Source organism: Trematomus bernacchii, unplaced genomic scaffold (assembly GCF_902827165.1).
Source record: "Trematomus bernacchii unplaced genomic scaffold, fTreBer1.1, whole genome shotgun sequence".
Classification (NCBI taxonomy): Eukaryota; Metazoa; Chordata; class Actinopteri; order Perciformes; family Nototheniidae; genus Trematomus; species Trematomus bernacchii.
Genome location: NW_022987973.1, coordinates 14,938,751 through 15,082,929, shown reverse-complemented (window position 1 = coordinate 15,082,929; position 144,179 = coordinate 14,938,751). Strand labels below are relative to the sequence as shown.

At 41.1% G+C, this 144,179-nt stretch overlaps 4 protein-coding genes across 12 annotated transcripts; 3 read left to right on the top strand and 1 right to left on the bottom strand.

Moving 5' to 3' along the window:
- The first annotated feature begins 59,574 nt into the window (after positions 1-59,574).
- dmxl2 (Dmx-like 2) lies at positions 59,575-96,357 on the top strand. Of its 9 annotated transcripts, XM_034116445.1 has the most exons (56): positions 59,577-59,957; positions 65,510-65,635; positions 65,902-65,973; positions 66,101-66,179; positions 66,367-66,511; positions 67,310-67,376; positions 67,489-67,661; positions 68,133-68,313; positions 68,422-68,602; positions 68,953-69,171; positions 69,260-69,531; positions 70,429-70,692; positions 70,898-71,127; positions 71,295-71,497; positions 71,992-72,113; positions 72,612-72,701; positions 72,834-72,942; positions 73,024-73,143; positions 73,251-73,478; positions 74,788-75,074; positions 75,620-75,792; positions 75,888-76,548; positions 76,735-77,055; positions 77,141-77,260; positions 78,015-78,150; positions 79,296-79,406; positions 79,588-79,757; positions 80,485-80,582; positions 80,692-80,857; positions 81,337-81,601; positions 81,734-81,936; positions 82,101-82,493; positions 83,947-84,129; positions 84,224-84,520; positions 84,624-84,815; positions 84,942-85,018; positions 85,289-85,419; positions 86,091-86,336; positions 86,649-86,831; positions 87,152-87,235; positions 88,971-89,161; positions 89,297-89,433; positions 89,529-89,614; positions 89,744-89,945; positions 90,416-90,533; positions 91,106-91,171; positions 92,197-92,283; positions 92,373-92,494; positions 92,897-93,035; positions 93,673-93,733; positions 93,950-94,077; positions 94,223-94,300; positions 94,433-94,524; positions 94,614-94,666; positions 94,765-94,982; positions 95,413-96,357. In XM_034116445.1, the coding sequence occupies exons 1-56, from the start codon at positions 59,871-59,873 to the stop codon at positions 95,620-95,622; spliced, it is 9,453 nt and encodes a 3,150-aa protein (XP_033972336.1). In that variant the 5' UTR covers positions 59,577-59,870; the 3' UTR covers positions 95,623-96,357. The 9 variants fall into 9 exon arrangements, with proteins under 9 accessions (XP_033972335.1, XP_033972336.1, XP_033972337.1 ...); XM_034116446.1 differs by lacking the exons at positions 86,649-86,831; positions 87,152-87,235 and having other exon boundaries at positions 59,578-59,957; positions 88,974-89,161; XM_034116440.1 differs by lacking the exons at positions 86,649-86,831; positions 87,152-87,235 and having other exon boundaries at positions 59,578-59,957.
- A 1,386-nt stretch (positions 96,358-97,743) lies between these two features.
- Positions 97,744-103,438, bottom strand: gldn (gliomedin). The gene is made up of 10 exons (XM_034116795.1): positions 102,861-103,438; positions 102,146-102,197; positions 102,041-102,058; positions 101,808-101,906; positions 101,207-101,299; positions 100,979-101,086; positions 100,555-100,635; positions 100,342-100,467; positions 99,538-99,688; positions 97,744-99,443 (listed from the first exon to the last, which is right to left on the bottom strand). Exons 1-10 carry the CDS (start codon positions 103,395-103,397, stop codon positions 98,978-98,980), a joined length of 1,731 nt encoding a protein of 576 aa, XP_033972686.1. The 5' UTR covers positions 103,398-103,438; the 3' UTR covers positions 97,744-98,977.
- A 3,644-nt stretch (positions 103,439-107,082) lies between these two features.
- Positions 107,083-109,995, top strand: LOC117471655 (aromatase). The gene is made up of 9 exons (XM_034116796.1): positions 107,083-107,278; positions 107,374-107,524; positions 107,624-107,778; positions 107,872-108,036; positions 108,143-108,257; positions 108,351-108,462; positions 108,661-108,823; positions 108,921-109,162; positions 109,656-109,995. Exons 1-9 carry the CDS (start codon positions 107,083-107,085, stop codon positions 109,911-109,913), a joined length of 1,557 nt encoding a protein of 518 aa, XP_033972687.1. The 3' UTR covers positions 109,914-109,995.
- A 12,455-nt stretch (positions 109,996-122,450) lies between these two features.
- tnfaip8l3 (tumor necrosis factor, alpha-induced protein 8-like 3) lies at positions 122,451-142,815 on the top strand. Its single transcript, XM_034116712.1, has 2 exons — positions 122,451-122,776; positions 141,689-142,815. The coding sequence occupies exons 1-2, from the start codon at positions 122,731-122,733 to the stop codon at positions 142,249-142,251; spliced, it is 609 nt and encodes a 202-aa protein (XP_033972603.1). The 5' UTR covers positions 122,451-122,730; the 3' UTR covers positions 142,252-142,815.
- Positions 142,816-144,179: the final 1,364 nt, after the last annotated feature.

The window sequence follows — 144,179 nt, the reverse complement described above, 5'->3', positions numbered from 1 at the left end:
CTTATTTGAGGATGGGGATCCACAAACATACATGAAAGCAGACCACCATTAATTATAGTACTGGGTAAGAAGAAGCAATGGTCAAAATTAATTATTTATTCTCAGAGATGTGGTGGAGCGGAGAACAACGCAGGGAAAAAGTTCAACGGAAGGAAAGAAAGTGCGAGTCCCGAGTCTCCGAGGTGTGTGTGACAAAACTGACTTGTACCTGACCTCAGATTCCTCCGCTCACAGCCAGCAGCAGGAAGAAAGATGGGACAAAAAAGAGATGCATGACACACTCCAAGTGTTACACTGACAGAACAACCTGCCGGTGTGACCCAGTGTGAGGCAGGAGCGATGACAGACAGGGGATGTTGACTAACCAGGGTGTTACACCTTGCCTGACGTGTGCATGCAAACAAGTAAACACGGGGAAATACTGCAGAGAGCTGTAATCACCCAATCAATTGCAGACACACACAAATATATGCATACTCAAACAAAAAGCAGCCAACCCCGAAGATGCCATCCAGCTGCTATTATCAGCCTCAAACAGTGATGGATGTGTGTTCTTAGTCTCAGTCCAGTGCGTTTTAGCTAAAAGGACAATCTTGGTGTCTTCCTGGTTCACAGGCCCAGCAGTATGCCGTCTCTCAGCTGGAGGGCTGATCAGCATCCAGTATTAACATATCTCCGGGTTTGACCTTGCCTAAACATTGTATAGCAACTCACAGAGGCAGCAGGATGGAGGAAAGGATATTAATGAGGACCAGGGGCGTCGCCTGGACCTGAAAACATTCGGGGCTTAGCCCACAGTGGCGGCGGCACTACAGTGGCATTTTTTACTGCAACACTCCCCACACGCGCACACACACAGTACACCCGCGACTGTTACAATGAAGGCTCGATAATCAGCTCACGGCATATAGGCAGGGATAAAGTGGTATTTTTTATGAGTGGGGGGCGGACCTCACCTCCTCTAGGGGGGTCCGGGGGGATGCTCCCCCGGGAAGATTTTTTTTTAAATATTGAAGTTAGATGCATCAATCTGGTGCACTTTGAGAGCAAAATGAAGAGATCTTTGGATACCTCTCTCAACACCCATATGAAGCAGAACTGTAAACAGATGTACTTTTTCTTTATGGATATTTTACTAATCACTCCCCTTTTAAACTCTATTCTTGTTTTACTGCCATACAGTATAGTATTTCATAACTGTTTTTCCTTTATTCTCTTATTTTCTTTATAACTATAATGATCATATGAAGGTGTGCCGCGGAAATAATCTTTTGAATAATTTGTGACCAAACCGTTTGAGACCCACTGAGATAACTTAGACTAAAGTTAAGTATCTAAACACTCAGAGAGTCCTTTAGCTCACCTGAGTCTCTCAGTCTGAGAGGAGAGGACTCTCCTCCAGCTTGTTGTGGAACAAACAGCTCCTTATGTCCGTTAGCGCAGCTAGCTAACCAGATGCTAACAACACGTCCCTGCTGGCACTGGGCACCGGTCCCTACCTCCCCCTCTCTCCCTCTCTCTCGCTATCACACTAAATGCGCTATTGCCACACACACACAGAGCCGAAGCTCGGCACAAGCACACGTTTATTTCCATGCAACTCTCTGATTGGTCTGGTGTCATGCCTCTGTTGCATTCACTGAACACGGGAAATTACAGTGCTGCCGTCCTCTCTTGTGTCATGATGAGGTTCACGTAAAGCACGGTTAATGTATTATATTATTGAGGGAGAATTGTCCGGGGCTACAGAAAAAACATTCGGGGCTAAAGCCCCGGATGCCCAGGCCAGGCGACGCCACTGATGAGGACAATATTTGAGAGAAAAGAGATACTAATTAAAGCATGCAAGCAATTTGATCCTGTCCCAGTGAGGGGATTTATTGACATTCACCCTCTCCATCTTTGAGCCTACATGTTACAATCTCACTTTCACTCTCATGACACTTCCTCTGTCCAGTTCTGCGTGTTTGCAACAAAAACAAAAGCAGCTGAACTAGAAAAGAAGTAGGGCGTAGAGCTAACCCAGCTGCCTAGCCAGGCATTCCTTATTCCTTTGGCTTTTAATGCCAGCTGTTATAAAATATGCATGGCGTGGCGTGGAGGGGAGCTACTTAAGGTGGACTACTTTATGTGCCCATGGTCTGCGTTGATGTCATGGTCCGTATGTGTCCGTGTGTGTGTGTGTGTGTGTGTGTGTGTGTGTGTGTGTGTGTGTGTGTGTGTGTGTGTGTGTGTGTGTGTGTGTGTGTGTGTGTGTGTGTGTGTGTGTGTGTGTGTGTAGTACAGAGTGCAGATAATGGAGTCCTCTTTAATGGGCTGGAGAGCAGGACAATCTCCCCGATGCCCTTATGGACAGTTTTAGGCTGTGTCTCCATTTACATACACTGAGGCTGCTATAGAGGATATAAAACGGAAGTGCAGTTCCCATAGGAGGAAGACCTGTAGTAATTTGAGGTCAACTAGGATGCATAATACATGTAGAAATATACAACCCAGTCTCACGACATTTAATCTATTGATTCGTGTTCACCAACACGATTTTCCCCTTTGTTTCGTGTCACACAGAACAATTTTAAAAGCAATGTATTTCTATTGGTAGTATGTTTCGTGCCTGCAACACGTCTTTTTGTCCGGTCGGGTCTTGGAAGACCGGAAGCTGTGTGGTTAATAAAAACATGTTCTTTATATATACAGTCTATGGTTCTTACTCAATATCAAGCCACGAGTATTGTTTTTAATTTTTTGCCGTCAGTGAGGAAAAGAAATGGGGCTCAGAGCCTCAGGATACTGAAATCTGTATTTTTTGTAATCTTTTTTTCCTTCTAATTTGTTATTCTTTTCTAAATAACACACTGTTATTTACTCAACAATAACACACAATTATCCTTCTTTTTATTTATTTGTTTAATTCCATAATCTCTGGCTTTTTTGGCGTCCGTCAGGAACTGAATTTCAAAATAAAAGAACCGGAAACAGATACACAGCCACTGAACTGATTACCCAAGATCCTCAGCTATGGTTTAAGCTCGGTGATTGGATTGTTTAGCCGCAATGCACGTTGGGATATGGTGTTTATGCGATAGGAAATCCGAAAAACATTTAAAAAAAGAAAATAATACTTTATTCCGAGTGTAATTGTTTTTCTCTTTGAAAGTCATCACATAACGGCATTGTAATACATGGAATCAGAATTTCAGTAGCTTACCATTAAATGACGGATATACCTTTCTGTCTGTGATGTTTTACAAATCAGATATTAATGTGTAGAAGTAAAACATGTGAAATAATATAGCAATATCCTGTAAAATTATGTGAAAACATGAATAAAACAACACATCTTCAGATGTTATACATACACAAGTGTCCTACACTAATAATACAAAGTTATTATGGCTGTGTGTACTTTGTGTGCACCGCCTAGTGGTTAAAGCATGTTATTGAATTATTGTTTTAAATTAAAAACAGTAAAAACAAATAAAACAGTTTAGTGCAGGATGTACAGAGATATTAATAGGAGGATGTGCAAAACAGAAAAACGAATGAACCTTTATTTAAACATTAAATAATACTTTAGATTAAGGTCTTCTTTTAAATAAGAAAAAAGCTTTGGAGGTATCTACAGATAAATATTAAGCCTGACAAAGTATAATACGTCTAATATATTGCTTTCCTGCAATGTTAACTATGTTGAAGCACTTATTTTAACTGATATTATACATATGAATTATACTCTTATAAGATGTATGTAGATAGTATAAGAAATGTGCAGAATATTAATGTTTAAGGCGAGACACGGCAGGCAAAAACATCGTTTTTCCTGCACTGGTCAATTTTGAGATTTTGTGCTATTTTGATTCCATAACATGTTTTCTTTCAGGCTTTTGGAAGGAAAACGTACAAAATACACATTTAAGTGTTTATTTTACTATAGTTTGTCTATTTGCATCTGTAGATTTCTCCTAAATTCACCAAAAGTTAGCATTCTAACGTAACATAAAGTACCGCGACCGCTGTTTGCACCATGTCTTCAGAGGTATTGTTGGAAAGCTCCGTTTCTCCTGCACAATCTCATCGGATCCAAATATGGTCATTTCCTTTGTATCAGCAACCAATCGTGAAAGTGCAAAGGGGTCTTAAACCAAGAAACGAAATCTCATTGGCTGGTGTCAATTTCTGACAACGTGATTCGTTCAGATGCGTCACGTGGTGTGCTAAAGCACTTCCTGGTTAGCTTTCCACTCGAAATTTAAATCTGAAAATGGCAAAATAACGGCGAAAAAACGTTCACAGAGAAGACGACAACAATTGTCACTTGCACAAAGCAAGGTTATACAAAAAACAAATGACCCCGAACATGAAATACCTTCACGGAGTGCGTCGATGCGCAAGCTATCATCCAGATAACAGGAGGGTTTAGCTAGCGTCACACTGCAATCTTTAAAGGTCGTTTTCTCAAAATGAGTTTTTTCTCCTACTCTGAGTTCGAAATTTCCACTTCAGTAGCAGTTACATACACCAAACCTTCCAGTTATATTCCTATCAATATTATGAAGGCTTTTACAGAAGGGTTTGTTCATATATCCTTTATAGCCTGAATTATATAACATTTTATACCTAAAAACATGGTGAAAATTGATATTTTAGGGCTGTTGACAGTATTTTCTGATTTATGGAGTGATACAAAGAGATATCCAAAATCCCTTCTGTAAAAGCCTTAGATACTAATATGACTACAAAATGAAACAATAATTTTGATCCTGGCTTTATCCAAAGTTCAGATTTCGGTTCCTGAAATGTGTTCAAATATGCGCATATTTCATGAGATAATGGATAATTTGCATATTTAAACATGCTATTTCAGAAAACTTGTAATACAAAAAACAATTGCCTTATTGTAAGTAATTAACTGGAGAAATTTCTAGCTGATATCTTTAAGTTAAAGAAATTACCCTATTCACCTGGGGTGTCTCGCCTTAATGGTGGAGGTATACACACATATTGATAGATGTCTTGTAATGCACTGTTGAGGAACCGGCGACCCAAGTTTTTCATTCATTGCATAACTACACCGTAGTTGTGTATATGATATGTCAATAAATCTTAGAAAATCTTGAAATCTTGAAAGGGATGTGCAAAATAGCCATTATATACAGTTTTTAATGAACTATTAGTAGAGAATAACGAGTAATGAATATACTTTATAGGTATCTGCAGATAAATGTTTAGTCTTCTCAAGCACCAACTATCAAATATCTCTCCTGATTGTTGGCACTTGACAATCACCTTCCCTGAATTGTACTCAGGTGTAACTAAAGTCTGCTTTAAGGGTTTCACATCATTAATCAGAATCTGCTGGTCCCGTTCGAATCCAGTTTTGGATAGTCTGCCGTGGTTTCGTTCCATTTCAAAGAGCTGTTTGACGCTCGGCGTAACCTTGGCGCACTGCCACTCCAACATCCAATCCCAGAGCTTGAAGATTAATCACGGGGACTGTAGTCCCAAACGATAGCTGGGGATTATGGGTAGTGTAGTGTCTTCGGCCATCCTAAACTCCGAAAAGTTTTTCGGATTTCATATCGCATTAACACCATATCCCAACGTGCATTGCGGCTAAAACATCCAATCACCGAGCTTAAACCATAGCTGAGGATCTTGGGTAATCAGTTCAGTGGGTGTGTATCGCAATAGAGTGGCGAAGTCACGCCCACCTACTTCCGGGTAATGGGACCTTATTTCGGAAAAATTATGCATTGAAGTCAATGGGGAGAGAAAACTTATCTTTCGATCCCGTTTGAATTGTGCCATGAATTACACATATGATGTTTGTCAATCTTAAAAAATAATTTCCATGTCAAAAAAGTCACAGTTTGTCTTAAAACTGTTGAAATATAAGACTTTGAAAAATACGCAACTAGAAAGACTACAAATCCCAGAGTCGCGTAAGTGATGTCACAATAGCTAAGATCAGCGCCATATAGATATAATCTATCTATATGGCGCTGGCTAAGATAAGATAACTTTAACAAGATGCCTGTGTGCTTAGTACCAGGTTGTTATCATACCAGCAATGGGTCTTGCTCATTCTTTCGCTTCCCGTCTGATGAAAGGACTAGGAGTGTCTGGATCAAGCTAGCTAGTAGCTAGCACGTTAGTTAGCATTACAGCCGTGTCATTTTTATTAGCCTTAACATGAAGTAACATGAAGTAACCCAACATGTTAAACAGTAAGAGTAGTAGTCATATTTCGTGAACCCTTTGAATAGTACTGTCACCGGTGTGATCATTCTATAATACACAATTTAAGCCCGGGGGAGAAATGCTAACGCTAACGCTAGTGATCTTCTCTACTTCATGCTATCTGCACAAATGGTTGACATTAAACATTAAAACGACCAGGCAGTTCAGAGAGAATCGAAGGCAGGCAGGCAGCTTTGCATGACATTCTTCAGGACGTGTTTCATTGTGGTGATAGTGAGGGTAGCCAATCGTTTTGTTGCCATCTTGGTGACGTGTGTTGTTCTGTGAGACCAGAGATGTAGTTCATTGAGCGTTTCACACAAACAAATGTGTTACTTCACAGTTTTACGACACTTTTTTTTTTTTTTGACTTGCAAAATTATCTTTTAAATTGACAAACATCATATGTGTAATTCGTGGCACAATTCAAACGGGATCGAAAGATAATCTTTCTCTCTCCATTGACTTCAATACATAATTTTTCCGAAATAAGGTCCCATGGAGGTCCACCGGAAGGGGAGGGACTTCGCCACTCTATGATGCTCTAAATGTCCCATATAGGCCTACGTCTGTTTCCGGTTATTTTTATTTTGAAATTCAGTTCCTGACGGACGCCAAAAAAGCCCGAGATTATGGAATTAAACAAATAAATAAAAACAAGGATAATTGTGTGTTATTGTTGAGTAAATAACAGTGTGTTATTTAGAAAAGAATAACAAATTAGAAGGAAAAAAAGATTTAAAAATACAGATTTCAGTATTCTGAGGCTCTGAGCCCCATTTCTTTTCCTCACATACGGCAAAAAAAGTCCGACATTATACGATTTAAAATAAAAACAATAATTGTGGCTTGATATTGAGTAAGAACATGTTTTTATTAACCACACAGCTTCCGGTCTTCCAAGACCCGACCGGACAAAAAGACGTGTTGCAGGCACACGTGAAAATCGTGTTGGTGAACACAAATCAATAGATTAAATGTTGTGACCAGGGCCGGCCCTTGGCATAGGCAGTATAGGCGAATGCTGAGGGCGCATCAACCCATCGGGGGCGCCGAAAATTGGGGAGAATTTCTTTAAAAAAAGTTAGAAATGAAAAAAAAAAAAAATTTAAATTTCATAACAACACAATTTCCCGATTTTGGATCAACAAAGTACATTTTATTATCTTATACTAACAGAACTACGCCTATATTGCGTACAGCGCCCATAAACGATGGCCCCCACCCCCCCAAATCAAGTTGAACTGCTCCAGTCCCAGTAAAAACCAGAGGTTTATGTGAAATTGTTCTTTTTTTTAAATAATGGTTTTAGTGTGCAATTATAGGTTTTAATGTTGTATGTGTTAATTTAAAAATAAATCAAACTCCCAAAAAACGTATACAGCTTCTGTGCTTTTATTAACATTGGAATTTACTGTGTGCGGAGAGAGCTTTAGAGAGCTCTCTCCTGAAAGACTGAGAGGCTCTGATAACCTCAGCTCAGTGAGGTAAAGGCACACCTTTATATGATCATTATAGTTATAAGAAAATAAGAGAATAGATTAAAAACAGGTATAAAATACTATATGATAATAAAAAGTTGTTATTAATAAACAAGAATACAGTTTAAAAGGTGTGTTTCATATGGATGTTGAGAGGTGTATCCATACAGTAGATCTCTTAATGTTGCTCTCAAAGTGCACCAGATTGATGCTTTTAACTTCAACATAAAAAAAAAAGATCTTCCCCGGGGAGCATGCCCCCCGGACCCCCCTAGAGGATGTTAGGTCCACCCCCCACTTAAATCATGTTCAAATGGATAGGATACTAAATACAGTTGCACACATCTTGTGTCCATATCTTTCTGTTTTGGTGGTCATGCCACAACCGTGGGGGGGGGCGCCAGCTAAAATCTTGCCTATAGGGAGAGTAAATTGGTCAGGGCCGGCCCTGGTCGTGACTATAACACGAAATGCCGTGAGACTGGGTTGAAATATACTGCGTATCCAATGGTGCATTTGTTTGTGGTTAAAAGACATCACTTCGCACATTAGCTGATGTGGTCATAAGATTTTTTCGCAATTGAAATGACCACAATGCACTCGTGCCATAAAAGTAATACTAATCTTGACTATCGGTTAAAAAGATTAGGCTATAAATCAGAATCAGAATCAGAAACAGGTTTATTGCCAGGTAGGTTTACACATACGAGGAATTTCACTTGATGTCACAGACATACAATATAAAACAAGAAATCTAATATAAAACAAAAAATCTTTAAGGACACCGTAATAAAATACAGTTAAATAGCAATACAATAAAGCAGTAATTTACATGGAAATAGAATGCTATGAATTAATTATAGGATATAAAATATGAAATATGAAACAAGAAATATGTGCAGGTTTAAAGAAGTTGCAAACAACTTAACACACTTCATCATGCATTTAGTGTGACCTAGTATACATTTGAACTCTCATATTTGATTATTAAAGACTGTTTCCATAGTTATTTTTGACTCAGTATGATAAACCCCAGTCTTATGTCAATCCCTTTTGAAGCTGACAGACTTATGATGCATTAAGCTCCGCTTCGGCGCTGAGATATGACAACCATTACTTTTAAATCCAGCCAGAGTCAACTTCACACTCATATTTATTTATTTATTTAATATGAAACTGTCTGAGTAATCTCTTTAAATTAAACGCCCCCACACACAAATCCTCCCATAAAGTTTGCAGTGTTTGCAATTAAAAGAGTGGTTATTTGCAGTGTCGGGTACATTAACCTAACAAAAGAAGTAAATCAAAAAGGTGTGGTAAATTAGTTTGCAGGAGTCATAAAAGCACATGCAGTGAGAATATGAGCCTATTTCAATAATGCATAAATAAGTTGGATATTAAAGTGGACCTATCATGCTATATTAACATAATATAGTGTAGGACCATACCTATATAAGGCATATTTATACTTTTTTTTTTTCAAAATACCAAACAGATCATGCATTTTAGCCATGCCTCATTTCGCTCAATTTGCACTTTTTTACCCCTGTTTTTGCAAGGGCTGATTCTGTGAGAACAGCATCACCTACAGGCCTGGCATATGTACTACAGCGTCTACAGCGCCACCGTCCTGACGTCAGGACAGTGTTCAAATCTGGATCAGTTTTTATCAGATCCGTTGCAGCCCCTTTTTTTAGAGATTTGGGTATGGAGGAAAATAGAGAGGGTTGTGTTTTCTGACACTTGGTGAGTTCCCTGGAACACCGGGGACACATATTCATGTATAAAAGACGTACAAAAGTGCATTTTGCATGATAGGTCCCCTTTAAGATCTACATTTTGTGAGCTAGACTTATCCCCTTTCTTGCAGAGTTATGGCGCATTTCCACTACAGCGCGGAGCTCGCTTTAAGCGTGCCGTGTCGTGCCGTGCCCGTTTTTGGTTGCGCTTCTACTAGGCCTAGTTACGGCCCGGCCCGGCCCGGGGCCACTTTTTCACCTCTTTTCTGGCCCGACAAAATTGTGGTTCTATCGGGGCCAACAAACAGGGCTGAGTCGGGCTGAGTATGCTAAACTAGAGAGAGGGTCGCTGGCAAGGGGGCTACAACTACAACAAGATGGACATATTTGACCGTGATTTAATTGTAATACACGTTTCAAAATGATGCCGAAGTAACAACATACTGATACCGGTTAGTAAAAACCATGAATTAATGCTTTGTCAAGTCTGCAGACAGACGGCAGGCGAAAAACCTTTTAAAATGCGTGTTTTTCTAGATGGAGATTGGCTAAGCTAACGCAGTATATGCTCCGACCGTCCACACTCACAACAACGGCCTATACAGACATAAATAAAGCAGCGACTGTATTCACCATGACACAGGCAGTCTGTGGTGTGTACTTGTTTAACTTTTGTCGAGTTTCTGAACATATATAAGGAGCTGTGAGCTCTGAGTGCTAACAGCTAACGGCTGTGTTGTTTTTCTGGAGTTCTCATTGAAGATGACGTCACGGCTCCGCCTACACTGCGTTACTATAGTAACTACCCCAGTTCCTAAACTGTAATGGAAGCGCAGCATGAAGTGAGTCGGCCCTGTTAAGGCCCAACGCGGCCAAGCCGTACCGAGCCGTACCGAGCCGTACCGAGCGTGGCCGAGGCCGACCGTGTAGTGGAAATGCGCCATTAGATGAGAAGATTGAGAGATAAGTAGCATGACTATACAGACTATATCCTGACTAGTTACTTCCTGGGATCTATAGTCCTGGCCTGGCCTGGTAACTGGTCCAGTAAGTAATCCTGCACATTGGCTAACTATCATCATCATTACCGTTTTTGTTTTGTATGGCTAATTAAAACAGAATCAGGCTAGGTTACTGTTTCCAGTATTTATGGTAAGCTAAGCTAACTAGCGCAAACCATGATAATGTCTCAAATATACATTTTATCATTCAAATATGATGTAAAAGTGAAATTAAACAAAAATATGTTTACAAAACCTGAGTTTTATTATTCCATGTTTAACTTTACAACAAGTTTAAAACCACTCAAGGTTAGCTCTCATCATTAAAGCATTTGTGAACCTTAGTGACCCCATTAGAAATATATGTTACATTTTATTAATGGTCATTCTTGTTCGCAGGCAAGAGGCAAGAACTCCACGGGCTGCTCGTTTCTCTTTCTTTCTTTTTAGGTAATCTTTTTCCAAAAGAAAAATATAATCTATAAGGACGATTTGAACTGTACATCTAAAAATCTGTCACCTTTCAAGTAGTTCAGTCATTCCTACATCATACATTCAGTCCCTTGCTCAAGGCTCCAGTATTCTCTAACTAAATCAGATTTGGTGCAGAGGCCATTACACAGCTGTTACTGTAAATATTAATTTGTGAGCCACTGCAAGTTCACTCACTGCAGCTCAAGAACCATTCAGATAATGATGTCTGTGCCAAATGGGGGATATTTTGAGTTGTAGTGAGTGAATATCAAGCTCTTCATGGCAGGAATTAGACAAAACATGCAGCCCAGAAGACACTGTTGATGAACTGCAGGTCGCTGTGTGTGGGGCCGGTGATTGAGGGTTCTGTTTGTAAGCATGTGTCTGAAAGATTATAATGTTTGACCAAATAAAGCAATTATTTCAGCAATACATGTTTAGATGCAAGCCGAAATGAAGAACGGTGTTGATATGGGGCTAGACAGTCTTAAAGAGAGTTGTCATTTAATTTTATGAATAAAATGCTGTGATGTTCAGTTTTCATATGTCTGTTTCAATTGGATGTGGTTTTTATGAGAACATGTCAAACAAACTGTCGGAGAAAGCTATTATAGTTATGACCATATCTGTCATTTTATTCTCACTTCAAATTGAAACAATTACCGAAGCTTTTGTTTGTCAGTAATTGTAAATAAATAAATTGTCTTTTCCTGATTTAACAGGCAGTTTGAGGGACCTTCGGGCAGTGATGAGCATCTCATATTACCTCTGGCATTTTGCAAATTACACATCTGCTTGCATTAGAGTTGTTGAATAACCAGCGAGGCTAATAATGCCATTCCTTTCTTCTCTCCTCTAGCTACTTTTATTGAATACTGACCTTTAAATTATTAACTAAACTAACATTTCATTTAGACACAACAAAAAGGAAGGAGGTGAGTTTCAGAGCATGAGACTCACTGTTGGGCGCCCACAACTCTGCCTATAGTGAAACATGTCTGACAGGCTTCCTGGCAGCTGGCTAATGGCGTCATCAGTGTCAATGTAAATGATCAGGCCATCTAAGCCAAAACCAGCTCTGCTCTCTGAACACAGAATGACAACATCCCTCACGAGGAGTCCCAAAGGACACACATAACCCTGATTACATTTCTGCTTCAGATACTGTATAACCAGGGAGCTGCAGGAAACAGCCTCTTAACGCTGCCCTCGGACTAGCAGGTTTGTTTTCATGACCCTGCTCAAGAGACGCTTTAAATCTCAATAATGGTACGGTTAGCCACATGTTTCTACCAGACCCAATCACACGCTGGCCAAAACACAGACATTGACAAACGCATTGTATACACATTGACACAACATTTCCCACACACCTTCACGCCAACAGCTGTGCAATTTGGCAGTGCAATGGAGCCGTGGCAATGATTGAAACATGCCTCTTTAAGCTGGAAGACCCGATATGGCTCTATCTGCTGGCCTGCCAGACCACACTTCGCTTACAACCCCCATTTTATAAGCAACAATCGTACCTACTCACCCATCAGCCAGAAAGCTTGTTCGCTCTCTTTACCTCATCCAACCTTCTGTTGTTTTAAATCTCTTTTCCCCTTCTCTCCTTATTTTCAATCAGGTTCACCCTGAACACCATTCTTGCCCCAAGAGCTTACCAGGGCTCTGGATGCTGTACAAATAGCCCCTGGCCTCAAACCCTTAGGGAAAGTTATCCTAAAAAACAGAATTGCCTCTTTGATCAAGACCCCGGTATCAGCTATAGCCAGTCCACTCCCCAACACATCTTATTGTAAATAAACAGATGCAGCTGACACCCCCAAGGAATTGCCTTGTGGTCACATTGTGTGAATATAATCCCATCAGAGGGAGTCTGTGAGATCTGTGGACCAACTCTAAAGCTGTCAAGCCATACAAAAAACAGCGACTCACACACACTTTTATTTCCCGATGACATTTCTCGTCTTCTGTGTGTTTTCCTGCTTTGTGGATCAGTGGACAAGGTTGCTCTTTTGCTCTCGCAGCTGTCTTTCTCATGGCACGTTCTGTCTTCTTTACCTGCTCCATACTCCCTTTTGCCTCACTTCTTTGCCTGTATAATATAGCAGAGCCACCAAGGGCATGTGTGTGTGAGATTAAAAGAGGACAGGAGTGTGTTACTGTCAGTCGCAGTTTCAGGATCCAAGGGCAGCTTTAAACTGTTATGGCCTGCTCCTTTGAAAATATAAAAGGACTTAATAATGTACTGATCTGCAGATAGAAACACATCTGACACGGAAGGTCTTGTGGGGCTGTCACCAGTGTCAGGCTGCAGAAAAGCTATGGCAGTGTGCACGATAGGAGTCATTAATGTACATGACCTTCTCACACTTGGTAGACAGGTTAGCTTTTCAGAGTCATAGGCATATATGCGGGGCTGCAAGCTAAAGAAAGAAGCTCATACGTGGACAGGAAGAGGATACGAAGATGTATACTGTAGAAAGGAAGAGTTGAGGTTATGATAAATCGGGGACATCAACAAAGAAGAGAGAAGAAATAGCAACATTGTTGCCTCGTCCACCCACACAAAAACAAATCCTCTAGTGACAGGATGCAAAACTCACAAGAATAATAGGGAATTTGATTGGCAGGTGCAATAATTCAACCAAGGGAATTCATCAGCGTACTCTGACGGCTGTGTGTGTGTGTGTGTGTGTGTGTGTGTGTGTGTGTGTGTGTGTGTGTGTGTGTTTGAAAAGAACAGTCTTGCAGTTAGGCATGCTGAGAGACTGTGACTGTGTGTGTGTGTGTGTGTGTGTGTGTGTGTGTGTGTGTGTGTGTGTGTGTGTGTGTGTGTGTGTGTGTGTGTGTGTGTGTGTGTGTGTTGTGTGTGTGTGTGTGTGTGTGTGTGTGTGTGTGTGTGTGTATCTTCTGCTCATTATCACTTTCACTCCCCACTCCTAGACAGCACATTGATCCAGCAGTGTTCCTCACCCAATCCATTTGGATGTAAAGCAGACATTGGGCACAGAGGACAAGCTGCTTGTCTCAGGCTTTAGACAGCAGACACCACTAGCACACCTATGCTTGGTACCTTGATTTTGAATGAGTATACCTCCTCTTTGTTTCTACCTGTATGGAAACTGAACACAATCCATGAAAGCTGTGCTGTTACTTTACTCATGTGGATGCTCTGCTGGACAGTTTAAGAAGTGAGGGACTGAGTAAGGGAGGGAAGAGGTTATGGAGGACACTGTGTAATCTAAATACAGAGCATGTTATTGTCATTTAGCTGATTGTTTTTTACTTATATGAATAATAACTGATTCATATTTGTTTCAAAATGTAAGTTTTATAAATGGTTTGATATGAAATTATCATTCATGTCAGCTGCCTGTAGGTCATTTAGGAGTAGGGTATTCTGAGATATTTGAAGGATCATTGATTTTGTAATGTGTGCAAGACACTTAGGGATGGAATGTTTTATTGTAAAAATATATTTGTATTGACTGAAACAAACAACATTTGATCAAATCAGGCAATCCTCACGAAAGGGTCACTTATAATGAAATACGTTGTGATGTACGGTACCTGCTCTCTATTGACCAAATGGATTGAAGATTAGGTGTCATGCATATCATCTGAGAAGATATAAGCAAACAGAGCAGGCAGCCTGGGGAAACAAGGTGAAGAGTAAAAAAGATCAGTTTCATCTTCTCATCTGTAATTCCTTAAATCTGATTTCTTACACTGCTTTATATCCCTTTTAATTTGCCTCTTTGTCTTTCATCGTTAGCACATTTACGTTATCTATCCTCAGTTCCACTGATCTGTCAAAAACTTTGTCACAGAATGAGAGAAAAGTAGGTCTCTGGTAGAGAAGCTGGGAAACATAAAGAGGATCATTACAGTGCCCAGATGGCACTCCTAACTAATAATCGTAATTATCAGTAATGGGGAAGGTTTGGGATCAGAGCAGAAATTGGGGAAATCTCACAATGACAGCTAGCTTGTTGCTGCAAAGGAGACTAAAGGCTTCTGATTGGGGCAGAATGTGTTGTAACCAGGGGCGTCGCCTGGACCTGAAAACATTCGGGGCTTAGGCCACAGTGGCGGCGGCACTACAGTGGCATTTTTTACTGCAACACTCCCCACACGCACACACAGTACACCCGCGACTGTTACAATGAAGGCTCGATAATCAGCTCACGGCATATAGGCAGGGGTAAAGTGGTATTTTTTATGAGTGGGGGGGCTCACCTCCTCGTGGGGGGTCCGGGGGGATGCTCCCCCGGGAAGATTTTTTTTTTTAATATTGAAGTTAAATGCATCAATCTGGTGCACTTTGAGAGCAAAATGAAGAGATCTATGGATACCTCTCTCAACACCCATATGAAGCAGAACTGTAAACAGATGTACTTTTTCTTTATGGATATTTTACTAATCACTCCCCTTTTAAACTCTATTCTTGTTTTACTGCCATATAGTATTTCATAACTGTTTTTCCTTTATTCTCTTTTTTTTAAATAACTATAATGATCATATTATACCGTGTGCCGCGGAAATAATCTTTTGAATAATTTGTGACCAAACCGTTTGAGACCCACTGAGATAACTTAGACTAAAGTTAACTATCTAAACACTCAGAGAGTCCTTTAGCTCACCTGAGTCTCTCAGTCTGTCAGCAGAGGACTCTCCTCCAGCTTGTTGTGGAACAAACAGCTCCTTATGTCCGTTAGTGCAGCTAGCTAACCAGATGCTAACAACACGGTCCATGCTGACACCGGTCTCTCCCTCCCCCTCTCTCCCTCTCCTCCCCCCTCTCTCTCTCTCTCTCACATGCGCTATTGCCACACACACACAGAGCCGAGCTTGAATGACACACGTTTATTTCCATGCAACTCTCTGATTGGTCTGGTGTCATGCCTCTGTTGCATTCACTGAACACGGGAAATTACAGTGCTGCCGTCCTCTCTTGTGTCATGATGAGGTTCACGTAAAGCACGGTTAATGTATTATATTATTGAGGGAGAATTGTCCGGGGCTACAGAAAAAACATTCGGGGCTAAAGCCCCGGATGCCCAGGCCAGGCGACGCCACTGGTTGTAACGAATCCAGCAGACACACATCTTTAACCAATCATGTGTCAGGGGTCAATTAACCACATGTCACTGGATACAGGGCAACGCCATACCAAGGATGTATTCCCTAATCTCGCCACTTTATCTGTGTCCCATACACACGCACACAATATGTTGCATGCTAAACTTTCAGAACAATACATGTTGAACATCCTATTTTTAGACTGAAAGCATGTTTTTTATGTCCAATTTTGATGTAAGGACTTGGCTTGGGAACGGTAGGGTCACCTACTGTATAAATTCCCGATCGATAGAAATTCCCGATCGATAGAAATTACAGAGTGTAGTCAGGTAGCTGGAGAGGTGTCAGTTCACCTCTTGGGCACAGCCACAGTGTCCTTGAGCAAGCCACCCAACTTCTCCCTTCCCCAGTAAAGCATGGCAGCCTGTGTTCTTGTTCCATTTCTTAAGAAACTTGTATTCATCTTTCACACTTGCATTAATCTAAAGGGAAATGTCAGCCAAATTACAAATCTATGCTAGCCATAGTATATTATTTTAAATTAGGAAAGTTTTAAAACACCTGAGATTGGGATCTCTTTATGTTTATCACTCATAGTGTGTTTTGTAAATGATGTCAAGAAGCCAAGACTTCTTATCTGAAAAGGACCTGTTGCTGTTGAATTTTTAATTTTCAATGCTGTGAGCAACACAAACACATTTCTATTCACCATCATTGTGTAACCTGGGTTATTAAACTGTTGATATATTACAAGAGGTTCCATGAACGCCTCACAGTGTATTTTACTGTATTATACTGTATTTTACGGTGGTTCTCTGAACGCATCACTGACGCAGTCTGTCACGTACTATACATCAATATGGTTACATTACACGTAGAATGTGAGAGACTGCGCACACGCACACAGCTCCGAGTCTCCTCCAAGTGCAGCAGCACACACAAGCGAGCAGGTTATAGTGATTGCGAAAGTTGTTTTAAATGATAAATGTACTCTTTAATGCACTGAGGAGAGCTACCGGGCTAACAAGAATAAACAGCGGTTTAGCTTTCGAATAGTTGTGCTTGTGGGAGAATCGCGGACACCGTTCCTCCCATTTTAGGGAGTGACCTGGTGAGTCAGCATTTTAGTTAGCATATAGTTAGCTTGCTAGCTGAAAGGTTTTGCTACTTAACCAGTTGAAATGTGTTTTATAAAGTTTAAATTGTGTTTGAATGAGTTAAATAATTGCTTACATGTTTAAAAACCAGTGAGGATATGAATGTGATATGAATGTTGTTTATAAAATGAAGCATATTAGCTGCTAAACGGCTAAGCTAATAGCAGCTATGCTAAATGTGGCGCGCTGTGTTGCCACTGTACACCCACAGCATTGAAAGCTAATGTGCATTTATTTGGAACTTTATGTATGAGACATGAAGAGGGAAAGAGACCATTTTGTTAATCAATTGTTATTTTAGTCACTTTAACCCTTATGTTGTGTTCGGGTCTCCCGTTTCAAGTTAAAATTATAACTACGCTCTATTTTTTGTATCGGAACAAGGCTTCATGATATCCTCCACAACAGCTATATAAACACTATTTTAGCCAAGTCTGAAGTCTCTTTAAAAAAAAAAGCGTATCATTTAGTGTTCGGGTCAGGGAAGACCCAGCAGCATAGAGAACAATGGCGAGAGAAAAGTTATCTTTCGATCCCGTTTGAATTGTGCCATGAATTACACATGATGTTTGTCAATCTTAAAAAATCATTTCCAAGTAAAAAAAGTCACAGTTTATCGTAAAACTGTTGAAATATAAGACTATGTACTACATCCATGTAGCTGCCCCCCAGTCAGATGGACCAAGCAAAGTTGACATAGCTGTGCTCATAAGTTTACATACCCTGGCAAAATTTGTGAAACATTGGTAATTTTGGGGGGGAAATTACTGATGGTGCAGAAAACTTATTTTATTTAGGGACAGTGGTCAGGTGAAGCCATTTATCACCACATATATGTGTGTGTTTGGTCTTTTTAAGGGCTCTGTCTTACTTCCTCACTCTTGGTCCTCTTCTACCTGGAAATAAAGACAACCAAAACCCACAAGCTGAATGTTAAAAGTGCTTCACAAGATAAATAGAAGAGTGTAGACTGTTAAACTATGGGTAGGGGGACTATTTGGGAGGTTTAAATTATTATTAGTAATTAATTATATGATTTTCTCATTGCAGACGACCAGACAGGAGCCTAATGGGAATTCCAGAATATGCAGCTGCAATTGTCCACATGGAAAAGACAAAGGGCCATTTTTGTTTGAGTGGACTAAAAAGATGTGAGCTTACCTGTATATCAGTCCACCGACCACAGCTACACCAAAGTGCCTGAGTCTGCAGACACTGACCCCGAACCCTCCAGCGTGCAGTCCGCAGACACCGACCCCGAACCCTCCAGCGTGCAGTCTGCAGACACTGACCCTGAACCTGGACCCTCCGGTGTGCAGTCTGCAGATACTGACCCCGAACCTGGACCCTCCGGTGTGCAGTCTGCAGATACTGAACCTGGACCCTCCGGTGTGCAGTCTGCAGACCCCGAACCCTCCAGCGTGCAGTCCGCAGACACTGACCCCGAACCTGGTCCAGGTGTGCAGTCCGCAGACACTGACCCCGAACCTGGTCCAGGTGTGCAGTCTGCAGACACTGACCCCGAACCTGAATCCTCCAGCGTGCAGTCTGCAGACACTGACCCTGAACCTGGACCCTCCAGCGTGCAGTCTGCAGACACTGACCCTGAACCTGGAACCTCCGGTGTGCAGTCTGCAGATACTGACCCCGAACCTGGACCATCCAGCGTGCAGTCTGCAGATACTGACCCCGAACCTGGACCCTCCGGTGTGCAGTCCAGTCGTTCCGAAGACCAGGCAGGGGATGATGGTAAGAGGTCATACGGAGCAACAGCAACTTACTCAGCAGCATGGCTATCAGATGAGGTAATAAGAATGGAAACAGGGCTTCCTGATATGGCCATGTTTAAAAGGGTGACGGGGTTGGTGGAGCGCTTTGAGGGCTCCATTGTGTATTTCGCTGGATGGAAAGTGGAGGGCACCCTGCTGACAGACAAAGTCTTCATGGCCTTGATGAAGATCCGCCAAAACTACCTGCACCTTGCACAGTTGTTTCACTGCAGTACCGCAACAGTCAGTAATGTGGTGAACACAATAGTCCATCTGCTCCACAAGTTGCTGTTTCAGAAAATGATGTCCACTGTGCCCAGTCGTCAAAAAAAACAAAACAGCATGCCTGCTTCTTTCCAGTCCTCTGCCTTCAACTGCAGAATGATTGTGGACTGTACCGACATCCACGTGGCCGCTCCAAGTCAGATGGACCAAGCCAAGCTGACATACTCCACATACAGAGGGATGCACTCCTTCAAAGTGCTCATCTCTGTTGCCCCAAATGGAGTCATACATGTTTGCAGCCCACTCTTCCCAGGCTCTGTGTCTGATAAGTCCATTATACAGCAGTCTGGCATTCTGGCGCATCTAGTTGCTGGCGACCTTATTTTAGCCGATAAGGGATTTTTAATTTCAGATATTGTGCCTAAGGGTGTCATTGTCAACATTCCCCCTTTCCTAAATAAGGGTAAGTTCACAGAGAATGAGGTGAGAGCAACACGGGAAATTGCAAAGAACCGCATTCATGTGGAGAGGGCCAATGCCAGGCTAAAGGAGTTCAGGATTCTGGACCTGATTCCTTCCCACCTCCGGAACTCTGCAAATGTGCTGGTACAGCTTTGTTGTGCCTTGGTAAACTTACAAAATCCCCTCATCAAAGAAATAGCCAGCTCTCTAATCAATTGTTATTTTAGTTACTTTAAAATGTGTTTAGTGTATCAGTATCATGAAAGTTACCTGTCTTATGGCACTGCAGGCGAGCGGCAGATTTTCCCTACAAATAGACGAATCTACTGACATAAGTGGGGCTGCCCAACTTCTGGCAAACGTCAGATATGTTGATGCTGACTCTATCAAAGAGACGTTTTTCTTTTGCAAAGAAATGGAAAGCCATACTACGGGAGAAGAAATATTCAGGGTAACTAATAACTATTTAAAAGAGAACAGTCTGACCTGGAATACGTGCGTCAGTCTTTGCACAGATGCGCGGCAAGCATGACGGGGAGAGTGAAAGGATGTATTGCTAAGGTGAGAGCACAAAACCCACATATCGTGACAAACCACTGCATTTTGCATAGAGAGGCATTAGTTGCCAAAACCATGCCCCCGGAGTTGACCGAGGTGCTGAATCAGGCTGTGCAGATGGTGAATTACATCAAATCAAGGCCCCTGAAATCTCGCCTCTTCTCCCAGCTGTGCGCCGAGATGGGAGCCGACCACCAAAGCCTGATCCGCCACAATTTTTAATTTTGTGACCTGTCTGGTTTAAATGAGTGTGTTGCTGCTTTGATGAAGCCTAATTTGATAAAGTTTCAAATTAATTTCTGAAATATTTCGTTAATAAATATTTCATGAGTAATATAGTTGTTTTTGTCACATTTTATTTGGCATTAGTAAATAATTATGCACATTTACAGATATTTTACATGATATGAGTGATAACACGTGTTATAAGGGCTATTTTGCACAATAGGTGTGCCTTGAGATTTGTACTTGTCCTTTGGTGTGCCTTGGGCACAAAAAGTTTGGGAACCACTGCTTTAGAGAACCCCACTGTAGATAATAAACCTAGTATTAGCACTATAGATCGCTTACCAACAGGTAGAGCTACATAAAGGGTTACAATTGCATTTTAGGGAAAGCAAAACCTCAGAGACAGATTTTTCCAATTGAGGGCAAATAAAATCAGTGACCAGGTAACACCTAAGGGTATTTCTTTTGTAATTTGTGCCATTTGAACCTTTAGTATTCAATTCAATCAAGGAAGAGAAATTAAGGGGCACAGGGATTCAGGAAAGCAGTGGATCTTTCATTCAGAGTTTCACTCACTAAAACTTATTTCCCACAATGGAGTTTTAATAGTTAAATTACATCATTTATTTCTGCCCTTACTTCACATTTCTGCACCTGGCAGGTCAATAGGGATTGATTTTGACTGTATAATCCATGCATTACTGAAATGGTGATATCCACATGGGGACTCACAGCGTTCATAGGATTTCACTGTGTGGGCTGATACTACTGGCAGAAGGCCAGCTCTGAGACCTCAGACAGATCCCACACATGCACAGGTCAACACGGATATTTGACTGCTCTCTTTTGGCTTCTCTTCTGAAACATACCTCAAACAACATTGAACTTGCTATTGAGGTCATGTTTGAACATCAAGAACATGCTCACACACACGTTCATTTTTCATAGATGGAGAAAATATAAAACCATGGTCTAAATAGAATCATACCTAATGGCTTATTTCAATGGGCTAATCAAATGGCTCCTTATAATGCTCCATCAACAGCTTGTTTTAATTGGCTGGTCTAATGGCTTGTTTCATTGGACCAATCAAATAACTTGTTTCATTGGACAAACCAAATGGTTGATTCAATGGGCGTAACAAATGGCTTGTTTCAATTGGCGAATCAAATCAGTATGGGCGAATTTGATGGCTCAATTCAATGGCCAATTGTGCAACAGTTATACCGTCTTACAAAACTACTTTTCTTTATTATGGGAATTATGCAATGGATGTCAGGTGTTAATACCTCAAACTGTAACTTTACTTCAGTTGAATTTTGGCTTCTAGGGCTGCAACCCGGCCTTGGTACAGTTGCCTCCTGATCTAAGTGAGCTACAGGTGGGGCCACACGTGATGTGGAATGTTTTGTTTTATCAGTCTTGAGGCTAAAGATTTTCACATCAATATAATAAATGATAGAAAAAAGGCAGGAATAATATTTGAGCGGCTGAAAACAGCTGGCATTTTACTTTTAAGTTTTGCTTTGCTGCACTGTTATATATTAAATTCTCCTGAGATATCGCTGTTAAATGTGTGTTCCAATTAACAAACTCTCTTGACTCCTCTCTGTAACTTTGTTGTTTGTGTCAAATACAGGACTCTATGACTCAGGGGTACAGGAGGGATTTGGCCTGTGCAAGAGAGTTGTATCAAAGGAAAAGAGAACTATGGATGTTGTTGCAATTCCCTGTGATCATTAATATAAGCCGATCAGACTCACATGTTTTTTATTCCCCTTTTAAATGTCTATTAATGTGTTTAGCTTTGTGGTTATCTGTTTGCAGTTTTGTCATTTCTACATTCTGCAACCAAGTTAGGATTGCTGGCATTCAGGTTATCCAAACACTCAAGTAACAACATTTTTAGGTTTCTCCCTACTGCCAACTTTCCCTTGAAGTTTTGAAAAAAAGTTTTCTCATATGTCTCTTTATTAAGATGCAGTTCTGCAAGGGAATTAAACGACATTCATTTCTTTACATCTAAGGCAATTTATTTTAGTGTTCTGCAGGGAACAGCTGGTCCTCCGTACTGTGTTTTTAAAACATCATGCAGTCCCGCTTTGTCATTTTGTGTTCCTGAATGGTTCTATTGAAAAGTTACAATGACAAATATACTGTAAAGCAGCCAACTCAGCTTTCTCCTCAGAAATAACCATGTATTTACCTTGGCCTTGACGTGTTCTCAGAGTTGTGATTTAAATAACCTTTGAAGCATTTATTTCAAGAATTCATGTCCTAATAGAATGACGTGTACAGTAGCTACATTATACACAAAACTGTTTTAGCCCCTCTCATTTCTTGTTGCTTTTCCAATGGTTTTCCTTTTTTTAAATATATTTTGCATCTTTTATTGACAGATGAGATTGAGCATTCAGTGAAGGCTCTCCCCATGGTGGACACACACACTCATGCACAGTAACACATGTGCCCACCCCATGCTGTGTTTTGGGCAGTTTGCCATATAGGCTAATCGTGTGGCATCTGACAAGGTCTCAAACCATTGAGTTTTAATCATGACTTACCCCAGCGATTAAAGGTAGTGCTGACTCAGCAGATCTGTACAGATGGTTAATTGGGACGGACTGTGGCTGTTTATAATAAAATGGTGATTTGAATTTAAGCAGTATTGCAACAGATATGGAGGTCAGCGTACCTTTAGCATGGATCCTGGCAACTGTCTTGCTCACACTTGATTTTTAATGATGCAATTTACTATAATGGACAGGAAAAATGACTGCAAAGCTAGCTTTTCCAGATGAGCAGCTGAATGAGCGAAGAACATTTCAGTGGCTGGAAATATTGATCTGGGGCAATTTCACAAAGCCAGCTTTGGTATTTAGCCAAAATATACTGCCATTATTTTTATAGATTCCGTTTAATTCTTTAAGAAGTCACAAGTCAGTTTTGTCAAACCAGGAAACAGGAAGATCACTGATTGATGTGCTCAGTATATTAGACTGTTTTCAGCGCTGAAGAAGATGGCGTAAGCTTAGCAGACAGGCAACATTCCTGAAGCAGAGAGAAAGAGAGGATTGGCGGCCTTTACTGGATTCCAATTGTCTGGCCTGAACACATGAAACCCAGGTGAATGTCAGGTGTTTTTGAAGAACGTCAGAAGCTACATTTCACTCCTTTTATTCCTCAGGCCTCTCCTTTCATCGCCTTCCCTCTCCCCGGAGCCTGTCTCTCCTAGATAATGTCAGTGCCTCCAGGGTGAGTAGGGCAGTGTCATCTTCCCCCTTCATCTGTGCCTCCTCTCTCTTCATCCTCTTCTCTACACCTTGTTTCTCTGATCTGCTCCCTTTTCCTTTCTAATAAGCCCCAATCTGCCTCCCTTTTTCTCTCTATCTCTGTCGGAATTTAGAGGGGGATAGAAATCACTAAGCTCCGAATTATCTGGCTTTGCCAAAGGTCACAGTCCTAATCATCCAGGATGACTGAACAGAACCAGCAGCAGTCATTAGCAGCACTCTGTCTGGAGCCCAATCCAAAAAAGCATGACAAGAACAAGGTTTTTGCTTCAGATCAAATGGAGACAGCCAGGCAGTCTGATGGGAAGACAATATTTAAAAAAGACAAAACTATATAAGTTTTAGTTTCCAACCAAAGCAGTACATTATATGTTGTAATGTAAATGTAGAGTTATATAGCTTTCCTAACATTTGTTCAAGGATACAATACATGGAGTGCTGGAGTTAAAAAATAATAATGAATATAACTTTGAGAATGGGTACTGTTTAGCGTATATTCTCAGTGAGAAATGACAGGAGCAGTAAAAACAGTACAAAATCATGATGGTAAAAAACACTGAGGGGAAAGATGTAATCAATAATAAGTGTGGGCGACAAAAACCAAAAAGGCGTCTAAAAACATCTCAGCACAATTAACAAACAGAAAACAACAATAAAAAAGATCATGGCGACAAGCAAAGACCCGACTGCGTGGATAACACAATCTCGATTATAACAGAAACCACCATGATGGGATATACATAACAACAATGAGATATGTTAAATACAGAGATGGGGTCGTTACTAAAAAAAAGTAATATATTACATATTACATATTACTTTAAAAAAAAAGTAATATATTACACTACTTCGTTACTCTCTACATAAAGTAACTCGTTACTTTACTCGTTACTTTACTCGTTACTTTACTCGCAGGGCCGGCCCGCCCCTCCCTACCAAGCCCCCAGGAAGTGCGCCGGACTCAGATGAAAATATTCGTGCTGGCCAAACGGCGGTACTACACTTCCTTTTGGTTGCCAGGCCCGGAAACACTTTTTCCCATTGACTTACATGGGGAAAGAGTGGTCTGTAAATCGTTGGATAATTTTTTTTAAACTAAATAAACTACCCAGTATGAACACTTGTATAGCCCTTATTAAAAACATTCGTTCCTCAAGTTGTAAAAATGTGCTAATAACGTTATTCTGTGAGTTATTTCCCTCTGCATTATGAACGCGCATCTAACCCACGGGACCGCGCCGCCCGGCACGTTCATGTTACGTGTTCAGCACTACATGCGTTTATCTTTACCCATGGATGCACAATAAGAACGGACCCATATCGCCTTACTGCCAGCCCACGGAGCTGTAATAATGGATATATTGCACATGTTTGCTGTAATTCATCATTTGTAAAATATTATACTACATGGGCTGTATGATTAAATCTTGTACCGTAAATGTTGTATTAAATAAAGTTAATATTACCGACGTAGATTAACGTCCCTGTAGCTTCTTATTGCACTAAGAAGCTTATTGCACTGTATATATATATATATATATATATATATATATATATATATGTATATATTATATACATATATATATATATATATACAGTGCAATAATTCTTTCATGCTAAATGAAGCTCTGTTGCTTGGATATCACTAGATCCTGTTACAGCGTAATATAAAAGTACATAACGATTGATGTGTAAATTAGCATAATTACTAGCTAACCGCTAGCTGCTAACTGCCGCCTCGTTAATATCAAATCTATCATAATAACAAACCATTACCATGCTGTCATGAACGTGCGGTGCTGTTACGTGTACGCAAATTGACGTGCTTGATGTGAACGAGCATTTTGGGGGGCATGGTTAAAGTTGTGCATGCGCTATGAGCGCACATACGGGTACTTCTCAGGCATGCCGGGTAATCTGTGACGTTTCGCTCTCTCAAAAGTTGAGCCATTTTATCATCATGCGCGAATGAGCAACTCTCATAGGAATGAATGAGGCCCCGCCTCCCACGCTGTATCCAGTTCTTATTATACATCCATGCTCCCTACAGGCAGATCACGCAGACTGCTAAAGTTTCAAATGTTCTCTTTAGTTCAGTTTCCATTGTCGCATAAGACTGATCCAGATAGCTCTGACTATGGCTGTCCTCTGTCTCCTGCTATCTGTATTTTGCGCAGTATATCTCTGAACATTGCGATGGTGATTCCACTGTGCAAATGGGCAACATTACCTCTACTATGAAGGATGCTACAAGCCTGTCCATCTCTGCTTTGGTTACCGGTCCTCCAAATTCTAATTTGTGCCGCTTCGGAGTCGGCGGCGGCGCACTCACAACATCCTCACTCTGGGTTCGGGGGTCCGGTCCTTAGCTATTAGCTTCACCTTAGCATGTGTTCTTTGCAGGTGTTTGTTGAGGTTTGACGTGGTGTTTGCAGCAGTGGATAACAGCTTCTGGCCTGGACACAGTTTGCACCTCACCGTCACATTCCTGTCTATTCTTCGGACGAACTCAAAATAATGGGCATACCTCCACCCCTCGAAAGTTATCGCTGACTCTGCCATGTTTATGTAGCACTGCACGTGGAGATGTGGACGCGCAAGTCGCGCAGATTACGTACATATAAACCTGCGGCGGAAACCCCTCTTGTCTGTCAGTGTGATTATGACTGATTTTATAAAAGTAACGAAGTAACGCGTGTCGGGGCAATGTTAGTAACTGTAGTGTGATTACTGAATTATAAAAGTAACGCGTTACACTACTCCGTTACCGACAAAAGTAATATTATTACAGTAACGCGTTACTTTGTAACGCGTTACACCCAACTCTGGTTAAATATCAAGGGAAATAAGATAAAATAGCTGTAATACTAGAAATTAAAAAATGGGGGATGCAAGTGTGGTGTATCTGAAGATGTGTGTGTATGCATGAGGGAGGAAGATAACAGTTAGAAAGAGAGTGAAATAGATACACACTATACAGTATACTCTAAAGAAAATACCTGCCAGTGCAACTGCCAGTAGTAAAACACGTGTCTATGTCTTACTGCAACCACAAGCTTCACCACAACATGCCTTACCATTACTGAAAGCCCGTGTACACACATGCACACGAGTACCACTCAAATATGTGATGATATGATAATTACTTCATTTACTGTACTTACCATATTCCACTTGCTATGCATAATTTCAATTTCAAAGTGTTTGGTAGTGGCACAAAATAAAATGTACACATTGACCTCATGTGGCCCTGTGCATAATGTGGCCCTGTGCATAATGTGTTTATGTGCAGGTCAATATTTTGGATTTTTTTTGTTGCTTTGAAATACTATTTGTTTGAGTAAACAAATGTTTGCATGACAATGTGGGTGATGCAGTACACAACCATGCCGACAACAAATAGTATGTGCACACAAACCATTAAACTTCAAAGAAGATGAAAGGGTGAATCACGCTGAGGAGGGCTGTGCAGTAATAGAAAGGTGAATCTATTGTTTATTAAAGTGGCAATATTTAACATTAATGCTCTTACTTAAAGGTGGGGTAGGTCATTTTGAAGAAACCAGCTCGAGTGCACTAGAATTTGAAAATACACAGCTGGAAAAAATCTGCCACTTCCTTACAGAGCCCCTCCTCCAACACACACGAACGTGCACATGACCAATGAGGGCACGAGATAAGTTTGTGCACAGATGGAAGGCTGACAGGCAGGTAGGCCATCCAGTTATTTTAGCCGGGCCGGCTAAAATGATTGGTCGTGCTTTTTACAGTACTACGGCTTCCACAGATGACATTTTTTTATGTATTTATTGTCAAAGCATTTAATATATTCATTGCTATCGGGATGTTAAGAGCATTCCACGGAATATAACAAAAAGTGTTTCTGAAATAAATTACATACCCCACCTTTAACATATGAAATATATTGATTGCAGTAACAGGGGGTAGTATAATCGCACTAATGGCATTGAGATTGGTTCCTGTGAGCCTCGCTGTACAATGCAATTCTGTCTGCTGGTAAGGCAAGGCAAGGCAAGTTTATTTATATAGCACATTTCAACACAAGGCAATTCAAAGTGCTTTACAAAAATGAAAGACATTAATAGCATTTAAGAAACATATTATGAAATGATATCTAAAAACACTCATTTAAAAGCAATGATATAAAATGGCATTTAAAAACACTCATTTAAAAGCAAAGATACATGAATTACAGTGCAGTGTGAGATACACACATCTGGAAAATTATAATCTGACCCCATGGTACCTTTTAGTTTTCGCTGAAACTATTCCTCTTTTTTATTTTTAAATGCACATAGTTAAGTTTACCTTGTCTTTCTAGGACTTGGTAGGTTGCTTTCTCCCTTTCACAATAAAAGCCTTAGACTAAGCCCTCAGAGTACCAAGAAGCTCTTATCCAAACAGCAAGGCACTTTGTTCAGAGCTGACAGAGTTCCTGTCAGTGCAAGTGGCAGGCTCTCCCACTTTCACCAGTCCATCACTCAGTCAGCTTTTCACCCCCATTTTCTTCCTGATAGCTCTCCATCAACTCTCCGATGCTATCTATTGCTCCAGCTAGCTATCATTCCATCAGCCCCGGAGCGCATCTTCTCCCTCCTCGACTCCCCCACTTCTCTCTCGTGGTCTCCCCGTCTCTCTCTGCTGTTGTATGTGGATCGATGAGTTACTGCTGTGCTGAATGTCAGGCTGTCCGACAGAGGACACAGCGGCTGCTGGAGGGACGCCAAGGGACAAGTGCTGACTTCATGTCCCCACCTACATCAGCATGATGGTCATGGCAGTGAGTGTGCGTGTCGTTTTTCTGTATGTGTGTGTCTGATGAGAGGAGACCATTGATTCCCTCCAATCACTTTCACTCTGTAACAGTGGAGCAGGGCAGGTAAAGGTCACAGGAGAGTCAGCTAAAGCTCAATGCATACACCTCTCAGATATCGTGTTTATGTGCTGCAACAAAGGCCGTTTGTGGCATGAAAACAATGAAAGAGACACCCTGCAAATCATCTCATCGGCGAACATAAGATCTTATTGCACTCTCAATGTGTCTCTGAATGTGTGATAGTGCCCAAAAGAGCACCAAGGGGAGTATTTACAGCACAGTTACTGTACCACATTAAAAATCTTCCTGTAGAGAATCAGTTTTCCCATCTTACCCTAATTCATTCTGTCCCCACTATTTTCTACAACCACAAAATAATGACCGACGTGTTCCACCCTCTTATCTGACTCAGACAAACACATAGACTTCTTGATTACCTCAGTGCCAATTCGGGCCTCGACACAGTGCTCAAAAGTACTTTCACTCTGATAGAAGAAAAAATTCATTTTGACATTTTCTGTGTGTGATCCAAGGTGAAACTCCATTAACTGTTCCCAGAATAGACTCGCTTTCACTTTCCAAGACAGTGTTTATGGAGCAGACTGGAAGAAGGTTGAAAAATCTATGTTTAACCTGTTAAGCCCGAGAGACCCCGGTACCGGGGCCCTCCCGCAACATCTTGCAGGAAACAGTGTCTGAGGGCATCTTAACATTTAATAAACTATGAATGTTTTATATCCATGTAACGGGAAGAAACTCATCTAACTGATCATTTTTATTTTTTTTTCAAAAAAAAAAACAACGCTAATGCTGAGCCTCTGAATTAGCAACGAGCGAAAAATGCTAACAGATTTACTGCACCAAAACTCACTCATAAAACCTTATTATTTATCCTTTCTGCACATCCAACCCATCAATCAGAATCGATGGGTACACACATTATCACTCTATGATAAGAACTCGCGACTTTATAAACAAAAACAGACATCAAAACATGTGGCGCTACGTAGCTAAAAACGCTAACATGGCTGACCTGTGTCGTTGTCTGGTCAAAAGTGGTCTTCAATGGGATTAAAACAATAAAAACGCTGCTGAAGTTAATCCATAGGTTAATCCAATGTGTCTGTGTCCCTTTGAAATGATTTCTGATAATCCATAAGCAATAAACCTGCTTTTCCGTTTCCAGATGTCAGAGCTAGAGATAGGTTCACTCTGATTCAATCCTGCATGCGCAAAGCCCCCACTTTTTTTTATTACCATGTGTGTGTGTGGGGAAATTCCCCTTCGATTCTATTGGCTCTAACGATCAGAAAGAGATGTCAATCACCAAAATCGACCAATGGGTTCCAGAGAAACGGTATAAACCCCATTTCTACCCAAATCACCTCAGAGGTGGAGTTTTTTTTGCTAAACCTCTCTAAAAAGGTCAAATGTCACTTGTTTTGCATCAATCTTGATACAGGGTACTTATTATATGTTGTACTTTGGATTCCTAAAGCTTTTAGTCTACCTTACCATCATCCAATGGTAGTTTTCACTATAAGTAAAAAATAATTTTTGGACGGACACTATAATTTACAGTTTTTTACTATGTTCAATCTGAATTTTCTTTAAAATAAAAAGTATCTATATTGATTCTGACTTTTCTACATCCAATTCACAGGTTTATCATTACTTTGAGAAAAAAGATTATTAATTTAACCCTTTTAGAAGGGAAGATATGGTCATTTGTTCTGGGAATGTCATTTTCGAGCCTGAGACCTGAAAAACAGGCTCAGGGCTTAACAGGTTAAGCAGTAGTAGGAATGTCCAAAGTGGGTATTTTATTAACTACACTTGTGTTAGATACAACCTGGTCTCACCAGAATGCGTGACTCCACCACGACTCCTTAACACCGCAGTGCGTGGTGGAGTCACGCACTCTGCTACATTTACGTGTCGGCACCACGCAAACAACCCCAATGTAAAGTGAATGAGGCTCCTTTGTCGTGGTGCACACACGCATTTCTACAACGTCCCGCAGTGAGCTTTTATTCTATAAAACGTTTTTAAAATCTACTTTATAGCTTGTAGTAACTCACAGGAGGCTTCTTTTATTTTATTTGTATTCATAATAATCTTTATTTTTCGTCAGAATGTATTATGGTGCATTAGTTACCTATTTTTGTTCTCAAAAAACAGTGCATTGTGTAACTGTGATTTTTATTAAATTAGTTCGTTTTTAAGGAAGGTCAGAGCTTCAGCTGTGTCAAATAGATTGTTCCCTTTAGTTAACGTTATTTAAAAGATAATTATATTCCTATTTGATCATGTCCCCTTTATTGTATTACGGACCCAAAGAGCAATGTGAGCGTCCATTCCCATTGGATAACGGAGGATTTTACACCCGGAAGTAAGTATTTTCCTTACTGTCGATTGATTTTACAGTGATATCTGCACTACTCATCAACTCAAAAACACCAGATTATCCTTGTTAATTACACAACATTGATTGGTTTAAATTGTGTACAATGCTTTTGTATTTTCCGCTTTCGATTCCGAGAAACAAATATTTGTTCAGAGTTTAGGATGGCCGAAGACACTAAACTACCCAGAATCCTCAGCTATGGGACTACACCATGTGCTTAGCTTGACAAACCCCGTGATCAGTCCTCAAGCTCTGTGATTGGATGTTGGAGTGGCAGTGCGCGAAGTTTACACGGAGCGTGAAAAAGCACTTTGAAATGGAATGAAACCCATCGACGGCACACTATCCAAAACAGGAATCGAACGTGTCCTACCCCCCCCCCCCCCCCCCCCCCCTTAGGTCACAGGCTCCTCCAACAGTGCAACACAATAAAACAGAGAAAAAATAGTGCAAGTAAATACAAAAAGAAAAATAGTAAAATAGTAAAAAGTGAAATAGTGCAATAAGAGTCATACAAGTGATTGGAATATGATATATTAGATACATCATTTCTAAGTAGCAGCCAGATGAATGTTATGGATGTTGTTTCTAAGTTCAGGTGTTTAATAGTCTTATGGCCTGTGGGATGAAACTGTCCCTGAGTCTGGTGGTTTTAGTCCGGATGCTGCGGTACCGCCTGCCAGACGGCAGCAGACAGAACAGTTTGTGGCTGGGGTGATGGGGGCCTTTTATAATCCTGAGGGCTTTCTTTAAGGTTAACCTGGTATTTTTACTCCACTACATTTATTTTTGTTACTTTACAGATTTGGATTAACAGCGACGTGCAGTCAGGGGAGGCAGGGGAGGCAGAGCCTCACCTGTCATACTCCAATGTAACGGAAAAACAACTAAAGAAAAACTAAATAGTAATAATAATAAAATGTCTCCACTGATCTGTGTTGTAAGTGTGATTTATGTATGATTCCAAAATCGTCAAAATCAGCAAATTTGCCGAGCTCCGCTACGGGAGCGATGAGAAGTGAGGCAGGGACGTGCTCTGCCTCTCGTAAGCCCACAGTAACTTGCTGGAGCATGGGCACTAATTTAGCGCGGGCACTTATTTTGTGAGCGCGCTCAAGCCAGTTACTGTGGGGTAAGGTGAGGCACAGATGAGCTCTGCCTCACCTCAGAATGCGTCACCCCACAGAAACTGGCTGGAAAGCGGGCCCTAAGCGCATGCCTGTTACCATCTCACTGTAGGTCACCAATGTAATGTTTGTAGATCCCTTTATTATATTTATCCTCGCCATCCATAGTCTCTAAATAACTTATTTCACGTATATATGATATTTAGGCTCGCTGGTCTCATCATACAACGGCAATGAAAAAAGCACCAGGGGAGGCAGCCATAACCTCTGCCGCACTGAAGGGGGCGCACGTGAGCCCACAGGTTCTTATTGCTACTGTAATTCTACGCAGAGACGGTAGACGCAAACAACAAACTAGACTTTTGAAACTACAGGAAGATAAGGATCTTTTACAAAAAAGTAATAGAGATTGTTGTCCAGAAGGATATCAAGGACTTCATCTTCAAGTCAAGGAAAGACCACATTTGTAATGAAAATGGGATCTTACTAAGAAAGAACAATCCAATATTTAGATTTTGGGTATCCTTTTGTTGAACGGTCTGTTTAAAATGAATCGAAGCATCAGACTAAAAAAGCTTTTGAAAATAACCGAATATTTCGATTAAGGTCAAAATATAATATTTGTAAATCTGACTCAGTGAGTCAGTGCCTCACCAGCCATGAACCTCACCGCACGTCACTGTGGATTAATGATGTGAAATATAAACAACCCTTAAATCAGACTTTAGTTACACCTGAGTCAAATTCAGTGAAGGTGCCAACAATCAGGCGAGATATTTGGTAGTGGGTGCTTGAGAAGACTAAATATTTATCTGCAGATCCCTATAAAGTATATTCATTACTCGTTATTCTCTACTAATAGTTAATTAAAAACTGTATATAATGGCTATTTTGCACATCCCTTTCAAGATTTCAAGATGTTCTAAGGTTTATTGACATATCATATACACAACTACGGTGTAGTTATGCAATGAATGAAAAACTTGGGTCACAGGTTCCTCAACAGTGCATTACAAGACATCTATCGATATCTGTGTACCTCCACCATTAAACATATTCTGCACATTTATTATACTATCTACATACATCTTATAAGAGTATAATATGTATAATATCAGTTAAAATAAGTGCTTCAACATAGTTAACATTGCAGGAAAGTTGATTGTCAAGTTCCAAAACAAACCATGCAATATATTAAACGTTAAGTACTTTGTCAGGCTTAATATCTGTAGATACCCCCAAAGCTTTTTTCTTATTTAAAAGAAGACCTTAACCTAAAGTATTCTTTAATGTTTAAATAAAGCCTTATTAGTTTGTCTGTTTTGCACATCCTCCTATCAGGCACTAAACTGTTTTATTGTAGAGATCACTTACAGTATCTTCTTGATATTTTCTATTCTATATTATTTATATCATTGACCTTCCACTTTCCCACTATATTAAGAGTATGTACTCTTAATATTTAAATGTTTTCATCAAATATAACACATTCAAAAGTGCTTTACAAAAATGAAAGACATTAAGAAAAAGGCATTTTAAAACAGTCATTAAAAAGCAACACAATCTACCTGCATTGCATTATTCTAAACGTGTAATAACGTGCTTTAACCAGTAGGAGGTGCGGGTTAAAAAGCTGTCAAGTTTACAATGTTAACAAAATAAAATATACTGCTGTTTCTGGGTTAGTTTAAGACGGATATATTCTGTTATTGTTTTGATATTTGTAACACAAAAGCGATGTAAAAAACCCCACAGCAACACAGAAAAGATGGTCTTAACATGACCCAGCGGTCTAGTAGTTAATAAAAAACAATAATATCAAAACAAATTATTACTACTAACTTTATTGTGAAATTAAAAGAGAACGGTAAAAGAATAGTTTCCGGTCTATTCTGAGGCCCGATCTCTGTAGATAAATAAAGAACTACGACAGATGTGTAATGTTTAATGCAGCCAAACCATTCATTACAATGCATTAATGTGATGACTTTCAAAGAGTAAAGCAAGCACTGCTGAATAAAGTATGATTTTATCTTTTACGAAACGTTTTTTTTCATATGGAATGCAGTTGGAGGTCAACCAATCACAGAGCTTGAGGCAAAGCGCAACAATAGCTGAGGATTCTGGGTAGTGTAGTGTCTTCGGCCATCCTAAACTCTGAACAAATATTTGTTTCTCCGAATCGAAGGGGAAAATTACAAAAGCATTGTACACAATTTAAACCAATCAATGTTGTGTAATTAACAAGGATAATCTGGTGTTTTTGAATTGATGAGTAGTGCAGATATCACTGTAAAATCAATCGACAGTAAGGAGAATACTTACTTCCGGGTGTAAAATCCTCCGTTATCCAATGGGAATGGACACTCACATTGCTCTCTGCCTCCGTAATACAATAGAGTGGCGAAGTCCCTCCCCTTCCGGTGGACCTCCATGGGACCTTATTTCGGAAAAATTATGTATTGAAGTCAATGGAGAGAGAAAGATTATCTTTCGATCCCGTTTGAATTGTGCCACAAATTACACATATGATGTTTGTCAATTTAAAAGATAATTTTGCAAGTCAAAAAAAAAAAAAATGTGTCGTAAAACTGTGAAGTAACACATTTGTTTGTGTGAAACGCTCAATGAACTACATCTCTGGTCAACAACACACGTCACCAAGATGGCCGTCACTACTGTCTTGTCAACAAAACGATTGACTACCCTCACTATCACCACAATGAAACACGTCCTGAAGAATGTCATGCAAAGCTGCCTGCCTGCCTTCCTTTGATTCTCTCTGAACTGCCTGGTCGTTTTAATGTTTAATGTCAACCATTTGTGCAGATAGCATGAAGTAGAAAAGATTGCTAGCATCAGCGTTAGCATTTCTCCCCCGGGCTTAAATTGTGTATTATAGAATGACCACACCGGTGACAGTACTCTTCAAAGGGTTCACGAAATATGACTACTACTCTTACTGTTTAACATTTTGGGTTACTTAATGTTACTTCATGTTAAGGCTAATAAAAATGACAAGGCTGTAATGCTAACTAACGTGCTAGCTAATAGCTAGGTAGCTAACTTGATCAAGCCACTCCTGGTCCTTTCATCAGACGGGAAGCAAAAGAACGAGCAAGACCCATTGCTGGTATAATAACAACCTGGTACTAAGCACACAGGCATCTTGTTAAAGTTATCTTATCTTAGCCAGCGCCATATAGATAGATTCTATCTATATGGCGTTATCTTATCTTAGCTATCTCTATTTTAGTGGAGGAAAACAATTGTGACATCACTTACGCGACTCTGGGATTTGTAGTCTTTCTAGTTGCGTATTTTTCAAAGTCTTATATTTCAACAGTTTTACGACAAACTGTGACTTTTTTGACATGGAAATTATTTTTTAAGATTGACAAACATCATATGTGTAATTCATGGCACAATTCAAACGGGATCGAAAGATACGTTTTCTCTCTCCATTGACTTCAATACATTATTTTTCCGAAATAAGGTCCCATGGGGCGGAAGTAGATGGGCGTGACTTCGCCACTCTATAAAGGGGACATGATCAAATAGGAATATAATTATCTTTTAAATAACGTTAACTAAAGGGAACAATCTATTTGACACAGCTGAAGCTCTGGCCTTCCTTAAAAACGAACTAATTTAATAAAAATCACAGTTGTATTACACACAATGCACTGTTTTTTGAGAACAAAAATTCGTAACTAATGCACCATAATACATTCTGACGAAAAATAAAAATTATTATGAATACAAATAAAATAAAAGAAGCCTCCCGTGAGTTACTACAAGCTATAAAGTAGATTTTAAAAACGTTTTATAGAATAAAAGCTCACTGCTGGACGTTGTAGAAATGCGTGTGTGCACCACGACAAAGGAGCCTCATTCACTTTACATTGGGGTTGTTTGCGTGGTGCAGACACGTAAATGTAGCAAAGTTCGTGACTCCACCACGCACTGCGGTGTTAAGGAGTCGTGGTGGAGTCACGCATTCTGGTGAGACCAGGTTGGTTAGATATTACACAAATGACGAATAATAATAATGTTGATCAGTAGGCTACTGCTTAGAATATATACATTATTAGAAAAAGTAATCTAATCTACCTATATATACACATATATATATATATATAAAACGTTTTCAAGCTAATTAATAAGCTATCATATGTAAATTATCTTCCCAAAATAAATACGATTAGTTTAAAGCATTGTGTATCAGACTGAATTAACCAAGAGTAAAAATGAATAAAATCCCTTTTTGTTATAAGACAGTGTTTCCTATCTAATGGTCCCACAGACAATTAACAGTTTCCCTAATCTCTTCAAAGTGTTTGTTCATCTTTAAGGCCATTGTTTTGATTTTCAAACATCTGTCTCACCAAGTTTGTGTCCAGCTGCAGCAAGCAGCTGTGTTCAGAGAAAACACTTTGATAGAGCCACTGTATGGAAAAACAAACCAGTGTTACCAGAGAAAAGTGACACTAGATAAGGCAATGGATATGTCTGCTGGAAACATTCACATGGGCCTATTTCCCTCCTTGCCGCTTTTTCCTTTTTCTTCACTCCTCTACTTCACCGTCAAACCTCCGCACACACACACACACACACACACACACACACACACACACACACACACACACACACACACACACACACACACACACACACACACACACACACACACACACACACACCCCCCTGCTCCATTTGAAGTCCCAAAGGTCAATCTCTTTAATCTCAACTGACACAATCGTTATTGGATTCTCCTCTGCACTTCTAATGAATATGGATACACATACACACATAAGTTATCTGGTGTACATGCCCGCACACACACACACACACACTCTCACATTTGCTCCCCCTACATTTCTATCTGTTGACACCACCTACAGTACATGTAGATGCATCTTGTCGCCATTACCCTTGTGACCTGCAGGCCATCAAAGCAAGAAAATGTGTCTTCAGCGATACTTCTGCAGCTGAAATGTTTTATCAAGAGAAATAGCATTCTCAGTCAGATGTAAGGTCGTAATGGCTTTAATTTCACACATGTGTGGGCACAATGGATGTGAGTGTGGGGCTGTGCACCACTGGGAATATGAAACGTATTTGTTTCTTTCCTTTTGAGCAAAGCAGAGCCTCAAGAGTTACGGATTATTCAGAGTCTCCGATGAGTCACTGTGGTCATAATGTCAGCCTCATGGAAAACTAACAGTAAGCTTAGCACCATTCTTCTTATAAAACAACATGCTAACATGACAGTTAATGCAACAAAGAAAAACACCAGCATTGGTGGTTTGTTCAAAGCCTTAAAAGTACTTCTTCATTGTTGAGAAGTGATCCTTTTTGAGAAAATATTTCTGACCCATGAACCTGAAGAAGTGAATGATGAAAAAATCGGTCTAAGGCAGGAGAGCTGGGTGGATTACTTGTTGTGAAAACAAGGGACAGCGTTAAGTCAGCATTGGTTGCTTCTAACCATGAAGACTCATATTTCCATAACCATAACTGAGTGGTTATCAATTGCATTACATCAGCTGTAGGAGCAGGTAAACAAGATTGAGTCCACAGCCAGGTTAGCAGCTTTGTGAGGGTTGCTAACCTTTACTAAATAGCACAAAACACAATGTTCCCCTGAGGATGTCGGGAATTTCATTATTTTTACAGGAATTTAGAGATTTTTCCACCTCCCGGTGCCATTGGATATAAAGGTCAGGGGATAACCATAGTCGTTCGGATTCATCCTCTGTGGATCCTGAACATCTGCGCAAAATGTCATGGCAATCCATCCTATAGTTGTTTATATATTAAAGGTGGGGTAGGTAAGTTTGAGAAACCGGCTCGAGATACACTTTTTGTTATATTCCATGGAATGCTCTTAACATCCCGATAGCAATGAATATCTTAAGTGCTTTGACAAAAAATCCATAAAAAAATGTCATCTGTGGAAGCCGTAATACTATAAAAAGTACGACCAATCATTTTAGCCGGCCCGGCTAAAATAACTGGATGGCCTACCTGCCTGTCAGCCTTCCATCTGTGCACAAACTTATCTCGTGCCCTCATTGGTCATGTGCGCGTTCGTGTGTGTTGGAGGAGGGGCTCTATAAGGAAGTGGCAGATTTTCTCCGGTTGTGTATTTTCAAATTCTAGCGATCTCGAGCCGGTTTCTCAAACTTACCTACCCCACCTTTAAGGGCTATAGCGATGGACAAACCGACCAACCTACCATCTGAAAAACTGACATTGCCATACCAGGAACCATGCTAGGCAGCTAAAATCTTGCTTTTTTAATTTGTTTTCCTTGAAAGTCACTAATAAACAACCTGTTTTGCCATTAGGGGGGTCAGGACTTCCATTTTTAAAGGGATCCTCTGTTCAGAAAACACATTCTCCTGTTTAGGAAGATGATTATTCTTGAATGTTGCCCAATATTGCTTCCATGTACACAATAAAAGGATGCTCTGGGAGATGTAACACAAAAAATCTGGCAGTGTCCAACTTTCTCTAAGCGATGATGACATGATGACGCACAAGCCAATGACAACAGTTAGACAGTTACTTCATCATTTAATATCCTCCAGGAAGTAGCCAGCTATCTATATTTAACTACTTTCCAAATAATGGATGCAATATGAGATTCGGATAAGGTCTGCCAAGATGGCGCCCCACTCATACCATATACTGGATATTGAAGTCTTGGCCATAATGGACTACCATTAGCGTCTTTCTCTGGCTGAAAGTCAAAATCAATTTGTCCATACAGCTCTTGGTGGCTTTTAAAAACTGTTAACTAATAGTTGTAATAAATGTAGATGATGCTCAGCAAATGTAATTAAGTTTCTCTTGTAATGGATAGTTAACACTAAAAATATTTCTGGGCAAGAGGAGTCACTTCATTTGCAAGTCTACTGTGGTCAGTATGTGGAAATCACAGCACAGCTGGCGACTTTGTCCAAAAAGGTGAGAAGATAAACTTCACATTCAACAATATGCCTTATGCCCAGGTCCCTTACTTAGGCAGAGCCCTCTATCTGCATTTAAGATGATGAGAGTCAAATGTAAATTGGTATTGTTGACTGAAAAAACTCAAACTATAGTACAATTAAAAGCTGGTGCCTTTCCGGGGCATGGTGTAGTCCAAATGGGCAGGACAGAGGTATTTCTTCTAAAACATGGTGGCATATTTGCAATCATGCTGATTCGACAAGGGGAAGAGGAGACAACTTTTTGTTTCCAACAAAAACATGAAGTCAGACTACAGTACATACTGTATAATCTGGCTACCATCTCATTCAAAGCATCTGAGCAAGTTTCCTTTGTGGCTTTAGAATAATACTGGTGTGTGGATCTGGCTTTTTTACCTTTAGGAATGGGCAGCTTGCTCTTTCAAATTCAGCAAAAACATCCCCAGATTACATCTTGTGCAAAACAAAGCTGACAGAAAGAGAAGATGTTGATTGAAGGTAGAGTCTGTTCATGGCCACACCTAAGAGGAGCAATAATCAGCCAAACAAGTGAAATCACCTAGGTGTGTAGGTGTAGTGTCTTTATGAGGAAAAGGGGGACCCCTGACTGCATAATGCACAGAGCTTAGATTTAATGCTACACCCCTGCAGAGCGCCACAATATCCAGTCACAGTTGTCCATTTGTCCAATTTCTCAATCATTGAAACTATCACAGCTAATTTAACAATTAGCTTTAGTTGAATAAAGTAGTTACTGTTAAACACATACTTTTGTTCTTATTAGTGTTATTATTCTTCTGCAGTTCACAATGTTCCAGTGCCTGAACATCTTAATGACCATCAAAGTGTGATGGCTCCCCTAGCAGGGGCACCTTGTTAAATAAAGCTGTCAAAATAAAAATGTAATTTGCTCTCGAAGGACACCATCAAAAGTTCCTATGCAGCAGCAGGTACACCGTTACAGTTATAGGATAGCACCAAATTATAATCTGCTCTCTGTCTCTGTGTTTTTTTTTGTTGCTTTATTCAATTCAGCCAAACCTCCTTATGTTCTTTAAATGTAAATATAATCCTTTATCCTGTGTTTTTTTTATATTGGATACAATTAAATATCTGAATTGTTTAAACGTATAATATTTTGGATTTCATCCTTCGTTTCTGTAAATAAGTGAGTCACAGTGGTTTCTCCTAATGAGGTTTGGCTGTTTCGTAAACTTTCATTTACACTGCATATTATGGTCAGCTAAAGTAAAACCTCTGCATCATCAGCAATATTTTCAGGCTAATAAATTGACTGTGCACTTATGCCTTGACATCTGTTATTTATGATATAAAATGAAGGCCTAATAAGCTACTCTCATCTACTGGCAACGCTTGCACTCTAAACCTGTGACTTTGTTAGTTTCACCATGTTAGCTTGTTAAAAATGCTTACCACATGTGTGTGTGCATCAAAGTTGGAGAGACATGGAGAAATGTAAAGACAGGGGCTGACCCCATCAGTATATATGGTTTTTATGGTATATGATTATTTCAGAAAGATGACTCCTATTTTCCACTTGGGCAGCTGTGTAGAGACAGAAGCATGGAATGAAACAGTTACATTTTCAACTTTCCTCCACAGTGCATCTGGAGGGAAAACACCTTTTGGCTGTTTGACTGTGTACTCGGTCGGTCAGCACACAGCTAGGGTCGAATCAGCAGAACTGAGGATGATCCAGGCAAAAGAGAGAACAGCCAGGTTACTGTAACAGTCTAAAAATAACAAATAATAAGAGTCTAACAGAACAGAAAAGCCCAACTGTGCCACTGTCTTAAAACAAGTCGCCGTCTGATTACTTGTACTTTAGATTTATATCCAATTTCACTTCAGGACACATACTGTAATGTTTTTGGCTTTGCAAATGATAACGGTTTTTCTCAACTCTGGTTGCATTGACATACATGTAAACACTGGAGAAACCGAGGGTGATCTTTGCTTTTAATATTTTAAATTAAGTTTGCTAAAACGTTGATATGTGTGATTACAAGATGAAATAACTTGCAAAGCTGATCTTTTGTGAAGTGTGGCCACAACGTCATGAGAATTGTCATGCTCCATAGAAATTACATTCTGCGTTCACCTCATTTTAGTTTTGCTGATTAAATAGGTATTGCTGCTCTCTGTAAGTCTCCACACACACACACACACACACACACACACACACACACACACACACACACACACACACACACACACACACACACACACACACACACACACACACACACACAACTAGCTCACTAACTATTATAAACTTCTGCTGGGTCACACCATTTTATTAGCATGGAGGGTAGGGGGTCAAGGGGCAATAGAAAATGTGATGAAGAGCGCGTGTGTGTGTGTGTGTGTGTGTGTGTGTGTGTGTGTGTGTGTGTGTGTGTGTGTGTGTGTGTGTGTGTGTGTGTGTGTGTGTGTGTGTGTGTGTGTGTGTGTGTGTGTGTGTGTGTGTGTGTGTGTGTGTGTGTTGAGAGTCTGCACACTTAAGAGGTTAGTCTGGGAAATAATTGAGGTGAAAGGTGAAGGCAGGGCCTGGTTTTATTCTGTGTTTTGTCACCGAGCAGATCATTGGTTTGAACAAAAAGCTGTTTTATCACAATAACTGCAGCTTAATGAACCTTGACCCTGCTCTACTTAAGACAAATGGTAATCAATGATATGGCCATTGACCTGGAGATATGAAAGGGTAGGGGCCTCTTTTAGAATGATTGAATCTACTGGAAAAGTGGGTAAATGTGATATTATGTTTCTGATATTGTGAAATATTTCTATCTGATTGTAAGTACAAATGTTTGTGTCACTCAGTGCGAGTCTTCAAATTCAAAACAGTTTGCTTCATTATATTTTTTAATCCACAAAGAAATAACATTACACTCACATTACTACATGCTGAGCATTTTAGAGTGAAATCATTTATTAGATCAAATGTATTTTGTGACACCTGGTTCTTTTCTGTTATGGTGATAACAGAGAAAACATGTTAACCACTACTACCAGTGGTAGTCAATTGTAATAAAAATAATTATGTAAGAAGGGGTAATCTATTTAATTAGTAGACACTATGCCAACCATACAATACATTCAAATGCCAGCTCACATGGAGGGTTTATTTTCCAGTCTATTAATGCTGCTATAAGGCAAGAGTCAAACTTTAATACAAAGGGCTTTAGCTAATGAATACGATACAAAAGTAGAGCACGTTATAACCTTAGGAAAATGCTGTATTCAAATGTCTTGACAACATCTGCTGATTCTATTAAGAGTCCAAGCTATTTCCCCTTAAGATGCCTCTCTTAACACACGTTTCTGCCTTTTGGTTCGGTTCTGATTCCTAGAATTTGGCCAAAAGGGGAACATTTGGGGCCCCTGAGACCCTGTCCTATACTCTGAAGCTATATAACTGCCACAAAACGACTGTTTCCTAACCTTTCTAAGAATAGCCCGCAGTCATCATTTATCCAGCAGGCGGCAGTTCACATTTACACCCTGGTGTGTTTAACCATGTCTAATGCACAAGGTTGTAAATTCTCTACCAGCCACTCTGCTCTGGTTCCAGCAACAGACTTTACTATTACCAGATGGTTTAGATTAGGTAGACAAACACAATAGACCACTTTTGGCCCTAGTATGTGTGTCTGTGTTTGAATATACTTAAATTACTGTGTGCATGTGTATTCACTAGTGAGTTTGGGTGCTTTCAGAAAACTAAAAGGAACAATATCACACAGAGACAAGAGAGAAAAGGACTAGAAGACACACACAAAATAACTTACCCTTGTGATACATTTGAATTTAAATTGAAATGCATTTCCCTGCAGAATTATTTAGAGTGACTCTTATTGATATTATAATGGTAAACCATATTGGACGTCATTAATAGCATATAGACATTGCGGTAAAAGCTGCAATTATATTACTCTTACCTGCAGAATGCAAACATTTGGGTTCTTAAAGCTAGCATTAAAACAGGAAAAATGATTTAATATAATTATGTAATGTCCTTTATATATAATAAAGTTCGGAAATGCAGTTTTGATTTTTCCTGTACTTTGGTATTGGCTGAGTTTAAATGGTTTATTTTTATGTCGTTGCCTTCACGCTTGTGTTATGTTTTCACTCCTGGTGACGTGTTGTTCTTGAGGGGCCAGTTACTATATGCACATAAGGAATTGTGGACTTAGTATAGGATTTTTTGTCAATCCCAGACATGAACCGGCTCTAACTACAGGCAATGGTAAATAACAAACTCAGATAATGTAGAGTAAAACAGTCCGGAGAAACAACAAAGAGAATCCCAATAATAAACCGTAGTAAATGCTCGGCTAGTGAGGCAAGAAGATAAGGAACGTGTCATTGTGATTTGTATTACAACTGAAGAATATAGTCCCTGTGGTCATGCAACTTTAAATCATCAAACGTGAGTGGCTGTGTCCAAAAAAAGAGAGAGAAACTAGCACTAGTTAGTCTGATGCCTGTATTCCTCCTCCATACGATGAAATTGCAGTTAACATCTACATGTCTGTCCAGAATGAAAATATTTTTAACATCTTACTCCTTGAACTAAAGGGTTTCATTTGATAAAACCACAGCTGGTGGTTGTTGAAACAGTGGAAAGACCTAACCAAGGTCGGTTTGTTGAATTTGATCTTGATCCTGTTAAGTTTTAATGAAGTGTTTTACGATGTTCCACACACACCTGCGCAAATATATCGTCATTAGCAGGTTGTTGGGCTCACGGTGGTCTGGTTTGGAAATGTATTTAACATAGCGCCCAAACCTTGTCACAGAGACCTTTGCCCTTCGACCTTTTGACACAAGAGTCTGGATCAGTCATTTGTTGTCAGTTCTAGTTCATTCATCCTTAAGTCCGAGCAGATTTGTGCAAAGTTTGAAAAAGTTCCCTCTAAACGGACAAACTGAAATCATAATGCCTTCGGCCATGGCTGACATAATAGGAAGAAAGTATGTAAAATATTTTAAAAGAGGGAAAAATCTAGAGGCCTAATGTTGAATTTAGAAACTAAATGTATCATTTTCATGTTGGGTATGGGTGAGTATACAAAGGAAAAACAATTTAAATGGATCGTTGCAGAAAATAATATGTAACTGATGGTTTCATTACTTTTGACAAAAGCAAGCAGAAAACAAACAGCTTGAACATTGCACATTATTTAAACATTTGCATAAATAACTTTGCCAAAAGGGCAGACCCTCTGAATTCATAACAGTTAAAATAAATAGCCCAAGGAGTCTTTGCTTGCCCTCATGCTTCACTCACACATACATGCTGTACTATCTACGGCCCACTCATTTGTTTAGTCTCGGGAATTTACAGGTCATGGTTAAAAGAATATGAACTGCCAAAAACAGAGGTAGCTACTCATGCAGAAGGAAGCACAGGTCATATTCGGGTCTTTTGAAACTAACAAAGAGAAAAATGTTTGAGGTTGTATGACAAGACCTCAAGGCTGCCATGTTACACAATCCCAATTAGCCAGGCCCCCTTCAAATCAGACAGTGTTTTCCAGTCTTACATCACAAAGTACCCACACCCGATCTGTCTGTTGCAATCACAGCTTTAACAATGATTTATTTTCCCTTCTTTTTCACACACACACCACATCGAAGACAATATCATGGCAGAAACAAACCTACTCCACCAAATGTGTAATGTCTTAAACAGGGAGCTTTGTAGAGGAGACCTTTCAGAGAGGCCTGAGTGGCTGCAGGAGCAGTAGATGTTGAGGGCCCCCTACACGCACGCGCACGCACACGCGCACACACACACACACACACACACACACACACACACACACACACACACACACACACACACACACACACACACAGTACAGGAACGTGCGTGTCTCACCTCGAGCTGTGAGTTTGATGTGCCAAACACAGATTCCCTCCCCTTTATTCGGGAGAGAGCTACTAGCAATGCTTTGCGATGCTAATTCCACGGTGTCCTTTTATGTGGAACCTTGCTAACATGCCTGTCATGTCATGCTTTCCAGCAGAGCTGCTTTAAATGCTGCACTGTCAAAGCCATGGTCAGGATCAACGGTTCTCTGCTCTTAACCCCGGATTCAATATTTCATGAGAGGGGAATCTCTGAGTCAGGCTGGGCGCCCCCAAAGCAACCTGTCCTCGCTCAGGTGGACTCATGATAGAGAATTATTTAGATGTGGATAGAAAGGAATGTCGGTGAGTGTGTGAGAGCGGGAGGAGGAACTGAGATAGTACCTCTGCTCTTGTGATTTTATTGCAGAGCCATGGTCAGTTATTGCATCACAGGTTTTCTCTGAAGCGTAATGATTTTACATAAAGCTCAGCAAGTGTCAAAGGAAGAACATTTAGCTTTTGACCTATTTATGTACATGTATCTTTTCAAGTAGAATCCAGTTAATACACAGTAACTTAAAGTGGATTGGTTTATCTACAATCAGCTCTCTGTTTTAATATTTACGATGAGAGAACCAGCTTGTGTTGTTAGATGGTAGCAATTTCAGCACTGTTGGCTTAGTATGAGACATAGCTCGATGATAAGGCCTGCAAGAACACACTGATGTCCTCTGATGTCCTCTACGTTCTCCCAGATCAACACAAGTGTATCTCCTTATCACACACAGTTAGTCCACAGCCCCAATGCAAGCACAAACTCACACACACACACACACACACACACACACACACACTGGCACACACACCCAACACCGTTCGAACATTAAATCAATAATCCCATTCGATGATGATTAACAGCACAAAGAGAGCACATTTTTCTGCCCCTTTTTCTTATATTTTGGTCTGGAAATGTTACTTTTCAGTCAAAACAAGCTTCACCAATTTTAATCATAAGTCATTTATGCGTGCCAAATGCTGTTAGGATCACAGATGTATAGTTTGAGTATCATATTGGGGATGTCAACTCAGGAGAAATGTGAGCTGTCAAGAATACTGAATTGTGAATTTTTTTCAGCTTTCAAGTCTCATCTGTTTTGCGGTTTACAGAGATGGATATGAGTCAATGTAATTTGCATTTAAGATGCCAGTCCATGCTGACATGAAGGAGATCATTATATCTTATTTCTAACTGGAACCTCTGTTACACTGTTCTGTAACATGAGAAAGTTATTTTTGTATATCAAAGCCAGAACACAGAACGCACTGAATATGGAATATACATTTTGTTTATGACATGACTGATGAACGCAAACATAAAATCCCTGGCTGCAGTTGTTTCATGTTGGTCTGTGGATGCTGGCAATGTTTAGTGCCGACTACCGAAGTCAGTATAGCTTGGTGTGATATTTAAATCAGGTGGTATAAATAGAGTTTCCTCATTTTGGCAAACAATACAAGGATGGTAAAGGCCTCTGAGGTAAGTTCAGGGTATTCTTCACTCACTTTACCTAGAAAATTGCAACATGTGGGAGTTGAAATAAATATTTTATCTTCCACCATCATTATTATTATTCTTAGTTTCAGTAGTTTACCCTGTCATGTCATGAAAGAGAGTGAATTGGAGGCAAATTGATAATATAATATATAATATAATAATTTGAATGTCCTTGAAGGATGGGAAATAGCGCACTAACCCTTCTAACACTGCATGCAGGTGATTCCTCGTGAGATCTGACAGGAGTTTGCGTTGTACTTCTACACCACTTGTAATATAGAAGGCCAGTAAGGACTTTCACTTTTTATGAAATGCTTTTAATGGCTATTGAAACACTATCCATTCGTTCGGAAAGCAACAGTTATTTACTTATAATAAACTGATATTTGTCACTACATTGAATCAAATCAAGAACTGTTTCTCTACATTTTTAGAGACGGGTGGGGTATACATAATGGTTTTATATAATATAAATATTTTATTCAAGAACATCTGTAGGTTACAAAAGTAAAGAGCATATTTCCAATAAATAGGACATAATGATTGTACAATATCATGCCAACCCCTGGTGAAGCACTAAGCAAGAAGATCAAACCAGTAATACCTATTCTTTGGACTATTGGTCATTGGTGGTCATTTTGATTGCATTGTTGTGTAACTTGTGTAGGCTAGAGAAAAAAAAATAGCAGGGATGTCTGGGTAGTGCCAACACAAATGGTTAATGAAGCTTTAGGTCTCATACTGTAAAATGTAGTTTTAAGTGATTACAAAATGAATGATAAATTACACTGCAGTACAACCAAACCAACCCCTTATCGCTATTTGAACCCTTTGAATGCTTTTTGCTAAAGGTTTCCATCTAAGTATAATTCAAATCTATGATTACTCTTTGGTCGAACTCAATTATTTCACTCAGAAAGAGATATAGAAATCCATTACAACGGTTCTTCAATGAAAGTCTTACAATGAAAGATGAGTCCAATAAAAAGCAATAACACCAGCACATCCTCGTTAAAAAGTACTTTGTCTTATTTCAACTCCAAAGGCAACGCAGGACCAGGAGACTTTTATTAACCTATTAGCATGCTAACAACTCCAGACGAATAACAACACATGGAAAGATGGGTTTTCGGCCCCACCCGCTTATTTTAGTCGCAAGGAACAAGTTGTGTTTCGTGGCCCATTTCTCATTCCGACAAACTGTGGGAAACATGTCCAACTCGCAGCTGAACAAATATATTTTCAGTGTTATGAGGGAACTGCATTAAGCAATCCTGGCTTTACTGTTTGCAAACAAGCATCATTCATGATCAATATCCACAGCTATGAAAGGTGATCCAAGCCTTTCTCAGAAACTCTATTGATTTTTATTTTTTTACTTTGTCTGAGGTTTATGAGTATAGTTGAGTGTCATACACTGCAAAAAAGCCCCTTACATTTTCTTTGTGTTTTGCTTGGCCTTTGAAATACAGATTTGCCAGTTTTGGATTTGATCTGCAATAACCTCAAATAGCTCAAGGCTGTTTATTTCCCTGTTGCATTATTAGAAAGGTTTTGAATATATTGCCTCTTGAGAGGAGGTGCATGCGTAAGAGAAAGCAAAGGGGGGTGAGGGATAAAAGCAGTAAGTATGGAGCAATGCAGGGGCTTTGGGGGAAGAACAGGTGCTGCTGACACCATTGTCCAGGTGATTGGTTATCCTTTCAATGAGATGAAAGACATGGCTTTTGGTCATGTACAGGAACACACCAGAGACCCATATGGAATTGTATTTGTGTTTCTCTGTGTGTCCGTGTTAGACAGAAAGACAAAGAGGGGGAGTTTAATGGAGTGTCCCAGGGCGAGGCTCCGTTGTTCCCCCTCATCAAGCACGCTGGCGGTGCTTTAGCCCCATAATGGCTACCGTGTGCCCTCAGCCACTCGGATCCACACTTTCCCCTCACTCATTGCTCATTCCCATAGGCCAAGTGCATCCACATTCCATACTGGGGGCGGGAGGTTGAGATGATGCACTACATTAAGAGACAAGAGGCAATTGGGCGCCGCGATAAGGAAGAAAAGAGATGCAAGGACCAAAGGGGGCAGGCAGGAGAGAGGAGGGGGGAAGGTGACTGGTGAGGGCGGGAGGGGTTTATGAGGTGATTATGGAAGGAGTCACATAACAGCAAAATCTAATTTGCTCTTGTTTACATGCACATCTGGAATCAAATTGCACACCTCGATAAACACTTAAAACTCTTACACACACACAAGTGTAAGAAATCAAACAAATAATGAATAATTATAATGTTAATCAGTGGCTATTGAGCAGAATAGACGTGCACATAATGGTAGAAAGAATATCCACCTGTAAAAGCAGAAGTTGATCAGTTTTTGGATATATATACACTGGAGAACCTCTCTGACAGCAGCCATTTAGAGGAGAGGAGTGATATTTGGCCAAGTGGAGAATAGTCCAGGGCAGCTGAATCCCTCCCTCATATATCACTGGCAGAATCCATTACAGACAATCATAACAGTGTCATTCAATCCACACGAGGAGCATGAAAACAAGCTGAATGAGCTGCCAACCTTTTCTCTCATACACTGCTTCTCTATGTTTCTGCTTATGGTTTTATTCGCTCCATCTTTGTTTGATTTACAATAAATGCTGTTATAGGTTGATCTCTATGCGAGCGAATGGAAGAATACTCCGCTTTAAAAATGTCGATGCAGTGAATGTGAATATTGTCTCTATTGATGGCAGAAAGGGTTTCTTAGAAATCTAAAATATAATAATTATAAGTGAACCTTAAAATGGCCCTTCCAGTCATTTGTAGTTTTTGCTTGGTCTCTACTGCCCCCTAGTGATCTTAAAGTGACATGTTTTTATAATAATGACCTGTTCAAGGTTCAAGGTTTTTATTTGTCATACGAACGAACATAGCTACAGTGTAGTTATGACGATGAAAATCTTAGGTCACAGGCTCCTCAAACAGTGCAACACAATAACACAGATAAACAGAAAAATATAGTGCAAGAAAATAGTAAATGGTAAATACAAAAAGAAAAATAGTTTGAAATAGTGCAATAAGAGTCCAAATGCCAGTTATTGGAATATGATATATTAGATGAATAATTTCTAAGTAGCAGCCAGATGAATGTTACCTCTGTAGAGGGAAAGGTTACCCCAACATGGAATATTATTACAGCATTTTGAAATGAACAGTTTCTTAAGTTAGGCAAAATGCAGTGTAGTCATAATACACAGAGCAAGGAAGATCAGTTTCTTAACACGTGACAAACCAGCTCCATGGCAGGATCTTTTCATATGACTTACTGCCAGTAGAAATGATTCACCTAACCCTGGTGTTTTTAACTTAACACTCAGTCCCACCATAACGAAGTGTCATTCAAAATGACTAAGGGGATTGTGAATTTTTTTAACTACAGATGACGATGACATTTAACAATGTCAACTTTTATTTATTTATTTTAACCTTTCTCTGTCATTCTGGTCCATTAAAAAGTACTGTCCTAAAACATTACGTTTTATTCCATCAACTCTTATCTCTTCAAACATATTTATTGTTTCACTTATACACAAGTGCAAGACAATTCAAAGACAGTCTGGATAACATCTGTTTTTGTTTGCTCATGCTAGCTGGTTTTGGCCGTGTGTGTCTATATGCTTATTGCATTTACCAAAGACACATTCAAATGTTCTGAAAAGACTCCCTTGGAAGAAAGACATGTGTAGCTCATAACGCAACCCCATTTCTAATTACCTTCAACGTGTAACTATTTGGAACATAATTAATAATGACATTTAGAAAAACTGATGCATGGAAAAGTGATATGTTTCTCTCTACACCCTGGTTTGAATCTCATCTCCCTACCAAAGCCTGATGGCTATTGTGTGAACGGGAATGGTCTTGAACATCTCACCTCATAGACCTGGTCCTTTCATTTGGTCCTCTCTCTTCAAAGGCTTCATTGTCTCCTCAGCTAAGATAAGAAGTATATTATGAGCTTTACAATATACATGGGCAGCAGTATGACCATCATCTCAAGGTCTTTTCAAATGCTGTTACACACTCTCTTTCTCTCTCTTACACACACCACCAGCTATCAGTCTGTGAGTGATCTCTTGGTTGCTTCTCTTCTTCTCTCTTTAGAAACATCTTATCAGTCCTGATAGTTCAGATTAATGACCGGCCAGAGTACAAAGACACACACAGACAGAACCATTTACCACAGTCCACTTTCAAACCAGGCACTATTGAAAAACACCATATTAGGTAAGCCATTCGCTCTTATCGAATTTAGAAGAAAAAATACCTTTTCGAACCTCAATACAATACCTTTCTAAAGAGGTTTCTTTTAATACTGTTGAGCACACAATGTAGACTAGTGTGTAATATACATATAAAATAAATGAATCTGCCATGCTGCCTGGATATATGGTAGGTTTATCATTTATCCAACAATGACAAAAACTGTAAATCTGATATGATACTGTACATGTAGCTTTATTTTCTACCCTTTCTGAAAAAGAACCAACACTTTTCTTTGTGGTTGTTACTTTCCTAATCTTATGTAGTTTGTATTATCATGATTTAATCCTGATAATCTCACTGTAGGTTATTAAACCAACAGAGCCATATGTAAACTGGGTGGGGTGGAGGGGGGGCAGAGCTTCCGAGCAGCAGCAGTGGCACAGTGTGGTATAATAATTTCCTCCTGCTCTATAGGATATGACATTCCTGGGGTTAACCCGTCTGCCTATGTTGGACAAGCGTGTTAACACATTCTGCATATGTGCATTGAGGAAAATACACAAGCAGATGCACATGTACTCACACATACTGTAAAATAACTCATAAACAAACACAGACGGCACACATTTGGCACATGTCAGCAAGAATACATTTCACAAGCTTAGACATGCTCACACAGACATATTTCATTGACTACACCTGTTATCTTCTATTGCTAGGACCCACCAACCACAAAACGGAAATAACTCACTTCCTTTGTGTACTTAATTCCTACACAAAGACCAAAAAGGCCCCCAACGAGCTGCATTTTATTTACTCTCTCCTATCATTGCTAAAAAAGGCCACCTATAGGTGAGCAATCCTCAGGCAACAGTGCCCTCTTCTGACATTTATGTTGAATTGCATCTTACCTTTATAGCACTGTATACTCAAATCATGGCATCTTGCACAAAACTTTTTTAAAGTCAAATTACTGTTTCCATATTATATTGTTATTGTCATTAAATAGTTTCTTTAGAGGATGTTCCACAACTCCAGGGCAAACAGAGCACCTTGTATGCAAAGTCTAATGATGGCAGCTACTGTGTTAGAGCACGCTTGCCCGTAGCCAACTTTTCTACAGTGGCTTCAGCGTGACTCCACCTGCTCCAGCCTATTACATGCTATGCAAACTCTGACTGATATCCCTGAGTTATCTCAGAGTCAAATAATAACTATAATTGTCAAAGTCTATCAATGCTATTCTGCTCTTAAAATACTGTGGCAAAACAAAGTGTTCCCCAAAATGAACTTTAACACGAGTAGTATTCTTATTAGAGAATATGGCCACGGATAGCACAGTAAGGAACTGCTGAAGTCAAAGGACGCATATATAAATAACAGATGTACAAATCTCTTTCTACTGTATGCACATTTTTGAAATTGTTAATAAATTAATTTAAATGCAAATTTGCAGGATTCAGCATAATATATTGCCAAATTAAAGTAATGAGAGGTCCATGTCCATGTGACTTTTCGGGACCCCCTTGAAAACGAGATGGTGCATCTCAAGGGGTTTATCCCAATGAATAAATGTCTATATATGTATGGCTAAATCCAATGCATTGTAAAATGTTATATGACCATACAGCTGTCTAACATGCCCTCTCTTTTCTTTTCTTTCCATGCTCCACACGTTCTGTCACAGTGATTCAGCAACTTGTTGCAACTCAGAAGGGATTATAGGCTTTGGTAGGGGCTGTTTGTGTTGTGTGTGTGTGCGAGTGTGTGTGTGTATGTGCCTACTCCCTTGATATTCTGTTCACACTTTAGATCCCTTCAGAAATCAGCTCATGCCCACCATCTTGTCTTCTATCTTATACATTACTTTGCAGAGAAGAAGTCATATTTGTGTCTTACACATTACACTTCTGTATATTATTCATTTGCATTGTTGCTTGGAAAAAAAGACAAATGTGTGCAAACTCAATGTGAGCACAAGCACCTGCTGCCAAAAATAGAATGGGTTAGGATGTGGTCCAAAGATAAATGAGACAGAGAAACACAATAAAGCTCAATAATGTGGAGATGAAAAAACAGGTAATCCGGTTATTGCAGAGAACTTTGCAACACAAATGCACTCATGTGAGTGAACCCACACCCAATTAAATAGCATTTTGGAGCACAGGGACAGGCATGAAAAAGGATTGTAATAGAATCGAGAATAATTCACACACGCACATCGGCAGTGGCAATGATTCATCCCTGAAACAACAGCAGGTGTGAGAGATTCATCAGTTAGCCCAAGGAAAGCTGGAGAGACAGATGGACTAGTTTAACCACAGAGAGGCTGACCTTCCTCAGAGTGGGAATAGGAGGGTAAAGCGACATGAGTGTAGAGAGAGATGGAAAAGAAGGGGCGGTGTCAAAGACAGGGACGATGCTCTGAAATAGCTATCATTCATCTTCAGTATCTCTTTGGACACAGAAATCTCTCAGAGTCTGAGCAGGATTGCTGTGTGTATAACTGCCAGAAAACACCTGCTGATGAAAGAACAAATAAACCTGCTATGAGAATCACACATTGTGAGAGGTTGTCATTTTTCTTCACATTATAAAAAAACAACAACATCCATCCATTCAGAGGGCTGTTCAGTCAGAGCTGTTTTTGTGCTACTGAAAGAACACCTCTCATAAAGGGACTACATTCATTTTTACAATAGACAGGCTCCATAATAACTTCAGCCTTTGATCAAATTCTTGAAATGACAACCATGTATTTTTGAGGAATTGCTGGATAAAGGGAAGCTCCTTATAAATATGACTCACATGCTTTTCTTTTGGCAATTTGCCTTGACCTCCATTCTGGTGATAAACAGGGGAAATAGAGAGGGTGGCAACAAAGGTTCCCCTGCTGGGACTCCAACTATACATTAGCTTATGGTTGAATTTGTAATGACAGATGATCCCAGAGGTAGCAAACATTATAGACCCCTATAGTGCACAGAAGCAGTCACAGAATGCTTAGATTTAAAACTAAATAAAAATGTTTCAATCCAATTTTGCTCTCAGTGGGTAAGCGAGTATAGGCACTGGACCAATGTGAGTCATATAACATGAGTTCAAATGGTTACAGCAGCATTTTGCAGTAGTACAACTCAGTATCATTCTTTTAAATCTATTATTAGAATTACTTTTATCCTATGTTTTTTTTCGTAATTGATGGTATTTGTTGAGTATATATAATTATCATTATTATTTTTAATAGGTGTAATCACGTACTGTGGTTTTAGAGTATGGTTTGACATGTTGTGCTAAAGGACCATTGTGCCTCACTCTTACCATGTGACTCAAAATGTGCACATCTGCTGTCTGCTGACCTATGGCACTGACACTTTCCTATTCCTTCACACGGACAGAAAAAGCTAACAATGTTAAAATGTGGCCATCAGGAGTAGACTTTGCTCCTACCACAGCTTTCAATCTGCATCACACAAACTGCACGAAGTGGGGAAGTGTTGTTACAGGCTTTAACAAAAAGACCTGACCTCACAGCAAAGTTAAAGAGCAATCTCGGAGCCTCAGTAAAACTGTTCTGAAGTTTTATTGGCACTGTTATGAAATGTTTTACTGACTACCTGGCCTGTTGTCTTAATAAAGCATGATGGTTTAAAGGCAAAACTGTTTCAATGGAATAGTTTGACAAAAAATACTTTCATAATTAGGTTTATTATAAAACTGCTTATAGTTGGAAAAATAACCTGTATTATGTCATCATAAAACTAAATAAGCTGTTATGGGGTTGGTCTATACTAGTAGCAATGTCACTTTGTGTTAGCAGCCTGCTTCTAATTGTTGTTTGGTGCCCCTACCAATGGCACATACTGTATTTCATTGATATCCGTACTTATAGTTGAACAAAATCCGCTTTGTTACATTTTAGGGAGAGGAAGATAAAGAAACACAGTGCATGCAGCGTGGTCTGAGACTGGAGGCATGCACTACACATCTGTTCATGAATAGAGTAGATGGGTGAACACTTGAGTGGCCTGTTTCAAGCCTGCTGCCAAATCCCCCCCTTGTTCTGTGTCATTCAGGGCTCTTTATAACCTCTCACAAGCGGACGGATGAGGTTTGTGCTCAACCGTATTCAAGAGTCTTGTCCTTTGGAAAGCAGCTTGCTTTTCAGCCCTTAGCTTGACACATTGCATCTACTTTCTGTGCAGATAATGAGAAAATCAATGAACAAAATTATAGTGCAGACCATGTAAAACATGAAGTGCATTCCTGCAGGCTTTTTGCTCCTCCACAGTCACAGTGGTCATGATAGCATTTATTGAGTTTGATTTTTGATTCTACTGATATATGTCTGCATTGAACATGGTTGTAATGAACAAAAGGGAACCCGATCAGATTACCTGATTGAATTAAAAGACAATATATTTTTGGGGATCTCATTATACAAAGTCATGGTTGCTTTCAGTGTGTATTTTTGTAGACTAAAAGTGTATTGTGTGGTGTATTAGCAGCTCTGAAAGCTATCTTGAGTCTTTTCTTCCTTTATGCTCTGTCTATATAACTCAACATTTCAAAACAGAAATCAACGTTATAGATTTCCTGGGTTCTTTTAGCATAATTTGCAAACATCAAAACACACTTATCTTAGAATTTCTAACATAACAAAATGTACTTATTTTCAGAGAACTATGTAAAGTAATATGTTGGTTATTTTTACTCACTGATAGCTATGGTTGATTTATTTTGAAGATATAATACACATGCCAGTAATCATTAATTAGCCAAGAAAACACAGAGCAACATGATTGTAAAATTAGATTTTGCAGAAATGTTAACAGATGAATTAGTTTAAATGAAAGTGTGATTCTAATGTCAGATTCACTTTTCATAATTTAGTGTGAAGAAAGATAACATTGTGTTTAAGCTGCTGTTTATCTGCGGTATACAGGTGCTGCTTTGGCTAAAAACTAAGACCCTCTATTCATAGCTTCATGACTGTTACATTTAAACCAAATGTACTGATTTAATCATTAAAGATTGTGAAGAAGCTCCATTCGATTTTTGTCCTGGGGAGAACAATGCCTTGCACCCCAGGGCCAGACTTCAGCTCCCTTCAGCAAGCAGCCATCCATGAAATGAGAAAATCTATAATGCATTTAATTCTGCTCTCAGTAGATCAAGGCTCAGTCTCCCAGAGGCAACGCGGGAACTACAAACACTGCATCAACCTTCTTTCAACCCTGCTGCAATATCCAGACATGCAGTAGTTGTCAGTGTCCACCATCTCTCTGTGTCACATACTGTACACACACTTAGTGCACTTGCATGAGCCTATGAGTTAGCTATAATTTAGCAAATAAATATTCTTGCATACTTCTAGTTGTTGTCTCTGTTCTCTCTTCCATGATGTCAGCACTTTTGGCCCACTGCACAATACCTCTTAAGAGATGAAACTCCAGTTTTATTAATAATCTAAAGTGGTTCCTCTCCATCTTCATCATCTCAAGAATAATCAATGGCATGAATAAACTTAATCCGCATGACGCGTTATCTATTTTTGTCCAGGTTGATGCAAGGGTGGAAAAGTACAAAAAAATGCCTTTAATTCATTTTAGAAATATTTGATAGATTTTGTTTTCATTCATTCAAGAGGTGCTTTAAAGGTCCCATGTCATGCTTTTCCGGTTCCCGTCCCCTTGTGTGTTATGTAGCTTTTTATGCATGTAAACGGTCTGCAAAGTCACAAACCCTCAAAGTGCCCCCTGTAGCGAGCCTGGCTGTGAGTGTGTGTGTGTACTCAGGCTGAGTTCTGCGGTGTCTCGCTGTCTCGCAGACCCCACGCAGCAACCAGGAAACGACAGCAGTAATCCAGCTCACACTGTCCGCTCCTCGAGCCTCAAAGGGCGGAGCAGCGAGCCCCGCAACGTCCCGCCAACACGACACCCAGACCCCACGCAGCATTCTCATCTGTTTGTCATTACTGGTGTCATTTTCTGGTTGCTAACAAACGCCATTGTAACACATAATCACTGATGTTCCACTGTAACGGTGGTGGACTCATCAGAACAGAGTGGGCGAGCTGACCAATCAGAGCACAGTGGGCTCACAGGGAGGGGGGGCAGGAGCTCCAACAAGCCGTTTAGGACAGAGAGTGAATACACATACTATACAGAGACGCTGTATGAGAAACCAATGTGATTTTGGAACATTGAACAATGTAAATCTATTCTAGTAGACCTCAACAATGGAATTATGATCAGTAGAAATGGCCATGTCATGGGACCTTTAAGGTAAATACTCTAACTGGGAGATATGCACTGAGTGTTAGTCACATGCCCTTACAGCAGTCTGGCATTTACAATTATTCAAAGCCAAATGAGCTGAAAGAGGCAGATTTCTAGCAAGATTTCACTGGCTTACAATTGATTGGATGGCCATCTGGGTTACAGAATGTTACTTTCTGTTGATTTCCAAAGGCTTACAAAGAGCTGGTTGTACAGTTTAAACATCACACTGGTCCTGAAGCTACCCTGTGATCATATTTGCTAAAGTATTAGTAACATATTGAGTGGTCTTGAGCCTGATATGTTCCCCTTCAATCAGTGCACCTACTTCCCTACAGTATGTGGAAATATTCCTAATCATTAGTTATTGCACAGCTTATGCCTACAAAACATCAAGATGAGTGTGCACCGCCATTGTTGTTGACACTCTTTTAGTGTGTGTGTCACATCCTCTCTGGGCTACTGCTGCTAAGTTTTCTGTTCTGTTGTCGTGTGTGTCATGGGGCTGGCAGGCAGCCCCTGACTGATGATGTCAGTGTGGCTTTAATAACTAGGCCAACAACATGATGGTTGGTTGTGTATCACCACTATGGATCCCTCTCAGGCCTTTCATCACAGTGAGGGGGACAATTGATATGGAAACGGGGTAAAGGAAAGGGGATAAACAGTGTTAGGGTGATTTGCTCCCTTAAATCTCATCAGTGAGATGAATGATGGTAGATAAGGAGATGAGGCATCAACCTCAGCCTCTAAGGCAGGGGTGGGGAACCTTTTTCCTCTCAAGGGCCATTTCAATGTTTACAACATCCTCCGAGGGCCGTACAAATGATTGACCTCTGCTTAAAAATACTAAAATCACAGCCCATTCATTTCGCCTTTCTTTCATGCTGTGCAAAGAAAAAGCAACCTCTTAATCCAGATATCTTACCATGGCTCGCACATGCATGCACGTGCACGGTTGTGGCATGACCACCAAAACAGAAATATATGGACACAAGATGTGTGTAAATGTATTTAGTTTCCTATCCATGTGAACATTTAAGTGGGGGGCAGACCTAACCTCTTCTAGGGGGGTCCGGGGGCATGCTCCCCCGGGAAGATTTTTTTTTTAAATGTTGAAGTTAAAAGCATCAATCTGGTGCACTTTGAGAGCAACATTAGGAGATCTATGGATACATCTCTCAACACCCATATGAAACAGAACAGTAAGCAGATTTATTTTTCTTTATGGATATTTTACAAATCACTCCCCTTTCAAACTGTATTCTTGTTTATTAATAACAACTTTTTTTTACTGTCACATAGTATTTTATACCTGTTTACTTTATTCTCTTATTTTTTTATAACTATAATGATCATATAAAGATGTGCCTTTACCTCACTGGTTGTAGAAAAAGCTTCTTATATTCGTTAGCATAGCTAGCTAACCAGATGCTAATAACAACAAAGTTATTGACTGTATGATCAGTATGACAGATGAACAGATCGCCACTGGGCTTTCAACTAAAGACACAGCCACGCAAAAACTGCGGCATGTGTACGGCTCCTTATGGGTACTGCAATTTTTGGAAGTGCCGGAGCAGCTTTCTGGTGCTCTCCGTCAGAACTGCACCCCTGTCAGACGAGACATATACCACGTGATGACACGTTAGGCTCGTGTTGTGTTCAAGGACCCTGACCTTGGCCAGGAAAAACAGGCACTCGCTTTTTTAATTCTTTTTTACTAGATTTCTTTAATTTTTTTTTGTTGCGTGTGTTTATAAATTACCTCGAGGGCCGTATCAAATGGTCTCGCGGGCCGTATACGGCCCGGGGGCTGGAGGTTCCCCTGCTCTAAGGCCTGCAGTAAACAGTTTTGGTCATCATTAGGATAATATCATATATTATATTGTAGTTGTGACAGCAGCTGATTCCCATGACATTTGAGAAATTCAAATGATCAGCCTATTTTGTTGACAAGTCCAGAACTCAAATATATTTAAAAATACATTTGAGTTTTGGTTGAAATTAAATCATTTAAACTATATGTAGTTAAAGGTAGAAATGTTTTTCTTTCTTTCGTATGCACTGTTTAATATGCATTATAAAAACAACAATTTATGTATGACCTTATCAGAGTAGAATAAGAAGGCCACTACTGTTTTAACACTGTTTTATTTTTACCTTTTATTACAAAATAACTACCCTTTCATGTTTGGTTTCACCCCAGCCTCCCCAAGACTCCACATTTATGATCAATGAACTCCGACAGAGGGGTGCGCTACAAACTGGCGCGTCATAAACATAGAAAAGCATTACTAGAGTATGTGTACAGTGCTACAGAGAGAAGCATGGTTAAATAACACAATACTTTTTAGTCATTTTAGAGAAAGTATACGACGATGTGAGTATCGTTCTTTTTTAATTAAAAACAGGTCTATAGAAAGACAAAATGACATACCGGAGATGCTATTCCCAGTCTAGATTTAACATTTCTATGGCCATTCAGTCGTGCCTGGACAATGTCGGGAACGCGCATGTCAGGTTCGCTGCAGAGATCCCACTGCCTCTGCTCTCACGATTAATCGTAGGGATGGTGTTGACAGCAAGAGGCAGCCAGTTTTACATGTTTAAATACATGACAGGACCAGGGTAAATCCCATTTATACGGGCTGTACACACAATTACCGCGACTTCACTGTTTGTGGAGGAAGACTTCGACGCCAGGCCGAGGACAGCGTTTACATTACTGATGGAATTCCCAGTCGTTGCTAGATGGAGAAACCGAAAGGGTGGACTCGTTATTAATAATTAAAATACCCCATCTGCTGCTAACATATAAGGAAAATGCATCTGCATCAGGTGCTGACGGGGGCTGTTAACCCTGGAGATTGCTGCTATTCGGTGGGAAGCGTGAATGACATACCTTTCACGGTGAGTTTTTATTTCATATTATTTGCTGAAGATGACACCCACTGAAGCTAACGAGCTAGCTGGATATTTAGCTAGCTGGTGTTGTATACTCTGTAAAAGGGTTGGCTAGCGAGCTAAAGCATTGACTAGCCGGGTAGTGGGCTAGCCACAATCTGCCGCACCGAGAGATTCACAAATAGTGAGTCTACTCCGGGCATCTTTATCACCACCAGCCCCTCTTACAATTACCTTTACAGGCAGGCACGATTTGACAAGGTAGCATCCCAATGTGGATGCTTAACGGCATTGTCTGCACCTACTATATTAGGGTTAACGTTGTATTATTTATCGCTCCAAGACAGCCAACGCTAGCCACTCAAATGACCTTTAGCTGCATCTCGTTACATTATAATTGCTGCAAGGGAATCCCTTTGCGCAGCCATAACATTATTGACAAATATTTGCAATGGGTCATGCACCGACTACATTTCGCAGTGCATTCTTCGGTTGATTTGGCTTGACCAAACTGCGCACTGCCACAGGATGAGAAGCTGTGTTTTGTCTGTTTGCAGGATAGCTAAGCTTGCTACCATTTGGAGTTAAATCCTCCTCACGGATGATTAGCTTGCTGTCATCCTAGCATCAGCTGCGCCAGCCGTGACGTAGGGAGCCATATATGGATACATGAGCTAGAGGGCTCAATGTTTTGTTGTGAAAAAAAAAACACATTTAAAAACGTGCTGACATCTGTCCTCATTTTAACTTTAGTGAAATAGAATACACTTTTACACCATTTTCTAAGCCTTTACCGATGTTCCTTTATCAGCTCATTTCATCAGTCATTTGACTTTATGCATGCCAGTGTATGCTGATCCAACTCTATACCTTGGAGCACATCCCGTGTCTGTTATTTATTGACTTCCTGGTCCTATACGTATTCCTTGTCTGTCTGAGGTCTGGCAACTTCCCAACATGTCTCTTTATGTCTCAAGTTGACAGGACAGAGAGAAGAGAGAAGCCCAGTCAATATTCAATTTAGTGCAGCAAGATCTAATTATAATACAGCCTTATTTGTGATGGCAAGGAATAACAAGTGCACAGTAGTTCACAACCCCAAACAAATGTTGTGTCTATTTTTCCTAAAATAGATTTGTTGAAGTCAAAGGCAGTAACATTATGTAGCATCCTGAGTCAGCTCCTGTATTGAGAGCAGAAGCTGAATGATGATGACTTTAAGATCTTCCCGAGAGAGCATTTACCTGAAACTTAATGTATGTTGTCCACAAAGATTGAACACACATATTAATGTAGCCTTTAGAGCCCTAGTGTATACATAAAGCTGTGTGACTACATTAGGTGCATTCTTCCAATGCAGGCTCACAAAGAATTATTGAGCTGTTATGTTTCACGCCACCATTCCCTCATGCTGAGAACAGTGTGAGCCTGTCTAATGGCTGCCAAATCTGGGCTGGGTCTGTTTCTGCTCCCCACAAGTGAAGTGGTTGTTTTAATAGGTTTTATAAATGTTTAAATGCAGACACTCTCCTCACTTATTTCCGATTCCCTCGGTTCTTTGGCTCGTAGAGCAGTAATTCATTGTTCTGTTAGTTTCTGTTAAACTATAAAGAAGAGTTGTCCCTCCTCTCCCCTTACACTGACCACAGATCAAGGCTGTTTGAATGTATGAAGAGGCAAGGTTTGTACTTAGGGTCATATCTGCACAACAACATAGGACAGAGATGAAGCTAAAGACTTGCACATTGCCACAGGGCCCTGCTTTCTGTGCCTGGTGTTTTCTTTCTGTTTCTGAGAGGGTATTTGAAGAACACTAGACATGATGTCCAATGCAGTTACACTCACACTGACCCCTAGGGCTCATAGGCCAGACCCTGACAAACACACATATGCATGCATGTGCACACTCCTAACCTACAGCTGCCATGAATGCACCAGTTCAACAACTGCATTGAATATGGAATCATTCCATCTCCATGCTTTTGTCTCTGTGCTCCAGCATGGCCTTTATTCAGTTGCATGCTCAATTTATTGTGTTCATATTGACAACAATTTGATTTATTTTATTCAAATAGAGTTTGAATAAAGGGACAGTAAAGCAAATGTTCCCTGTTGTTTTCAGTCCAATAGGCCAATGGATGGTTGATTTGGTCATGTGTTGAGAAACCATTGTAGGAATAGTTCGAACAATGACTAAGGAAAAAGGAATTTGGTCTGTTTGATAACACTAAGAAATGTCAATACCAAAAACTAGATAATGATTTTCATTCAGATCAGAAAGCCTACTTTTGTGTCTATTTCAGCGCCTCTTCACCCATTGTTGATGCTGTAAATATACAAACAGCGAGTTTTGATATGCAGAGCTGGAGATGTGTGATCAACTAAAAATAGACTGCACGTGCAAACTACAAAGGTACAGTGCAGAGAGAGAGAGAGAGAGTACATAACCCACAGATTTTTCTATTTTACAAATAGAAAATGCTTTTCATGGATTGTCATCAGAATACAGATGTCGTCACACCAGATGTGATTTTCTGAGATTACTTATATCCTGTTTGGAAATGTTCCATGTTCTGTGTATTGTGGAAGCATTCATTCTGCTAAATTGTGTTTCAGACTCATGACCTATTCCCGTTTTGAAATTGAACATGCTATTGTAACAGCACATATTTTTCAATTGATACGAGTAGGCCTAGATATTGCACTTACAGTAGAGATGGATCAGAGCCTGACGAGGTGTAGTTTGACCTTTAATGCCCACTGCTTTACTACAGTCATTCTGCAGAGAATAACAAGGCCCATGCTGTATGCTATGAGACAGTGGGATCAAAGTACAGGTCTGTGCTATAGGCTTTGCTTGGGATAATGGCACAACATGCATTGACAGAGAGGCCAGGTTACTACAGGCCATGATTGATCAATTCATGTTTTTAAATATTTGCATCTAAGGCTTTTGACTGTAGCGATCGCAAACATGAAAATGGTACACATGGTCGCAGCTGTGGCTGTGGCACATGCTCACATGATTGTGTAAGCGGCATGAGGAATGTTTTGGAAAGACAGAAGTGGTCTTTCCCTCTCTTCCTGTTATCTGATTTCATTATCACAGCACATGACTGCAGCATTCACTCCTTTCTTCTAAAATACATCCACCCTGAGAATCAGGTAAATCCCGCCTCACAGGGGTTGCCATCATTCAAATAAATGTGAATCGAATTCTGAAGCTCTCGTCATCAACAACATGGCACGTGGTTGGCCATGCTTCCTTCCAATAAACAAGAAATATATTTTGATCTCATCTTTTATAAAGCATGATACTGGGGTTGCCCAGTGTTGGGCTAAAGAAACCAGTCAATATTGGTGTTTCGGTTAGAGGTTTTTTTGTAACATCATACAATTAAACAAAGCATGTCATACTGTATGTCATAGTTATATACTTTCTCTCTCATACTGCACATCTGGCTATAAAATGCAGTATTTGGACCTCTGTAAATGCTTGAAGGGCTTTATAGTGAAAGAAGAACGATCACATGACTCAAATAGACATAAGTTAAATAGGTGTAGTTCATTTTCTACAAACCAACATTTACAATTACATTATAGTTGTTGCTTTGTTCATGTTCATGTGATACGGAGAGGTATTATTTATCCAAAGGCAGCACCATACTTGATTTAAGCAGCTTACACGACATGACTGACAAAATTAAACTTCTTCATGGTTGTACTCGTTACAACATTCGGCAGATATGAGCTACATGTGCGTGGTGGTAGACCTTAGTGCAGTCATATTAAGTAGCCCAATGTTGCCGTCTGTTGCTTATATAAATATCATAGCAGCTAGATAATCTATCATTTTAATAGGATGGGCTTAAGGTCTTCATTTCTAGTATGTGTTTAAAGGACAGCTTTGATTTAATTACACTTTTGGCTGTCTAATAGTGATAATGGTTCTCTTAGTTGACTTTCTTGAAAGATCTATCGCTCCAATGTTATTACCCCTCAGTAGAGAAATGCAGTCCTGCAAGTAGCTCTCTTAAGAATCAGTGTTTTATAAAACACGGTGTGTACCAAAGTGCTGCGTATCATTATTGTTTCAGATGGGAGATGTCATTTTGTAGTGATGACTGTTGAGTACATCATTCCCTATACAAAGGCTCCCAAATAAACACTCAAATTGTCTTTGGAGACACTTACAGCATTTTAGTCCTAACTGTTTATGCTGATAATCGTAAGTTGTGTCAATGTTTACCATGATACCACGATGTATTATGCTGCTACTACTAATGAATCATCCTACTTTGTATTGCCATCACTCAGTTGTGTGTTGTTGTTGTGTGTGTGCATGTGGATCTGTGGATGTTGAAAGGATTACAGGGCACACACATAAGCCCAAACTGAATGAACAAAGCAGTGATGATGGGTCATACTGTTTAAGGCAGATACACTCATGCTTACAAGTGCCAGCATGGCTCAAGGTCCCACCAGATCCAAATGATCTTGCTGACAAATAGAGTAGAATGGACTCGCTCTTTGTCTTGTGTGTGTGTGTGTGTGAGAGACAGAGGTGCAGTGCGTGACGGTGACCGCTTTTAATTCCAGCTGTAATGTGCCGGAGGAAGTGCCGCAGTCATAGTAAAGTGCAGAACAGGCCTCCTTTACTACTCTTTCTTCCTATTCCACAATTGAATGATAGAATGTAAAGTATAATCCTATATGACACTCTTGACCATAACCTCATCCTCACCTGTCACTTTAAGTTACACAACCAGCTGTAATGTTGTCCCGCTGTGTGACCCAATGGTTCCCAGCCTCTCCTCCTGTTCTCCTGAATAATGAAAGACGCGAGCCGTCATCCTGACTGTCCTGTTGCTTCGAGGCCAGCTTGCCTGTGTTCCAGGTGCTGCTGCTATTGCTGCCATTCTACACATGGTTGTCGACAGCCGGCAAACAGCGTTGTATCAGTTTACCCTGCCGCTCACAATCCAAATCTTAACACAGGTTTTCAAATTGAGCTTGTTTAATGAGCATGTGCTGTCTTTGTCTATTTCCTGCACACGAGAAGGTGTTGTTTTTTCCCTGCAGTGGATCTATAAAACTGAATTTCAAGTTAGTTTTTCTATGTGGTTTCCCTGCTAGTTTTACCACCACAACAGTGCTTAATGGTGTTTTAGTGTTAACGCCATGCTGCGCTACTGCTTTTATGATACGTTATATTTCCCTGCGCAATACGCTATAACGCAATATTCACTTTAGTGCCATTGAGTACCATTCTGGACTTCTTTTAGTCAGTTATATGAAATTACATTGTATATTCAATTCAAATGTATTAGTGTGTGAATTTAAAGCAGTAAGAAACATACTGCATGAAGCTGTACATTACATGAAAAATGATGTTTATGAATACATGTGTATATAATATAATATATAATATATATATATATAATTTTTCCAGACATATTAGTGAAGGCATTAATCCATTTTGCAGTAACAGTTGCAATATTTATTTAATGTGACACAGTCTTATTTGGTTCTTCTGTCTGTGCCCATTTCTTATTCAGGCCTATGGCTCAGGTTGTGATGTAGTGATCTTGGCCAGTGACTTTGAGTGCGTGCAGATCATCCCGGGAGCTCAGAATGGGAACATACAGGTGGGCTGTGTGGAGTGCTCCCTCCAGCTTGGCAGGGTAAGTGTTGACTGCACACTCAGACACACTCCCACATACAGTTTTCATTTTTCCCGTGTAGCCAGAAGCCATTATCAATTATGCTGAGCAAAAATAAGTACATTTAGCCCTGCATCTTGTACCGGCCATGCTCTCCTTTCCTCCTCCCGTACCACTCCCCCCACCCCCCCACCCCCCCCCCTACCCCCTTCCTGTGGGAATGGCTGTGCAGAAGCACTGATGGAGTGAGTAATGTTGTGATGATGAACACAGCTCTTTATTTTTAGATTGCTGCATCCTACGGAAACACAGTCTGCATCTTTGAGCCTCTTTCTACCAACCCAAACAAACGACACAAGGTGAGCATAGTGGTGTTTCTTTTAGACATAAAATACATGGTTTACCATAAATCAATATCCAGTTAACCTAATGACACTTGTGTGCCATTAACGTGCATGGTGTGTGTGGTCTTTCTATCACTAACAGCAGCTTAACTATCAGTGGCAAAAGACAGGACAGTTCTTCCTCGAGGCCATCACCTACAACCTGGCCTGGGACCCCCAAGGTACGCCAAGGCTTTCTGTGTTTGTCTGACTCAATGTGTCCACACTATGCACACAGCTCCTATTACAGCCCCCTGTGGTTAGTCTGGACTGACATGTGCATTATGTAAGAATGACAGTGGGCTTGTGGTTTTGTGCACTGAAGTAGCCAACGTGGGATGAGAGGTGTGTAACATTTTGTGTCCACAGGGAACCGTATCCTAGCAGCAACTGAGCGGCTCCAGCTGTGGGCTCCTCCACTGAAAGATGCCCTGATAGAGGAGGAGGATGGACAGTTAAATGATGACAGGCCCCACCCTGTGCTCAATGACTGGAACTGTGTCTGGCAGTGCAAGTACGTTTTTTACTTATTATTATACTGTCAAAGCATAGATGTTATACACGAAAATATAGAGCCATATTACTGATATTCAGACAATCTTAATTAATGAAATATGTAAAAACCCTGATAGCTAGCAAACAGTTTTTTGATAAGTGAGCAGACCTGTGTGTCTTAATTTTCTTCATTCTCTCCTCTGTACACTGTTGTTCTGTTGTCTTGTTTATGTCAGTAAGTCAGTAAAAACAGTCTTGAGCCCAGTTTGTTGCAGGTAATTTTAACTGAAAACACATTGCTCATCTCTAAAAATGCAAGTACCTGTGAGTTTTGTGAAGATTGCAATATCACACATTTGCACGGTTCCTTTTGTCAATTAAAAGTAAAAATATGTTTTTATATCTCAGATGTTTTAGTCTTTTTTCTGCCATGCTGATTAAGTCCAGCACACAAAATATTAAGTTTTATTGTTCTTAAAGGTTGTGGAATTATATATACTTTAACTAATTAAAACGTATAGGCTTTCACTGAATATATCCAAACACCATCTGCACACAGCCCCACATAAAAGCTTTGTATGAACTGTTTAAGTCTGTGGGCTGTGCTTTAAGCTGTGCAAACATAGATATAAACATATAATACCATGTTAGTAATTGTCATCTGATGACACATATGCATGCCCAGTAAGTCAATAAAAAGGGAAGTGCAAGCTTTGAAATGAAACCACACAAAGCTTTTTGAGAGCTGACAGGAGAGTTTTCCTTGGAGAAGTGAATATAGCTGATGTACCATTGTTTATTCCTGTGTTTCTATCAGGACTGCTGCATCTGTTCACATTGCCAAGTGGTCTACTGATGGGGAGTACTTTGCAACAGTTGGGAAGGTACATTATTGATGTATACATGTTGCAAAACAACACATTGTTGAAAGGTTTGTGTTAGTGTGTGGTAATGTTTTTGGATAATTTATGTTCATCTATGTGTTTCAATACGCAGGATGACTGTTTACTTAAAGTGTGGTATCCCACCACGGGCTGGCGTTCTGCAGTGGTGGCTCAAGACCACTCGGATAAAAAACCTCCCCCTGTTCACTTCTCCTTTGTTTACCTGGCACATCCCCGCATGGTCACCGGCATGTCCTGGAGGAAGACCAGCAAGTACATGCCCAAGTAAGAAAGCACACACACAATCACATGGTCAGGGTGGCCACTGACATGTTTAGTTTTAGTCAATTTGCAATTCCTTTTTGAATCAGAGAGTTTTCACCTCTATTTAGTTATTTCTTCTCTGGGGGTTTAATTCTGTACAATGCTAACATTGACAACATTGTCTTTAATACATGTATTTTGTTAGTACATTTGAAAGGTTCAAAGTTGCAACATGGAGTATTTATTAAAAAAGACATTCCTCCCAGTATTGAAATACCTAGTATGCTGATTTAAATGAATGTTCTAAATTAAAAAGTTTTATGGAAAGTCAAGTCGTTGAATCATTTGTGGAAGCAGTGAGACGTAGTCTTTGTTTGGCTGTTACACTGGGGGAATCATTGATTTAATCAAAATAATATAGTATAATTTCACATTTCACTAAGCTGTCATTCGAAATACTCATTACTGATGGATTCTTCTGTTGTTTCCTAGGGGTTCAGTGTGCAATGTGCTGCTGACATCCTGTGAGGATGGCGTGTGTAGGCTGTGGTCTGAGACGCTGCTACCAGAAGACAGCATGCTTGGCGGGCAGATCTCTGAGAACACACACTCCTTCAGCTCCAGCCTGCCAGGCCTGGCAGGCAACAAGGACAAAATCCAGCATGCTTTGGAGGTACACAGTCATAACTGTCCAGAAATAGTTTATAAAATAAAAAATAAGATTTGTGATTCTTGACTTGACTTGTTCTCTTTGTTTTATACCTGTTCTTTGCTTGATCAGTCGATCCACCACCTGAAGCACCTGCGGCGCGGCCGGCGACGGTCCTCTGCTCTGGTGGCTCACAGTGAGGTGCTGCCCTCTCAGCTCGGCACGCAGGACGCACACAGCCACCGCCACATCGCTCATCACGCCAATGCCCTGTGTCACTTCCATATCTCAGCCAGTATTAACCCAATCACAGGTGAGCGTCTTTGTTGGAAGTGGCTCAGAAGCATTTTTATATTTATTTGCCACAGATCTATACTTACTTGCACCATTGACCCCACGAGGGTCTTCTATAGTGTTCTGGTATTTAATTACTTCATCTGTAAAAGTGGCATAGTAAAACATCTAAAAAACGTAATATTACTTCATTAGTTAATTGCAGAGATCCTGCATGTTGATCATTTTAAGATGAATTTGACTCTAGCTTACAGTTACCTTATATTTCAGTGTGTGTTTTTTCAGTTCCAAAACATAACAGAATTCTTCCTTTTAACTCCTTACATCCCTTTATGTCTCACTTTTCCTTCCTACCTCTTTCTCTGTCAGATATCCCAGCAGTGCTGGCTGAATCTGCAGTGTTTAACCCAGACGATGGTAGTGGTGGTGGAGGCTTTGTCGTTCACTGGCTCAACAATAAGGACCTCAGCTTCACCGCCTCCATGGACCTCTTTATGCTGCAGCTCCGTAAGTTATCTGAACAGCAGCTGGACCAGACTACTGATGACCCCCTGGACCCCGAAGGATCCCCTATGAAGTTTGACTTTGGTAAGACCCTTAAACACATATGTACCTAACACATAATTAATATATGAAACATCATGTTGTCAAAGCATATTGTGTTCTGTCTTTATAGACCTGGACGAGATGTCTGACAAAGCGTCCTCAGAGCAGGGGGAGGAGGGGGAGACAGGGGAGCAGGGGAGCACCAAGGCGTCCTCCCCCGGATCCAGCTCCAGCATGCCTTTGCCCTCCATGCTGCTGGAGAGGAAGATGGAGACTCTGATCACAGAGTGGAACAAGAGCCCAGACATGTTGTTCACCATCCACCCTACTGATGGATCTTTCCTGGTTTGGCATGTGAAGTACTTGGATGAATTCAACCAGGGCATCTTCAGACAGGTTCAGGTGAGCAGAGAATCAGGCATGATGCAACACAAGCTCAGTGTTAGTGAAACTCACACCTGCTTGAAATGTGTGAAACCAGAATAATATACTCTTATTCTTAAAATTCAATAGTGAATCAGTTTTTACTCATACACACACTGTAGCAGCGAGGATCTGTAGTTTAACATTGTCTCAAATGTTAGGTGACTCAGCACTCCCCCGCCTTATGTAAGACTCCTTTTTTTTTTTACGGAGGAGACACTGCCCGCCTCTCTGCATGGAGGCTTTTAAAGCTTTTGCATGATTCATAAAACAAATCTTTCCTTATTAATATATATATTTTATTAATGATATACAATAATAAAAATGAGAAGCTACTTCCTGAATGCTGTGTATATGTTGTGCTTTCTGCTAAAGAGAGACAATAGAGATGCCAGAACTTGCCAAGCTAAATATTTCAATTCAGAGTTGCTTTTTCACATTCTAATTTTCCTTATGATATGCAGTGGGATGTTTGCACTGTAGAGCCTGTCTGTCCTTAATAAGAGCAGCACTGCAACATAAGCATGCTGAGGGTGATCAAATACAGTAAAGAGCAGTAAAGATAGGATTGGAATTTGATCCGCTTTATTATAGCTACTACGAATACATTCACACTTACATTTTGAGACCACTACTGCAATGATAAAGTACTGTATGCATGCACATAACTATCCGTCTTCATGCTCATTATAAGAGAACATATAAGTTGGCAACATATATTATGAGCTCTATAATGCTGTGTACACATAGTAAGCCCATATATACTGTAGAAAGTGGTAGAGTATGTGTGTTAGATTCAACAACATTTAAATGTTTTTTCTAATTTGGTATGAATTGCTAGTTGCTAAAGGAGTGTCCCTCCATCTCTCCTATCAGGTATCCTTTTCCTCCCGTATTCCAGTGGCATTTCCTACAGGTGATGCCAACTCACTGAGTAAAAACATCCTGATGTACGCCTGCACTATGAGTGAGGGGGAGAGTTCCAGTGAGCCGGGGAGGATGGTTCAACGTGTCCCCCACTCTGCTTCCTTATCGGGCGCCCTGGGATCATCCACGCTGGCCTCCAATCCCAACCCCTGCCCTGGTATCAGTCCTGCGGTCATGATGGTCTCCAAGCATGTGGATGGATCTCTCAATCAGGTAAAAGATTATTCGAAATAAATGGTGCATCCCAAGCTCTTATTTTGTTGCTGCCAATGTATGCATGTTTTCATAAATGGAAGGTGTTCCCTAAAACCTTATGTATTCCTTTACTCCTTTAACTCTAAACCAAAGTATTGTACTTGTTTGTGTGTTTTCTCTCTTTGGGGCCCTCTCTGATGTTTGTGGTTCCCTTTATCCGCAGTGGGCAGTGACATTTGCTGAGCGCTCTGCCTTCTCCAACGTACTGACCGTATCACACAAGTTCCGGTACTGCGGGCACCGCTTCCATCTGAACGACCAAGCCTGCCACACAGTGCTGCCCCTGCTGCTGACCTCCTCTCACCACAACGCCCTGCTCACCCCCCCCTCAGCCCCTGGCAGCCTGGAGGAGGAGCAGCCTCCCACCTTTCCAACACCAAAGGGACTTTCCAGGTATAGCACAATTTGGAAGGCATTGAAAGAGGAAAGAGGATGTGAGATAAGAAGAAGAAATATGATACACATGGTTGGAATACCATTAATGCTGCTTAATGCAACATATTGTCAAATCTTTTTTCGGAATAATGAGTTCTAATTATGCTTTACTTTTCCATTAGCAGGAAGCAGCTTCGTAATGCAGCTACAAGGACCTTCCATGATCCCAACGCCATCTACAGTGAGCTTATCCTGTGGAGGGTGGACCACATTGGACCCCTGTCCTGCACTGGAGGGGTCTCTGAACTGGCCCGTATCAACTCTCTGCACACCTCTGCGTTTAGCAATGTTGCTTGGCTACCGACACTTGTGCCCAGCTCTGTACTTGGTAAATACAAAATGCATACTCTGTAAATAGGGATGTACATGTTACCCCAAGCGATTCTTATTGAGTAATAATGAACAAGAACGTCACTTCAAAAGGGGAAGTTTACCCAATGTTGAATCATCTGATCTTTTGTTTTTGTTATTTAGTTCCCTGTTTGTCATGACAAAACTGTGTCAAATGCATCTACAGTATATAACGGCATTACGACTACTAAGTGAATACATTCAATGCTATCCTTAAATCATGTACAGTGTATATAAAAACGATCATGACTGTGCCTCATTTTTTCTCTAAGATCCAACATGGATCTAGTTTCTCTTCATCCTGGCTCCCTGCTGCCTTCATCTTTGAAATAATTGTGTTTAAGTTGGAAAATGTCTTTATTGATGTAGGCACATGACTACATTTCTGAAAATCATCCAACTTTCAACTACAGAATATTAAATATTTTGTGGAACAGCACGTTGAATCTAACTTTGTGCTGTGTCCCTCAGGATCTTACTGCAACAGTGCCAGCGCCTGCTTCGTGGCATCGGATGGTAAAAACCTGCGTCTCTATCAAGCTGTGGTGGATGCCAGAAAACTTCTGGATGAGCTGTCAGACCCTGAAACGTCTGTGAGTAGACACATACACTCATAACTGCACCGAAAACAAACAATAATGTTTTTGCTCCTTTGGATGTAGTCATTTGTATTAGGATTAAACCCTTCATTGAATTTAATGTATCTGAGTCTTCGTGTCTTACACCGCAGCTCGTAACGTTCATCAAAAGCCAAGAAGGATGTACAAAGTAGCTTGTTGTCCTCTATTGGGTGCATATTAACCAGAAAACATCACAAAGCTGATTTAAATACATCATTCCCATATTAAGATTAATATATTAAGATATATATATTTATATATATATATATTAAGTTCTTCTCATGCTTTACATTCCTTTTGATGCTGCCTTTATTTATTAATCAAACAATGTATCTTTGTTTTATCACAACCTCCAGCCTACATTACCCTGTACTTCAGAATTTAATGTGCAATATTGTTCACCACTTTAGTGGATTCAAATGCAGTACACTAAATGGATAGTTTTTGATCTCCATGCGTGTGTCTCTTTAGAAACTGGTGGGCGAAGTGTTCAACATTGTCAGCCAGCAGTCCACTGCCAGGCCTGGCTGTATCATCGAGTTAGACGTCATCACAAACCAGGTTAGCAGCTCATCTGTGTTTTTCACAACCGCCTTCGATCAGTCATGTATAGAAATTCAGGACCTGAAATCCTGAAACCTTCTGATTTATAGATGTATTAACATGTTTTGTACTTTTCTCATGTGCATCCAGTGTGGCTCCAACACTCAGCTGCTGCATGTCTTTCAAGAGGACTTCATTTTAGGTTACAAGCCTCAGAAAGAGACAGAAGATTTCACACCGGCCTTTCCATCTGGTGAAGGTATAGCACCCTGTCAAACTTCAATTGTCTTCAAAGCTGATTGTCATTAGAAAAAGTTAATGCAATGTTTACTATGTCCAGATTACCAACCTGCCCCATTCTCTGAGAAGTTCTTCCTGGTGGTGATAGAAAAGGATCTCAACAGGAACTCAGTCCTGCAGATGTGGCACCTGCACCTCAAGTCTGTGCAGGCCTGTGTTGGTAGGATATTTACTAGCATAAACACAAGGATTTTAAATGTGGATCTACATCAAACGTCTTAACTGATATGAAGACCAGCTTTAATATTCCTACGTCTCTGTCTGCAGATGAGGCAAGCCCAGATTTCAGCTTCCAGAGCCAGCTGATGGTTCCCAATCAAAGTTTGAATCCTGACTCGTCTCCGGAGACCTCACCTATCAGACCCCTGCCTCGCTCATCCTCTACAGCCAACTTGCAATCAGCCAGCAAACTCATCCTGAGCTCCAAGCTGGTGTACAGCAAGCGGCTCGACCTTCCCCACGGGGTGGAGGTTACCAGGGCGACCCCCTCTGCAGGTTAGGATGGGCACACAGTTACACAAATAACTCTCTCACCATGTTATTGTTGCCAAATAAACAGCAACGTGTAAAACCCTCTTTCGGTTCCAATGTTGACTTGGCTACATGGGGCCAAAATTGTGTATTTATTTTGACTTATGTTGACAATTAGATTAGAAAAAGATTATTCAATTTCAAAGGTGCTTTATTTCCTTAGTATCCATATTTAAAGGGGACATATCATGCTATATTTGAACAATATATTGTAGGGCCATACCTATATAAAGTGTATAAATATAGTATTTTTTTCAAAATACCAAACAGATCCTGCATTTTAGCCATGCCTCATTTCGCTCTATTTGCTCTTTCCAGCCCTGTTTTTGCAGGGGGCTGATTCCCCCCCCTGGGGGGCATGCTTTGAGATCAGCTGCTGGGCTGTCAGAAGAGGGGGAGAAAAAGAGATCTCCGTCCTCCGTGTTTTATTCTTATATATGATTATATAGAGTCGTTATTCATTTGTTTTAAAGCTCAATAAATAACAAAGACCTTTGACCGGCACTTTTCTAATTTTGTCCGGAAGATGTAAACTTTAACGGACATCTTGACCGGCGAAAAAAAATCTAACTGAAACTCTGCCGCGCGGTCCCCTCGTTCCTTGGAAGAGGCGGAGAGCTGGGTGTTTGTCATCTGCTGGTGGACTAATCGGAGAGAATTACAGCGAGGGAGGGATTGCATTGAATTACAGCAGCAGGAGCAAACGCTTGCCTCGGGGAGGGAGAAAAAGAGCCACAGCGGAGAATAAACGGAAGGGCAACCATGGCAACCATGCAAGGGAAGTCTTCTTCGCTGCTTTTGTGGCAGACTACAGCGCCACTTACAGGCCTGGCATATGTACTACAGCGTCTCCAGCGCTTTCGAGCGGCAATGGCCGGCCGTGGCCCAACCCCACATTCCCCTGATAGGTGGAGAATTGACCACTAAGCGGAGCACCACTTTTGTGACGTAGAAAATAATTCAAATCTGGATCAGTCTGTATCAAATCCGTTGCAGCCCCGTTTTTAGAGATTTGGGTATGGAGGGAAAGAGAGAGGGTTGTGTTTTCTGACACTTGGTGAGTTCCCTGGAACATCGGGGACACATATTCATGTATAAAAGACGTACAAAAGTGCATTTTGCATGATAGGTCCCCTTTAAGTTAGGTCAGGCCGATTAAAAGAAGTACCTGAACATCTATTTTTCATACATTGTGTAAAATTCGATAAATCAGATTTGTGCAATAAACGTAGAACATGTTTTAAAATGTCTCTGCCTCCCCTTCCTCTGTTAGGTCATCTGAGTTCCTCTTCTATCTACCCTGTATGCCTGGCTCCGTACCTGATTGTCACCACCTGCTCTGACTCTCGGGTGCGATTCTGGCGCTGTGCTGTGGAGGGGGATGAGGGGTACAGCGAGGATGACCAGGACACCCGTACGTACCGCTGGGAGCCCTGGGCTCTGATGAACGAGGAGGAAGACAACAACAGTGCTGTGTGCGTTCCTGGGCGTCCTGTTGCTGTGTCCTGCTCCTACATCGGCAGGCTGGCCATGGCCTTTAAAAAGCCACGACCAGGACAGGTAGGAAACTTGCATTTGGCTTTACAATTGGTTTAAGGTGTGAAGTACCACAAACCTATAGAGAGCTGGGAATTCATTTAATGGCAATCAACTTGAGGATAACAAAATTGCATTCAAAATGGTAATGCAGTGAATAAACACAAATTGACGTTATAGCCTGAATCATCTAAAAATAGATAACAATTCCATATATTAGCATATGAATAGGTGTTAATGTGGAGCAAAGGATGGTGGGGTAGGAAGTCGATAAGACGAAAATACATTATCCACACTATACACCACAGTGCATTTGAATATGTGCCAGTTGTAGTTAGCCATTACTATCTGAGGATCTAATTGCATATCCTGTTGCTACTCTGTGTCTGAGGTGTGTTGAGCTGGATGTTATTGAACACTGATTTGAAGTCTATGAACAGGCTTAGAATCTGGTTTTCAGTTGACTTATTACAATTACAGCAGGCCTGGTTATCCAGATGTCCAGTGTCTTCAGATTTGAAATGTTCTCAGAAATCAGACATTTAAAAAATCTTTCCTCTTGTCCTCAGCTGCAGGGTTCTGGGCAGGACTTCTCCATGCACGTGTCCATCTATGAGTGTGAATCTACTGGAGGCTCAGAGTGGGTTTTAGAGCAAACTCTCCACCTGGATGACTTTACCAGACCCTGTTCAACCCTGGATCCAAGAGTCAGTGTGGACTCCAACCTCTTTGTCTACAGCAGGTAAGCAAGGCACTGCTTGTTTGTTTAATATTCTGTCAGCCTTTGTATGTGTACCATTATATTAAAAGGTAATAATGCGTCTATCTCTGCGCCAGGTCTGACCTGTACATGACCAGAGACCACAGCTCCCCCAACATTAAGCATTACGTACACTTGGACTGGCTCTCAAAGGAGGACGGATCTCACATCCTTACTGTGGGCGTTGGATCCAACATTCTCATGTACGGCCGTATCTCTGGCGTCGTCAATGAGCCGCCTAGCAGCAAGGAAGGAGTAGCTGTCATCACCCTTCCTCTAGGGGGCAGTATCAAGCAGGGCATCCGCTCACGCTGGATCCTGCTTCGGTCTGTGGACCTCTTGTCCTCCGTGGACGGCACACCGTCTCTGCCAGTCTCCCTGTCCTGGGTGAGGGACGGCATCCTGGTGGTGGGCATGGACTGTGAGATGCACGTGTACGCCCAGTGGCACCAGGACAAGAAGGCTGGGGATGGAGAGGAGGGCAACCTATCATCTGCAGACATTGCCGGTGGTCAAAACACAACCTCCTCGGTCTTTGAAGGGAGAGCCAGATCTAAGAGTGTGTTTGAAGGGAGTGCCGCAGGAGCTGCTGCAGTGGATGAGGCCCTTCGTGCCCCAGCAGGACTTCAGGAGGGGGGACTGTTTGAAGCAGCTCACTCCCTTTCTCCCACTCTACCCCAGTACCATCCCACCCAGCTGCTGGAGCTCATGGACCTGGGCAAGGTTCGCCGTGCCAAGGTGAGTCTGTTCAGGCCTCATTTAGTGACCCCAAAATATGCAACATTTTTATTTCAAGTTCAACTGGCTTAGATTAACATATAATAATGATGACAGACACTCACAAACAGGAATCTGGTTTGTGGGGATCTAGCAGATCCACTGTGTTGTGTACGCTGTATAACCCGTTAATCCTCTGTATCTTAGGCCATCCTCGCTCACCTGGTGAAGTGCATTGCTGGGGAAGTGGCAGTGGTGAGGGATGTGGAGGCAGGTGAGGGCGGATCCAGGAGACATCTGTCCCGGACCATCAGTGTGACCGGCAGCACAGCCAAAGACACCATAGTGGCTGGCCGTGATGGGGGGAGGGACTACACAGAGATCAACTCCATCCCCCCCTTGCCCCTCTACTCCCTCATGTTGGCTGACCTGGACACCTCGTACAAGGGAGCGGAAGAAGCTGCTAAGGGGGGCGACGGTGAGGGGTCCCAGAAGTCCGCAGGAGACCAATATTCAGACCTCTTTCAGGTTGGTATAGTGAGGAGAGCTCTTATTTAGTTATTAAAGATTTAGTCCACTGATTGATTTGACTCCTTTTCTCCTGTGTAAACAGATGCAAGCGGTCACCACAGATGATTTCGTGAACTTTGCCACCGACAAACCAGAGAAAAAGTCTCGAGTTATCAACCTCTCTCAATATGGACCTACCTACTTTGGACCGGAGCATGCTCAGGTATTGCTTTATTGAATTTAGGGAGATATGTCTAAAAAAAACAAAAGAAAAACCACTGTTAAAGGTGGGGTAGGTAAGTTTGAGAAACCGGCTCGAGATACACTTTTTGTTATATTCCATGGAATGCTCTTAACATCCCGATAGCAATGAATATCTTAAGTGCTTTGACAAAAAATCCATAAAAAAATGTCATCTGTGGAAGCAGTAGTACTGTAAAAAGCACGACCAATCATTTTACCCGGCCCGGCTAAAATGACTGGATGGCCTACCTGCCTGTCAGCCTTCCATCTGTGCACAAACTTATCTCGTGCCCTCATTGGTCATGTGCGCGTTCGTGTGTGTTGGAGGAGGGGCTCTATAAGGAAGTGGCAGATTTTCTCCGGTTGTGTATTTTCAAATTCTAGCGATCTCGAGCCGGTTTCTCAAACTTACCTACCCTACCTTTAATATAACATATTTCAACAAACATTTGTAATCTTTTTTTGTATTGCAACTGGGTTGTTAAGGGAGAGTGTAATAAAGAAGAGAAAACATGACAACTAAAACATGGTATCTGCACATAATCTGGTTATTTCAAACTAATATTCTCTCAACGTGGATGTGAGAGTATTGTTTTGAACATTTAAAGGTATAATAGGGCAATATTAACGCTGTGATATATTTAACGAAATGTAGAATAATGGCTCGCATTACAAAATGTCATCAGTACGATATCATCATCAAGTTTCTCTTTTCTTTTCCTTTGTGTTTCCAGGTATTGTCCAGTCACCTCATGCACTCCAGCCTCCCGGGACTCACCAGACTGGAGCAGATGTTCCTGGTGGCCTTGGCTGATACTGTTGCAACCACCAGTGCTGAGGTCACCAGCTCCACCGATCAGAAGTACACAGGTCAGCATATATGTTGGTTACCACATATATCTGTGATATGTACAGTCCATTTAATAACACAAAGTAAATATATCCCACTACACCAAGGTTTACTGGGGTTGGGGACTGCTGACCTCTTGTCTTTTCTTTATTGTCCACACAACTGTTTTCTTTTTAAATCATTTTAGTTTTTGAGTTATTATATGTATGCCATTTTCATCTGTTACTATCCAGTTTTACATTCATGTGACATTCAACAATAGAGATCCACGCTTTAACCTTTAGGAGTTTTCTCATGTGCAAGAATGTATTCTGTAGCAGTCCTTACGCTCTCACCTGACAGGGAGGAGGACAACTTACAAGACAACTATTATACTAAATATGTAAAATACGAGATGCAATGTCAGAGAAAAAGGGTAATTCCCACGCACACTTTTATTTAATTACATTGATTTAGTAAAAGAAAGAGTATAATCCTGTTACAAGGACCTTTCTCAAGACATGTAAACAATACATTTTTGATTGTTGATATGTCTCGAGCAAAGTATGTGCAGGAATAATCTTTTTTCTCTGAAATGAGATTATTAGGGGGTTCATTCCCTGCACCACAAAGGAGACAAAGCAAGTGGTCTGTATTTTGTGTTCAATTCTTTAGATCCACTATGCACTTATACTTGCAGATAAGCTTTGTTATGTCATTTTGCAGTTTGGACGCCTTAATGTCTAGCAGTCCATTAATTGTTACCCTTGCTAAGAGATTGTATGAAAGTTGTCTAAGAGTTAGAGACATAAAAGCAAAGTAACATTTGTATTTCTCCTCTGTTTATAGATCAAATTAATCTCCAGCCATCAATGTTTTAATCACATAAACAACAATGCCTATACTGTTCCTCCTTTTCCTGTCTGTTTTATCCAATTTTCAGTCCTTTTTTATTTAGTCTTTTCAGAGGAAGACATTAGCAGGTTGTTCCAGGCCTAAGTTGTTCCAGGGCTAAGTAAGCACAAAGAGGGTAAGATGGTTCAGGGACAATAGACTCTCACAGGATGCATGAACTGAAGTGATACTGGAGTTTCAAAGGGCTTTGCTTTGAGACTGCCAATTTGAATAGAGTCTGTGGAATAACAATGACAAAAGCTGACAGCTCCCTGGTGTGGTGTTTGTGTAGGTGGCGAGGCTCTCGATGAGTGTGGACTGCGGTACCTGCTGGCCATGCGTCTTCACACCTGCCTGCTCACCTCCCTGCCCCCGCTCTACCGCATGCAGCTGCTCCACCAGGGTAAACCACACTGCTCATTACACTGCTGCTGTCACACACATATTAAATGTTGTTCTGTATGATACAATATACCACTAGTATGTCAAAGTTGGTGTTAATAGAATATATATCTCTGGTACATTTCATTTTGGGAATACACTTCAGACATCATGCTCTTTCCCTCCCTATCTACCTCTGGCAGGCCTGTCAACATGCCACTTTGCATGGGCCTTCCACTCAGAGGCGGAAGAAGAGCAGCTGAACATGATCCCAGCCATGCAGAGAGGAGACCCTCAGTGGTCTGAGCTCAGAGCTGTTGGAGCGGGGTGGTGGATACGCAACATTAACACCCTTCGGAAAATGGTGGAAAAGGTACCTTGACAGATAGATTCACACAACATTGACAGCTTCTAAAACGATGAAAGTGATACAACAGATAAATAAAATATAGACTGCACAGGACAAGATAGCTAACTGTGACATTTGAGACCACTTACAGAACGTTCTGCAGGTTGGGATGGATTGTCTACAAAAACATGTACACATGAGAATATAATACATCCTTTAAAATGATAACTGATACTGCGTCTGAGAGGGGTTGGTTTGTTCAAGTCTTTCTTTGTACTTCGCGGAGTTGTTCTACTGGATTCCAGAAACATGAAACCTAACAGTATAATGCAGTCAGTCAGAACATTGCCATTGGCCATTCACCAGCATGTCTCAACAAAATAAAGACCAATCAATAAAAGTTTTAGATGTAAAATAAAGCATTCAGATGAAGTGTTCCTGTCATCTGTAGGCCCCCTGTAGGCCCCCTGTACTACTGACTGCAAAATGTAAAAGCAGTAACAGGTATTGTATCCGGAAAGAAGCATTCTCTACTAACCAGTGTAAAGTACATAGTTGTAAATCCACCTTAGAATATTGTAAAGAGCAATGCATATCAAAGCCTACAGTAATTGTACATAGGTCTATAACAGTAGTTAAATAGGAGTAGCTAACAGGAGTGTTTTGATGTCTTTGAAGTACATTTAACATCCTTACAGCAAATAAGGGACAGTGGGATTATTGATTTACGGTGTCGTTTGTGTGTTTTCAGATAGGTAAAGCTGCATTCCAGAGAAACAACGACCCTTTAGATGCTGCTCTGTTCTTCTTGGCCATGAAGAAAAAAGCTGTCCTCTGGGGGCTCTTCAGGTAATGCATTGTTTCTGCGCACATTATTACATCTTAAATTGAGTTATTGTTTCATTTCAATAATGTTTCACACAAAACTTTTATGAGCTGGATGGTTTTATTCTTTCAGGTCTCAGCATGATGACAAGATGACTCAGTTCTTCAAGAACAACTTCAGTGAAGACCGCTGGCGAAAGGCAGCACTGAAAAATGCTTTCTCCCTGTTGGGAAAGCAGCGCTTTGAACAGTCCGCTGCCTTTTTCCTACTGGCTGGATCACTGAAAGACGCTATAGAGGTGTGAACACACATGTGCAAACTCAAAAGCACACACAATACACAGACAGCTTTTCACTGTTGAGTCTGCTCCAAACTTTGCATAGCCTTGTTTTATGGAAATACAACAGAAAGTGTGTCTGTGTGAGCTGAGCCAGTACATCCCTAAGAGTGTGGATATCTGTTAATAGAGAGTTGTTTATTTTGCAACCTTTAAATCACAAGAGAGAAGTCTAAATTATACTGATAAGACGCATAAAAGGCCCTCATAGTTTTCCTTGGTCTGGATATTCATATCACACAGTCATAATAAACAGATAATCAGACAGCCAAAAAAGGAAATAGAAGCATCAGCTCTTCTTCGGCTCCATTTATTTGTTGCAGTGGATATAACGTTCCCAAAATCCCTTTGCTTTTAAGCCTACTGTACCTATTTCGATTTTCTTACAACAGCAGTTTTAACCAAGTCTTAACTCTCCTTTGCTCTTCCATGTTTTGTAGGTGTTGATGGAGAAGATGGAGGATATCCAGTTAGCCATGATCGTAGCAAGGCTGTATGAGGCTGACTTTGAGAATTCCTCCACCTGCCAAGGCCTCCTGCATGAGAAGGTCCTGGGCTGTAACAGGGACGGTAGTGGGTACCACTGTTCCAGGCTGCACCCCGACCCATTCCTCCGCAGCATAGCCTACTGGATCATGAAAGATTACACGCGAGCGCTGGACACACTGTTGGAACGAACCCCCAAAGAGGATGATGAGAACCCTGGTCAGTTGGCTGCTGACATTACAGTATTAAACAGATCCACTCAAACCTTTTATTCTGATACTTTTCTGCTTGTAAGCTATGCTAAAGAGATTTTTCTTCTTCCTCTTCCTTTCTGTCATCCCTCTGTGTTAGATGTGATGGTGAAAGCTTGCAACCCGGTGGTGTTTAGTTTCTATAACTACCTGAGGACACACCCTTTGATCATCCGTCGACACTTAGCAATTCCAGATGGCACCGCAGTGACTGTGGGCCTCAGTGCTGAGAAGAGCAGCGCAATTGAGATCAACCTTATAGAGCGCAAACTGTTCTTCACTACTGCCAACGCACACTTCAAGGTGGGTTCATCAATGATTGGGTCACTCAATCTAATGCATTTTTTTTCCTTTAATCTTTCTCTGCTATTATGGTTGTTTTCAAGACGGATACATGTTTATTACAAATAGATGTTTTAGTAAAAAGCAATCAGACATTGATTTAACCATATTTAAATCTTCTGTAGGTGGGCTGTCCAGTTCTGGCTCTGGAAGTGCTTTCCAAGATTCCCAAAGTTACTAAGAAATCTGGCTCTTCGCCTCAAAGCAAAGCTTCATCCAAAGCCAACGTAAACTCCACCCAACCTCTGGAGAATGGGACCCAGGGAGGCGTGGACTGGGGCTCCCCTGCGCCCCCGGCCGATGCCTGGGGGGGAAATGAGAGTGCAGGTGGGTTAGACTGGAACCAGCCTTTGGTCAAGATGGATGAAGATGACCTGAAGCTGGACTGGGGGGCGGACAAGGAAGATGATGAAGATGAGGATGATGACGGTTTGACCATGAAGAAGCCTGAGGCTGAGACTAAAGCGGTCGAAGGCTCAGAGAGTGGGGACCCCAAACTGCAGAGAGCGGACTCACAGGTAACAATAATATATATGGAATTCATTATAAGCCATACTTGAATGGTTAAAGGATATCATGATTATACTTACCCAAAACATTTAATATTCTCTACTTTAAGAATACTCTAAAAGAAAATGACAAAGAAATACATTTTGTTTTTCATAATTTGTCTTTATTTTATGAACTCAAACTTGTCCCTCCTACAATAACAAACACAAAGACTGTTTGATTGTGTCATGTGAGGACATGTGCTGGCCTTGGACAGTGTCTTTGCTGACTGGGATTCAGGGACATCGTCTTTTTCACAACCAGAATCTGTGCATTTAAATGAAACTATATTGGATTTTACATCTCAGACATAGGTAGCTGAACCGGCATAATGCTGGGCCAGGAGCTGTTAAAGTGTGTTAAAAGACCATACTTGCATTAAGACCTCAATCTTTGCCCTAGTTACTGTATAACCCTGTAATCCATCTTAAAGTATTTTCCTGAAAGCTCCTTAATGGAATTCATTCTAAAACTTGGTTCATAAGAAAATATATATCTTCTTTTGGTCAGCCATTCTGCAGAGTGTGGCCCCCTTTTCTATAACCAGGGGTGCACATAACTTTTTGAGTGAGTTACTCAGATGAGTACCAGGAGACAGCGTTTGGTACTCACCCCACACGAAGCGTGGTCCTCCTCAGTGTCTCCTTCACTGTCCTCTATTTACACTTCTTGCATGCTAGATGATGAAGATGATGAAGATTCACCTCCCTGTCTCTTTTTAAGCCTCCGATTTGCTTTCTCCAAAACTTGTTGCCAAAACTGTGAAGTCCTTGCATTTCCTGAGGCCAAGTTGAAGGATCAAATACTAAGAAATGATCACATGACTTGAAGTCATATCTGATTTCAGATGTGGGAAGTTACTAAGTACACTTATTCAATTACTGTACTTAAGTACAATTTTGATGCTACTTTGTACTTCTACTCCACTACAGTTCAGAGGTAAATGGTGTACTTTTACTCCATTACATGTATTTATACCTTTAGTTGCTTTACAGATGTGGATTAATGATGTGAAATATAATCAAGTCTTAAATCTGTCTGTGCACACGGTGAACAACTCTGTCGTCCAGTGATCTAAGCCTCTGCCTCCTGTAAAGCTTCACAGGTCCGTCGGTTATGTCCTGCGCGGCTCGGCCAGCACCCAGTTCAGTCAGTCATAGAAAGTCCGAAGATTTTTAGCAGGGAGCGAAACGGCAACGTAGCTGCTTAATGTCTTTGTTTTTTTTCACATGTCTAGTAGTTTACTCCATTGAGTGTTGACAAGAAACACGTGTAGACGAAATATGTGTTTTGTTTTGATGGTTTGAGGTACGCAAAGGCACGTAGTGACACAAGTGACATTACGCAATTCAGATTTGTAGGCATGCCTACCTGCGTACCAGTTATGTGCACCCCTGTCTATAACTCTGTCATGTATCTCAGGGGGAGTCGGAGGTGGACGTGATAGCGGAGCAGCTGAAGTTCCGGGCCTGTCTGAAGATCCTGATGACAGAGCTGCGTACGCTGGCCACAGGCTTCGAGGTGGATGGAGGGAAGCTCCGCTTTCAGCTCTACAGTTGGCTGGAGAAGGAGATAGCAGCCATGCATACGATCTGCAACTATAAGGTACAAATTGAAAGAATTACATATAGGTAACTTGATATTGGCTTGAACATAGATATAAGAAAACTTTATCTATCAACATTCTGTGAACACATAGGTGGAGGGCAAGGAGGAAGAGTTAGATGTGGAGCGCTGGAGAGAGCGAACAGCATCAGTGGACATACCAGACGACACCATAGATCGTACAGAGGCCGGGGCCTACGAGCGTCACCAGGTGGAGCGCCACCGCCTTCAGGCCAAGCAGCAGCACTCTGAGAGGCGTAAAGCGTGGCTGAGGAAGAACCAGGCCCTGCTGAGGGTGTTTCTCTCCTACTGTAGCCTTCATGGAGCCAAGGGAGGAGGAGTCACCTCTGTTCGCATGGAGCTTCTCTTCCTTCTGCAGGAGAGCCAGCAGGTACACAAACACACACACCAACACATGTTATTTCCTTCACCTAGATTGATGTAAAGTGATCTCTCTTTAACAGAAACAAATGTAATCCTGCTTCCCTCTGTAGGAGACCACAGTGAAGCAGCTGCAGTCTCCTCTGCCTCTGCCCACTACACTGCCTCTGCTCTCAGCCTGCATTGCTACCACCAAGACGGTCATAGCCAATCCAGTTCTCCACCTCAGCAACCACATTCACGACATCCTCCACACCGTCAACCTCTTGGAGACCCCGCCGCATCCTGACATCATAGATGATCGGGTCAGGGTTCAAATAAGAATCTGTCTTTTTTTGTAGACTACATTTTGATCATGCAGTCTTTTTCACAGTTATCTGATGTTTGTTTTGCTGTTTAATAAGTTAAATGTGTCTGTCTTTCCTCTTCAGGTGAATACTTTGCACACGTTAGCAGCTTCTCTGTCTGCCTGCATCTATCAAGCACTGTGTGACAGCCACAGCTACAGGTAAAAGATGAATTACTGAAGGTTCCTTCTCACTGCTCCTTTTCCTTACTCAAAGACCCTGTCATTTCAAAATTAAAATAGTTGTTAAACATGTTGGGTTATTTGCTCTTGACAACACCCTGTCTGGTTGTGACAGGAGACACAACCAAGAGATAATCTTATTTTAGGAAAGAAAGCACATTTCTATGTTGTGTTAAAAATGTTGAACATACTGTATATGCCTTGTATATATGTGACTTACGGTTAACCTTGCTGTTTTTGGCTTTGCAGCAGCCAGTCGGAGGCCAACCAGTTTACAGGGATGGTGTACCAGGGCCTGTTGCTCAGTGAGAGGAAGCGACTCCGCACAGAAAGCATTGAAGAACATGTGACTCCCAACTCTGCTCCTGCACAGTGGCCAGGTAACAAAGTCCTTGCTTTACCTTTTTGGGGTTATTACATTACATGTTACTTGCTAGAGGCTTTTATCCAAAGCGACTTACATACTCAATACTGTGGGCAATCCCCGAAGGAGCAATTTGGGGTGAAGTGTCTTGCCCAGGGACACAACGACATGCTGACTGCAGTGGGGTTTGAACCGGTGCGCCCCTGATCCAAACACCAACGCACTAGTCCACTGCACCACACACCTTCCATTATTGAGTTATATTGAGTAACACTCTGTACAACAGGCATATTTAAAATAAACAACACAAATTCTGCAATCAGGGGTTGGTTTTTCCTTTGCATGTTGGTCCTAATACTCTCAAGAACTGTTTTAATGAGATTGAAGGCAAGTTAAATAAGTGCCAGAATCTTCTCAAAATACATAGAAAGGATATGTGTGAGCATCAAAGACATGAGAGAATATGAAAAGCAGAGGGAGAGGAAGGGCAGAGCAAAGCAGGCAGTCTGTGTTTATGCAGAGAGGCAGATGGTGTTCTATAATCGGAGCTTCATGGCCTCTGGGAAGGAAACGAAAAGACAGACTGATCACGCCATCATGCAAATGTTTCATAAATGTGTTTTTTTTTTGTACATGTTGATATTCTGAAAATGCCACGTTGTGTGCATGTGTGTCCTCTCTCTGCAGGTGTGTCGTCCCTGATTTCTCTGTTGACGTCTGCCAGAGAGGAGGGCCAGCCGCGGCTCAACGTGCTGCTGTGTGAAGGGGTCATGGCTGTCTATCTGGCACTGCTCATCCACGGCCTGGGCACTCACAGCAGCAATGAACTGTTCCGCCTGGCAGCACACCCGCTCAACAACCGCATGTGGGCTGCTGTGTTTGGGGGAGGGGCCAAACTCGTTATTAAGCCAAAGAGGCCCGAGGCCCCACCAGGTAGAGATATGATTTTATTCAGATTGTGATTACTACTAATAATACCTTTTGTCTCCATTATCACCGCCATTTGTCTTCTTCCCTAGTCTTCATATTCTGTCCCTGTCCTTATACTCTTTTCTTGTCCTCCTCTAATCCATGTGTTGACTTTCTACATCCTGACTTATCTCTGACCTGAGGCAATGCTTCCATTCCTCAGACCTGTCTGCACAGTCCCATAAATACACCCAGTCCTCTCCTGTTGATGCTCCTAAGATGCTGCTGCTGCTGTGTAGTGTCTTGTGCTAGTGTGTCCTCTGCCCTGTGTCCCAGTGCCAGCTGATTTTCAGGCAGCCAGGCCAGAGGACTCTCAAGAGGCAGGAAGACCTGAGCAGAGCAGCCTCACCCCTAACCCCACCCCCATCCCTACTGACACCCAGTGCCCCAAACGACCCCTTCCTCCCGTTTCAAGGGGAGAGGGGTGGGGCACTGTGGCACCAGCAACTAAGGCCAGCTGTGAGTAACTGGGCTGGTGGATTGCAGTGCTGGTTTGCAGGATTGCAGTGCATGGTTATTGTAAAGGTTTGCATTGTTGCAGATGCTTGACTTACCCCACTCTCTCTCGTGCAGCTACTACTGAATGCCCATAATAAAAAAACACAGCTCACTAGTGCTACAAACACATTGTCATCTGTGTTCAGTGTTATGATAAGCCAACTGCTGTGTGTCTGTGTGAGAGTGTGCGTGTGTGTTTGTGTGTGTCCTGCATTGCATGTACATGTTGTAACGTCCTCTATGCACATCTCATTGTGTCATTCCCTATTGTTCCATCAAAGCAACAGCTGGGCCTAGCAAGGAGTGTTCAGAGGCCAAGGCTGAGCAGCCGTCTCAGACTAAATCTGAATCTGAGATTAAACCAGGTACACCTTGAGAGGTTATTAGACTGTAGGGCTGGAGCTGCCTCACTGTTTTGTCCCATTTCTAGCATTAGATGTTTAACAATAATGTGATTTGACTAGCGTTACTGTATGTAGTAGAGGTATTCAGTAAATGATAGACTAATAGTAGCTTTTGTCTGCATCCAATTTCTAGATATGTAGAAATTGAGCCATTCTGAGTAGAGTCTGTGGACTGAACTTGACACTGTTCATTCATATTCATTAGGCTAAAGTAGTTTGTGCTCACATTGTATTTGTGGGGGAGGAAGACAAGGGCTGGCATTTACACTCAATATCACTGTAGAGACTGGGATAGCTCTCACTCTCAAAGCCAAGAGCCTTTTGAAGAGTTGCTTAGGGGGATCTTAAATGTCAGCCTGTTGATAAAAATCTCTTTCCAAGTGCTAAAACTCCATTTTGAGTGCCCCTGTAAAATGACATGCATGTCTCAAACACCCATAAACAGATGTCCCTATCATGTTCCAATTAACATCATTAGAAAGACAAAACAATCACCAATTTCATTGTGTTTGCCTCTCGAGTGCTGTGGGTACAACAAAAAAAAGCTTAGCACATGACTGCGCAACAAATTTGCTATCGTTGTTTGATATGTTTTTGTGTTTTCTGTGCAAGGCACTTAATCAAATATTCACTGATTGGATTATGTAATGGTCTGTGTAGTATCCGTATGTCTAACTGCACTGTCTCTTCTGGTTTGTGTCTTGTCTTGTCTGGTGAGATAGTCACCCTGGATAATGGGGCAGGTTTGTGCTCAATCTAGTGTGTCTTGACCTGTGCTTCGATCCTAAACGTTTGTACTTCTGCATTTGAATCTCTTTTCCTACTGTATCTATTTTCTTTTGTGTGCTATGTCAAGATCAATTGGAGACAGTTTCGTTTTCAGACAGGCTTGATGTTAAACGTTTCTGATCCAATACAAAAAATAGAGAGACCACCTCCTCACAGGATGCTAACTGTCCGTTTTGTGTATGTGGTACAAACAAATCCCACACAGGACAAATGAAAGGCCATGGACTTTTAAAGTGAAAGCCAACGGTTTGGATTGTTAGATATCAACTATCTTTCTGAGTAGGATTTTTCGGTTAGTGTTTGTTAACACAACATTCAAAGTTGCCCTCTACTCCTCAACTCAAAAAGTCTTAAGGTGTTCACCAAGGGATGATGGAAAACACCAGATTTAATTCTTGTTTTTAAGCGAGTTGTGTCTGTCTTTATCGAAGCTTTCTCTTAGATGCATGCTAACGATCTGGAACATGATCCCATCTTTTAAACGTTTCTCTAGAAATGTACCGAACAAAAACAAAAAAGGAAACACAGACAGAGGGCATATTTTCTTCTTTTACAGAAACCGTCACAGTGGGTCATAAAGGATCATTTAGACGTATTATGTCCATGGATGGATGGATGGATGTTTAAATACACATTGTTTTTAAATGAATCCTACTCATTGTGACTTTAATTTTTCATATTCCAGCTCTGTCGTGATTTAAAGTGTGTACTGCGCTCCAAAAAGGGTGTAATTCTCCTTCTCCAGATCAATTTCTTGACCTTCTTTTGGCTTTAAAATGATGCTGAGTCTCAGCTTATCTTCATCATTCGTACGAAACTGCAGCATACTGCGATCTGCTGCAAATTGACCTTTTCAGAGTTTATTGTGTTTGAAAGATACCATCTCTTCGTTGTCCTCCTCCCCCAGTAGCTCCCCCTCAGCCCGCAGCGGAGGATGGGGACCGATACAGACGTAGGTTCAACATGAGGATGCTCGTTCCTGGGCGCCCTGTGAAGGAGACGCCAGCGACCCCCCCTCCTGTGCCCACAGAGAGACCCGCCTACAGGGAGAAGTTCATTCCGCCCGAGCTGAGCATGTGGGACTACTTTGTGGCCAAGGTAATGCATATAATTCTACATATTGACTCATGAGACCTGTGACTCACACTCTACAGGTTATTTAAAAGTTATTCCACATTCACTCTCTTGGCTATCTGCCCTATTCATTTGCTTTTTCTCTTTTCTCATTATCAGCCCTTCCTGCCGCTGTCAGACAGCAACGCTCTTTGTGACTCAGACGAAAGCGGCGCAGAAGACGACGATGAAGATGATGACGACGCATTTCTTTCTGACACTCAGATGACAGAGCACTCTGACCCTAACTCCTACAGGTAGGGCTCATCCTCTGTTGTTTCTCTGAGGCCTAATTTGTATCCTTTGCTTTTTAAATGTAAACGTTCTGTTTGTCTGTCTGTGTGATATGTAGCTGGGCTCTGATCCGCCTGGTGATGGTGAAGCTGGCTCATCATAACGTCAAGAACTTCCTCCCACTCACAGGCCTCGACTTCACAGGTACACACTCAGCTTTGCTCCTAAACAAATACTTAAATATGAAATACAGAAAAATGAGACTTTGAATATGTTACTATGTTATGTATAAATAGAAACATCGATAAGCCAATGATTGTGTTTGTGTCACAGACCTGCCGGTCACCTCCCCTCTCAGCAACGCTGTGTTGAAGACTTTGGAGAATTGGGAGCAGCTACTGCTGGAGCGAATGAACAAGTTTGACGCCCCGCCTCCCAACTACATCAACACTTTCCCTACTGACCTCAGTGCAGGAGGGGGCCCCGCCATACTCCGACACAAGGCCATGCTGGAACCAGACAACACACCCTTCAAGTGAGCATTAAATCATATGCATTATACAAATATATAATCATGAGTACACACACTAGGACTGCGTACGCTAACGTTTTAACAGCAACACATACATTTTATTTTACATTAACACTTCACGTCCTTTACTTTAGCAAGAATGAATCTACTGCAATACTAACACAAACTAAGTCATGTTTGATAACGACTTTAGTGCCGCTCAGGAGCCTAGATGATGTACCCAAGATGAAGATTTACTGACATCTCACAAGTAATTTTCGTGACAACAGCACACGTGGTTCTTATCAAATTATAAAGAAAAAGCGATACAAAACAATATTAAAAATGTTTTACTTCATTTCACCTTTTCATATCAATAATACTCAGTGACACATTGCATGTTGTGTATACTGTATCATATTGTATGACATGAGAGCCTTTAGTGGATACACTTATATGTAACCTAATTATTTGTGTCCCTATATCTTTCTCAGGACAAAGAACCATCAGTCCTTTCCAGCTCGACGTCTTTGGCACTTCCTGGTCAAACAGGAAGTTCTTCAGGAGACTTTGATCCGTTACATCTTCACTAAGAAAAGGAAGCAGAGTGAGGTGAGCAGCCCACATGCTTATAAAAAAACGTCTGCTTGTATGGTTTTATTTCACAAGTCATGTTAGTTAATATTAACACCATATTGTTTTTTTTTTACTTTTTAACTTTACTTTTTCACCTCCCCATGAGATACCAAGGAGTTTACCCATGTATCTCAATCCTTCATATTACCATTATCATTGCTTTTTCTCCTTCATCTTAAATCAAGTCTGGAACTATTTCTTATTATCTAATCTTGCATTACAGACTGCTACTGTAGTTGCCAGTCCAACATTGGATACAAAATCCTGGGATTAAGGTCCCGGATGCTACATTTCTTATTATTACAAAACCAGACTACTTTAAATCAAAGTGAATCCGTTAGATCTGTTGTGCATTTCTCCATTATTCATGCTACATGCCTGTAGCTCCATGCTACTTAGGTGGTCTATGTTTAGAGTTCCATTTTATCCCTGTGTATACATTAAAGAACCTGTCAACATTTTTACATTTTCTTTTCATTCCATGTTTTATTTGTATGTGTTTGTGCATGTGTTTTGTGTTGTGCCGTGTTGGTGTGTGTGTTGTTTAGTCTGTAGAGAACCATATGGACCGTATAAGCCCCAACTGCATTGCAGGAGCTAGCAGTCCCTATAAGGTAGTATCACTTACTGCAGCAGCTCAGGCCCTGCCTCTGTCCTTCTGTCTGTCTGTTACAGTCACTGTACAGCCAAGCTTGAAGGAGCAATAATATAAAATAATTATGGTGCACTCTTTGCACAGGGTTAGCATGTTGTGGTTGGAAGTAGCACCAAACTGGGTGAAGCTCTTGATGTCTCCTCCCCAGCTTGGCCTGATAGTGACTGCTCTGGCAATTCTCTTAGTCTATCAAATCTAACGTCTTATCTTTCACTCTTACGGGGGCACCTGTGAACTTTCACTCACAGAACCTCACATCCAATCCCCACTGTTAACACTTCCCTGTGTTCCTCACTCCGTTTTCAAAACTCAATCTGCTGGCTCAAATGAAAAAGAAACCTTAAGAGATTTGACTCACTAACTTGCATGCTCACTGTCAGGGCTGTGTAAAGCTCGCTAACTGTTGAGGGTGTTGCCACCGGGGATCCTTGATCAAAAACTCAACACCAACAATGTTTATGTACATCTATAATAATAGATATTAAAGGTAGGGTAGGTAAGTTTGAGAAACCGGCTCGAGATTGCTAGAATTTGAAAATACACAACCGGAGAAAATCTGCCACTTCCTTATAGAGCCCCTCCTCCAACACACACGAACGCGCACATGACCAATGAGGGCACGAGATAAGTTTGTGCACAGATGGAAGGCTGACAGGCAGGTAGGCCATCCAGTTATTTTAGCCGGGCCGGCTAAAATGATTGGTCGTGCTTTTTACAGTACTACGGCTTCCACAGATGACATTTTTTTATGGATTTTTTGTCAAAGCACTTAAGATATTCATTGCTATCGGGATGTTAAGAGCATTCCATGGAATATAACAAAAAGTGTATCTCGAGCCGGTTTCTCAAACTTACCTACCCTACCTTTAATAATAATAATAGACATGCATACATTTTTCACATTTTCTCTTTGTGGCCCTGGAGTCCCCTACTGTAGTTTCATCGTTTTGAAGATTGATATATTGTTTTTCTTGGCTTTTTCAGGTGGAGGCAGATCTGGGCTACCCTGGAGGAAAGGCTAAAATCATTCATAAGGAGTCAGATATAATCATGGCATTCGCCATCAATAGGGTAAGTTGTGTGTACACTAATTCATTGGAATTGGTTGCCAAGTCCACTTGTAATCTTGAGATTTCCTTGATTCGTGTCCCTGCATCCAGGCTAACTCCAACGAGATCGTGCTAGCCTCCACTCATGACGTCCAGGAGGTGGATGTGTCCAGTCTGCTGGCTGTGCAGCCCTACACCTGGATAGGGGACGACTTTGATAAGGAGTCCCGCAGGTGAGATTCAAGGCAGACTGTGAGTGGCTTTGTCTGCACTCAGAAAACTATTTGAATCATAATTTCAATTTTTGCGTCCAGATTTGGCATGATGCTATATATTACACGTAAAAATACAATGCATATGCTTACAAAACAAAACAAAAATTGTTCGCTTCTCCAACTTTTTTCGCTTTTTTCTTTGATCGTACTCTGGCCAATATGATGACTACAGTATTTACATTCTATGACTACATAGAATGTAAATACTGTAATCATCATATTGGCCAGAGATGTTAAAATATGTTAAAATATCTTTACTGTAACTTCTGACACCCTGTCTGTCTCTGTGCATCGTCCATCTTTTACACAGCTCTACAAAACATTCTCAGTGACGGGGTATGGGTGTGTTTTGTTTTACAGCTCTGACGACATAGACCATCGATCTTCTCAAACCAACATTTCCCAGCCGAGCTCCGTCCCCTTCGCTCCCCCTCAGATGCAGATTTCTGCATCCATGCCATGGCTCGGCAGTGGACAGACCAGCATGGGAGCCAGTGTGGTACGAGTCTCTGCACTGAAAACACAGATATACATGAACACGACCCAACAGGGCAGTTTTTGTTATGAAGTTCCTATGTATAGCCAGCAGGGGGACACTAAGCTCTATTTTGAAGTCTTTAGTAAACATTGTATATCTGCTTTCACTCTGCAGCCTTTTCATTTCACAACATGCATTACTAAGGTTTCATTTAAAGATGTATCAACAGCAACTGAAGCATGAAACCAACATATAATGCAGAATGAAAACTGCCATCAACAACTTTGAGTTAAATCTGGAGTCTGGGGCCTTCTGCACGGTTTCAGGAGAAGTTTATATTTTCATTTCTTATCAATGTTGAGCCAAAATGAGCCCTGCCGACTAAACAGCCATCCTGCTGAGTCTATGGAGTCGCTGCAGGGATGGACTTACAAACACAGATAACAGCAGCTCTCACAGACGGTAACCAAAGTATACAGATTTGCGTCACGCTTACACGCTGCCAGGGTTCTCCATTTCCCAGCCATTTTGATAAATGCTGGTGCTGCAGTTTGATACACAAACAAGACAGGGCATGCAGGTTCCATGTTCTCGAATAATTCATCTTTGGTGAATCATCCATTAATATATAAATTCATGTTTTTTTGTTGTGTTTCAGATTATGAAGAGGAATCTAAACAATGTGAAGAGAATGACATCCCATCCCATATATCAGTATTGTAAGTGCCTACATTGAAGCTTGTGAATAGGAGGTCATCAGCAGTTAACATTTTCATTTTGATTATTTTTTGTTTAATATATCCCCATCTCCTCTGTATCTCTCTGCTCCTCTGTCTGCCTCCACCTCTCTACCTGGCTCTTCTTCTTACTCTCTCTCTCTCTTTGTGTGTCCGTGTGTGTGTCCGTGTGTCTGTGTGTGTGTGTGTGTGTGTCAGACATGACAGGGGCTCAGGACGGCAGTGTAAGAATGTTTGAATGGAACCGACCTCAGCAGCTCATTTGCTTCAGACAAGCAGGCAACGCTAGAGTCACCCGGCTCTATTTCAACTCCCAGGGCAATAAGGTACACAGACACAGACACAGACACACACACACACACACACACACACACACACACACACACACACACACACACACAGACACTCTGCAATATCTGTGTTATGTCTATGCTGTGTGAATGTCCTGATTTCACCTTACTCTTCTTGAAGTGTGGAGTTGCTGATGGAGAGGGCTTCCTCAGTCTGTGGCAGGTCAACCAGACATCCTCCAACCCCAAACCCTACGTGGTGAGGTCCCTCCCACCTCTCTCACCTCCCTAATCACCACACATGCACATCATCAGACATAAAAACCAAAAAATTGAGTCATTAAAATGAATAAGCACTGTTTGTTTATTTGGTCCTGTTCCATTCTAACAGAGTTGGCAGTGCCACACTAAGACGTGCGGTGATTTTGCCTTCGTCACGTCCTCCAGCCTCATCGCCACAGCTGGACAGTCCAGTGATAACAGGTCAGCTCCTGCAACTTTAATTATCCAACCCTAATCTTTCTCAGTTGGTTCCACTCACTCATATCGTCCTTGTTTGAATTCATCCACAGAAATGTTTGCCTGTGGGATACTCTGATTTCACCTAGCAATACCATGGTCCATGGTAAGAAATCCCAAATGTGTAAAACTTGTCTTTAATTCATGATTTATATTCCTGTACATCAAGTTGTTTTTCCACATTTCTCCCCACCCACCCCTTAGCGTTCCCCTGCCATGAGAACGGAGCCACTGTTCTGCAGTATGCTGCTAAACAGCAGCTGCTCATCACTGGAGGCAGAAAGGGCTTTGTGTGCGTGTTTGACATCCGCCAGAGGCAGCTGCTCCACACTTTCCAGGCCCATGACTCAGCCATCAAAGCCCTCGCTCTGGATGCCTTCGAGGACTTCTTCGTCACTGGCTCCGCAGAGGGCAACATGAAGGTGACGCACTTGCTCCATCACTCATTCACTGACCTGCCAGAACACATTTACTGTTGAACTGTGATTGTCTGATTAATATCAGGTACTGACCTACTCCATGAAAGGAGAAAATCCTCTCTCATACCAACATATAACATATCATATTAATCTATTGATAAATGGTGCATTTCCACTAAAATACATAGCCATTTTACATCTTGCCTCGTAATGATCCTGATCCCATGCTGGTTATGGTGGGACATTTGTCAGCTTTGAAACAATGTGCTGGTTCGCTGATTTGATTCAGTTTGACAGGTAAAATATCACTTTGAGAAAGTGTCACAGCCTTCAAATTACTTGACATTCACAGTGGCAGTCTACGGGTTATAAAAATGATAAAGAAACGTAACAACTGTTTCCTCCTCTCTCCCTCTGCTGTCTCTGTCTCCAGGTGTGGAAGTTATCCGGCAACGGCCTCATGCACTCTTTTAGCACCGAACATACCAAGCAGTCCATCTTCCGCAACATCGGTGCCGGTGTCATGCAGGTGGAAACGCGCCCCGGTAACCGCATCTTCACCTGTGGAGCAGATGGCACCCTGAAGATGAGGGTCCTCCCTGACCGCTACAATATCCCCAGCAGCTTGGTCGACATCCTGTAACACCTACTTCCACTTCTGAGGGTCCAAAGAGGAAATAGACAGAGAGAAAAAACAAAAAGCTTACGTTAACACTTGCTAGGCATTAATAGTATACTTGATGAGGGAAGAGGTGGTCAATAGATCACCAAGCTTTTGGCATCTTTCAGAGTGTGCCGTGTCAGGAGTTTACTGATGTAAATCATTTCCACAATGGGAAACGGAGCTGCAAATGTTTTTTTAGTTTTTTTCCCTGAAGGCAGAAAGCAAAGTTACAGTAAAGGGTATCATACTTGATTTTGAAGCTAGATTTATTGTAATTTTATTGAAGAATCTCTATTCTTCGAGTGTGTCCATAGGGAAGCTATGCATGTCCGGTTCTCGTTACGCGGTGCAATCACAGGTCTATTGATAGTGCTCTGTAAAAGTGCTCAAGCTAACATTTTAAAAGTGTGTAACTGTCGTCATTTTGTGCCCACAGCTGAAATCTCTTAGCATCTACTGTAACCAGCACTGGTTTGTTATTAAGTCAGTGGTTTCCGGTGTGAATCGAGTTGTTGGAATCTGCATTATGTTTCAATGGTTTTACCCCCCTCCCCCCGCCTTTTATGTCTGGCTTTTCTCCGCCCTTTTTGGAAGAGTTGATGGTGCATTACCCTCACCCCCCTCTCACTGGCTGCCCGTCACTCACTCTGGCCGTGTGTGTGTGTGTGTGTGTGTGTGTGTGTGTGTGTGTGTGTGTGTGTGTGTGTGTGTGTGTGTGTGGTGTGTGTGTGTGTGTGTGTGGTGTGTGTGTGTGTGTGGTGTGTGTGTGTGTGTGTGTGTGTGTGTGTGTGTGTGTGTGTGTGTGTGTGTGTGTGTGTGTGTGTGTGTGTGTGTGTGTGTGTGTGTGTGTGTGTGTGGTGTGTGTGTGTGTGTTGTGTGTGTGTGTGTGTGTGTGTGTGTGTGTGTGTGTGTGTGTGTGTGTGTGTGTGTGTGTGTGTGTGTGTGTGTGTGTGTGTGTGTGTGTGTGTGTGTGTGTGTGTGTGTGTGTGTGTGTGTGTGTGTGTGTGTGTGTGTGTGTGTGTGTGTGTGTGTGTGTGTGTGTGTGTGTGTGTGTGTGGTGTGTGTGTGTGTGTGTGTGTGTGTGTGTGTGTGTGTGTGTGTGTGTGTGTGTGTGTGTGTGTGTGTTCTGTACGCCTGCCCGCCCACTTGTCCTCAACTGGCTGTTTGTGTGGCCACCTCACTGCTAGAACATTCCTGTTTGGTTTTACTCCTGTGACTGTGATTTCAATGTTTCCATCTGTCTGGTCCAAACCTGAATGCCCCCCCCCAGAGCAGAAACACAAAGGTTCACTCCTGGTTTTGCACAATATTTTTATTATTATTTAAATTATTTATATGTTTGTGTTCGTATACTTGTTTGGTTGACCATTCCTATTTAACTTATTGCTTTTTATTTTAGGAATGTAAGGGGTTTTACTGTATCTGACTGGGAGATGTGCAACACAGTCTACTGTATGTAAGTGTGTGTGATACTTCGCTAGTTGTTTTTACTGTTTCATCTATAAGGAATAGATATTTGCACTCAAGTTCTGGAGACACTAAAAGTTTATTTCAAATAAATAGGATATTGAAGAAGAAACTGTTGTATACAAATGAATGTCTGGCTTTATTTGGCCTAGTAGTAAAACGTTTGAAATAGTTTTAAAGGTAGGGTAGGTAAGTTTGAGAAACCGGCTCGAGATCGCTAGAATTTGAAAATACACATCCGGAGAAAATCTGCCACTTCCTTATAGAGCCCCTCCTCCAACACACACGAACGCGCACATGACCAATGAGGGCACGAGATAAGTTTGTGCACAGATGGAAGGCTGACAGGCAGGTAGGCCATCCAGTTATTTTAGCCGGGCCGGCTAAAATGATTGGTCGTGCTTTTTACAGTACTACGGCTTCCACAGATGACATTTTGTTATGGATTTTTTTGTCAAAGCACTTAAGATATTCATTGCTATCGGGATGTTAAGAGCATTCCATGGAATATAACAAAAAGTGTATCTCGAGTCGGTTTCTCAAACTTACCTACCCTACCTTTAATATATAAATGATATAAATATATATATATATATATAAATATATATATGAAATACCACAACAGCTTGTACAAACATGAAAGCATTTCTTTATTTTTGGTTTGTATCATACCAGCTGGATTAGTTGTATCTTTTGTTAAGTGTATCTATGGTATTTATTAAAGAGATTTGTGTTTCTCTCCCTCTTTCGGCCCACTATGTGTACTGTATGTAGCTTAAGTGTTTTACCAATGGTCCTACTGGTGTGTATGTGTGTGTGCATGTAATAATGCAAAATAAGCCAATATCATGGGTAGACGCTTACTAGGGCACTTGAGCCTGGAGGTGTGTGAGAGAACAGGTCATGTTCAGAGTTTTACCTTTGTAAAGTGAATAAATTCTTTTATTTCATCAGGGTGATTTGGCGCTGTTGTTTTTTGACTTTCTGTCTAGAGGAGAAGAAGCTAAGGCAGGTGTCTATATGTACATGTGGGTAACATGCATCTATAAAAAAACAAAATAAGATATTTATCATGCAAATACATTAAATATTGTAACAACTTAGAATACATACTGCTTCAAAAATGTAGTTATAAATTAAATTTGTATAAAAAATGACTTGATACAAAATGAGAAAAAGTGTTCACACTGTTAGTAATTGCATAGTATATGTACATGTATATCGCAAAAAGGATATACATTTAATACATCGATTTTTGACAAAAGCACAATAATTATTGACCTTCAGGGGATGTATCATGCTCATTTTTAGATTCATTCTTATGTTTTGGGTTTCTACTAGAATATGTTTACATGCCTTAATGTTGAAAAAAACCTTATATCATAACGTTTGAATATACCTGCATTAACCTTACATCTGAAATGCATCGTCTTTGCGCCTACCTCTTCAATGCCCCATTTCAGTATATAAGCGAATGGTGATACTGTTTTTATTAAGATTGGGGGCAGTTTATTCTGATGAACTGGGGAGGAACAGAGGAAGGAGAGGCAAAACTGATCGGGTTGTTGAGCTCTGAATTGTTTTCACAGAAACTGGGTTTCACAGTGTAGCACTCCAGATAGCCAAATGTATCTGCAAAAGCACTGAAAAATGTGTTTTCATAAAATGTCACCTTTAAGTGAAACTATAGTTTTAAACAACCGATTACTGACAGGAATGCGCTATAAGACAGATGTCTACATTATTCTTGAAAACCCAAATATGACCAGTTTCCAAAGACAGAGTGAATAGTTGTTGGTCAGCAGGCATTTTGCTCTCACTATTTAACAGTCATGTCTACGTGTTGTCTGTCACTTCCAGACAGTTTTCACTCGTCAGAGATGAAGTGGACCACGTAGAGCCTGACGTGGCCCTGGTCCCACACGTACAGGTGTCGGTCTTTGGGGCTGTAGGAGAGCATCGCCAGCACCCCACCTGGAGACCTCAGGTCAAAGGTCACATTCACCGGCTTCCCCTTCAGCAGATCAAAAGCAAAGGTGACTCTGGCGTCTTTTGTGTCTGTGACATACAGGACACCGCAGGCAATGAAGGCATTGCCGGCCTTGGTGCGCGGGTAGGTGGTGTTTATGTAGGATGTGACGGAGAAGGTCTTCGGGTCCAGCTGGGCCACCGTGATGCTCTCATCCACGCTGGAGGCAAAGATCAGCCACAAGCCGTTCTCATCTGCTGCCAGTTTGAAATAGGTCTTGGAGTTGTGGAGCAGGTAGGCGAGGTTGTGGTACAAAGCGTTTTCTATAGTGAGCGTGTGAAGCCTCTTGGTGTGAAAGTCAAACCTGTGGACAAACAAATAGCAAGTGGTTAGCTGGATGTAGCGGAAACGATAGGAAATGATCTCATGATGCATCACACTGTTCACTATCGGCTTACCTGGCAATGCTGGAAGTACCAGCGATGTGATAATAGAAGGACCCGTTGTGAACAGTGTGGCCGCAGCCTTGGTAGAACTTTTTAACATCCACAATCTCGCTGGTGCTGTTCTGGAAGGAGGCGATGCTTTTATACTCCTTTATCACACGACCTGGAGAAGAACATGCAACATGTTAGGGCTGTGCAATTAATCGTATTTTAATCGCAATTACGATTTTGGCCTGCCACAATTACGAAAACAACATAATCGAAAAAAACAATTATTTAGCTTTGCTAGGTTGTGACAGTGCACTGCAACATATTTGATCCAATTAATTTTGGTCTCATTTATTTGTATTTATCATATTTATATATGTTTAGTAGCTTGGGGAAGTGCACTCCAAAATATTTGTTGATCTTGTTTATTGGTATTTATTATTTTGATATTATTTATTTAAATGTATCATTTATTTTTGTATTGGTTTTTCAGTTGAATTATACGTTCAGGGTAATCAACAGTTAAAAAGATACTGTTCAAATTATTATTTGTATTTGTTTTAAAATTCAATAAATGGATTTTTTCAAAGTCAATGAATAATCGTATTTAATAATCGTGATATCAATTATTGACCCAAATAATCGTGATTATGATTTTTGTCATAATCGCACAGCCCTACAACATGTTTACTGCTAACTGCAAATAAATAATGTTAAGAAAGTAGAGATCCAACAGTATAACATCCTTGCATTGCTTTGACACTCAGAGCCTTGCTCTAGGTTTAGATTAATATATGTTCTATCATGCTGCTGGTCTAACCAATCTACCAGAAAAGTGTTCTGCCACCCAAATTCGTTCATCGTTCAGCTGAGTGGTGTCTCTCATATACGCGCCGAATGTGCTCTCCATCTTTGACACATTCCTGGGGTTGATCAGAGACTTGATCAGGCACTCTGAGGGGAAACAGAGTCACACCGGAGTTAGAGGGTTACATCTGTCACATGTGTTTTAGATGTAGACACACTTCTCTGAACACAAACCGTTCTTCTTAGCTGGCTTCTCATGTAGTTTCAAAGCATTCGCAGAGGAGGTTCCATCATTTGGAATTGCGTGTAACAGCCCTGTAATAAACAGAGTGATTTTATGACATAGGGAGTGTGCTTCTCAAAACAACCTCACCACGAGGAGCATGCATTAGCTGCTGTGGAGCTTTGGATCATATCACATGATCTTTTTCAGCTAATGGAGCTTCTTAGCATTTTAAGTCCTTAAAGTGCAAGAAAAAGGAACACAATTCCATGACATCTGGGCAGGCTGGTAGTCTGTGTGATTTGATTGAAGCATCCAGACTTCATGGATCATGTTGTTGTGGTATCAATTTGCAGAATAGTGTTTCCATGTTCAAGATGAACTTGTAATCCAATCTGCAGAGTATGTGTTTATAAGTCAATAAAGGCATTTTACCCATGGAATGAGCAGCCTGAAGGTTGGCTCTGTGGTGCCTTGTTCTTGGAGGCCCCTGAGGGCCAGGAGGTCCTGGGGACCCGGGAGGACCTGGAGGGCCAGGGGGACCTGTACAAAGAAGAAAGGAAATATATAGCCACATTCTGAAAGACATTTTGCAAATCTTTACAGCTTTTTTATTGCCAAATGTTTAAAGTGACTCAGTGATCAGTGTAAAGCTCTACTCACCCTCAATAATGACGTCATTCGACGGTTGTCCCTTCTCTCCAGGCGGGCCGGCCTCTCCTCGCTCCCCTTTTTCACCTGGTTCTCCTTTCTCACCTGATATTGGAAAACATTATGAACATTGTGAAAATATCTCCAAGATTGCACTCACAGACTTAACACACTTTGCGCTATTGTTAAAACCATGAATGACTCCTTTGACTTCCTCTGGTGAATCATGCCATCATACCACTGTGAAGGAGCACAGTGAAGTCAATTGGGAGAATACTTGGTAGGAGTTTTCCAGTTCATTTAGCCGAAGCCCAAAACCACAGCGATGAATAATATTTGCAAAGAATGTGAGAGAAAGGCGGCTGTTCAGTCATCTACTGTGAATGAAATCAACCGTCATTATGATTCACGGATAGATCAGGAAACTGTTTGTGTTGGTGTGTGTTCAGTGTGTGTCTTTCTGTGCGTGTGCTATTTTTAGCCTCAGGTTACACTCAACCCTTTGACTTGTACATTGTACACATGATTCTTTACTAAAATGGCCAGCATTGCTCGAGGCATTATACAAATGGATGGTGATTAAATACAGAGTAGAGCCTCAATTATTTTGTACCTTTTTTTCCTCTTTTCCCATCAGCCCCAGGCAGTCCATTCAGTCCAGGGATGCCATCAGTCCCATTGTAGCCGGGCATACTGTCCACACCGGGCAAACCTTCAGTAACACACAAAATCTTGACCATGGGCTAAATGGAAAACATATTCAGCTAGTATATGGGTCACTAAACCACAAAGGAGACATGCAGTATGGCTAGATTTTAACTTTGGATCAAGAGTGGTTTCTCTTACCAGGCGGTCCTGGTGGTCCTGCAAGAGAATGATTAAAAATGTTAAAGAACAAAAAGTGATCTTTTGAATATAGTATGTAGCTTTACGTATATGAGGAAGACATACCTGCAATGCAGACTCCCTTGGTGCTGTTACAAATGTCAATCAACAATTTGATCTAAGGGGAAACAGAACAAGTTTTACCATGCTTTACATGTCAGCAACAGGGGCAAAGATACGATTGCATTGACAGCCCATTTAGTCAGTATTCTGATCCTTATGTAAAAGTAGCAAGACACCTCTAAAAGAATAACATAAACTAACAAGTAAATAGAAAAACAATTCTAAGGTAAAAGCATAATTAACAAAATATACTATCAAAAGTATAACATTACTTATACATCGTATATCTTTGAATATTCAATTAAATAATAAATGACATATAATATAATTATCGTTACTGATGTTAAGAAACACGGCGATGTTGTAGTTTGTAATGCAAATGTTATCAATTGAAATGCTGTTGTTTAATGTTTAGTTTAATCTGTTACAATGCAACACGCTCCAAGCACAACATGGAAATATTCCTATACAGTAAAAGTGTTTTACAAAATGTACCATTGGGCTTTGAAATTACATAATTCCACCGAGTGTAACCCTAGCCCTCACTCTGTTTTATTTCAGTGTTGTGGTATTATTGCACACAGTAAATCCCAACATGCAGGACCTGGAGCCTTCAGACCCCCTGATGGTCTGAGGCCTGGGGACCGGTGCCCATCTTATCCAGATGTTGATGGAGCGACGGTCAGTGATGACAAAATACAAAGTGACCGAATCTCACCGGGACCATGGAGTAGGTCATCATCATCATCATGTCATCCTGAAGGTGTGCCTTGGGGTAACTCTGTCGATGTTTGTGCTTCATCTCATTCTTCATCTTCTTCTCTGCTTCCTCTCCCACCTCCTGGCTGACCTCCTGGCTGACTTCCTGTCCCTCCACCTGGTGGAGCTCCTGCATCTCCTGCTGTAGCTCCTTCTCCAGCTCTTCACTTCTCTTATTCCTGGAAAACTGGGACTGATATTGCGGATGTTCCCCCGCCCTAGCCCGCAAAGCTGCCGCTCCTCTCGGCACCTCCTGGAGGAACTCCACCACGGAGCTCTGCTCCACCTCCATCAGCTTCACCTCTGCTTGCTGCAGCAGGGCTCGCTGCTGATTCTGCTGGACCAGGAGCACCAGGAGGCCCACAGAGTTCATCAACGCCACCACACATGTCCCGTACAGCACCAACCGCTGAGGGAGAGTCATGCTGGGGGTTGGGATCCACATCGTTACCACCTCACCTCCGCTTTTCTGAGGGTCACCTGCCAACTTCAGCATTCAAACGGTATACAAATCCAGTTCAGAACTCAAAGAGGACAAAGTCCAATTCTTACGGCCTGTTGTCCAAGACGCTGCCACCAAAAAGTCTAATCAACCGTACGCCAAAATAATCCAATAGAGGGAAGTCATAAACCAAATTTAGAGTCCTTTTCAAATAATTTGAAAGCTCCAAATAGAATCCAGTCAGAGTGTGCCTGTGCTCCTCACGGGTGGTGGTCTGAAGTCAGACTGGTAAATACAGTGCTTGTTGTGTTGTTCACCAAGTGGAGTAGGGCTAGTGTGTGTGTGTGTGTGTGTGTGTGTGTGTGTGTGTGTGTGTGTGTGTGTGTGTGTGTGTGTGTGTGTGTGTGTGTGTGTGTGTGTGTGTGTGTGTGTGTGTGTGTGTGTGTGTGTGTGTGTGTGGTGTGTGTGTGTGTGTGTGTGTGTGTGTGTGTGTGTGTGTGTGCCAGTATTGTAGGAGTGGGCATTACACAATCTTCTGGGCTTGTCTGGGAAGAAACCCCCGCCTGTTCAGTCACCTGATTTATATTCAGCATAACCCATTCTACTGCACCGCCGTGGGCAGACTGACATCACGGACACACACACTCACAGGCATGCACTTATGTATAGTGTACGCACAAAAGCACTCAAATGCATACAAATGAAAGCATGCATTACACCAGACAAGCTGACTGCTTATTTTTATTTACATATTTATACATGTTATTATGAATACTATTCCAATGGTGAAGAGTTTCAAACTTCAAAATGCATTAACATCATTATAGTTTCCATTGGTTCATGACCCATCCCAAACTCCTGTATCCTTCCCTTATCTCGCGCAGTCCCTCCTCAAAGCTTCCAACCAGCAACAATGACCTATTTCCACTGCTTTGATTTGGGCCAGAAAAGTGACATTTCACCGCTCTAAATTTCAGTAAAGCAGGGGAAATTCCAAGTACTCCATTCTTCTCTGTCACATGGTGTTGGTACTGTCTCATTTGACTGAGATGTAAGTGTAGTGGTCAGTTTTGTGTTATCTCTTCAATAAAAAAAACTATTTGTTTGAATAAGTCAGTTTAGTCGGTTCTCTGCTGACATGGAGCACTGCTTTATGTAGCTGACCTACATGCTCTTGCATCCTTGTGAGATCCCACACACACACACAGGAAGTAGACATGCTACATTGGGGTTAGATTCAGGTCCTGTTGACCGGGCGTTTGGTATGTAGGCTCCCTCCTGAGGCTGTAGGTCACTGACAGTCAGTTGTTGGACAGCTTGTATTGCTTTGGCAGATGTGTAGATGTGTTCGCTCATACAGTATTAAGAGCATTGAGGTCGTTCCTTTGTTGTCTCTTTTTCACTTTGTAATGCTCTGCGCCTGACCAACTGAGACTGGGAACAAAAAGCAGGGGAAAGCCCACCTTCTGTATGTGGATCTCATCTCTGATTAAGTATTTGAAGACTGTAATGTTGGCAAAGTTGCTAAATGATTCAGCCTTATTGAGGATCCATTCAAATGAACCCTGTGGTGTAAACATGTCAGCATGCCTACAAACTCTTCTCCACCTCAGGTCTCTCGTTGACCTTCTCTCTGTTTCCGCCTTCCTCCCGAGGTGCAGCTGCAGGGAGAGCAGCCTTCCAGTATCTCTCTTCTTCGTGTCTTCCTTCAAACAGTATCCTCCCATTCTCCTCTTCTCTGTCCAATATTCTTGTTTTTTTCAGTGCTATCTTTGAAGTTTCAAATATGTTTTGGAATGCTACGAATCAGCTTATCACTGAAAATTAAGATTAGATTCAATAATGTGAAATCAGTAAAATGGCACATCAAAGACGATCAAATGAAGCCAATAAACACCACTATAAATGAACAAATTACATTTATTAGACATCGAAAAAAGCCCTAAATTTAAGAAACACAATGAGAGGGATGGAGGTGGAGTTCATCTTCTAGCTGTTCTCAGACCTTGCAATACTGCTTTAAATCTTAATTGTGAGGTAAATTCCTAAAGGCAGTTTAGGCAGGTCTCATAGCATAAAGCGCACAGTCTGAATTCATATCCACTCACTTCTGCTGCACGTCATGCCTCAAAGAAAATTCATAAATTCTGTCCAGACCTCATACATGGTCTGACATTTTCCCTCGGCTTTCAATCAATCTTGTTTTTCACTTCTAAACAACTCTCTACACATGTAGTGGAGACAATGATGTGGTTGACCACAGCACAGAGCACAGAGACAAGGTTACATTAACTTCTGTTTTCGGGAAAAACAGACGGGGTTGTCTTTGCTTAATCATGCAGAACAATCTCTGTCCGAGCCATCATACAGGGGACGTTATCGAGGCAGGGCCTCACACACAGTCGGACATTTCAACTGTGCACATTCCTCGACTCCACCGTGGGCGGTGAGTGAATGCACAGAGTCCTTTATACAGAGCACATGGAACAAAGGCAGAGCCAAACAGAATTTGCTTTGTGACAAATTGTGAAACAAAATATTAAAAAATAATAATACAATTATATTCAACCCAAAAATAAATACAATTCAATATGTCCACTTGCTTAATGCTTATTTAGAAGAAGGAGTATTTGGGCACTCATTGCTGTTATTATTTAATGTTTTATTGTTGTTGATTTTTCGCTTGGATTTTTTGGTTCCCCCTTTGTCTTGCCTTTTAAAACATATTGTTTGTCGTTATGATGTGAGTACGGGACTACAAATATACATAAAACATAAAAAAAGGTTTGATGAACCCATAAATACCTAAGATATAAATAAATAAAGAAGTATGTTTTTGTGTCAGAATCTTAACAATAACTTAAATACAGCAGGTCTGTAAAATGTCCTATTCATTTTTACATTTCATTAAGTCAAGTTTTTTATTGATAAAACAGCTTCACTCAATGTCATTTAAAAGTGTTTGTTGAGTACGTTTTCAACTATGTGTTTCTTCCTTTTGTGAGGCTGGAAAATAATCAAATACGATGATGATAAATGGTCTGGAGTGTAAAACAATTTACCCGTAAACCCTAATATGTCAAACTAAAATGATAGACTAATAACCTCATGATGTTGCAGTAAATCCGTAGACACTGTTTAATGCGTCACAGCTCTGCTTCTCCATCTACTGGTGGTCTGTTGGAGGAAAACTGGGAGTAATCACAAATAATAAAGGCCACAGCATATCATGTTTAAAAACAAATTTTTTGTTGGAACATTTAATTCCAGCTGTTTCTTGTTTGTCTTCGAAGATGTAAAAAAAACTGAAGTTTGGATGTTTTTTTTTTTTAAGAGATCATTTATTTTTGGACGACAGATAAAGCTTTAATAATAATAACACAGGCCAGATGTTGTTTCTCCAATAAGATTCTTTTGAAGTTCAAAGCTGGACCAAAAGTTTGCTCTGATCACCAGAATGTTAAATACAACCCATGAACCGTCTACTCCCCAACATTCACCCACTGAACTTGGGCCTGCACGCTCAAGGGCACAGGCACCAATCCAACCCCTCAAGGTTACACTTGTATTGTTTACCATTTCTCTCCCGTGTTGTGGCTTTTGCATCACCCTGACCTGGCTCTTAACCAGCTCAGCCCTCATATAAACACCAGGCTCTGCTTTCGGAAGGCATCTGTCATTACCCGGGCGGTTGTTTGGTTTGTGCAGTTAGTGCAGGTTGTTTTACTACTGCCTTCCTATGGATCTGATCCCTGCCTGTGAATGGGCCCTGATTCCTGTAGGTTTCGACACCATAGTGGAAGACCTGGTCTCTATGTCCTCGAATGTCACTGCAGTGGGATCACCGGGGATCTCCGTTGCAACCAGGACCCTCATCCTGCTCATCTGTCTGCTGCTGGCTGCATGGAGCCACGCGGACAAGAACACTGTACCTGGTAGGTTCTCTTTATAGACACTTGGCAGTTTTTGTCTGTGTGTTTGTGTCAATTCTCCATCACTGAATGACATGTATTGTGATTCACCACCACAGGTCCTTCTTTCTGTCTGGGCTTGGGTCCATTTCTGTCATATGTGAGATTCATGTGGACTGGTATAGGCACAGCCAGTAACTACTACAACAAAAAGTATGGAGACATTGTCAGAGTGTGGATCAATGGAGAGGAGACCCTCATACTCAGCAGGTTGGTTACCTCTGTTAATGCTGCGGGAAAAACAGTTTATACACAAACAGGAGATAATGATTTAATGTCGATTTTTTGTTTATTTTTTACTTTTTTTAGGGCATCAGCTGTGCACCATGTACTGAAAAATGGACATTATACTTCCCGTTTTGGGAGCAAGCAAGGACTCAGCTGCATCGGCATGAATGAGAGAGGAATCATATTTAACAACAACATACCTCAGTGGAAAAAGATACGCACCTACTTCTCTAGAGGTAACATTTCAACCTTATTCTGCCTTCCAGACTTACTGATTGAGTCAGTTATTTATTCAGTTCAGTTACAAGAGATTTGATTTCCCATATCAGCCCTGACAGGTCCGGGCTTGCAGCAGGCGGTGGAGGTCAGCGTGTCCGCCACACAGACTCACCTGGACCGTCTGGACCGTTTGGGTCATGTGGACGTTCTCAGTTTGCTGCGCTGCACCGTGGTTGACATCTCCAACAGACTCTTCCTGGGTGTACCTCTTAATGGTAAGTAGGCATGCATTCCTCTTTTAAGATGAAAGATGGATCAAACACATGCGGTCAATGGGTTAGGATGCAATTTTTCTAAATACCTTTGTGTTAACCTCTCCAGAGAAAGAGCTGCTTCTGAAGATACAGAAGTATTTCGACACATGGCAGACTGTGCTGATAAAACCAGACATTTACTTCAAGTTCGACTGGATTCACCAGAGACACAAGAAGGCAGCGTAAGTCACTCTTTTCACATCATTTGTAGGCCTGGTTATTTTGGCTGAGCTCTTCTGTTATAATCAAGTGTTTTTAAATATCTTATCTCACAGCCAGGAGCTGCAAGATGCCATAGAGAGCCTCGTGGAACAGAAGAGAAGGAATATGGAGCAGGCAGATAAACTGGACAACATCAACTTCACCGCAGAGCTCATATTTGCACAGGTCAGTCTGAGAATGTAATCAGTGCTCTTTGCTTTTTGCAAATATTTAGACTTCTCTGATCTCAGAGCAAACTCTTTTCCCTTTTCTCCTTTCATTCTTTAAGCCTTTCAAAGACTTCCTTCAACCCATATGTCAGAAATCCTCACACATTTATTTCGCCTGTCAGCTTATTCACATGTTGTTTGTGTGTGTTTTCAGAACCATGGTGAACTATCTGCGGAGAATGTGAGGCAGTGTGTGTTGGAGATGGTCATCGCAGCACCAGACACTCTGTCCGTCAGCCTCTTCTTCACACTGCTGCTCCTCAAACAGAACCCAGATGTGGAGCTGCAGCTGCTGCAGGAGATAGACACCGTTGTAGGTAAGAATCTGAGAGAATCAAGATAGATTCTGATAAAATATTGTAGAGATTTAGTGTTTGAGCAAAATGATATCTCAATGCCACTGTCTCGCCGCAGGCAAGAGACAGCTCCAGAACAGGGACCTTCAGAAGTTGCAGGTGCTGGAGAGCTTCATCAACGAGTGCTTGCGCTTTCACCCTGTGGTGGATTTCACCATGCGACGAGCCCTCTCTGATGATATCATAGATGGTTACCAAGTACCAAAAGGCACAAATATTATTCTGAACACCGGCCGCATGCACCAGACAGAGTTTTTCCTCAAACCCAATGAATTCAGTCTGAAGAACTTTGAGAAAAATGTGAGTAGATGTTTGTTTTTGTTTTCTTTTGTGAAAGTTGAGTTTCTATCTGCAACTCTGGGACTTAATAACATAACCGTGACTTAATAAATTAACTCTTAAAGACCCCGACAGCCTTTTTTGCTATTCTGCTTCTTACTATGAGCAATTGGTGCTATGTGAACAGACCATTTTTAATAGATTCAAGTTTTTTTTCTCCAGTTGTTTTAAGTGAGCGGGGCTTGGTTGAAAAATGTCATGTCAAGTAAGCCTATTCTGTACATCAATCCAGATTTAAAATGTGAATCAGATTTGGATGATGCTTGGTGGGTTGTTTGTTTATATTGCCACTCTCAGATGAATATGATCAAATTATACCAACACAGTCCCGATGAGTATTGGGTGTCAAACTTTTAGTAAATTATGTTTTTTTTCAGACATGAATATTCATGTTATTGACAAACATTTGATTTGAGTGTTTCAGGACTTTTAATCACCCCTGTCCTTCCTTCAGGCTCCTCGTCGTTACTTCCAGCCGTTCGGTTCAGGACCTCGCGCCTGTGTTGGCAAGCACATCGCCATGGTGATGATGAAATCCATCCTGGTGACGCTGCTGTCCCAGTACTCTGTGTGTCCTCACGAAGGCCTGACCCTGGACGGCCTCCATCAGACCAACAACCTCTCCCAGCAGCCTGTGGAGCATCAGCAGGAGGCCGAGCAGCTCAGCATGACATTCCTACCCCGCCAAAGAGGAAGCTGGCAGACACTCTGAGACGTACACACTGAATCTATACCTTTAAACTGTATATATGATATCTATTATACTTCATTTATTATCATTACTGTACAAAGCTACGTTTTATATTGTGGTATATATATATTAAAAAAACCTATTGACCTATTATGCATTATGTGAAAAGTAAGTTAGAAATGCTAATGATAAAGTACATGTAAATTATTGCACCAATATTAAGTGTTGTCTTCTTTTTTAATGTTTTATCATGTTTTACTGAATGTATAATATATATAAAGTGGAGCATTTTCCACATAAAAAAGTTAGAAAACTTTCTCTTCTATTTTTTCAAATTGTCTACACTTTTATTTACATTTTTTGTCCTTAATCAATGATGTTATTTTCAATTCAATTCAATTCAAATGTGTTTATATAGCCCAATATCCAAATCACATTTGTCTCAGAGGGCTTCACAAATCAACAAACACGAATGACAATGTAAAAACAACAAACATATCTGAGAATATAGTAAAATGACAAGATGAATGTGAAAATACCAAAGAATGGGTACATAACACAATGACACAAATACAGTTAGAATACAATAATTAAGATTCCATAAAATGAAGGTTCCATGAGGATGTTTAAAAGGGAGTTTAAAACCAGTCCTAACTGTACGCTGTACTAATGAGGAAAGTCTTCAGCCTATACTCTTAAATGTGTGGACACTGTCTGCCTCCCTAATCAATGCTGGAAGTTTATTATTAGAAAGAACAGACTTTTATGAAAAGAATATTTCTATAATCAACAATACATTTTAACGCTGAAATCACCTGTAAAAACCAGGAAATCCATAAAAATTTGATTCAGTAAGTTAAATAAATACATCTTCTATTGCATTTCTAAATGTTGATCACCAGAGGGCACTACAGCACATAACACAACAATCAGTCTTCAGCACAGCCTAAATAAAGCAACCAAGCTGCTCATTGCATGCAATTGCTCTGCCTCTGGGCAAACGTGGCAATACAATTCACATACAGATGTTTCAATTCGCTTTACAGTATAAACACCAGGCAGGGACCACTCAAAGGGCTAGGCTGGGCTCTACTTTTTCTGATTGTGTGAAAATAAACATGTAGACCAGTGGTTCTCAACTGGTGGGTCGCGAAGCCGTTTTAGTTTTTTGGGGAAAAAAGTCAAACTTTTATTTTGAAGGCCCGATTTTCTAACGCTGTGCATGCAGTCGGCGTTGGACTGGAAGTACCGGAGACCATAAACGGTTTTGAAAACTTCTGTCACGTAGTGATCATCTTCTCAATTAAACATCTTTGCTGATGATTTTTCGGGTCTTCTGGCCAATCAGAATCAAGATTGTTGCCGGAAGTCCCCACGGAGAATAACTTTGCGGTATAACTACTCTTTATACATCCATGGGTACAATTTCAGATAAAAATTAACACATAATGAAATATGACCCCCGGTTTGATGATTGACAGGTCACAGAACAATGGGAGCTATCTACCCTTACCCACAATTGAAAGTAATTCACACAGACTATCTCCTCTTTACTCTTCTCTCTGTAAGGAGCAGCAAGTTCAGCTGTCAGAACTAAGTGAAAAACAAACAATGGCATAAAATATTATTAATATGTCGGGTAGTAATAGATTTATTTATTTTCATCTCAGAGTGTACCAGAATGCGTAGTTTATATGTTAGTATTTCTAAACATCTCCTGGGGGAGAATCCCCCCAGACCCCCCTGCTGGGGTTGGGTTTTCAGCATGTGTGCCTTTTTATGTTATACAGTTCAGCTTTGATTCCATCATCTCATTCTTCAGTTCTGTGAAGGGATATATGCACTGTACTTCACTTTAATAATGTATGCTGAAAAGCGTATTACAGCACGATTTTTTGTTGAATAGATTTCAGTGGTTCAACATTTCAGGTCGCGATTGATTGACAAAGGAAAAAGTGGGTCCCGAGGCCTGCCCAGTTGAGAACCACTGATGTAGACAACATTTTCTGCCGACACTTCAGAGATGTCAACCATTGGCTGTCTGTCTGATGCAAGAGTGTGAAGCCTCTAAATTAAGAGTGTCCATTTAAATTTCCCTGGCACAAAACCACCTGGGAGATGAGGTTGCTGATTACAGCGAGATTAGGACAGGGGGTGTTTCTCAATCGCGAGTAAAACTGCTTCAGAGCCACTATTTCAAGCATACTACGTCATCGAGTGCCGCCAAAGGACTGTTCCAATCTCCAGCATACTTGGAAATCTACCGAGCCCGGCGTACTCCGTTTGGAGAAATATCGAGGCTGCACATGAGTAGACTCCGCGGTCTTAAAATCCCCACAATGCTTTGCGCACGGACCAATTTCCCCAAATCTGTGGCGGAAGATGTAAGGCGGGGCCTCTCATATGACGCACACCTGCACACTTCCTAGCCTGTTCCACTCTTTGTTTTCCGCATGCCAGGAAGTATTCTTGCCTCGCTTCTGAAGCAAGATGCTCGGCAGACATGTGCTACCAAGCAAGCGTACTCGCGATTGAGAAACACCCAGGGTGTCTGAAAAAAGACAAAACAACACGTGCGCACACACACACACACACACACACACACACACACACACACACACACACACACACACACATACACACACACACACACACACACACACACACACACACACACACACACACACACACACACACACACACACACACACACAGAGCACGGCTTGCCTCGGCTCGGGTTCAAGCTGCGTTTCCATAGAGAGGCGAAGTCCCTCCCTTTCCGGTGGACCTCCATGGGACCTTGTTTCGGGAAAATGATGTATTGAAGTCAATGGCGATAGAAAAGTTATCTTTTGATCCCGTTTGAATTGTGCCACGAATTACACATAATGATGTTTGTCAATTTAAAAGATAATAAAAAAAAAAAAAAGAGTAAGACTTTTTTTGTGTGAAACCGCTCAATGAACTACATCTCTGGTCTCGCACAACAACACACGTCACCAAGATGGCCGTCACTACTGTCTTGCCAAACAAGGGATTGACTACCCTCACTATCACCACAATGAAACACGTCCAGAAAAATGTCATGCAAAGCAGGCTCGTACCCAGGATTTTGTAAATACCGAGGTCCAAAACATGCTATGGGAGCTCGGGGGCAGGCCCCCCCAATTTTGGGGGGATTTTCATGATCTAAATATCTGTTTTTAAGTCCTGTAGGAGGGCACACATTGGATGATATATTGATTTCAAACCATGTCAGTGGGCTGCAGCATACATTTACATAGTTTGTGTTGAACAGCACATGAACATAATGTAAATGCAACCCTGGGCTCAGATGGCTGTCCCTGCAGTTCCTCTCTGACTTCCATCACTTTCTCTCTGAAAGCCTGTCCTGAGCTTGGACTGACAGTCTTTTCATTATATCTGTGTCAGTGAAAAAAGAAAACAACACAATGTTATCTCCTCAACCTTTTACTCAAATTATAATGAAAGAAAAGCATTGAAACTTTTGTTAAAAGGTCTGATATTGGATGAATGAAATTAACGTTAGCTCTCTAGCTATTTTATTCACGCAATTTAAACCTAGCCTATAGCTCCAATATAAGTTATTGTGCATGCATGTTGTCGTACGTCCACTGACAAACGTAGTGCGTTCACACAGGATCTGCTGGTCATATGACAACCCAGTCTCACGGCATTTCGTGTTATAGTCACGACATTTAATCTATTGATTCGTGTTCACCAACACGATTTTCCCCTTTGTTTCGTGTCACACAGAACGATTTTAAAAGCAATGCATTTCTATTGGTAGTATGTTTCGTGCCTGCACCACGTCTTTTTGTCCGGTCGGGTCTTGGAAGACCGGAAGCTGTGTGGTTCATACAGTAAAAACATTTTCTTACTCAATATCAAGCCACGATTATTGTTTTTAGATAAAGTCTTTGCATGTCAGACTTTTTTTGCCGTCCGTGAGGAAAAGAAATGGGGCTCAGAATATTGAAATATGTATTTTTTAAATCTTTTTTTCCTTCTAATTTGTTATTCTTTTCTAAATAACACACTGTTATTTACTCAACAATAACACACAATTATCCTTGTTTTTATTTATTTGTTTAATTCTATAATCGCTGGCTTTTTTGCTGTCCGTCAGGAACTGAATTTCAAAATAAAGTCATTGTGACGTGGATCATAAATATATCAGCAATTAAACAACATCTTCAATTTCTCTTCATACAATATGTCTCCTTGCAGTACCAACACTAATTCGGCTGACTTTTATATTTGATCCAATTGGTAGATATATTTACACCATAACGGTGCACAGCTGATAGACAGGGACTTGTAGTTTTTAAAGATACTACTGATTTTATTTGAATATAAGAATGTAAATACTGAGTTGAGAGAATAGTCAGGGGTTTTGGGTGATGGGAGACCGTCTATGGATTCAGAATTTCAATAGCTTACCGTTAAATGACGGATATACCTTTCTGCCTGTGATGTTTTACAAATCAGATATTAATGTGTAGAAGTAAAAACATGTGAAATAATATAGCAATATCCTGTAAAATTATGTGAAAACATACAAATCTTCAGATATTATACATACATAAGTGTCCTACACTAATAATAAAAAGTTATTATGGCATTGTATGCTGTGTGTACCTTGTGTGCACTGCCTAGTGGTTAAAGCACGTTATTGAATATTTGTTTTAATATGTTATATTTGATGAAAAAGATATTAAGAGTACATACAAAATAGGGGGAAAGTAGAAGGTCAATGATAGAAATACAGAATATAAAAAATCAAGAAGATACTGTAAGTGATCTCTACAATAAAACAGTTTAGTGCCGGATGTACAAAGATATTAATAGGAGGATGTGCAAAACAGAAAAACTAATTAATCTTTATTTAAACATTAAAGAATACTTTAGGTTAAGGTCTTCTTTTAAATAAGAAAAAAGCTTTGGGGGTATCTACAGATAAATATTAAGCCTGACAAAGTACTTAACGTCTAATATATTGCTTTCCTGCAATGTTAACTATGTTGAAGCACTTATTTTAACTGATATTATAAATATGAATTATACTCTTATAAGATGTATGTAGATAGTATAAGAAATGGCTGGTCCCGTTCAAGTCCAGTTTTGGATAGTCTGCCGTGGTTTCGTTCCATTTCAAAGAGCTGTTTGAAGCTCGGCGTAACCTTGGCGCACTGCCACTCCAACATCCAATCCCAGAGCTTGAAGATTAATCACTGGGTACTCCCACCAAAATCACACTGCTGTTCACCTGTAGTTTGTGCACACAAAAGCATGTTACTCTGGGCTCAGCAGGTGAGAAACTAAAGAGGGGCTTCCACATGTGGCAGACCAGGTGTTGGTGCTGCCGGATTTGGCACCCCCACTATAACTTTGTCCTAGATAGTCGTACTGTCACCAAAATCACACTGGTGTCTGCTGTTTACCTGTAGTTTGTGCACACAAAAGCATTTTACTCTGGGCTCAGCAGGTGAGAAACTAAAGAGGGGTTTCCACATGTGGCAGACCAGGTTTGCCAGATTTGGAACCCCCACTATAACTTTCTCTAAGATAGTCGTACTTTCATCAAAATCACACTGGTGTTTTGCGTTTGTACATCCATGGGTACATGTCCGGACTGCGGCTGTTTGTTGATAAATGAATGTGGTCTTCTTCTGTTTGCTTTACTGTAGGCTACTTAGTTGTGCAGCGCCCCCACTGCCAGTAAATGGAAGTACTACAAAGAACCCTATTAATTATGTGCAGTTATTTTGTGAGTTTTATTATATACACCTCGATAAAATTACCGAGGTCTGGACCTCGGTGATCTCAATGGTGGGTACGGCCATGATTCCAAGAATCAGTTTTATGGGCTAAGCATGTGAACATATACAAAGAAATGTGACTTTTTACATTTCTCTCATAGAATTATGTTAGTAAATGACAGCAGAACAAAACAATGTAAAGCCGAATAAAGTATTTATAATTTATAAATGTCACAAATAAAATACATGTTCTCAAATGGGTATCAAAGTCTCTCCGGCAAATGACATGCTCTATCCTGAGACCCTGGACTCAGATGAAGAACAACTCTCAGGCTTGATCATATCTTTCTATTTGATAGCTCGCTGTAGAGAGGATTTGAAGGGTTATTATCCCGGCCTGCTCTCCGCAACTATACCCCAAGAGTGTCAAGCAATAACCTGATGAACACCAAGCTGCCCGTCTGTCACAGCTTGTTGAATCTGCTAAACTCCAAGCCTTAATACCACCAGCCTGACAGAATATCAGCAGCAGCCTGTTGCACTCCCTGAAGCATCTGAGTCTCCTCAAGAACAGTTATGTTCCTTCCTGAAGAGAGCTTCACTGTTTTGATCCAAGGTCAATTCTTAATGTTTTTCACCCCAAGGTACTTGTATGAGTCCACCCTCTTCCCTTCCTCTCCCTTGTTGACAACCGGGACAGTGAGTGTCCTGTACTCTTGGTGTTCTGCCAGAGGCGTATTCATTTTACTAATATTACTCCAAGCTTCAGGTGATTGGCGTTGCAGAATGTGACAGAGACTATCAGTCCTCTGTACAGCATGTTTCTCAAAGGAAGTTAGTCACTCGAATCATACATGTCAATATAGGGATAACTAGCTTTTTGCACAAAAATACATTTAATATCTTTGTTTGAATATCTTAAAGTAAATAAATGAGTCTGAAGTTGAACAGACATCGATGTTAACTCCAATTTGACTGTTGGCTAAGCTACAGTATACAACCACCAGATGGTCATTCTATTTTCCCTATAAAATTATTTTTAAACGTCAACTGTGTTTATGTTCATCTGATTAGCAATGTGTGTTTGTGTGTGTGTGTGTGTGTGTGTGTGTGTGTGTGTGTGTGTGTGTGTGTGTGTGTGTGTGTGTGTGTGTGTGTGTGTGTGTGTGTGTGTGTGTCTGTCCTAGGAAATATTTATATCTTTCTAAACTTAACACAAAAAGTAAGGCAATTTGTGTTTGGTAGATGGTTTCTATGTTGTAACAATGCTTTTTGGCAATACATCTTATACCGTTGCAAAGCCTGTTTTCCTACCTTTCCAATGGTACCACATTTGTGAGGAAAAAGCATTTGTGGGATGAGCAGCAGAGCTGAGTATGTGGGGTGCGCCCATGAAGAATGTGACAAATATTCTCTGCCAATGCCAAACAGCTTTTTTTTGCTGCTGACTCTAGTTTGGTGTTGTTTGGTGGATTGGAGGATTGAAGTCTGATAAATAAAAACATATTGGCAACAATTGATTTATTAACAATTGATTCATTTAACAAGCAGCCTCCGTAGCGTGTGGAAGAACCAAACACAGCCACAACAGCCTCTCCTCCTCATGCTGGTCACCAGCCTGCTCACACACTGCGGTGGGATGGCATCCCATTCTTCAACCAGCATTTGTCCCAGGTCAGCCAACGTGGTTGTGTTGGTCACTCTGGCACGGACAGCAGGGCCAAGTTGATCCCAAAATGGGGTTCAATGGGGTTGAGGTTAGGACTGCAGGGGGCCATCCCATCCTCTCCACTCCTACTCTATCTGTGCAGCAATCAGCAAAGTGTTCTCTGCGTCTTCTCCACACTGTGACCCATACAGTATGATCCAAGTGCCGTAGGCAGAATCTGGATTCATCGCTGAAAATAATGTTCCTCCACATGTTGAGGTTCCAGTACAAGTGGGCCTGAAGGTGAAGGGCAGTCATGGCAGGATCCTGGCTCCTTATTATAAGATATTGCCAAAAAGCATTGTTACAACATAGAAATCATCTACCAAACACAAATTGCCTTACTTTTTGTGTTAAGTTTATTAGCTAAATGCTAATTTTAGTTCAGCATTGACAATGCTAACATGCAGGTATTATGTTTATCATATCACTATCTAATTATTTGCGTGCTGTGGTAGCATGCTAACATTTGTATAATTACACAAAGTTAAGGCTGGTCGTGAGAATGTTTTGCAGGAAATTGGTCATAAAAGTAGCCTACTCTGCAAATCCAAACCTTTACCTGATGATGGTGCTAGAGGAGTAGTCCACGAAAGTTTGAATTCATCTTCAGGGGAGCAATGTCTGTAAAAACATCCATTAATTATTGAGCTATTACACATACAAACATAAATGTCTTAACAGAAAATGTTTTATAGCTTAAAGCAGTTCGTCATTTTCAACTGCTACTGAAGAAATTGTGGAGAGCTCCAGTAGACATGGTGCAAACAGAGCTAATGTGATTCCTGGGGCTAAAACTGCGGGATGTCAGGCATCTGCCAAATAGATCTGTGGTAACTTTAACTGTGTGTGGTGTGTGTGTGTGTGTGTGGTGTGTGTGTGTGTGTGTGTGTGTGTGTGTGTGTGTGTGTGTGTGTGTGTGTGTGTGTGTGTGTGTGTGTGTATGTGTGTGTGTGTGTGTGTGTGTGTGTGTGTGTGTGTGTGTGTGTGTATGTGTGTGTGTGTGTGTGTGCGTGTGTGTGTGTGTGTGTATGTGTGTGTGTGTGTGTGTGTGTGTATGTGTGTGTGTGTGTGTGTGTGTGTGTGTGTGTGTGTGTGTGTGTGTGTTGAGGAAACCTTTTTTTAAAGTCTATTGAATAATACTTGTGGTTTGAAATTGTGCCAGCGTTGCCTGCTTTTGGCAGAAAGATGGCCTGTGTGTCTGTATTCACACTTTACTTTTTTAAGGTAAGCACCTCAAAAAAAGAACAACACAGATCTGTATTTTAGGGGCATTACTGTCGGGCTTGACTGTACCATAACAGCTGACCTTGCAGAATCTGATGCACTTCTTTAAAGTATTCAGTCTGTTCTTCCTCTTAAAGAAGTACATGGTTCTTCATTTGCGGTTTCCTTAGTTATATGATGTATATTTTCCTCCTTGTTCCATTTATTTCTCTTGCTCCATGACAGATTTCTAAGAGGCAGAAAGCCAGACAGATTTTAAAATAACTCAGACTCTCAGAAAAGTACGGACTCTCCTGCTTCAAACCGATTGATTAAATGCTGTTTACACACACACACACACACACACACACACACACACACACACACACACACACACACACACACTCACACACACACACACACACACACACACACACACACCCACACCCACACCCACACCAACACACACACACACACACACACACCCACACACACACACACACACACACACACACACACACATAAACATTATGTTGTGCTAAAATTCTCAAATGCCACTGGCCATAATTTGTCTCTCTGTTTCTGTCCGCTGGTGGATTACAACTTCATTAAAAGAGAGCCTTGGTTGCCATGGAAACATCTACCAGAAAGGGTAAGCTGGAAACGTACTCATTTCTTGACATTGTCAGTACATTGTGCAAATGCGAATTATACCTCCTACAGTTGGAAGTAAGACTGTTATTTTCAAGATGCTTTCAGACATTTCCTTATTTCAATGTTTCTCAGAACCTGTGATTAACTGCATATTTCAGCGCTGGTGATTATCAAACAATCAAATCATTATAATGGAAACAGAATGTCTCTCATAGTGCTGGTGCGTCTGAATATTCCAGACTGGGAGGCTCTCTGCCAGTAAAGGCACTGGATCACAGGGAAACTCTCACTTCATGGCCTTTTCATGCGGGCTGCTTTGCAAAGTCAGCTCATTTGTTTCTCATTGAACATCAGAGAGTCGTGACACTCATCATTACAGGAAGCTCTTCTTCTTCTTTTAGTCCTTCTTCTCTGACCGCTGTCAACATATGGTAGCCTGGAGGTTTCGGTTTGAAACTGCCGAGTTTGGTACAGCTGCCAGGCTTTACATTGACGCTGTTCTTTCTCTTCTATCTCTGCTCATCCATTTATCTGTCAGCTGCAGTTTGTGTCTGGCTGACCTTTGGATTTTTTGTTGTTCATTATGTGCTCAGCCCACACGGTATTATAGGCACCAAAAGTAGAAATGCTGTTGTGAAAAATGTTCTGTTAATATCATTAAAATTCCAATTCATAGCATTACATTGCAAACTCTCCCTGGCTCTACAAATATATTTAGTTAGTTTTAATTGGGTCAACCCTTATAGTACAGCACACAATTCTAACACATTTACTTACTCCGCTATGGTAAATATTATACATTTACTCCACCACATTTTAACAATAATAATAATATAAGTTATTGTTATGTAAAAAATTGTGCTGATAATCTGGTGTGAATTGCCTGCAGGTGTGATTGTATGTTTGCATGGACGTCTGTATACTGTATGTGTCAGCCCTGTGACAGACGGATGACCTGTGCAGATTTATATATAGATAGAAAATGGATGATGGAATAAACCATAGTGTATATAGTATAAAAATGTGTTTAAACAGATAATTTTGTAACACACAAATTAGCAATTTCACAAAATAACTCTTACTTTTGCTGATTATATTTATGTTCTTTAAGTAAGATTTTGAGTGCAGGACTTCAGCTTGTAACAGAATATTTTTAGTTGTGCTACTGGATATGACTTCTTCTTTCACCCGCAGTCATCGTCTCCTATTAGTGAAGTGTGGTTGGTTTATCCTATCACGCATGCAGTGACAAAGTAGAGTTCACAGTGGCTTGCAGTTATACAAGTAAAATAACTTACAAACTACAGTAAGTGGCCTTACATCACGAAGGGCACTTTTGTGGAGATGATGGTGATCATGTCAGAAAGTGAATCACTAAGCGTCAGCCAAAACTCAAGCACTCATTTGCAAAGGCCAGAGGTATTGAACTGCCCTCAAGAATAACATTCTATGTTTTATTTCATACCAGGTCATTTCTGATTAAAAAAAGGACTTTTCAAGCAAACCAATATGCTGTAGATTCATTTGAATGCCACTCTGTTGCTTGAAATATACAGCTTTATGGCTAGGTCATGAAGCTCAGCTTGTTGTGATTACCGACATGTCTCTGCAACACTGCAGACAGAGGACACATGCGCACAGTGTCAAAGAAGAGTGAGCCTTGGGCATTGGGCAGGCCAGCTTATGCCATCTGGTGCCCAGTGTTCACGCTGAGCACCACTCGGCTCCACACCTGGGAGATGGTGTCGCCTGCAACTGTTGTTGGACCACCAACTGCACGCCCACCTGCCGCCACACTAAAGGTAATGTGAGGTAATCAAAACAAACATTTTATATATTTATTTCAGCTTCCAAATGGTATTTCCCAGAATGCCACCCTTTGTATTTCGTTTTTGTGGGTGGCGAAACTGTCTTCTTTTACAATAAACTCTCTCTTACTGCTGAAAAACAAATGCAGCTGTGCTGGTAATACCTGGAGACACTGCCTGTGCTGTTTTTTATATGTTTGTTTTTCTTTATTAGGAGTTCAGTTTCTGGACAAATGTATTTTCTAAAATGTGTTTTCTGTTTTGGTCTCCACCAGGTCCTGAGGGAATTATGTGGCTCTTTAGCTGCTAAATGCTGCACTATGGTACCAGCTTGTCGCTAACTGTGTTAGTTTGGTACATGCAGTTTGTATAAATCGGATTTAACAGAGCTTTTTCTTTGAAAACAGTGGCCTGCATTCAGAAAAAAAAACTGATGAGAGTGAATCAGTCCGTAATGTTACAGGCTGTACAACTAAAACAACATGCTGAAAGACATAAAGTGCTGTTTAGAGCTTAGAGGAACAGCAGAGTCAGATAATAATTTGTATGTATTGGTAAACTTTGAAAGTTTTACGTAAGGTTTTTAGTTTCTAGACTTGGCTCTGATCATTGTCTTCCATTCTTTAGACTTAACATGCCTGGAGACAGTTCCATAAAACTCAACAAGTAACTTATTTGTTGGCAATGGCATTTAAAGCAGCAAGTGCTCTGATAACTATCTTTATTGGGGCACTGAAGGACACACAGCGTTGGCATTCATAAGCTAAGTGATCTGAAAATCAAAGGCTGCTGTTTGTCGACCGAATATGAAATACTGCATGTTAAAGCATTCTTTTACATCTTGAACATCCATCACAAACAATCAACATCTAAATATATTTAGCCCATCAATTAATGAAGTTGATCTAAAAGTGTATGATCATAAGACAACAACTAGTCAAGAACTAACTACATTAACCAAAACAGGTCAGATCCATTCAATGAATACTGAAGAAAGTCAAACAGAAACCTGGTCTGACTTCATGTGACCTCCCCCGATAGTAAGGGACTGATTTTATAACAGTCAGTAACAAGGGGTCATGGGATTTTTACTGCTGGAGATGAATTTCAAGTTGCCATGAATGAGTCTCTCCCATTGCTCTGCAAAAACACAGGCAGCACTCAGAGACAGAGAGGGAGGGAGAGAGGAAGAGAGAGAGAAGAAGAGACGGCACTCACAGCATACAGAAAGAGGTAGAGAAAGACTTTGAGAGGAGAAAGCGTGAAGAGGCTGAGTGTGACACAACCGAATGAGAGGAGGAGGGACCAAGTGGCAGGGACAAGGGAGGGAGAAACCGAGAGGGGGGCGGACCAAGAGTGAGAGAGGGGAGGGAGTATCAGGCACAGGAAAGTAGATGAGAGAGGGAAGGAAAGAGAGAAACTGAGGTAGTCAGGAGAAGAGAGGAGAGCACAAGGGGAGAGCAACACAAAAAAGAGCTAAGCAGATCAGCCCAGTAGCATTCCTCTCACAGCTGCACAGATCCAGGCTGGGAGGGGAAGTTAGGCTCACCAGGAGAAGAAGAAGAAACCAAAGAATTGCATTTGTGGTTGTTCTCTGGGTGAAACGATCAGAAGGCTCCCTTGAGAGGAAGGGGAACAAGAAGAAAGTGGATTCAGAGAGCTGTGTCCTGCAGGGGAAGATGGATTCAGACTCCGGAGAGCAGAGTGATGGAGACCTGTCTCCAGGTAAGCTTTAAGAACATTTCTGCAACTATAACATCAGTGACCTGACATGTTGTGGTCACTGTGCTTCTACAGTTGATATCCAAGGGGTCAGTGAGTTATTCTTTGTCTATCTTTCAGTATATTTATCAGGTACTGGAGCCTCTTTTCACTGTGGCTGTATCAACTCACATGCAGCCATCCTTACACTGATCACTGTTTTGCACATCTGAATACTTCTTAAATGCCCTCCACAAATTCATACACTTTTAAGAGTCACTTTATCCATTGCTGAGATGTGTCAGAGTCAAGCTGCTGTGAGCTGTGATGCACACACACTGTGGGGCTGGTGACTGGCAGAGCCTCGCTGAGAGTGTGTATGAAAGCCGGCTCAGTCTCCACCAGGAGCAGGCGAGCTCCGACACGTGCAGCCGGGTGTTCGTCAACACATCAGCTACAGAGAGCACAGCCTCTTCTCCTCTGTGGTGCCTCTCATGGTCTCACCCTCAGGGGAGAGTTAACATGTTTAGATTCACAGTTTAGCATAGCACAATATTTATTAATCCTAGAAGTTACTCATTGGATTTTTCCCAGAATTGCAAGCAAGTGGACGAGCCAGTGATCTAAAGATGCTATGGTGAATTGAATCCAGGGAGATGACAATGGAGTCTAGGTTGAGCAATGTGTTTCTTTTTATTACACAGCACAGTATAGTTTAATACCTTTTCATTTCTACTTTATTATTTATTTTCTGTAAATATATGCTCAATTTAGAGAGCTCTGGGCTCCTTTAATTTGACACACGTATAACCTGTCCCTGGCTATTATTAGCAGATATAGGTGTCAAATAATGGACATATAAATTGATAGGGTTGCTAGTGTGGCTGATTACATCTTTATTTGACGGCGTAGAGCTTTGTATGTTATCGATGCTCTGTTGATCTCTGACCATCTGTCTGTCCATCTGGCTCATTGTCTGTCTGTCCATCAGTCATTTTGCAAAAAGAGATGCAATATTAATTTCATATGATAATATGAAAGCCAGAAACTGTGTACACATCCTCAGTCGGTGATGACATATCTGCATCACCTGCTGATTCTACGCAGACCGTTCAAGGTTAAAACATCAATCAAGACTCTCATATGTGACAGAGGCTTTATCCATGTCACTGATGTTCAATGTTCCCCGCTGAGACTGAGCCAGAAGTAAATCATGAAAACATTTTACATTTTTATACAGATCTGGTAACGATTCCAGCAATGTTTGTACTACTTAAACATTAAAATAATATTACACAATGTTAAATAAAAACGGTTGAGGTGAGAGCAAAACATTTTTTTTTTTCCCAGTGGAGAGGAAGCGAGAGCCTGACTCATACTTAAAATGCATCGTGCTTTGTGGCTGTGCTGCAGCTTCTACTCCTCAGTCTGCTGTGGTGGAAACAAAATAACTGGTATGGCTCACTTTATAAGGTCAAATGTCCCATCAAAATCTGTATTATGAAAACATTTTTGAAAGTGTTGCTGCACACAAACATGACCCTTATTCCTGTTTATGTGGATGAGGGATGTGTGATTCATTGACGCTGCCTTTAACATGTTTTCTGGCACAAAACTTAAACTGTAAATATTGAGGTATTTAGTCTCAGAAGGTCTTGTCCTCTGCCCTTGAGCTGTAAGTGAGTGAGACTGACATCTTATAGTTAAATGTTCCCCTCACTCAAACACAGCCTTATTTGCAATTAGTGATGTTCGGTTTGATGCCGGATAATACTTGTGGTTGGACCAACTCTCCCTACTGTATTTTTCGTCAGTTCTACATCTCTTCCCATAATGCCCCAGAGAGCATGCCTGACCTCGGACCACTCAGCCTGAGGTTATGCTGCCTCCAAGTGAAACTTGTGAGGTTCAACTTGGGAAGTCAAGTAAACAGTAAACACATAATGGTTGCCATTTGAGGGTCTCAAGTCACAAGTAATGTTGTTGCTAGGTGATGATATATATATAAAAGGCCTACCGGTATATATTGTTATATTATGTCTCTATTCATATAGAAAGAAAGAAAGTGTTTCACTTCAAACAGTTTGAATGAAAAAAGTAATTACACCTAGTGGTTCTGGTTGAACAGGTTCTGTTGGAGAAACATTTATTTTGTTCTCTACTTGGTTCCTCTTGGGTAGATGTAGATTGTTTAATAGGAAATGCAGTTTACGAACTAAAGTTATTTTCCTTGTTTTGTGCCTTATATCAAAATGCAATCCTTGCTGCTGAAAGCTTTATTACTTCTTACTGTGAGCTGTAGGGCAAATGATTCAGCGAGTCATCTCATAACTTATGTTTCTCCCACACCAGGAATGCAGTAATATTCACAGGAACGTGAACTGTTTCAGAGGAATTTACTTTTTTTAATTTCAGGTTGTCATGTGAGTCAGAATTTGAAACATAAACTAACCCTAACCCAGAGAATTAGTAGCACAAAGATCAGTCACAATACAGTAAGCTCAGCTGTAACTGCGCTAACTGTATAAATAAATACCCTCTAGACCTTACAGAAAAGAAACACACACACACACACACACACACACACACACACACACACACACACACACACACACACACACACACACACACACACACACACACACACACAAAGACTTTCCCATAATCCTCCAGTCATGCATTGAGTATGCCACTGACCATACCAACACTCACACACCGATTCATACTCGGACTTCCTTCCTGTGGTGGAGTGGATGTGACCACACGCCTTAGTTTCAGTGAAACGTCAACACACCTGTTCTGCTGGAAGAATGTTTTCAATATCATACAATGGCCCCACAACAGAGACATTTAAACAAAACTTCTGCATTCTGGTTTGAATGATGTTTTAGTTGTTTTATTAGTCTGACATTGTGTTTAACCTGCAAACAGTCCTCTTTTGTCTGATTCTATTTGGGGATGTGACTCACTATAACATCATAACCCAATCTGCCGTCCCCAGAGCTAGTTCCACCCGTTTGTGTTAATTTATATTATGAAAAGAGAAGCTGTTTTGCTGTTGTGATAACAGCTGTGGGAGGCATACGGGCATACGGGCATACGGGCATACGGGCATACGGGCATACGGGCGGTTTTGTGGTTATATCATAATCAAAGAAAGCTGCAGATGTTTGATCTACAGCCAGGTGATCTTCAGCATTCAAACACTCACATTCACTAGAATCGAGTGTTAATTGCTACTAATCCACACTTCCACAAACACTTCACACACACTTCTAAGATCACTGACTGCTGCATTGGAACGAGCCAGGAGCACACAGGAATCAGGGGAGAGCTTTTGCCTCATGATTGCCATGTTGGCAGGCCGGCCACATGCTTTACACATGAGAGACAGGCAGAGTGGGCCAGCCCTGCATAGACTTTAACACACACACACACACACACACACACACACACACACACACACACACACACACACACACACACACACACACACACACACACACACACACACACACACACACACACACACACACACACACACACACACACACACACACACACACACACACACTCTACCAGACACATACACATGCACTGAAAAATGCCTGCACTCTTCCTGCTCGTGCATCCCTGTTTTTTCCTCTCCCTGCCTTTAATCTGGCCCACAGATGGAGAGTGCTTACTGCACCCCAGCCCTCTCTACACACACACACACACACACACACACACACACACACACACACACACACACACACACACACACACACACACACACACACACACACACACACACACACACACACACACACACACACACACACACACACACACACACACACACACACACACACACACACAGTCGAGACACCAGGAGCTGGTTCTGGAAAATTGTAACTTGAACTGAGAAAAAAAAAGAAAGCAGGAGTGAAGCCATAAGTGGAAAAGACGACTCAGGAGAAAGTTCTTTTTTTCTCTTTCCTCTAGCTGCAGTGAAAGACAAACCCAAAAACTCCCATGTCCCTGAGCGGCATGTGAGTGCATTTTCCCTTGAATGCACATACACATGCGTTGGTACAATAGTACCATGGCATTTCATAGTGTTTATAGGACATTTGGAGAAATAATGATTTCCCTACGACTCAGCCATTACTGGAACATGAAATCAACCGCAGCGGCCTTTTGACAGAGCCTCACCCTTTCACACCAAGGCTTTTCCCCTTGGTGTCGTTGTTGGTGCTGCTTTGGTGCTTCTGGGGATCATAACCCTCAGACACTTCTCCAAAAATAGAGAAAAGAGAAACCCCAACGAGGACGAAGCTGAACCTGAGAGGATCTACGAAGAGATTAAAGTTAGTGAACATCAGCCTGGGATGGAGTCTTATGGAAGTCCTTATTACTGGACAAGCATCAATGAAACGCCAACTACACAACACAATAATAACAAGTACAACAGTGTGGACAGGCCAGCAGCTGAAGGAGGCAGCAGGGAGGAATGTGTGTATCACCTCGCCCAACTTCCACTTCAGACAGGAAATGTCAGCGAATAAACTTCTGGTAAATTCAGCCTGTACATGAACTGGTCACCACACCTCTCCAGCCGTGTGAAAAACACCCTTAGAGTGTCAAAATGTTTTTTTGTTTGATGCCTGAATATAAAAGATGAGAATCAACAAGCAACTCATATTTGGAAACCCCCTTTAATGTCATATGCAGGCTCGACTCCACTTCGAGAAATACAATTAGTAACAAAGCACTTATATACTAATAAAGGACTGGCTTATCTAAAGCCAGTTGAGTAGCACTTGAAATATTTTTCAGACACGCACTGAGGAGGAGGAGAAGGCTGTGGTCTCACTGGAGGGCCGGTCGAGGCAAAGCAAACAGCCAGTGGTGGCGCCTGGTGTGAGGGACATGACTTATAATTCAAAATCGTTGATGGAGATTTTTTAGGTGCAGTTTGTGATTCAAACTTAGAATTTATGCTTCATTTGTGTACACTGCAGTTAGGATTTGTCTTATCAACTCATAATATAAACTCACTACGCATATTATTGTATCATAAATGAGTCTTCTCCTCGTCTATTAACAGATCAAGGCAAGGGAAAACGAAGTGGAGTGGGAAGCGATTACTCACAAAGCTTTTCACACTTAATTCTGGCACAACAGAACTAAGTGCTTATTATGGCAAGAAGATAAGATAATGGTAGCAAAAAGAAGAATAACCATGTTTATCATAGTATATCACAACAAGAAGGAAACAGATTGTCACATCAAGGTGCTCCTAGCCTACATTTATAACTTTAAAGGCAGCAGAAAGAAGAAACAAATGTGCCAATTATATTTGTGGGTTTGGACATCTAATGGGCAATAATGGAAACAGAGAGGAACTAAAATGCCACACTCTGTTATCTATAGGCGTATAAAGCACTTGAACTCGCAGAAGGATCTGGTTTGGACGGTAGTGGAGAGGGTTAATCTGCAAAGAGGAATGCAGTCACATAAAGTCAGAAACAATTCCACAACGTGTGTGTGTGTGTGTGTGTGTGTGTGTGTGTGTGTGTGTGTGTGTGTGTGTGTGTGTGTGTGTGTGTGTGTGTGTGTGTGTGTGTGTGTGTGTGTGTGTGTGTGTGTGTGTGTGTGTGTGTGTGTGTGTGTGTGTGTGTGTGTGTGTGTGTGTGTGTGGTGTGTGTGTGTGTGTGTGTGTGTGTGTGTGTGTGTGGGTGTGTGTGTGTGAGTGTGTGTGTGTGAACCACAGTTATTTCCTGGTCATTAGTTAGTGGTGGGTTGGGAGCTAAGAGAGCAGCAGCACTTTGGCTTCACACTAAAGTGTGTCAGGCACTGTGAGGACTTTGAAGGCCAAAGCTCAGAGTACATCCAATTTGATCACTGCAGGCTTTTAATCGAGGCGGCATAGACAGCTGGAAAACTCCGCCCCTCTCCTGGCTAACCTTAGCTCATGTAACATTTATAACTTCATGTACATTTCTCAATGAGGGTTAATGTAATCTGTCTTTTTGAAAAGCTGTTTTACTTACTGCTGTACTGACGAATATAACTTTAACACCCCATCATTTAGAAATTAAACAAAAACGCATGATACTTGCCATTTAGATGCAGTATTTGCCTCACTTATGGGACCTACAGTTATAAATGCTATGAAAAGCAAACTCCTGAAGTTAATATTAAAAAGTATTCTTTTAACAAAGTGGATATGTAAGTAAGTAAGTAACTGAGTCTTAGTGTGCATGCATGATTGCAGTAAACACCATGCAGCCCCCCCCCCCCAATAAGTACTATTATTATTGCAGCCAAGTCTGAACGAGCCGCAGCTGGAACTCATTCTTTGGCTGGTATGGCTACAGAAACAAAATGATTATTAAATAAACGACAGCAATTATATAATGTTTTTTAAAAGCTTACAATACTTCTAGATATATTCATCAAACTTTTTGAAATACTCAAGCTGTATTTTTTGTTTTTTTCTGTGATTACCAGTGGTGGAAAGTAACATTTACTGAAGTACTTAATTGTAATACTGTTGCGATGTAGCCTGCTTTAGTTGAGTGTTTAGCCTATATATTTCTACTCTCTTTACAATAAACAGAGAAATGTTGTGCTTTCCACAGCTGACAGCTTTAGTCACTATTTACTATTAGTACAACATATATACAACATTAATAGCAATCTTATATCGGTAACAATAACCAGATAGTATTTAATACAATAGCATTACATTGACAGGGGCCATTCATCTGCCGAATGAGTTTACCGTTGATACTTTAAGTACATAATGTTGCAAATACTTTTATATTTTGTATTGCTACTTTTACTTAATTGAAATATTGTAATACTTCTAATGTTATATTAAATGTCAATGTGATCTTGACCTGTAGTTACAAACTGATAACATATCTTTGTCATCAGTAAACCTATGGAGTAATGGACACCGGGGGTAGTGATAGTAGCTATGGCAGGGGGCGGGGCCTAACTGGGCAATAACGGAGTGGGCCTCCAGTGATTTTAAAGCTTCCCAGTGACTCACTTTTACTTAACTCAGTTACAGTGGGGGAGCTAGTAAACAAACCGGGAGGCCAAAGTTATGGGGAAAGCTGGCAAGGCCCAAAGTGTGGGTGTGCGTGCATGTGTGTGTCTCTTTTGTAAACGATGCCACGGCATGCTGAGACTTGGCTGAGGTCTATGAGAGGAGCAGCTCACCCAGGGCCGGAAAACACTTACTTCCTTGCCACTCACCCTCAGCTCAGTGTAGATCTTGTAAGAAATGAAACAGAGAGAGGAAGAGATCATTAAAAAGAGACAAGAGCTTCATGAATGTAAGACAAACGCTCACGCTGCATCCGGTTCTTCATACAGCTGCAGAAGATGTGAAAGGGAATGAGGGTGAGGAGATGTTTTTGATGTTGTGTGGGTCTGTGTCTGACGTAAAGGGACCTTGACAGTAGCTATGGACAGATTATTTCACCTCTCTTTCTTCAACACCCCCACCTCCTCCATCCTTCTTTCTATCACTCCTCCACGCTTGTTTTAAATGAAGTGACACATCTGCAGGCTCTTTCAGAGAGGCTGTGATTGTATATTTATTTTATGTCCAAGCACACATATCTTCCTTCCTCTCATGCTTCTCTATTAGTTTGACTGAATGGTGTGAAATGAAAATGTACATATCGCCAGCTCTGCCCCCCCTCCCCCCTCACTTATTTTCGCCATTTTCCTTTCTCCGAAAAAAGCTTAGTTTGTTCATGTCAGATGGAAAAAGTCGAGGGAACTTTCTGTCTGGGTTATAGTCCAGATAAAGTATGGAAAGCACCAATATTTTAACATCCTCTGTTTTTTATTAGGCCTCAGTCTCATAGTCTGTCATTATGGTTCACACAAAAACACGCCCACACATTTGGACGTAGCTTTCTATAAATAGTCTGTTCTATGAACCACATTTTTTTTGACGTGGTTATCTACATAATTTCCAGCAAACACATTAATGAGACACTATGTTTTTGGCTGTCTTACATTTCCGCAGTTCAGTTTGACTGCAATTAACGCTTTTGTCTCTATAAGCTGCCTGGTCTCTCTTTATTGTCTTTCCAAACTGCTGTTGTCACTAATACAAATGTAAAAAGCGTCACTTCCTGTGGGCCAAGAAAGTTTCTGTGATCTGCAAACAATAAACCTGGCTATAGTTTCACCCTTGTGTTGTAGGGACAAACAGTACACATTTATTTATTCATGTAGAAATGTTCCTTCAACCAACGCCCACCTGAAAGCTATGATCGTGGCAGAGTGGTTTCCCAGAGAAGCTTCCAGAGGGGGGGAAGCAGAGAGGGGACACAGCCTGCAGCCAGTTCCCATGCCCGGCTCACCCTGCAGTCCTGACAGGATGTCGAGGATACCACTTCTCTTCCTCTGGGGGCCAGCCTCTTGTTTGGTCTTCATAACAAGCAGTGACTTTGAAGAAAGCCAAGGCCAGAGCTTAAGTTAGAGGTCAAAACGCTGATCCCTCTCTCTCACCCTTTCCCCCCTCCCGATCCCTGTGACAGGCGATCAAGCCAGCGACACATAAATCAATCAGACATCTCCTGCCACTGCCTCATTTCGCCTCTCCTCACTGGTTCAGCTCTACAGGGACATGGCCATTAAGAGTCAGAGACAGAGAGAGGCGAAACAAGAGATGTGGGATGGAGCATTAAATAAAGACTCTGCATGCAGCGATCTGTATCCCTGACTCAGAGAGGCTCTGAAGTGCTTTTCCCTGGACTGTTAGTCACAATAGAGACACTTAGACCGGTCCCAGGATAAACACACTTGTAGGTTCAAACACTGTCTCTTACTGTGTATCAGACCTCTTCATTACAGAGACATAAATGCAGCTCACATCAATTTAGTTTCTTTAATTGACTCCTAACCGGTTTGTTTATGTAATTTGCATCCATTATGTATTTGCCAGTAATGATGAGTCAAACCTTGTTTGGCTGCTCATTTCCATGTATTCCGACAAATACAGAGAACATCCTAAAGTGTTTTATCTTAATATAGCCTTCCTTTTAACAGCTCTGTTTAATAAGTAAAGCACAAATCATAGTTCAGTGAAGACACAAATGCAGCTATTGCAACATGCTTTGTTGAATGTCTTCTGTACATTCATTTAACATCAGCATCAACAATTATCATGCGTATAACTAAATATTATGAATAAAACCTGACCAATAATGCATTATACAAAACATCATACAAATCTAAAGTGGTTTTAACATTTGAACACAAACTTCTTAGTGCTTAGTGGACAAACTATACAAATATGTAAGTGTTTCTAACCTCCAACATATCTTTGATAAACTCAGCTCAGCTAAAAAGGAATATGATAATTAAAAAAATGCAATATGTAATATATTATATAATGAGTTAGGTCCAAAATATCCCCCTAACTGGTTAATCAAGTCAGTGTAATGTTGTGTTGATGTCCTGCTCTGGTGGTGAGGCTTCCAAGAGAAATCAATGCAGCATATTTGACGGTAATCTTACTCTAATTCAGCAAATGAATGAAACACTTCACCAACAGATATATATTAACAATCATTTGTTTCTGTTCCCTAACCTCCTTACTTGTTTTTGCACTTTAAAATTCTCCCTTGACAAGTATTTATTAGCTTTATCTTCATGTTTATATCATATGTTTTTTTCTTATGGCGATGCAGCTTCTCTTGTGTCTCATCTCGTCCACATTTCCCTTCTGGGACGAATACAAACTTCAAGCAGAGACATGCAGCATATGCAAAAAACATTAACACACCAAAATCACATTCATTCATATAATGTTTTACACACAGTTTGCCTTTTACAAGCCTCGGGGATTTGTGCGGAGAATAAATCTGTATTTCCTGCTATTACACTTTCTTCCAGTAAAGCACGAGTTAGCCGTACATTCCTCTTACAGCCAGACACATCTACAAAAAGGGACTGAACTTTAAACTCTGTAACTGTACTTCACACAAAAGAGAGTCATTAAGGCATTACAATTGAGTTATTTATTAACCTTAAAGGTGGGAATGCCTCTGTACATCCTGAGCAGCTGTTAATTGCACGGTGAATAACCTCTTTAAGCACTGAGTGCCCTCTGGAAACTGGCTCCGAGTCAGATTTACCATGTCATGAATAATGCAAGTCAACGCACTCCACTAAATGATACCATACTTTCTTTCCCTCAGTTAAATCTTTCTCAATCTTTTTTATTAAGTCACTCAAAAAACGCACACGCATTACAACAGACAGAGAGTGAGCAAGGGGTGGGATGGTGGTTTGAGTCATCTTCCAAATAGAGCAGTGGGAGTCAAAAATACACCAGTAAGTGGAGGAGACACATGAAAAGACAAAAAAGTCTCCAATGGCTTCAGCGCCAGGATACTTTTGCAGCTCTTTCCTTGTGTCTGAACCCAATGAATCGTGATGATCTCCACACACTCTATTTAATAGTCTGCCTGTGTGCATGTGTGTGTGTGTGTGTGTAGAAGTGATCTAACAAACACATAGCCTACACCACAGCTAGTGGAGCTCTGATACCAGCTGGCAGCACACACCATGCCTCTCCTCCTCTCTCCTCCTCTCTCTCCTCCACTGCCCTCCCAGGCTCTCTTGACACTGACCCTGCAGGCTATTAAAAACCTCTTTACTGCAGCTGAATGACCTGCTCCATTGTTTTCCTCAAGTCTTGTAAATGCAGCCAGAGAGAGTCTGCAGCAACTCTTCGTTGGAAGCAAAAGCAAAGAAAAAGGCCAAGGCTAAAAGAGAAGAAGTCAAGCTGTCACCCATGCTTACATCTCTTACTTCTCTTGCCCCTGACATGTCCTTCCCATTGATTCATTGTTTAAGCTGTGTTACTCTGTGAAATGGCAGTACTGATGGATGACACACTTACTGAGGGCTTTCCTGGACATTTTGCCACAGAATGAGCACATTGTACACAAGTTGGACGACTATAGTTGTTTTTGTTATTAAATGTATGCTACTACTGCAGACGTTTTTACATAGGAGGCAAAAGGGGGTTATAACTTTACTGTTTTTCCTTAATAAAATAAAATATCTGGAAAGGAAAATGTCTGGAAATGATTGCTGTTTCTGCATTTACAGAGTGCAAAGAATAGCCTGGCACAATTCAGAGAGGGTTGTATTGGCTATTCAGTTATAAACACATTAAAATAATAGGTTGCACATGGACAGTTAGTGTACAGAGGTTAATTGTGACGATGGCAACAAGTGAGTTCAGTTGCTTTTTTTGTTTGTCACTCAACATAACACTCCATTACCTCCCTGCATCCCTGAAGCTGGTTGTATGTCAGTAACCTTTAATATTTGGCTGTTTGAACTAATAATGTTTACAGGAAGGAGAGTCAGGTGCCAAGCAGTCGAGGGTATAGTAAATAGGCGTTTTGTTTTGTTTTTCTCTGTTCTTATCAAATGTCACATGTTGATCCTGTGCTAATATCCAACCCTAACAGGATGATTCTGAATGAACACCTGTGTCTGTTAGGTGAGTTAATTCGAGCATGTGTGATGAACATGCATTTGCATCTGGCAAAAATAAATAAAACATCCCATGCACCTGGGCAGTGAGTCTGGCCTGTTTTTTCTAATACTAAACATGAGCATGTTGTCATTAGCAACCCCAGGAGCACTGACCGAGCATTGTGTTTCCTCGTTCAGCGTGTGTGTGTGTGTGTGAGTGTGGTGTGTGTGTGTGATACATGATACTGTCAGGATGTTGAGCCCTGCAGCAGCTCTGAATGGTTTACAGAAATGATGTTATTAGAAGCTGGCGAAGTTAATGACTTGCAGCTCAGGGTGGAGAATAATTTTCAAAAACTGTAAGAAAAAAAGACAATTACAGTCAGCTGGAGGGTTTCATTTAAACTTTTATTTTAGGGTAATTTTTGTTTAATATTAATACCACATAGTCATCACTACCACTAACTAACCGAATGGGCAGATGTGGAAGAAGTACTCAGATCTTGAGTAAAGGTGGAAGTACCAGAGTGTAGGAATACTCTGTTACAAGTAAAGTACCTGCATTCAAAATGTTACTCAAGTAAAAGGAGAAAGATATTGGCATCAGAATCTAATTAAAGTACCAAAAGTATTTATTATGCAGATTGGCCAATTTCAGAATAATGTATATGATACTGTATGTTTTGATTATAATTATTGATGCATTAAAGTGTTATCAAAGCTGGTAATGGTGCAGCTAGTTTGAATAACTCTGTATACTGCAGGGTAGATTGAGAATGTTCCTCCAGGTGTAACTAAAGTCTGATTTAAGTGTTGATTATATTTCACATTATTAATACAAATCTGCAAAGTAACTCAAGTGTATTAAATAAATGTAGTGGAGTAAAAGTACACGATGTACCTTTGAATTGTAGTGGAGTACAAAGTAGCAAACAATTGTAATACTCAAGAAAAGTACCCCAAAATTGAACTTAAGTAAAGTACTTGAGTAAATACTTACTTAACACCACTGTTAAAACATTTCTATCAATCCTCTCACCTAAAGGTGTATTCACAGAGTAGAAAAAAAGCCTCTTGCACTGTGAGTTGGTCCATGTGATTCTTTACATTATTTCAACAAAACTAGCTTTGTTGCCATGTTTATATCACAAAAGTGAATGTATTTTCAGTCTGTATATGATGCCAGTTTGTGTTTGTACAGTTTTGGAAATCTGACAACACAAATGACCTTTTAGTACAAGCATAGGTCAAAGCAGCGGCTGGCTGCGGCCACAAAGGTCAGTGCAGCTCAGTCACGGTGCAATGCACTGCATACATGATAATGACGGAGCACCAAAGTCTTTTTCTGTGACTGTGTGAATACACTACACCTATATGCCAAAACACTAACAAGCATATTTTTCAAAATGTTCAATAATTACTTAAAGGGGACCTATCATGCAAAATGCACTTTTTTATGTCTTTTATACATAAATATGTGTCCCCGGTGTGTCAGGAGACTCACAAAGTGTCAGAAAACAAAACCCTCTCTCTTTTCCTCTGTACCCAAATCTCTAAATACGGGGGTACAACGCAGCTGATCCAGATTTGCGTCGCAAATTACGTCATATCGGAAATGTGGACCCACGGCACTATCAGAAACGTTGCTATCAGAAACAATGCCCGACTGTTTTGGACGTAATATGGTCTTTGTTTACATTAGGAAGCATCGCTAACACTTATGCGGCTTTCACACCAGCGCTTTTCCCTTTCTAGCGCCGAGCTAGAGCTTTTCTGGTTCAGCTACGGTTTCCCTTTTCAGCTCCCGCTCTGTTCACACCGCCCAGCTGCCGCTGCTGCGTCATGACGTCACCGTTTACATCGCTGATTTTCTCCCCAACGGAGCTCACAACAACAACGGGGGGGGACTGCGTCGGGTCGATGATCGTGTTGCTTTTAATCATACGAAGCCAGATTAAATTAAATAACGACTTCTCCAACCTTATACTTTTCTCCAGAGTGCCGTGGTTCATTGTTTATTAATGTGTTTCAGCGGCATTTACCGACCGCTGCAGTGCTGTCTGCTCTTCCACGGGAGTTTATTCTCCCGTTAGCTCCGGGTTAGCGCACACGGCTCTAAAGTATTCACTGTCTGACTGTCACACAAGCAGCTGGTACATATCCCCAGTTCCCCTTAAGTGAATGTGTGTCAGTCTGAATTGACGCTGTTTGGCATCACAACGCTGTTATGAAAGTTTCTCCGGTATAACATGGGTGATGTTAGCATAGCAACCGAAGCTAAACTGACTACTTGCTAAGCCGTTTTCTACAGGCACATTTTACCGGCGTATTTTTCATTATGATTCTACTTGTGATAGTCGGACATGACAACCTGTGCAGCCCATGTATTGATTCCATCCGATAGCTGCTATAATAAAAAACAAATTGCTCTCCACAATGATCAATAACAGCGAACGGATGGTCAAAGTAAGGTACAAATAAACAGAATCACACAAAGCCTGGTTAGTGTTGCCTGACTTTATAAAGTGTGTTTTTTTATATAAGTGTGTGGTTGCCTTCTAGTCACTTTGCTCAGCGCTACTGCTTGTAGGCAGGCATGACGAGACTCTTCAGTCGACCCATGTTCAGGGGAGGTGGGTTTAGTTTCCTGCACGCCTCGACGTAAGAGAGACGTAAGCGACGCCGCCTCTAGCTCCGAAGCTCTTGCCTCTAGACCGACAACTTTTTGGAGCTGGAAGTGAACCGCATTCCGGAGCTATGAGGCGGCGCCGCTGCGGTGTGAACAGGGAAAAACGGTACTTTTCAGGCTCCAGCTCCGAGCCGGAGCTGAAAAAGCGCCGGTGTGAAAGGGGCATCAGAGCTAATCTGTACTGGAGAGAGAGTATTTGTAAAAAAGCAGGAAATAAAAAAAGGAACTCGCCTTGTGGTAAACCCGCAAGAGAAAAAGCATTTGAGCAAAAGCATACTGTTTCAGAAATAATCCTTGATGTGGTTTGGAACATGATGGCATTTAATCACGGCAGAATTTAACTGTAGCTGCCGGGTAATTCTGAGCAGGCATTCGCTTTTTCAAGCTAAGGACCCAAAATCTGCGTTTCTCTAACAGGGCTGGAATAGAGGGATATTAGGGATGTCTAAAATGCATGCTTTGGTATTTTGAGCAAAACACATCATAGACATATTTTTATATATCTGAGACCGAATATATGCCTAAAAATAGCATAATAGGAGACCTTTAAAGTGGGATTTTCTTGTTTTCATGACAGCTGTACTAAAGAGTCATTGGCTGTAAACGTCCTCTTTATTCATGTAAGTGTTTCTGACTGATATGGGGAACAAATCTGGCCAGATGGACACTTTTTGCAGGGTACCACCTTCAGCATGGCAGGTTTGGCAGGTCTCCATTTTCCACACTGTATGTATGTTCTGATGCAGCGCAGCAGAAACTGTTGACTCAGCGCTCTAAAAACATCAGTCGGGACAAAGAGAGACTGTCTGGTCAACAACCGCGGCCAGAGAGCAGCAAGCACCTTACTAATCCTGATGGTAAAAGTAAACTTCACCAACTCCCAAAACACGCAACCCCTTTGATAGGCTGCTACGACGGCGGAAAACTCTGCTCCTGGTTTGTTTTTCAGGAACTTATTCCCACAATGTAGAATTCTCACTTTATTTTATGAAAACTTCCAACAAGTGAGAAACTATTGAGCTGGCAGGAGAGAAAGTGAGAGAGCAGTAGAGAGAGCAGTAGGATAGTCTGTTTCTCTTACCATCTCTACGCTGACAGCTTTAACTCTTCTGACACTCCGGCTCATGCATGTCACTCATCTCAGCCGCTGGGTGACAGGCTGTATGTGAATGTGACTTCTCAGTGTCACCCTGTGCATTCTTTTTTAAATTGTCTACGCTCACTTACTGTATCTTCTAAAATCTCCTTCCAGACTCTGAATCAGCCACCTCCTTGCCCAGCACTCTGACTCACACCTCAAGCAGACTTGTGTCCATTCTCCAAACTGTTTTTTTCCCCCGGACTCCTTCATTTTTGGCTTACATTCTTCCCCTCTCTGAAATGTGCAAACAGATTTGAGACAGGGGTCAAGGCAAGTGTGTTGATAGCCACCTGCTGGTCCTCCAAAACAGGCTCCAGGCTGTGTGGTGGGGGTGGCAGGATTATAATTAGTCTACTTTTAGCGCTGCACAGAAACAACTAAAAAGATCCAATCACTCCATTTCATGCAACACTCTTTACCATGAAATGTAACTGATCTTTGAATTGACCATGACAGATATTGGTTATTTCATTGCATGGAAGGGAAGTCTAATAAAAAACGACAGATCAGAATCCAAATAGTCTGCAGGACCAAGGGTCTGACAAGGCCGGCTTTATGGAGCAAGCTGTCACCTTTTTCAGAGTGCCAGGGTTTCAGTAATCTATCCAGTTGGTTTTCTGAATATCAGACGCTCGCTGGAACAAAGAGCTGCTTCAGAGAAACGGGAAATAACAGTGACATAGAGAGCCTGTTGATCAGAGCCACAGATATGTCCAATGAGAACCAAAGTTATATGTTGTGCTGCTGATATTCAAATATCATGGAAACTACCATATTGCTATTATGGCGCCTGTGTTACATTTTACACCTCAGGCTTTTTCATTTATATTTGGTATTTTTAACAGTTCCTGAAGAGCAGGCTGTGAGGATGAGCAACACATTATTATCTCCAAGTCTGATGTTGCCTGGACAGTCGAGGATTTATATAGATTTATTAAAGACTATTCTTAGTGCTGTATGTTTATGTCTGGTCACAGTATATCACATCCTCCTGCACAACAAATAATAAACAACAGGAACTCATCAACTGTCCTGTAATGAATGTTACATGTGCGTGTTGATTCATTCAGTCATTCACCAAAGAGTTTTGCATCTTTTTTGGTTTTGAGGGACTCCACTCATTCATTTTGGTTCAGTCTCACAACTCTCGTCAACCTTGTTTCCATCAGGCAGCTTTAAGGGAAGAACAGACCCAACTTTATCTACTCGCCTAAAATTAAAAAGGCAGACAACTAGCTAGTTAAGAAAGTGAAGCATGTAGAAGCTTAGGGACAGATTTTTCTCCCAGCAGAGAATATCTGACTTTCTTGGCCAGGTCGTCAGAAAATCATATGTACTTTTTTCCGAAGTGAAAGATTTGACAATTGTAAGTTCATATGTTGCTTTTAAAAAACGTTTTTCGTACAGTATGTATGCGCCAGTTTCATGATTTAACTGTATTATGGCCCCACAAACTGGACATTAAAAAATGTAATACAAATCAGGAAAAGCAAGAACTATGGCACAAACAGGAGTCTATTCACTTTCAGTTTGTTTGTTTTACACATAATGAAGGCTTTGAAAAAACTTGTTTGACATCTGCTTAATGAGCAATTAGAATTTTTCACAAATACAGGTATCATCCCACTCATGAAGCTGCACAAATTAGCAGTACATCAGATGTTATCCATTGGGAAATGACAAAGCACTTTGCAATATAAGTTGAAAATGTCAGAGTGGGCTAATTATATGTGCATGAAATGTCATTTGGCTTCAGACTGAAACATGAAATGTCACTTCTGTGTATTCACATGAAATGCCATGGATTGGATTTGTCGCAATTGTAGTGCAGCCTTAAACCTTCTATTTTATAGACACACAAGCAGATGATGCTATGGTGATGGAGTGAATTCTGCATGGTCATATGTTTTAATCAAAATGATACTGACAACTGAGCAGCTGTCTTTGAACTTGGGCTCATCTGCTGAGCCTACTGGCCTTGTCTGTCTCTATACATGTGATGTGGAGGAGGAAGAGGCTGACTATTTGCCCAGGGAACGGCAGGAAAAACGGAGGCCTCTTTCCTGGACTTTAATCGCAAAAGGAGTTATCTGGTGTGTAATTTGTAGCTGGGTGGCTCCTAAATAAATCCCCTTCCGTCCTCCCACTCCTCACATTTACAAAGACACATGTTAAGCTGCCGGATCGTTCTATAATGACACAAGTCGTCTTTGATGTTCCCCTCTATGATATATTGCGACTTCAGTGGGACGCTGCATAAAACTGTGACTGTCTGAAGCGAGACAGGAAAGTGCTTATCGGTGTGCAGCTGTTATCCAGAGCAGATAATCATTCCTCCCATAGTCAGCACCAAACCACAGGCAGCTCCAGGAAGGACGCCGCCCTGTGTTGAATGTGGCTGAACCACGTTTCATCTACTCTTCAGCTCTCACTTGTTCAGACTGTGTTCACTATTAAGTTATTTCTGTAACTTTTAAAAACCTGGAGTTCATCATCTTTAAAATAACAAAAGTCAGAATCTGTTTCTGTATATTCATGTTTGGATTTACAACAACAGAAGGAGGATGAGCCTTTGTTCATGCCAAAAAAACTCATCACCCAAGAGCAGTTTGTACCAGTGCTGTGCCTTTCTTTTTACTGAGATCACTTTAAATACTGCTACCAATTATTTGTTGCACGACTTGTTTAGTAACTAAGCCAGGAAAAACTCGTCCTCTGAATAACAAAGAAATCAGTACATTAGGATGTTTCAGCACACAGTGTTCTTTATGTAAGGACAAAGACATCGCAGAAAAAGCATGAGAAAGGAAGAACCCATATTTGTATGACAATGGGTCAACACAGATGCAAAAGCCTGTTTGTCCAGATGGAAGTCAGCTGCTACATGTAAACACACTTAGAATTGAGGGCAGTGGCTACATACTGTAATAATAAAATGTATCAAGGTGAACTGTGCTCTATTTTTCGTTCAGTCTGCTGTATTTATATAAGAAATACCTGAGTTTATCCTTTTAATATCTTTAAAAAAAAACAGCACATTGTGGGTCATTTCACTTAATGTCAATTGAAAAGAACCAGAATTACAAATGTACTTTCAGTAAAGCCAAAACTGCTTTGAATTGCAATAGACAACATCTACAGTGTGTTTCTTACACTTCAATACAATCTGACTAACTTTTGCTAGCAGTTGTGTTGACCCATGATGTATTGGAGAGAATGCAGGCACTTCACTATTAGCTTTCAGACCCAAAGGTTGTTCCTCGGCGTAACAGGACAAGATTTAAAACTAAAGCTAGTGTTGTTTAATGTTTGCATGATCTATGTATAGGCAACTGTCTGTTAACAAACTTTCCATGTCAACTTGAGGTAATATAAGGTCTCTGTTGTGTTTCCGGCTAGTTCTTCTGCCCCCAAGTGGCCAAAGCAGTCTATTGATATTGCTTCTAAGTATCTCTGAATGTCAAGCTACCTCAGCAGGATCATTATTATTTACTTTGTTGTCCCTTGTTCCTTTAAGTAGGTAATGCTAGAGTGAAGATTTCTGACCTGTAATACTTATCCCATGCCTCCTGTCTCTTTTCTGTCCCCTCAGGACCGGAGAGCTTCAACTCTCGCTCCCTGGCCCTGCAGGCCCAGAAGAAGATCCTGAGCAAGATGGCGACCATGGTGGTGGCCAACATGCTGACAGATGACACCAGCAGCGAGATCTTGGACGAGCTCTACAAGACCAGCCGGGAGTTCACCAAGAGCAAGAAGGAGGCCCACAAGATAATCAAGGACGTCATCAAAATCGCCCTGAAGATCGGCATCTTGTACCGCAACCACCAGTTCAGCCCAGACGAGCTGGACACGGTAGATCGCTTCAAGAAGAAGATGAACCAGGCGGCCATGACGGCGGTGTCGTTCTACGAGGTGGAGTACACCTTTGACAGGAATATTCTGTCACAGCTTTTGTTGGAGTGCAGGGACCTGCTACATACCCTGGTGGAGCAGCACCTGACGGCGCGCTCACATGCACGCATCGATCACGTTTTCAACCATTTTGCCCACGGGGAGTACCTGGCCGAGCTGTACGGGGACAGAGAGGAGTACAGACTCTCCCTGAGGAAGATCTGCAACGGCATCAACAAACTGCTCGACGAAGGAACGCTTTAACCTCACACACGACCTCTTTCACCTCTCGCTCTTTCTTCTCCTGCCTCCTTCTCTTTCCGGTGTCTCCTGCCTCCTTCTTTTGCCTTTCACCCATGACCGCACACTTCCTCTTCCCTTCTTTGCTCTCGTCTTCCTGTCTCTTCTTCACCCATTTCCATGAAGCGAGCTGTAACATCCTGCTGCCCTGGTTCCATGAGGGAATTTTATTGACTGTCTTCCCTCTCAGTGGAACATTGCTACACACTGGGACAGCCTGTGTCATGTTGTATGCATTAGAGCATTCCCTTTATGTGCAAAAGTGTACTGTACCAATGGCCAAAAAAAATACATTAGGTATAGTTGGATAAGGAAGATAATCAGTAGTAGTTGCAGTGTGTGTGTGTGTGTGTGTGTGTGTGTGCGTGCGTGTGTGTGCGTGCGTGCGTGCGTGCGTGTGTGCGTGCGTGCGCGTGTGTGTGTGATTCGCTTGAACACTGTGTTTGACGTGTGTGTAATGTGACCGTGTCAATCTTCTCTACAAGGGTGTAACACTTGTCTTTTATTAAAGATTTCTTGTAAACAATATTTTGCAGTTCTTCTGACAACAATACCTCCACTGAACTGGGGAACATTTTAATAGGACCAATAGGTTTGTTCCATGTCGGCAGTCATGAGGATACTTTTCTGTGAAAGAAAACCATGCTGAAGTTGTCACTACAATGAAGTTAACTATACTTTTTGCTGATTATGTTTTAGGGGGAAACCCCATGACAGAAATTGCATGGGTGGATCCGATCTGGAAAATAAGCCACAAATGGTGCATTAAGCTACCACTTTCCCATCCATTTGGCCCACACACACGCCAGGCATACATTTGCCAACACTAAATTTGTCTTGGGCAGGAAATCATTGATTTGTCATTTCTGGTTCATCTGATGCCCTCTGGTCTACTCTGCTCTCCAGTGCAGGAAAACACATTACTGGTGGCTTGGTGTGACTCCAGCTGAATTATTTTGGCAGACAATGGAGAAGACGTCTAGTTTTATGACTCTCTCTTTTTGTAGAAACACAGAAAGACCACCCACCCATTTAGCCTTTATTTGTACTCACTTTCGTTAGACCAACATCTATCAAGTGAACTGTAAGGTCATAGTAGTACATGTTATGACCATTAAAAGAAAGATGTATTTACCTCTATTGGCCTTTGTTCTTTTGTATCCTGCTTTTCTCTAGCCATTGTGTCAAACAGCAAACAAGTAGATTCAATGCTGATTGGAGAACAGGAAAAGAAGACAGCACACACACTCCTGGATGTTAATGTAATCCTTTAGGGAAAATGAACACTGTGGTTTGGTACAGCAAATACACATTAACACACAGGTAAATAATGTATTAGTTATTAGCCAATCACATTATGTAGTTTTAGATATACAATAGGTTCAGAAACAGGTATCAATGTTCTTCTTGGCAAAAACAAGTATTTACCTAAACGTTAATGTTTCCTTTAACTCTAATTTGTTCACACCCTTTACTTCATTTTCAAACTTTAACTTACCTCATTAGCATTGCTTTAATGTTGGGGTAGTGAGTGAGTCACCTATATAGTAAGTAATAAAGAAAAAGACAGAAGCAGCATGAACCAAGATATGCTCATTTTTGTCCATAGTGTGGGTCAAGCTCTGAACACATTGGAACATTTGGCAACAAATGTTACGTTTTCTCTGAAACCAAACTGCCTGGTATAAACCTTTATATTTACATTTATATGCCCCGAGTTTGTAACACAGTCTCAAAGACCATTTAAAAACATCCCATAAGACAAGTAGGAGGAAACTACCCCTAATGCTAACACTGTGTTCCTCAGGATGAGTAGTACTCAGGAGAATTACCTGTTATGAGTAAAGTCTGTGGATTATAAAGATGAAAAAATACATTAACAGATCATTAAT

Excerpts from the sequence above, each read along its gene's own strand:
- dmxl2 (XM_034116445.1), top strand. The coding sequence starts at position 59,871 with ATGCATCTGCATCAGGTGCTGACGGGGGCTGTTAACCCTGGAGATTGC. Across the intron at positions 65,636-65,901 it reads GCTCCCTCCAGCTTGGCAGG|ATTGCTGCATCCTACGGAAA; the intron begins GTAAGTGTTGAC and ends CTTTATTTTTAG. Across the intron at positions 94,525-94,613 it reads GGACAGTCCAGTGATAACAG|AAATGTTTGCCTGTGGGATA; the intron begins GTCAGCTCCTGC and ends ATTCATCCACAG.
- gldn (XM_034116795.1), bottom strand. The coding sequence starts at position 103,397 with ATGCTGAAGTTGGCAGGTGACCCTCAGAAAAGCGGAGGTGAGGTGGTA. Across the intron at positions 99,689-100,341 it reads GGTGGCAGAACACTTTTCTG|GTCGTGTGATAAAGGAGTAT; the intron begins GTAGATTGGTTA and ends GTTCTTCTCCAG. Across the intron at positions 99,444-99,537 it reads GGTACTTCCAGCATTGCCAG|GTTTGACTTTCACACCAAGA; the intron begins GTAAGCCGATAG and ends GTTTGTCCACAG.
- LOC117471655 (XM_034116796.1), top strand. The coding sequence starts at position 107,083 with ATGGATCTGATCCCTGCCTGTGAATGGGCCCTGATTCCTGTAGGTTTC. Across the intron at positions 108,258-108,350 it reads CAGAGACACAAGAAGGCAGC|CCAGGAGCTGCAAGATGCCA; the intron begins GTAAGTCACTCT and ends CTTATCTCACAG. Across the intron at positions 108,824-108,920 it reads GGAGATAGACACCGTTGTAG|GCAAGAGACAGCTCCAGAAC; the intron begins GTAAGAATCTGA and ends GTCTCGCCGCAG.
- tnfaip8l3 (XM_034116712.1), top strand. The coding sequence starts at position 122,731 with ATGGATTCAGACTCCGGAGAGCAGAGTGATGGAGACCTGTCTCCAG. Across the intron at positions 122,777-141,688 it reads TGATGGAGACCTGTCTCCAG|GACCGGAGAGCTTCAACTCT; the intron begins GTAAGCTTTAAG and ends CTGTCCCCTCAG.